This window comes from Enoplosus armatus, chromosome 19 (assembly GCF_043641665.1).
Source record: "Enoplosus armatus isolate fEnoArm2 chromosome 19, fEnoArm2.hap1, whole genome shotgun sequence".
Classification (NCBI taxonomy): Eukaryota; Metazoa; Chordata; class Actinopteri; order Centrarchiformes; family Enoplosidae; genus Enoplosus; species Enoplosus armatus.
Window position 1 is genome coordinate 66,747 of NC_092198.1, and position 109,980 is coordinate 176,726.

Genomic DNA, 109,980 nt, shown 5'->3' on the forward strand with positions numbered 1-109,980 from the left:
CAGAGAGAAGCACCGTCTCCTTCCGTCTCAGTTTTCTTCTTCTCTGAAGAGACGCTATAAAAACAGCTGAGGTGGTGCGTTCAGGACTAGCTCTGTATTTTCAGCTGTCTACATGCTAAAGTGCTAACACTGCTTTTTGGTCTGCTATCAAATTACATTAAACAGCTAGTTTATTTTCCTTCAGTCAGCTGATCTGAGACCAACTGCTTCATCTCAGTATGACTTTTACTTTAATTCACAGACTCAATTCAGACTCAATTCAATCTAATTCACTGAGGAGATTATTTTGATAAATGTATTTACTCACTTAACAGGTGTAAAGAAATACAATGAACATTCAGGACAACATTTTACATTTACATTTTTACCACTCCCCTTCATCAAGACCAAAACATGTGTGTCATGTTTGCTGGTGACATGTGATGTCTCTTGCAGGTGTCTGTAATACTGGGGTATATTTTGGAGAGTTTGGAGTTGGTAAGATAGATGCGGTGGACAACCTTAAATTGTATCAGGTTGAGCCTGGAACAAGACTTATTGTCATTCACACAAGTTAATGCACCGCCCCAGTCATTGTCAACTATAACTTTACCAAGTTCATTTTCCCAATCTTTTTTTGATTTTATCAAGTGAGGCCACTGTGAGATGGGAGATCAAGGAGTATATTTTTGAGATGAGGCCTTTCTGATTCGCGGGAATGTCCAAAATTGAGTCAATTACTGAATTAGGAGGAATATTGGGGAAGGAGGCGTTATTTAGTTTAACAAAATTACGGACCAGGTGTTGAAGTTAAAAAGTGCTCTGTATTATAAAATTATAAAATGTACTCAGCATATCAACTATATCCATATCTGATATTAAGGTTTGCACAAGTGAGGAAAACTGTGTTTGTTGAAACATGTAACCTGATAGTTATTAAATTCTTAAGAAACATGGCCTGGAAAGACAGAAAACATGAGGCTGCAAATAGAGAAGTAGAGAGAAGAGACACGGGCATCAGATTTGTCCTTTCCTGGTTTTAATAGTAAAGTTATTGAAGCCTCAGTGAGAGTTTGAGGTAGGGCTCCTGGGTCCAGAGAGTTGTTGAACATTTTTAGAAGGAGGGGAGTTAATTTGTCAATACATTTTTTATAAAACTGTATTGGATAGCCATCTGGACCAGGGTCTCTGCCGCTCTGCATTAGTTTAATCGAGTCTGCAATTTCATTAGGTTTTAGAGGTTCACTCACCTGGATATGAGTTATGGGTGGGAATTCCACATTGTCAAGAAACCTTATCATGTCTATATCATCAGCAGGGGATTGTGAGGTATATAGTTTAGAGTAGAACGTTTTAAAGGTTTCATCAATGACAGATGGGATTGCTGTGAGTTCACCTGAGGGGGTCCTAATTGTGTAATTTGTTGAGATGTCGTTTGGCTCTTAATTTGGTGTGGCAAAAGATGTCCTGCCTCCTTCCTGCCATGTTCATAAAGAAATCCGTGCGAATGTAAAAGTAAAATAATGTAAAATAAATCTCTTGCGTTGAGAGTAATTTAAAATTCATCTGAAGAATCTGCCTTTCTTTATCTAATTTAGGGGATGGAGACACTGACAGCTTGCCGTCCAGTTCTATTATACTTTGCATAAGCTGTTCTGTTTTTGGGGACTCCCTGAGAGGAACTGGCCACTGGGGAGCTCCCCAAGAACTACATACCTTCAAGGGCTTCTTTTCTATTTGCATTCACACTGCCAAGATGAAGTGACGTAAGCCAGCCAGGGGGTAGGTATAGCAACGTCACACACAAGATTTTTATATGTCACTTCGAGTCAAAATTGCGTTAGCGTATTTCTCCCATCACATATACGCTCAATAAAGCCTTGCTCAGTAAAGACTGACTTCACTGTCAGTCCATTTATCCGTATTTTGGTAAATTTTTTAAGGCTCCATTACAAGGTTTTTAAAGATGGCAGTCGCCGGCGCTGCACATGCACGTATTCGACCAATCATGTACACTTACACCTGGACCAATCACCGCACACTTACGCCTGGACCAATCACCGTACACTTACATCACTCAAGGTTCCTCTTGGGAGAGCACCTACTCTTAAGTAGGAGCTAAAAAAAGTCCCTCAAAACAGCATTCTAAGAAGTACGATGGTTCCCAGTTCTTGTAGTACGAATACAATGAAAAGGGGTGTGGTCTCCAGCAGTTCTTAGAACTATGAAAAAGTTCCCCGGTCTTACACCTATTGTGCTATTAATATTTATACAGTGTTATCTTTTGACTTTGCGCTGCTGGTTCATGTGTTTAATATGATATCATCATTTTAACAGCTTTTAAACTTTTTATTAACATCTTATTAAGATCAGCATTGTTGGTTGTTTACGTTTGACTTTATCTCTCCTGTTGCTCTGCATGGTTAGCCCGGCATCGCCAAACCGATTTGCAAATGCAGATCAGTCTGGAATCTCTCCGTTCATTTTCGATTTCCAAGGGGCGTTCAGCGGGCTCAGACTACAATGCCTCTGGACGCTACAACCAATCAGAGCAACGGAACGTGTGACGTAGCGATAGGCCACATCAGCGCCAGCCATCTTGATTGTTTACAAAAATGCCTCAAAGGTGCTTAAACCAGCCGCATATTAGATAAATGGTTGTGATTGGCCGACCTGAATCAGGCCAGACGGAAATCTGTCTGAACGGGAGGGGGGGCAGACGCTTGTAGGTTCATCTGGTTCCAGGCTACTGCATGGCTGATGTGTGTAAAATGTGGTTAATAATATTTTATTTGTGCTCATTAATGTTCTCAAACTCTGCTTTACAAACATGTAACAGTTCATTGTTCTGTCACTGCCTGTTGCTCTGCATGATGCATTCACTGTCTTGATGCTGCTTTATTGGTTCTAGGCTGCAGTTGAAAAATTGACACATTTACAGAAATGCTACTTAATTAAACATTTTTACTTAAAAAAAACTATATATCAAATATCAAATCAGTGGAAGCAGAAAACAAGTTATTAAAATAAACAAAAGGCAAACATTTTGTTCGTAAACTAAAGTTAAATGATTGAAATCTCTACTGAACCCATTTTACTGAAAGTTAAATCTGCTTAATGAGAGATTTTCTTTCATAGTTTGAATGTGTTCAATATCAGATATTATGGCAGACTGGAGTTTTAAAGCTATGAAGTCATTATTATCTCATTGTTGGAAGTTATTAATAGTCTTTGATTAATGATCAATAAGAGGAGCTGTGATCACAGGAGACAGTGTGTCTGTGGCTGAAAGTAAAACTGTCAGACTGGTTTAATTCAAAAGAGACAAATACATGAAATCATCTCTGTAATCTGTTTCTGTGGACTGTGGAAACATTTAAAGCTCTGACATCACTGTGTGAATATTGATCCAACTGATCATTAAGCTAATCAACAGTGTGGTGCTGTTTGAGATAAATATCACTACAAAACACTTCAAAGGTTTCTTGTACTTCACTAGAAGGCAGTTTTTACACTAAAGCTGAGCTGAAGCCCCAGGTGGTCCCTGGCAGTTGTTCAGTAACAGGCTGCTATGATGTTTCCAAGAGGTTAGGGTTAGGCGGTTTCTGGGGTGTTCCAGGTGGTTTTTAGGCGGTTTCTGGGGTATTCCAGGTGGTTTCTATTTATTAAATAAAAAAAATGTATATTAATATTACTTAACTTTGTTATATTAATGCATATACATATTAATACACAACAACAGTTAGGAGGTGTTTAGGAGGAGCTGGTACACCTGGTACCCTCAGTAATCTAAAAGCGATTTCAGCAATCACCTTTCAGTTTTTATTTGACTTACAGCAGAGAAACATGAGAACCAAAACTGGAACCTGGAAACACCTGGAAACAGGATTCACTCATGACAAGAAGAAGAACACAGAGCTGCTGACAGAGAGAAGAAACAAGATGTGGATTCATTCAGTCTGTTCATGTGTGCAATGTCTGTCTAATCAGTACTAATCAATACCTTCAGTGAACTGGATGAACTGTATAAACTATTAAAAAAAATATATAATTATAGGTTTTGGTTCAGCAGTCATCCACAGCCCCCTCCTGGTGTTTCAGAAAGCGGATCAGACCTCCAGGCAGCGGTAACTTCTTCAGACTTCGATGTCCAACCAGCTGCAGAATCTGCAGCCTGCAGAGCTGCAGCAGCGGCCGTGGAGGTGCTGAAAGAACACAAGACAAACCAATAACATCACCAGATATCTACAAGACATACCAGCCAGATAGATAGAGGTTGGATTTTGGATGTCGCTGTAGTTTTTTTTATGTGTTTTACTGTCTGTGCTGCCGTGTCTGGCTGTAATAGAGGATGTGATGATGGACTTGGCGATGGCTGAGTAGAACAGTAAGAGAAGTTGATGCTTGATCTGGTATTTTTTAAGTTGTCTAAGGAAGCAAAGTCATTGTTGAGCTTTTGCAATGATTGACTCAGTGTTATTTCTAATGTGTATTCCGAGGAATTTAAAAGAGTCAGTGATGGTGATGGTGTCACCATTTATTTGTATGGGTATTTTGGGATTCGGCATGCATCGGAAGTCAATGAGTTTCTGGATTTTGGCTGTATTAAGCAGGTCATTATTTGGGGCCACCTCAATGCAGTACTTAGTTTCATCATTGTTGGAGATGAGGCCTACAATGGTTGTGTTGTCTTCGTATTTGATTGTTTTCACAGAATTGTCCTTGGATGTAAAGTGGGCGGTGTACAGTGAGAAGAGCCAGGGGGAGACAACACAGCCCTGAGGAGCTCCTGTGCTGAGTGACGTTAGGTTATTAACCTTCACCCTCTGTGGACTGGTCCACATGAAGTCTGAATCCAGTGGCCTATGGCTGGGTCAGTGCTCATGTCCAAGAGTAGGGTAAAGAGTTTAAGTGGGTTGATGGAATTAAAGGCAGAACTGAAGTCTATGAATAGGATGCATGTGCAAGTGTTTGGTGATTCCAGGTGTTGATGGAGTGTTATGCTGACTGCATCCTCAACAGACTGGTTGGCTTAGTAAGCAGATTGATATGAGTCCATCAGTGGGGAGGTACAGGATTTCAGGTATGACTATGTGCTCAAATACTTTCATGGCCACAGATATTAGGGCAACTGGTCTGTAGTCACTGAAGCAGATGGTCTTAAAGAACTTTGACACCGGAATGATGATGATGAGAGTTTGTAGCACTGAGGGACTGTACATCGGTGTAAGAGCCATATTAAGAATTGATAAGATGTATTTAGTGGCTTAGTAGCAAAAATGTTGAAATGCTCCTTTAGTTATGCTACTAATTACATCATAGCTAATAGCTCTCAGTTAGAGTTCATCAGTCTGTGGAGAAAGACAGTTTTTTGACCGCTGGACAAGTTGAGCCAAAAACAAGTGAATCTTGCAACTTTATTTGTTATGAGTAAATGTTTTAAATTGAGCTAATGGAGTTGGTTGTTTTAAAGGTGTCTCATTGTGGTTGATTGGGTTGGTGACAGAGTTTTTGTAAGTAAATTTAATTTAGTTAGTTCCTTCAGACTTTTCCATATTGATCTGGTGTTACTGGATGAGAATTGTTTTTCCATGTCCATGACTGTTTGTTGCATAGCTTTTCTAATTGCAGCTCACAATTTATATTTGGCTGCCATGTATTGATCCCTGTCTCCATTTTGTACACACAGTTCTTTGCGTAGAGGATGTAATTCCTTGGTGAACCAGGGATTTTTATTGCCATAGAATGTCACTGTTATTGGTAGTGATGCACATTTCCTCACAGTACTTGATATATGGCATCACTGTGTCAGTGAGTTAATTGAGGCTGCACTAAATATATTCCAGTCAGTGCATTTGAAGCACCATCATAGCATTTCAATGGCATCCATGGACCAGGACATGACTGATTTGGATGTTTTCTTGATAGACTTATGTTTTTGTCTGTGTTTACCTCACTTGGAAACTGTGAGACAAACTGAAGATATCACTACAAAGCAAACTGATAACATCACTGGAAAATTATGAAACAAACCGGTATCATTATGATTTCTTTACTGACATGTTTACTGCAGGACCACCTGATTAATTCATCATTCAATCATTTATTGACTCACCTGCTTTGTCCTTGATGGTGCTCCAGTCAGAGTAACTGTCCAGGTGTTCCATCAGTCTGGAGCAGAGAGTCACGTGACCAACGTAGTCCAACAGGACGTCAATGATCGGCCCCGCCCACCGACAGATACTGGGGGCCGAGATCATCTCACAGAACTGTCAATCAATAACAGAATTGTCAGTCAATCACAGGGATGGCAGCTTTTTTTACACATGAAACTTTTGGACTCTCATCAGAGTTTCTCTGAAATTTATTTACAGTTTTGTTAACAGTTGAAGTCCCTTCCCACAACTCTGTTTTGTAGCTCTATATTTAAACATTTTAAACAAACTCAGGTCACCTGAACACCTCTCCTTTGCTGTGTATCTGGCAGAACTCCGTCGGTGTGCCTCTCTGATCGGGTGGTTTTGATTGGTGGATGTGGTCGGCTGCTGTAGACACAGTCGAAGCAGGAGAGGGCATGGCCTCCATGGTCCAGCAGGTACTTAAACATGGACAGGTACTTCATGGAGAACATGTAGACGGCAGGGAAGGTGGTGGGGTGTGTAGGGATGGAGGCGTTGATGTCAGCTCCGTGCTCCACCAGCAGGGAGACGGTCTGGATGCAGCCCTGCCTTGCAGCCACCATCAGCGGCCTGAACACATCCAGGTTTGGGTTGGCACCAGCTGCCAGCAGAATGCGCACCGCGTCTATGTTGTTGTTGATGACGGAGAAGTAGAGCGCCGTGCTGCGACGGTCTTCATACAGCTTTGAGCGTTCTTCCGACAGCTGAGCATTTACGTCGAAGCCCACCTCGATCAGAGTCTCCAGGACAACGTCGCGGTTACGCTCAGCAGCAAGGTGGAGCGGGCTGATGCCGGTCCGCCGGACTCTGGCCTTACTGGTGGCTGGGATCAACATGGAGACTGTGCTGGAAACAGGAAACATCACAAGTGTGAAGCCTTTGTTTCATCCAGACTTGATTATTGTATTGTTAGGATCTCTGCATCATTCAAGGACAGAAAATACCTAATTTTAGCTGTGTTGCGTAGGTGGAAAAAAGCAGTCTTGGGGATTTCTTTGATCAAAAGAGAGGGCCAAGAGAGGGTGAAGAGTTACTGTTACTTGATCAAACTAGTGTCTATGTCCAGCAGGGCCAATGACCAGCAGGAGAATTAAGGAGCATAAAATTAAGTGACATCCAGTTTTTTTACAGCAGACAAGCAGGCCTCTAATTTAAAAATTTGGGAATAACCATTTCCTTTACAGGAACATACAGCTGAGTATCATCAGCGTAACAGTGGAAAGTCCATGACTGCATATAATTTTGCCAAGACGTGAAATATAAAAAGAGAAGAGCAGAGCGCAAAAAATAGATTTCTTTGAGCTGTATCCCTTCCATCGAAGCATGTGTTCAGATGACACTCTGGATTTGATCTACTCATCAGAGGCTCATTCAATTAACTCAGCTTACAGCCAGTGTTCACCTGTTATAAATATGGCTGCACCTCAAGTTTCCAGCAGATAATTGCTTACTAAGTAGCATTGTGATAGTCGGAAACATGGCATCCAAACTAAGTGTCAGAAGTCAAATTGTTATACTGAGCAAAGAGGGGCTTTCTCAGTGTGAAATCATGGCTAGACTAAAGATTTCTAAAGGGGCAGTTCATGGAACTTTTAAAAACTGCAGAAATGGGATCAGTTGTATCCAAAGCACGATCAGGCAGACCAAAAGTGACCACACCATCAGAAGATCAATACATCAAGCTTAGTTCCCTGACAGATAGAAAAGCAACTTCATCACGAATACACAATCTGCTAAATAAAGAATGCAAGACTCCAATCAGCAAAAGTACAGTCAAAAGAAGGCTGTCTTGTAGTGGTCTCAGAGGACCAGTAGCAGTTTCTAAACCACTTCTCAGAGGGGGAAACAAGGCCAAACACTTGAGCTAAGAAATACCAGCATTTTACTGTAGATGACGAAAAGTCCTATTTGAGTTTGAGTTTGAGATTTATGGCAGTAACAGAAGGGTGTATGTAAGGAGACGAACAGGAGAAACATGGTGGTGAGAATATTCAGGTCTGGGGGTGTTTTGCCTACTCTGGAGTTGGACACCTGCACCGAATCGACTACACCCTGACCAAGGAGAAGCACCACTCCAGTCTTCAAAGACATTCTGTACCCTCTGGTTTGCATTTTTGTGGAAAGGGATTCATACTGCAGCAGGATAAGGACCCCAAACACACCTCAGAGCTTTGCAAGAACTACTTGAAGACCAAAGAAGACAAAGGAGTCCTGACTGTCATGGACTTTCCTCCACAGTCACCTGACCTCAATCCCACTGAGCTATTTATGGGGGCACTTGAAGACTCAGAAAGCCAAGCATTCTGTGACATCACAAGAAGCTCTTTGGAACATTGTCAAATCATGCTGGGATAACATGGGTCGTCAGGTTTTGCACAAACTTGTGGAGTCCATGCCAGCTCGAGTGCATGCTGTCATTAAAGCAAAAGGGGGACATACCAAATACCAAGATTCTCTGAAATTCTCTCAATTTTCATTCAAATTGTTCATCTTGACTAGTGGTCTCAGACTTTTGGACCCCACTGCATATGTATGGATCCAATAATAGAAGTACTGAGGTGGAATCAAAATCCATGGTGAGCAGAAGATCATTTACCACTTTAGTAAATGTAGTTTCAGAGGAGTGACAGGCCCTGAAAGCAGATGAAAAGGCTCGAAAATATCACAGTTAAGTATGTGGGACAGAAGTTTTTACAGTATTTTTTAAAATAATGGAAGGTCAGAGGCTGATCAATAAATATTTTGAGAACTTTGATCAAGATGTGGTTTCTTAAGAAGAGGTGTAACCACAGCAGCTAGTAGATACAGAGCCAGTCGTAAGAGACAAATTGACAATATTCAGCATTGTAGGTGTCATAAATGGCCAGAGATCTATAAAAGGCTTAGCTGGTAGGGGGTTGAGATTATCTGTGATTCAACATATGAATATTGCACTGCCGATATAACACAAATAACTAGAGATAAGGAACTAATTTTGTGTCTGATGTCATCGATTTTTTTTGCAGAGGAAAATCTAAGAAATAACTAACAACATCTGAGATCTAAAAAAATCTGTTGACCTGGGCAAAGCAAAAAGCATAGTTGATGGAGATCATTTTGATACAACCGATCAGTGACATAAGCCCACTGTACATCTCATCATTACCCCTCACAGGTACGTGACCAGAGACAATTGATTGATGCCGAGTATTCTTTCTGGAAAACTCAAACGTCCTGGCAAAGCTTTCTTTTGTGAACTGTGACTGCATCATCCTTACATTAATAGTGCCGACATGGATTACAATGTTACTAAAGCTAGTGGTGTTGTGTCCCTGGGTTCCCTGATTCTCCCTACATGATGCCAGCAGCCTCGTCTATGTCGGAAGCTCTGGCCCTGGGTAGACAGTAAACGATGACTGCCTAATCTAATGTTGCAAGTAATGGAGCCCCCTATTACAAGGTGCATTATTAAACCCTGTTGGTGGGGGTAGAGGAGGCACGCAGGTCAACACTACAATCGACAGGCCTAGTGAGGATTGAATACCGCTTTGCAGTCTGGAGAGGTGACTGCTGACCAAGCCACACAACCAGTTTGTTGTTCTTGCGAACCTTCCCAGGTTGCTGTACAGGGACAAACTGCATATCATCTGTAGACAAGGCTATGCTAGTGCTATCACTAACAGGCTTGGTATCCAGCCTGTGGCTGAAGCTATTTGGAGTGCCCATGATATCTAAGGTAACGTTAACAGAGATGAGCTATTCTAACTGACGGACATGTCTCCATAAAACAGACCCACAATCCGCAACATCGGAACACTAGACACAAACCATTGTAGCACAGTTACCAAGGTTGCGATAGCTGTGGGTGACTAGAGGCTAAGCTAGTAGACTCAGAGATAAGTTAACAGGGCAGCAACAGAGGCTACCCCCAACACTAAGAATTAAAAGCAGCATGTCTAATATGATTTGGACTTAGCATAGAGAGGAACAGAGCAGATAAGTAGAAGAGTGAAGATTAAGGAAAGAGTAGACAGTGGTTGTTGAATTCATGGAAATCATGATTTGCGTCATGGGAAGCAGCGTCCCAGCAGGTTTATTGTTTCTGGCTGCAATATTAAAACTAGTGGTCATCATCCTTAATCACAGTATTGATATTCACTGCTATGCAGATGACACCTAGCTCTATATAGCTGTTGATCCTAAAGACCTGAGCCTCCCTCAGATCCACAGACTCTCTGCTGCCTTCTGTACTTCTGGACCAAAATGCATATCTATTGACTCCTGTAGTTGTTATAACATGTTGTAATGCCACAATATCATGATAGCGTGTACATTCACATTTTCAGTATTTAGAAATAAACCAAGTTGTAGGAAACCATTACAACTACTGATTAGAGGTACTTTTGCATGGTGCACTCATCCTCACTTTTTTTCCCACACACCACACTTCATCAGCTCTGGTTAGCTAACATGACATATTGAATTCAAGTGAGAAACAGCAGGTAGTAGTAGTGTATAATGCTACACAGACTACACAAAGTTAGCGCTTACAGTTTGTGAGAAATGACAAATGTGTCCCAAACCATCAACCAGCAAAACGAATTAAAAGCACAAAAGCCCCCTCACATGAGTCACCCATAAGATTATGGTGTGTGTTTGTTTACTTATTACTTTACTTTACTTATTTTCAAAGGACACTTATTCCACTTACAGTCACCTCAAAACTTAAAAGAACACGTTAAAGCTCAGAAAGCACAAGTAACACTGGCTCTGGTCTGGTGAACTTGAGTTCCTCTAATCCTACAAAGTCTTTCCTCGGGGGTTCCTGTGTTATCAAAATGTGCCTACGTGTAACTTCCTCTCTGCGCAGCAATGTGAAGTGGTAATAGCCCAGTCTTTCCAGGTTTGTTGGCATCAGCGTTCTGAGAGAGGAGAAGCTCCACAATTTCTTCATGTCCATTTTTAGTGGCTTCATACAGAGCGGTGGCTCCGTCAGCAGCCTGACTGTTAATGTCTGCACCTGCAGGGAGACAGGGAAGGGTTAGGGTTCAGGGTTCATACTTCAGGTCGATGAAATCCTTAAATCAGAGCTCAGTCTTTCTGTGTAAGGACATTACACATAACACATTAACAAAGAGAGGAGATGACATCACTACGAGTATTAGAGCCACTGTTAAAATATATGAGATTTTGAGAATTAAGTCATAATATTTAAAGAATATATAATATTTTGACAAAAAAGTTGTAATATTTCGAGAATAAAGTCAGAGAATAGAGTCATATGATATACATATAGGTTGATTCGATAACATGTGCATGTTTTAGTATTTCCTGACACCCTGCAGTTATTTTGACTTGTGAAAACAGAGTGATGTCTCCTCTGCTTCCCCCTCTTACAGCCTCCTTTGCTCTGTTTGGGACTGTCTGACTCCAGGATACTTCCCTTTGAGAAGCTCAGGGAAGCAGCTGAGAGCTGCACTTTATCAGAGATGATGAAGTTAACATTTGTGTGGACAATAAGCAGCACTGCCGCTTCCCTAATCTTTACAACCATATCAGCACAGGACAGGTAGACTCTGGGTAGAGATGTACTGTATATCACTGAGATTTAATCACTTTCAGGTGCCATAACTGAACTCTGGTCCCAGCTGTGTGGAGAAAACCAGGTCCCAGATGAACTCCGGCTGATGTTGACTCATCATGTAACTGCTTTCATTTTCTCTGACAATAAGATCAGGTCCTTATTACTGAAACCTGTGACCAGGTTTTCAACATCACTCATCTGACACATAAAAGCAGAAACCTCCCATCTGTAACGCTAATGCTATTAGTTTGATTTATTCTCTCGACTTTAATCTTGAAATGTCAACTTTATTCTCAACATTTCGACTTTGTTCTTGAAATGCAAAACAAAAATCTTCCTCCTCTCATTTTTCCCCTTATGCCTGGCCCTAATACTCTAATTCCCTAATACCCTAAAACTCAAATTCCTTGTAATGTATGTTACTTGGCAATGAACAGTTTCTGATCCTGATTCTGATTTGTACTTGTGTATTTGTGTTCTGATTGTTGTACATACAGATTTGCAGTTATCAGCAGTAACAGTTTAAACCAAAGAACACATGGGTAAAGGTTGGAAGGTGGGTGGAGCACCACTGAAAGCAGCTGGCATGTAGCAACAGTACTAGTTAGCACAGTGGTTCCCAAACTGGAGAGTTTATGACATGGGAGGCAAATCTTGTTTTTGCTGAAAAGTGTTTGAATTTCTCCCTTTGCTGCAGTGATGTAGAATTGTACTGAACTCAGGAACTTTACCTTAAACCAGAGCAATAAGGGACTACATTTAGTTTCTGTAAGATAGTACAGGTGCTCCCTTCTTTCAATTGTATAGAACATCTGTCCTCTCTCAGGCAGCTGCAAGAGCCATAGTGCAGAGCACTACACTGATTTCCTGCCAGGCTTTGCAGCCAAAGTTCAGTTTAGTTGAACTAAACTAAACTGTGACCCCAAATATACTGATCTCCACAAAACACATTCAATGGGATTCAGGGATTGACGGGAGGAGGGTGTTGTTTTCGATACCAAGTATCTCTATAATACCAGATGAGAAAACTAGTATTGTGGTTGTTTACTTTCCAATGTAGTCTGTAGCATCCTGGTTAGATGTGTTTTATGATTATGTGTTGCTTGTTATTCTACACATTACCTCACTCAAAAAATTCATACTTTCAAAAACATTTAACCCTTTCTCCAGTTAGCAGTAGCAGTTAGCAGTTGGCAGTAGCAGTTAGCAGGCAGAGGCAGTAGTCGTAGAACAATAAGATAAACCATCCCCATCATGTACCGTGTTTGAGGAGGATTCGTAGCGCGGCGAGCTGCCCGCTCTGAGCTGCAGTAAACACTGCTGAGATGCCGTATATGTTGGTGAGGTTGTGTTTGGCTCCTGCCTTCAGCAGCATCTCACAGATCTCCACGTTGTTTCGACACACAGCTTCTTGCAGGGCGGTCCAACCCTGAATACAGTGAGTGTTCACCACCACACCATGGTTCAACAACATCGCCACCATTGCAGGACTATTCTTCTCACAGGCTGCATAAGAAGAAAACAAGAGTTTAGTGACATAACATCCAAACCACAGAAACTATGTTTATCAAAAGGACAGGTCACCCAAACCACAAAAGCATCCTCACTATCTCCTCCAGCTACTGTCGACACCAGCTGATTCCTCAAATCCAGATCACAAATTATCAGAACAAATTATTTTCTTCTGGGGTTTTTACTCTAAGAACATTGGAGGTATACCCTGACAATGGAGACTCCTGCTCTCTGATTAGCTTTATTGTGAAATAAAATGTAGATAGAGATACACTATTACTAATATACTATTGCGCGCGGGTGTGTGTGGTCCTAGGAGGGGGACACAGACACATCAACATCAGGCTACTTAGGCTACCATCTCTGTAACTAACCTCTAACAACTCTCTACTTAACTCTTTAGACTAACCCTAACCCTAAAAATGTTTACTGTCTAACTTTAAACTAGACTGACAGCTGTTCTCTATGAACCAGCGGAGCTGTAACACAAAAAAGGGGTGTTGCCTTTTGCACAGGTACTGTTCCATCTGTCCCTCGTATCCAATAAAGTCCTTTAAAAAAAATATATGATCAATCTGACCAACAAAACAACATCATTTTGTATCCTTAAAAAAGACATTTGATTTATTATTTTGTGAAAACAGGCCCTGAAAATGATCACCACCCATGGCTCCTGTTAGCATCCATAGCCTTTTCCTTTTCAGTAAACTCAGCGTATGACATCAGGTGAACCGTGGCTCTGAAGCTGTGATGTGTTCAGGCAAATCTGTTTGTTGGGACGCTGACATCACTTCCTGACAGTTTTACCCAAGAACTAACCTCTGGGTCTGAAAAGTGAAGCCAATGGTGAAGTGCCTTAAACCTGGATTCTTTCTAATGGCCAGCAGGAGGCGACTCCACAGGTTCCAAAAAGAAGTCCAATTGCATAGAAGTCTATGAGGAAATTACCCTACTTCTTAGTTGATTTATTGCCTCTGTAAATGAGATGGGTTAATGTCTCAGTCACTAGTCTTATTCAATATAGCATGATGTTCATTGACAAGTCGCAACCATGGTGACCTGTTCAGTTGTACTAAAAGACACTTGAGGAGTCGGCTGTTCATTTTTCCAGTAACTGCATTTACAAGCTAATTTTGTTAATAGCTACTTTGCACGGCGTAGCCAGGAGCCAGGTGCAGTCAGGTTACAGGTATAGATAGGCGTTCATAGTGTCCTCAGGTTCTAAGATCCACAGCTCCACCCTCTCATCCAAATATGGTCACTTCTGGTTCCAAAAAAACAAGATGGCGATGGCCAAAATGCAAAACTCAAGGCTTCAAAACAGTAGTCTACAAACCAACATGTGACGCCACGGTGGCTACGTCCACTTCTTTTATACAGTCTATGGTTTTACCTTTGTAGAGGGTAGTCTCTCTGTCGTAATTCGGGATGTCAGGGTCCGCTCCACTTTCCAGCAGCACCTGAATGCATTGCAGCTGCTCTTTGCTGACAGCAACCAGCAGTGCAGACTCACCGCGCGCCGTGCGCTTGTTGATCATCCCCGGCTGAGCTAAGCACAAAAACACAGACACAGGACTTCTCTTTTCTGGACTTTGTTGTGTTGTCTTTCTTTGAATGTGTGTGTGTGTGTGTGTGTGTGTGTGTGTACATTTATAACTACCTGACAGCAGTACTCTCAGACAGGTGTCCTGGCCATACCATGCCGCCTGGTGAATCGCAAGCCAGCCTGGTTTACTTGGCAGCATCAGGTTTGTTCCCGGACACATCACCAATGATTTCACTCTGCTCACATCACCATCATGGATTGCTTTGAAAAGAGGCTCCTCCTCTCTGCAGGAAAAATACCCATCAGCCACCTGTCTCACCTGTCTGCTATAAGGCTCAGACGCGTGGTGTTTTTAATGATTCCTCCCAGCTGACGGCTGCTTGTTTTCAGCTGTTACAGTCTACATTATTATGAATTATACAGAGTAATAAAGTTAATTTTAATGTCAGGTTGATAAAGTTTACATTGAAATGGGCAGTTTGCTCAAAATACAAACAAAAACCACTGAAACAGGTGAAACAGGTACAGTGATGGTTTATCAACAGAATTTGACTCACACTTCAGGTTCGGGAGCAATGTGGACCAGACTGCCGTTAGCTTTGCGATACGCCACCATCTTCTTCCCAGAACCCGTCATGAAGTGACTGACTGTTCCATCAAACGTCCTCCTGACACAACAACACCAAAGTTGTCAATGAGAGGACTGGCAGTTCATCTGTCTGGAATAGTGATGAGAAGACTGGTTCTTTTAAGTGACCCGGTACGTGTCAATCACCCACCACCATCTCTGACCTCCATCTCATGGTGACTCCTAACAGGTCAGAACTCCTCTGCAAGTTAATAAAATGATATTAATTCTAGTCCTGAACGAAGGATCAAACATTAGTTACTCTCAGATTTTTTGGCCGGTTAGGATTGATTTCGTATTCTGAGACAATTGATAAATGTAGGCTATGTTTTATATACAGTATAGATCTCTGGTCCAGCACCTTCTAGTCTTCTAACATCTTCTGGAAATCTGAAGCTAATGAATGCATCTGATCTCATGACAGCCAACTGTTCAGACTGCATCTACAGACTGTGTCTGAGGACTCTGTCTGTAGAAGGACTCTGTCTGTAAGAGGACTCTGTAGGAGGACTCTGTCTGTCTGAGGGCTCTGTCTGAAGACTGTAGGAGGACTGAGGACTCTATAGGAGGACTCTGTCTGAAGACTCTGTAGTGGTGACCAAGTGTCCGAGTGGTGTAATGTAGTTTTTATTTCTTCACTTTTTATTATTTTACTTGTGTTTCTGTTATTAGTTTTGTTCCTTCGTAGGTTTATGGCTTCTTGGAAAATTGTCATTCTGCTGATTATTTCTATTCCTTATAGTTTAACTGGATAATCTCAGCATTTATTATTCCCATGTATGGATGTTCTTAGTTACATTTGCAACCTACAGTACATCTGTATTTGTTGTATTTGTTTAACTTTTGTTAAACAATAATCATCAATAAAGAGCCTTTTGTATGAAGCCGTCTGTATTAATTGCTTCAAGCAAGTATCATTGAGACACTGTTTTTTAGTAGTAGAAGGAGGGAAATAAAAACTATGAGGTGACATACGGATCAGGAGCCTTTTCACTCGGAGGATTTGGAGAACTGTAGTGTGCAGTGGTCTGGGCTGGAGGTGGATTATGGGAGCTGTAGGCTGCAGATGAATTGTGGGAGCTGTGGCTGGGCTGGTTGGCATTTCTAGCTGCAGGGTTCAGGCTGTTACTGTCAGGTTGGTGAGGAGGCGTGGTGGTAGGAGCGGCAGTGTTGGTGTTGGTGGTGTTGCAGTGTGTTTCGGTCAGACTGCGCTCTATGGCGAGATGCAGCAGCTCGTCATCACTCAGGTTACTGTAGAGAGAATAATCCTCGAAGGCCAGACTGGAAGCTGCTGATCCAGAGCGAGAGATGCTGGCTGCCGCCATGACGGAGCTGTGAGGTCAGACAATGATAGAATTTACTGTCTGAAACAAGCAAGTGTTCAAAACTGGATCAAAAGTTACAGCTACAGATTTCCATCGCTGCTGCCTGAACTAAAGAAACTCTTTTGACCAAGCTGACATGATGTTTTAATTTTTGTTTTGAGTTGGATCCTCAAGAGGAATCATGTGTTGATGGATTTGTTACAAGCTGAGAAAGAATTGAACTGAGCAAAAGACAAAGAAAGAAAAAACTGTACAAATTGTAAATAATTTGTATGTTTTAGTAGATTATATGGTATACGCATTCATCAGATCAGGTAATTGTCCAATCTCAAAATAGCTGAATGTGAAAAGGTAAACTTTATTATACCAAATAGGGAAATTTGGGTGGTCAAGGTGCAGAAGTTACGAAACAGTAAATGCAAATATACAACATGCAGTCCCCCTTCTACCCCCCTAAAACACACACATACACACAGAGCACGTCGCAGCACCCCCACTCTCATTATAATTAACTAATAAAAAGGATTACCATCTCACTTAGCCCGTCCAAAATACCATCCAATCCTATGTGTTGCTGAAGGAACAAAAAACTTGCTCAACCTGGCTGTTCTTATTTTCCTTCTCTTGCCTCTTGGCTTAGTTGGAACCTTTTGTGTTGAGGGTCAATAGGGTCACTGAGGATCAGCCTTACTCAGAATGAGGTCTGTACACAACTGAGCAGCTGAAATCTGGTCCCACCCAGTGACCCCACTTGCCATCTTGATCATGCGCTGCAACCTATCTTGGTCTTGGTTGCCAAACACACAAATCACGCCAAAGGACAGGATGCTCTGTAGGACAGTCAAGTCAACTTTATTTGTACAGCCCAATATCACAAATCACAATCTGCCTCAGGGGGCTTTACAATCGGTATAGCTTACAACACCCTCTGTCCTTAGACCTTCGATTCAGATAAGGAAAAACTCCCCAAAAAACCCTTTAACAGGGAAAAGATGGAAGAAAGAGCAGCAGAGGAGGGATCCCCCTCAGGACGGACAGACAGGAAGTAGATGGTGTGTGTACAGAATACATTCACAACAGAAACATAGTTTATACAATTATGATGCCAAAATGTAGATAATAAAACATAAGTGAGGAGGATGGATCCAGGAGGACAGCTGAGTAGCTTCAGGTGTCGCCCACTAAGAAGGATCTGAGCCAGACCACCTCCTCTCCACCACAGAGACCTGGAAAGAAATAAACACAGAGGAGGACAACAGAGGAGAAACAAACAGACACAGAGGGAGAGAAAGACATGATAACATGCAAACTAGGAGAGAGAGACGGGAAGAGGCTGAATCTCCTGGAGGACGAAGATCCAGATCAACGACTGGAGGACCGACAGCCAGGAAAGGCAGAAACAGCAGACGCTCAGAGGATATCAGTATCAGTGGATATTAAAAAGTCTGCAGTCTGTTAGTTGAATTCTCGTCGGCAGGATGAAGCTGGACTATAAGTACTGATATTAATAAATTCACTGAGATCAACCCTGGAGATAAAGTGGTAACAGGTACAAGGCCTGAAATATGAAGTAATAAGTAAAAACAAGACATAACGATCAACAATAAAACTGTACATGTACATACAAGACCATTTACTGTTGCTGTTTTGACCTTCGCAGTAGCACATTCATTGAACTTCAGCTGGTCATCAGTCTCTATGCTATTAACTCTTTCAGTTGGTCCATTGTTGACCTCTGTGAGTGGGACTTCTCTTCTGTGAAGTCTAGAATCTATGACCAAGTTCTGAGTGACCTGTAATGAACTGTGCAGCCTTTTGGGGGTGCTAACAGAGTTTTATACTGTTGGTCTGGTTTCATTTCTACAAACTAACTAAACTGGTAAAACATCCAACAAAACTTTATAGACAGCAGCACTGACAGAAACAAACATCCAACAAAACTTTATAGACAGCAGCACTGACAGAAACATCCAACAAAACTTTATAGACAGCAGTACTGAAACAAACATCCAACAAAACTTTATAGACAGCAGCACTGAAACAAACATCCAACAAAACTTTTACAGACAGCAGCACTGACAGTAACAAGCAACACAAAAAGTACTCACCTCTTTCTGGTGTCCAAATCCAGCGTTGTCTGTCTTTCTGTCTGTCTGTCCGTGGTTCTGCTGTCTGTCTGTAATGGAGGCTGCATAAGACACTGTGGCTAAGGATTGGAGGAGGGTTTTGGGTGTGGTTTGGAGGGGTTTTAGAGGAGGGTTTGAGGGGGGCTTGGAGGAGGGTTCAGAGGGGGCTTTGGAGGGGGGTTTGGAGGAGGGTTCGGAGGGGGCTTTGGAGGAGGGTTTGGAGCGGCGGATACTTGGGATTTATTTTAAGGACCTGCAGTCAGAGCTTGTTGACCAGCTGAACTCTGATACTGACTCTAATGTTACAAGCAGATTTATCTGAACCTGCAACTCGACAGTGTATATGTGTATGTGGAATTTCCCCCCGGGAATCAATAAAGTTTGGATTTGATTCTGATTTCTGATTCTGATTGGCAGACTTTGTTCAGTGTTTTCAAACACATAAAACACAAAAAAACATGTTTTATGTGAAATAATGACTAGGTGTTTAATAAACTGCATTAATATCACATCAGTCTCAAATGAATTCCTACTTTGTTTAATCAGAATCTGAATCAGAATTAGAAATTCTTTATTGATCCCTGGGGGGAAATTGTACAAGGGTTAAGGTTTAAAGTTAATCCTTCATCTATCCAAGGTTCACATGTAATGTTCTATTCCAGAATGAATCCCAGATCTACCCTGAGTCAGCATCAGATCTGTCTCAAGTTAATCCCAGAGGTGTCCCAGTTATACCTGTCTAGAGTTTATCCACGTCAGGATTCATTTTAAATCTGTCCCAGATAAATCCCAGATCCTTCCAGGATTAATCTCAGATCTTTCTCAGGTTAATCTGGCCAGGATGAATATCTGGTCTGTCCAAGATTTCTATGTGATCTGACCCTGGTTAATCCCTGGTCTGCCTCAGGTTAATCACAGGCCTTTCTAGAGTTAATATTTCAAGGGTGAATCCGAGATCAGTCTCAACCTCTGAACATATAAAGTTTCATTGTAATGTTGTAATAAACCAGTTTAGTTACCAACCCATGTTGGTCATTATTCCAGTCACTCTGACAAAGAGAGAACTGGTTTATTCCACAATGTTTCGTCTGTTTTACTATAATTGTTGTTTATATCAGATATTATTGTTGTTACTGTTTTAATCCTGGTTCAATCATGAAAAGCACTTTGTACCTTTGTTTTGAAAAGTTTGTTGCTATATTTTATTTTTATTTACTACACACTGAACTTAAACAGTCACTAACTGTCTGATTTGTGAGTAAACTGATAAACTACCCAACCAATCAGATGACTACTTCTAACCTGGTTACATTTAGAGTTAACTGTGTGTGTGTGTGTGTGTGTTATTCTTAGATTCAGCTGCTGAGTGAAAGTGAGCAAAGAAGGTCAGAGCTGAGCACCAGGAAGTTTCAAAAAATGGAAATAGGAAATAGACACATTATATAATTATATAACTAAATTATGTTTCAATGATTTAAAGAGGCTTTGATGTTATATTAGTTATATTTCAGAGACACAGGTCAGAGGTCACAGTTAGTCACTATAAAGACACCATCCAGGTTCACCGACATTTTACTACGTGGTGAGTCAAAGAGGTTTTCCTTCAACTTCAACAATTGATCAAAATGGTGTTCAATGTAGAACACAATGTCAGGGTTACTGGTTAGCTACAGCAGTCCACCAACTAGCCCTGCAAGTACTCCCTACACCAAGCTGCGGTGTTGTGACCACCAGATAACAGGAGCTTTCAGGTGAATGAGCACTGGACTGGTGGGGGGCCTGAGTGGAGATGAACCCCAAAAATGAACCCACACACACGACTCAAAGTAAAAATAAAGAGTCTTTAATGATAAAGAAATAAGCTTGACCAGGCAAGACATCTCTACAAAGTAATAAATCAAAATCACTCCTAGAAAACGGAGGAAAAACACTAATACAAAAATGCGACAAAACAAAGGAGCTAAAACTAACAAAGTAGACAACAGAAAATCACTCCTACAAGTGGAGGAACAAAACTGGGAAAATCTAGACAGCAAAAGTGAACAAAATAACAAGAACACTGAACCAACTCACACAGAAACTAACAGGGAAACAAGACCCGGACTTACAGCTGGTAATCATGGCGTAAAGGACAACACGAATTGGCACAAGACAAAGGGAGACGCAGACTATTTAAACAAGAGGTGAGTGAACACAGGTGGAAACAATCAGGGCGGGGCTGACAATCACAAAGGCGGGAAACACGAGGGCAGGAAGTCAAGTGGTCTGAAACGAGAGGGAACACAGTTACTACAAAATAAAACAGGAAATGACAAGACAACATGACTAAACGAGACAAAAACGGTAACTTAACATAAATGACGAAACATGACAGTACCTCTGCCTGATTTCCTCGAAGGTTTGAATTTGACCCTGGAATTGTCTGTACCTTGCAAACAAGTTAGTAAAGACATTTTGATTGGGCTACCCTCGTCTCTGTCTGCTATTCTGCGTGTGGGTTCCTTCTGATTTGTGACAGATCTGTACCAGCTCTTCATCAGACAGGTGACTGTAAACGCTGTAGTCATCCAGACTCACCTCACAGACAGGCCATGTTGGATCTAATGGTGGAGAAAGAAACTCTGAAGTGTCTGTGGGACTGATATCAAGCACCTGAGTTTCACATTAGATCTACTGGGTTAAATAACTCAGCATGTAAACAGCAGCAGGTCATTTAAGGTCGACCTCTTTATATTTGGCTGAACCTGCTGGTTAATGTGAGATCAGTGACTGTGACTGGAAGCCTTGGAGGTCAGCTGTGTTTCTTTTCTCTGTCCTGAAGCCAAAATATTCACACTGAGAGCTGATGATCTGTCCTGCAGAAACTGGAATCTGGAGGGTTTTTTACATTTCCAATGTGTCTTAAACACAAACTGAACTGAATTTGGCCAAGATATTGATGAAGATTAATGACATTTATATGATCATCTACTTTCAAATCATAAACTATAAATAGATGTAGTTGGCCTCGACCCTCTCTAGTTCTGTTTAACCTGTGATGTTACTGTCCCTCCACTATTCTTCATCTGACAAATTGGGTGAGTTTCAGAAAGTTTGTCATCTGCTGACTGAGGTCAACTGCCCCAGTGATCATTTATTAATGTAAGTTTTAAAATGTATACAGTATTTTAGTGGAGCTGTGAGCAAACAAGATGCTGCTGAACTTAAGTCTGGAGTTTATTTCTGCATCACTGAATGACGTAAAACCTGCATCAGGACAATTCATGAAACCCATATTTAGTCCTACCTGTGAAAGGTCCAGCCAGGATGCAGACCTCTATCAGTTTTCAGCGGAGACGTCTGTGTCTGCAATAGATCTGTGTTCAAGTCATGCTGTCAGCCAACTCTGTCGCCCAATGGCTGAGACCAAAGAGACCAAACTGACCAACTTCCTGTCTCATTCTAACAGGCTAAAGGCAGTGGAATATAACTTAGTACAAGTACTGTACTCTCTGTAATCTCCTCCCACCCAAAACACCACTTTCATACAAAGCCAATAACTGACATGTATTTATCTCTAACTGAGCTTTAAATAAGTCAATAATAAAATTTAAAAAAATCAACTCTTAAAATAATTAAGCCCCTCTTACAACTACAACAGTAATCGTGCTGCCTCTAAATACATGAACCAAAATATAAATAACATCTTTAGCTGTTCAGTACTTTTCAGATGGAAAGGTTGTAAGTTGTTGAAATAATTAATGAAATAGAACCATTTAGAAAAAAAATCAAATGAACTCTGAGAAAATATGATTGTGTTAAATACGAACCAGACCCTTGATTTTAAGTTTGTCCTGAGGGTGGCGCTAGAGGAAAGATCATGGAGTCATTCAAATATAAAGGGTTCATCCTCTGAGGAGATTTACTAATTGTATTTTGATGCAGTTATTTAAAACGTCTGTGTGAAACCTAAAGGCTCTGTATCAGGTCCTTACACTGTGTGTTATAATGAATGAAGTCCAATTGTGTATATCTACAGTTAGAGATGATCTGCTTATAAACACACTGAAATACAAACATATATATTATTTGTTTTTTTATATGAACATAAATATAAAAGCACTAAAATGTGGTTAATCACTGACACGCAGTCATGTACTGTATATAAACTGGACTTTGTGAATGAGTTTGGTCACTTACATCCATTCGTTTCCATGGAAACCGGTTTAACTGCTGCAATGCAGGGCCTTAGCCTCCAACTAGCCCGCCCTGCGCTGCCGATCACCCGGTTCCGGTCCAGTTTCAGCCCGGTTCCGGTCCTTCAGCAGGTCAGTCAAATATATAAAAACACACAAACATCAGCTTCGGACTTACTGCTCTTTCATAAACCTTCATTCAAATTTCTGACCATTCTACTGATTCCCAATCCATCCAGGTTTATTATCAACTGCAGGAGGTCAGATGACGTGTAAAACGTCCTTTAAGATCTTGTGGTAAAATCTGTTTTGAGAAAATTCACCAAAAAGCTTTACATACGAATGAACTCTCAACTTCTATAATGTTTGATACTGTTCGGTACCGCCCTCCGTGTGGGAGCGACTAGACGGACCTAGGTTCAGAAAGATGGACATTTTATTAAAATAACTGTTTGTTGGTGTACTCGGTGGAGGCCGAAATGAGTGGGTCGTACGGGTTTCTAAAACATAATTTTTAAGGTCTTACGGATTGCAAAGTTTACAAATGAGCACAGACGCATTATAGCGCTAACATTTTAACGCAGCTCGGCGTGACGGTCCTACCATACCGGACAGAGCAGTTGAAAAGGGTGTAGTAGGTCGGGATTTTATTTAAATTAGTGTTTGTTGCTGTGCTTGGGGTGCGTCGATATACAGAGGATATCGTGCTGATTTGTTAAATGTCTGATGTTAAAGGATTTTCAGATTGTTATTCTATTAAATAGTAAAGAAATTCTGCAATGCGAGTCTGGCTTGACGTTCCTTACGCACAGGACCGAATGGGAGGATTTTTTTTTTTTTTTTTTTTAATATGTGCTGTTTGATGTACTGAAGATCAGCCGAAATGAAAATCCATCTGATAACCTTCAGTTATAAGCTTTAACAGATTCCTGGGTTGATTAGTGAGGAAATAAGCGTTAAAACGTTACATTTTGTAACGGAATCTGGCTTAACGTTTCCTCCGCGTAGGAGAGAGCGGATTTGGCTTTGGTTCAGCTGATGGTCACTGACAGCGGCTGGCTGTGGGGTCTGTTCCCTGCTATCATAGTAACTCGACTGGGATATTCTATTCAACAGATGTCCCTCAGAAAAGAGGAGATTTTACTGAAATAATCGCAGCTCGTAGGACTCAGTGGGCGCCGAATAGAAACACATTGATTTGAGAAGTATTTTACTGTGAATCTCTGGCAAATTGCTTCATTCGGAGGTGAGTGAAGATTAAATTATTATTAAATTATCATTTCATCATTTAAATTTTGAACGGAGTCTGGCGTGACGTTCCGCCCCGCACAGATCGAGCAGGGATCTCCTTGGAAACGGTTAGTGACAGCCCCCCCCCCATCCCTCTCTCCTCCTCTCATCAGGGATGGTTGGTACTGAGATCCGCCGCCTGTTCTCCCACTAACAACCAGTACCAAACTGGGACATTTCCAGTGAGCAGATGTTCTCCAGCAGAATGACTCTGAACCAGTCCAGCATGCTGTACGGACAGCTGGAGGATCTGCAGGAACTCGCCTTCATCGAGAGGCCGATCCGCAGGAGTCTCAAGGTATTTCCAACATTTCATCCTCTCATCTGATTAATATGAATATGAAGCTGTTTCTAGAGTCAGACAGATGAAGGTGGTCATGTGTTGAACACATGTTCTGATGTGTGTGACTTGTGAAGAGATGATGATGATGATGACGGTGATAATGTGACCTGTTGTATGAGTCAGTGTGAGGAATATCAGCAGCCTCCATGCAGGAAGCAGAGGGGAGACCCGCTATCTGCGCAGCATGACGCAGTTTCTGTCTGTCTGTCTGTCTGTCTGCAGTGAGACAGACAGACAGACAGAGTGTTTGTAGTACAGCAGCGTTCAGCTGAGGATCTCCTCTTCATCTACATCCAGTCATAATGGGATTCATCTAGTAAATCTGTTCATTATTAATCAATATATCAGTTTTGGTATCACTTTCTGACCAGTTTATAAGTTGTAACAAATGACTTAATGAATAGATGCTGTTAGACCTGAATCAAATAATCTATTCTGATAATCAATAAATGTCTAAAAGTCACTCAGTGTTATCAGTTTCAGATCAAGTATATATAAGGATGTGTTTAAGTGTTTATTATTGTGCAGTATTTGACATATTTTATATTATTACAGCTTTGTTTTATTGTCATTCATATAAACAGGAGCAGCATTTATTAGATAACATATAAAGTTGTTAATAAACACTTAGATCTGCTATAGTGTGTATAATGTGAATTATTACTAAATACTAAAGTTAAATTTATTTTGAGTTCATCAATGAAAATATGTTGTCACACATGAACTCAATTTTCTTCAAAAGTGAAAACAGACTTGTGTCTGAAGTGGGCGGGGCGTCCAGGTGCTGCCAATTACATCACAACTCTCCAGCAGGCACTTTTATTTCAAGTCAATCAGATGTGATGAAACTACACTCACAGTCCTGATGGAGCTGATCACTTTTTCACTATGAATTCAAAATACTTCAGGATGTTTCTATAAACTTTGACTGTTGCATATTTAGTTATATAACATTTGAAGTCAAAACTGTGACTTACTCATAATAAAGTTCAGAGTTTAATGAGACACACACTATTCTTCTCCCTTTACTTCTATCTTCTGTTCATACTTGTAACTGTGGGGGCGATGGGGGGCGGGGCTTCACGATGATGTTGATGACGATGTGAGGGGCGGAGCCTGGGGGTCCTCTTATGGGAGAAACCCCGACGTCATGACGACGCAGTCACACACCTCCATCTCCTCCCACACACAGAAACACACACACAGTCTGAATCCATCCAATCAACTGTGACTCTGTGTGTATGTGTGTGTGGATTACAAACGTTGTGGGGACATAATGTGATCACTCAGTGACATTGTGGGGACTCTCCTCCCTTCTGGGGACAAACAGAAGGTTAGTACCCACAGAGAACTGTTTATTGTTGGATCCCCATTTGTTGTTACCTTGGCAACAGCGACTCCTCCTGAGGTCCAAATACAAATAAAATATATATATTCAACAATGTTTACACTTCACTTCATAAATAAACAATAAAGTTACATCAGAAGCACAAAACGTTAAAACAGCAAAAGAATTTAAATCGAATGACAGATAAAACAATATAATCGTCCAAAAACAATCAAAGGAATCCTTTTGTATTTATTTAGTTTTCAAAAGGAACTGCCTGGAACAAACCTTTACTTGTAGATTCTTTAGATATAAAACTTGACTAAATTTAAAATCTAATTTAGTTAATTCTTCAATGTATTATTGAAATTACCAACATTAGTTAATGGTGTACACAGTGGTATCGTCAGCAAACATTGAATTTCAAGGTTAAAGTTTGTTCTGAGGTTAAGGCTTGGTCTAAGGTCAAAGCTTGGTCTTAGGTTAGCTTGGTCTAAGGTTAGCTTGGTCTAAGGTTAAAGCTTGGTTTAAGGCTAAAGCTTGGTCTAAGGTTAGCTTGGTCTTAGGTCATAAGACATCCTCAGCATAGTCCGGCAGATGTTGAAGGACCTCAGACGCTTCAGAAGTCCTTCAACATCTGCCAGACTATGCTGAGGATGTTCTATGAGTCTAAGGTGGCAAGTGCTATCCTCTATGCTGTTGCATGCTGGGGCAGCAGGCTGAGGGTGGCAGACTCCAACAGACTCAATAAACTGATCTCCAAGGCCAGTGATGTTGTGGGGGTGGAGCTGGACTCTCTGACAGTGGTGGCAGAGAGGAGGATGCTGTCCAGCGACGGGTCATCTTGGACAATGTCTCACATCCTCCCCATGACGTACTGGTCAAACACAAGAGCACCTTCAGTGGGAGACTCATTCCTCCCAAATGTACAACTGAGCGCCATAGGAAATCATTCCTGCCTGTGGCCATCAAACATCAACTTCACCCTCTGTGTGTCAGACACTCAGAATAAACTGACTGATTCTGGGCCTATTTCATATGTCGTGTACTACCTCATTATTTGTTCTTTATTCTCTATTTATATTTCACCAGTGCAATGCATATATATATACACACACACACATACATACATATACATTGTTATTGTATATATTGTTTACTTTTATTTTTCACGTAGATATTGTAAATGTATATATTTTATTTTTTATATCTTATATTTATACATACTTCTCATTTCTAAATGTGTGCTACTTTTCTATTCTTGAATGAGAGCACCTGTAACTTGTGTAATTTCCCCACGGGGATAAATAAAGTATTTCTGATTATGATTAAAGCTTGGTCTAAGGTTAGCTTGGTCTTAGGTTAGCTTGGTCTAAGGTTAGGGTCAGCCTTAGGTAATTAACGTCTGTGTAATTTCCATTTAAGTGATGGAAACAACTTTGTGTGCTCTTGTATGTTTGTCTTTGTGAGGACATTTTGTCCAGTCCTCACTTTATGCTGGACCTTTAAAGGGCTGTTTGAGGGTTTTAAAGTATTTGGGGACGGGGGATTTGCCTTTATTACAGACAGTAGAAAGATGACAGAAAATTAAGCTCCCCGGGCCAGACTGGGGATCAATAAAGTATTTCTGATTCTGATTAAAGCTTGGTTTAAGGTCAGCTTTGTGTTAGGTTAGCCTGGTGTAAGGTTAAAGCTTGGTCTTAGGTCAGCTTGGTCTAAGGTTAGGGTCAGCCTTAGGTAATTAACGTCTGTGCAATTTCCCTTTAAGTGATGGAAACAACTTTGTGTGCTCTTGTGTGTCTGTCTTTGTGAGGACATTTTGTCCAGTCCTCACTTTGTACTGGACCTTTAAAGGGCTGTTTGAGGGTTTTAAAGTATTTGGGGGGGGGGGGGGTTGCCTTTATTACAGACAATAGAGAGATGACAGAAAATGGAGCTCCCTGGGCCAGACTGGAATTGGGGACATTGTGGATTATTTTAACCCTTTAACTATGAGGGGTCTCGATGGTTTGACTGTTCAGATTAGAATCAGATTCAGGTTCAGTTTAGAGTTAGATGTTTGTGTAGATGTGATGGTTAAAGTTAGCAGTTAGGGAATGCATTATGTCAGTAAGGGTCCTCACAGGTATAGAAGTACAAACATATGAGTGTTTGTTTGAATAAAGAGTCTCTCTTCACATTAAAACACACCTGAACTTTGCTGTGGTGTCACAGGTGACTGTTACTTTAAGTAGAGGGCTGATGAATAATGTTGATATAATTAGGATTTTAGAAACTGTGTAATTATCATAATGAAATTATTAATGAGATGAATTATTAGTTAGTTAGTTAAAGTGCATTTACATAAGAAAATACACTTAAACAAAAAGATGTTTCTGAGTGTGTTTGTTGCTTCCTGTCAGACAGCGGAGGAGATCGATCAGCTGACTGTGGATGAAGACCTGAATGACATAGAGAGAGCTGTCTACCTGCTCAGGTAAGAGCTGGGTGCTTGTTTCTGTTTAACCCACAGTTTTAGAAATGTGCTAACAGTAATAAGGTCTACTGATGGTCACCATGTAGCATGATGTAGAAGGTGACACCTTTGTAGATAATGTGATTGTTGTAAAACAGAGGAAAAGTGCACCTGGGTTAGGGTTAGTTTCTAGTTTCAGGTTGTTATTTTGGTTGTGGAAACAGTCAGTTTAGAGTCAAGAACAAAAAAGAAGAATCCAGAATGAATAAAAAAAGCTATTGGTAGAAAGATTTCTACTGAACAGGGTTTGATGTGGAGGAAGACGTTTCTGGTGGAGAAGCAGCTCAGTCCTCCACTCTGCCCTCCTTCCCTCTGACCCAGTAAACTTTGAAGCTAATTAAACACTGCAGGTAATCATCAAGCAGCCTGATCCCAGAGGCTCTAAACTAGTTCACTGAACTAATTTAATGTCTGGACTAAAATACTGAAACCTGCCAGAGAATTAGGATTGAAGCTGCAGGATCCAGAGAAACTGGACTGTGGCGATAACTCAGGATATGAACTGATGTCACTTGAGGAATCTGTCTGAAAACAGAGCTATGAGGTGCAAACAACAGCAGGGTACACAGGAGATTCAAGAGGTATCTGGACCTGAGTGCAGCATTTTACACCATTGATTCAGATCCCAATTCAGGTGAATTTATCTCCAGGTGTCAGCTGTGGGATCCCTCAGGGTTTCATTTTAGATCCTTCTTTTTTAATCAGCTCACTATATATATATATATATATATATATATATATATATATATATATAAAATACATATTTCCCCCTGTATTTGCTCTATATGTTGTCAGTGTGGGTCAGGAGGTGCAGAGAGCGAGTGTTATCAGTAACCTGCCAAGCCTTGTTCGCCAGAATCCAGCGGAGACTTTTCGTCGGGTCGTACCAAAGGTCCGGGTATGTACACAGTAACATCAGTCAGACTGTATGTCAGTGCTGTCAGTACTGTCAGTGTGGGCAAAATGTGGACAGTCACTCTGGTAAATGACAGGTGAGTTCAGATGTGTTATTCGAAACTTGTCCTGTCTTTCTGATTCAGGAGGTCCTGAACGGAGCCGGAGCAGAAATCCAGCTAGCAGCAGCAGCGTCATTTTTAACCATCCTACAGGACGACATCATCCTGATCCACACCCACACCTACTCCATCCTGAAGACTGTCCTGCTGCACCTGAACCACCGAGACACAGGTAACTATACCTGAACCACACATGTAACAATACCAGAGGCCTGTACAACAAAGCAAGTTCAACATATCCAGGATATCTTCTCCTTATATGGCTTCACTAAGCCTAACAACTACATCACGCTGAGTGCTCACACGACGGTGGTTATCAACTCGGTAAGTCAACCCAGGGTTTCACAATCTAGCCACAAGTGCGTTCACATGAAAGGGGTTTGCAGCATCTGACCAATCACAAACATGGACACGTCTATGGGCAGCAGAGCAGCATATTTTACAACTGAATATCTAACTATAATATTAGCCAAAGAAGAAGAAGATAGAAGCAACACAGCTGCAGCTTCCAATTGCAGGAAGAACAGCTGGCACAGTCTCTCCTGGAGGGTGATATCGGTACACAAAAGCACAATGAAATGGCTGTGACAGATAAGTCATTCCTTCCGACCAGAATCTATATTTCTTATATAAAACACTGTCAGGAAAAGCCAAAGGGCTTTGCTGGTTTCTGAACACTCTGCCCCACTAAGTAACCCTCTCACGATCCGCCCCGAGCTTCACAGGATCTTCTATGCTTGGAGATGACATTTTCCAAGAGAGTTGATTGGTCAGTAGGCGGTGCTTTTACACGAGTTGATCTGTTATCTGGAACATAACCTGCTCCATAGCAGGTTAGGTGTGCAGCATAAGTTACCATGGCAATGTACCCTGGTAAGAAGTGAACCACCGTCGTAACCCTGAAAACACAGGGTTAACCCTGAAGGTACCTCGCTAACCTCAAATCCTGCTTCGAAGTACAGGCCTCTGAACTGAACTGAACCACCTGAATGTTGACATTGACGTTGATGTCGACGTAGACGTAGACGCTGACGTTAACATTGATGTTGATTTTGACGTTGACACTGACGTCATGACTGACTTTGATGTTGATGTCGACATTGACGTCTTGATGTTGACGTTGATGTTGACGTTGACATTTTGACGTTGATGTTGATGTTGATCTTGATGTTGAAGTTGATCTTGATGTTGACGATGTTGATGTTGATGTTGATGTTGACGTTGATGTTGATGTTGATGCCATGTTTGTTTTACAGTGGTGAGCAATGCCTGGTTGGAGACTCTGCTGTCGGCCATCAACGCTCTACCCAAGGAGACCATCAAACAGGAGGTACAGTCATCACGGTTACTGATCGATACCTTCCACCTGTGGCCTGTACTACAAAGCAGGAGTTGAAGAAAGTTCTGAGGGAGGTTATGTTTGAGATAACAGATCAACGTGTAAAAAAGCACCGCCCACTGACCACCCAATTTTTTGGGAAAACGGCATCACCAATCATAAAGGATCGTGAGAGGTTCTCTTAGGAGGGCAGAGGGCTTTTTATATGAGAGACATAGATTCTGGTTGGAGGCAATGGCTTATGTGTGCATTTCATTGTGCTTTTGTATACTGATATCACTGAAGCACTAAAGCCTGTACTTTTTGTTCTTATAAGACATGAAAGTAAGCCTACTCACCACTTTGAATCATGTTTTTATATTTATGTTTTATTTTCTCCATTTGTCACTCCGGGGCTGCAGCTGACAGAATAAAACTAAAACTGTCAAACACGCCATAAGAGTACATCTCAGCAACACATGAATTGAATCGAACACACAAATGCAATCACAGTCAGATCTCCTCGTGCCCTAATGATGGGGCAGTGATATTAGAAGCCTTCATTCACACAGTGGTGATTGTTTGCCAGCTGTCCTTCCTGCATCTGGCAGCTGCAGCTGTGTTGCTTTTAGCCTGGATGATGTGTTTAAATTCTTCTTCCTTTTCTAATATTATAGTTTGCTCTTCGGTTGTAAAATATGCTGCTCTGCTGCCAGTAGTCCATGTTTGTGATTGGTCAGATGCTGCAAACCCGCCCCTTTTATGGCTAGATTGAGAAACCCTGGGTTGACTTACCGAGTTGATAACCACCATCGTGAGACTGCTTAGCATGATGTGGTTCAGTGAAGCCAGCTAACGAAACGATGTTCTGGGTATGTTGAACCTGCTTCGTAGTTCAGGACTCAGGACTCTGTTCTGTTCTAACCCTAACCCTCTCTGTCAACCTTTTCCCCTGGTCAAGGCTTCTTAAATCTGGTGTTTGAATCCCAACAGACTCACTCTACCAGTGTGTCTATCTACCTGTCTCTGTTCCCATCTGTCTGTCTGTCTGCCTGTCTTTGTCTCTGCAGGTGCTGAATCCTCTGCTCTATCAGTCTCAGCTGTCTCACTCTCTTCAGGCTCGTCTGGCCAGCTGTCGCATTTTGGGGAAAGTCGCCTGCAAGTTTGATTCTCACATGTGAGCTGCAACACAGCATGTACATACTGTAGTACACTGTGTACTGTAGTACTACACAAACTGTATACTGTACACACTGTACACTGTAGTATTACACACACTGTGCACTGTAGTACTACATACACTGTATACTATACACACTGTAGTACTACACACACTATACTGTATACACTATACACTGTAGTACTACACACACTGTATACTATACACACTGTACACTGTAGTACTACACACACTGTATACTGTACACACTGTACACTGTAGTACTACACACACGATATGTCTAATGTCTAATAACATTCTTAGCCACTTATTATTTATTTGAATTAATAACATTAATAACCAGGCAGGTGATAGTTTATATTTCTGTATATTGAGCTCAGGTGTGTTGGTAGACCTGGTCTGATTCTAACAGCAGTGTATTCTGTGTCAGAGTGAAGAATGAGCTGCTGCCGTTGGTTCGTTCTTTATGTCAGGACGTGGAGTTTGAAGTCCGAGCCTGTATGTGCCGTCAGCTGGAGAGCATTGCCAGAGCGACCGGGTAAACATCATCAAATGCTGAATGAAACTAAATACAAATCAAACATCCTGCTGTGGTGAGACAGTGTGTCTCCTGTTGCTCCTTCAGGATGGACGACACCAGGACGGACTTGCTCCCTGAACTGGTGGAGCTCGCTGAAGACGAGGAGAGCAGCGTCCGCCTCGCCGCCTTCGACACCCTAATCAACCTGATGGAGATGATGGAAAGCGGTGAGTCATCACGCAGAGCTGTGGTGAATAATAGTCAGCATGGTTTAAGGTTTCCTCAGACTGTGAGAAACAAAAATATATATCATGGACATATTTCCTTCTTAACTTGTAGACCTGAATCAATTTAAAGTGCAGTTGCCCTCTGTCAGCAGCAGTCCAGATCTCTATAAACACTACTTTTAAAGTCCGCTCCTCCTCTCTCAGATGACAGACTCCATGTCGTGGTTCCCCTGGTGATGTCAGTGTGCGAGGTGTCATCACAGGCAGACGAAGCTGTCGTGGCGTCTTTGTCGTTCCAGTTTGGGAAGCTCTGCAGCGGACTGGCAGGTAAGACTCAACACTGATGTCAAGTGAAAGGTGGCAGATACATATGAGACTGAGGTGGTGAATTCAAATATTGTTTATAGATGAATTTCATATTCAAAGTTCTAACCAGTGGTTAAATCAGGCCAGGGTTGTCCGGGCTGTCCATAGACCTACAATGTATAAACAACAATGTATATATTTTTACACTTTCTCTGTCTTAAAAAGTAACATGTCATAAATACAATAACATGTTTTCTTCGTAGCTGTAGATAACATAAATGAGGTGTTGTAAGAACTTGAACATCTGAGCTTCTGTACTGAATGTTTTGTCAGTGATTGATATCAGCTGTTCAGGGGTTTATGTGCTCTCCCTCCTGCCTGTCAGCATATGGAGAACTGCCTTTTTTCTGCCTCCTCTGCTCCCAGCTGGACTGTTACAGTGCATAACCTTCATCTCTTCTTTGTCACAGCACAGTCCACCAAACACAGTCTCACTAAATCCTGTGGGAAAACTGCACAGATACCAAATTCTGATTTAAACCCTGGTTGTAAGTAATAATCGACTATTCCTAAACAGCTGGAAAACTGGCCAAGATCGATTGACTAACACCTCTCAGAGAGTCACCACCTTATCTTGGTGGAGGGGTTTGTACAAAACCATGATCCTGAGAGCTGTGGTGACAGGGGAAACAGCTCCTGGCGTGGTCTCTGGTCCCAGGTGAGGGGTCAGATGAATCAGAAATTTATTGATCCCCGGGGGGAAATTACACAGTTACATGTGCTCCCATTCAAGAGTAGAAAAGTAGCATAAATTTAGAGATGAGAAGTATATACAAATAAAGATATAAAAAATTAAAATAAAAGATATACATTTACAACATTTACATGAAAAATAAAAAAAAAATAAAAATATATACAATAACACTGTATATGTATATATGTGTGTGTGTGTGTGTGTATATATATATATATATATATATATATATATACACACGTATTGCACTGGTAGGTGAAATATGTCCAGAATCAGTCTGTCTGTCCAAGATGACCCGTAGCTTGGACAGCATCCTCCTCTCTGACACCACTGTCAGAGAGTCCAGCTCCACCCCAACAATGTCACTGGCCTTGTGGATCAGTTTTTTGAGAGCGAGAGAAGAGTGAACCAACTTCAGGAAAAAGCTACCTCGCCCAGTTAAGGGAGACCAGGGCCCTCTTCTGGAGCCAGGACTGGTAGGGGGGGCTTGTCAAGGAGTGCCTGGTTGCTGGGTCTATAACCATGAGGCCCAGTCTGCCAGACACAAGGATCGGGTGCAGTTGGGTGGCAGGTGAAGGCGTGGGCCTTGGCGTTCTGAGCCCAGCATACAAAAACTCACAGCAAGACACAGCCCTGGGTCTGGAACCAAACTTCTGAAAAGGGGCTGGATTGTCTCCTTTTCCAGAGTTGCCCATGGTGAGAGGAACCAGGCAGGTATGAGGATACTTATAGACTCCTGGATGTGTGCTGCTGTGTCAGAGTTTTGCCTGGAGAATGAGAGGGTGTACCTCTATGCAACTGAGGGCCTCTGAGAGGAAGTCTTTGACTGTTGTCTGAGTTTATGCACTGAACAGCAGTTCAGAGTATAATATAGTAGTCTCTGGGTGGAGTCCTGGAGAGAAACCACCTAGGGACTCCATAGTTCTGCTGAAGAACTTCAACGCTCACATGGCCAATGATGGAGAAACTTGGAGGGGGTGATTGGGAGGAACAGCCTGTCTGACCTGAATCTGAATGGTATTTTGTTATGGCCCCCTGTGCTTGTCATGGATTTTCCATGAAGAAAACCATGTTGGAGCATAATGTGGTTCATTAGTGTACCTGGTACCGTAACACATAAGGCCGAAGGTCAATGATCAACTTTGTCGTTGTTTCAGCAAATCACAGACACTTGGGGGTCAGGATCGGGGGTGGGAACGCTGCTGAAAAGACCTTACAAACCCAAACATTTAGTGAGGGTGAACTGGGAACGTGAAAACTGGTGGTGAAGGAGCATCAAGAATCCTGTTAGGTTTGGTTACCCAGGGGACTCCTGAAACAGTAGACCAGCTATCAGGAGGCCAGAAGTGCTGTTACTACGAGTCATTCAGTCCCTGTATAACCACAGTGAGAGCTGTGTCTGTGTTCTCAGCAGGAAGTCAAACATATTCTCAGTGTGTGTTGGACTCCACCAGGGTTGTTTCTGTCTTAGATTCAGTTTGGGGTTTTCATGAACATAGTCTGACGGTGCAGTCAAGTTGTAGAGAGTGTCGGTATGGTGACCTCAGGTTTGATGAGTCATTGTGTTTCTGATAAGTTGTCGTTGTGTTTCAGGCTCTCTCTCAGATGAGCAGAAGGGCCGGTTGCTGCAGAGGTTTAAGGTGCTGTGTGTCGCTGGTCTGCAGACTGAAGGAAACCAGACTGATGGCAACAACGAGTCAACGCTGATCCGCTGCAACTGCTGCTACAACCTGCCGGTACACATAGAAATAGACACACTCAGCAGAGCTTCAGTTCAATCTTCAGTCCTCCAGATGGTTGATGTTATTTCCCACTTTCTCTCTGTCTACAGGCCATGGTGGTGTTTGCTGACTTGGCTCATTTCCTGTCAGAGCTCTACCCATCTTTCTCCAGTCTTTGTTGTGACCCAGAGGTCAGCGTTCGACGAAGTGCTGCAGCCAGTTTCCACCAGGTCAGATAACAGCTACAGCCACATGGACAAACAACATCCTTATGATTTATCTATTCTTAGAGACTTACCAGTAGTGGAGCTAAAAATGTAATGTTTGTCCTGAGGGTGGCACTAGAGGAACGATCATGGGGTCATTAACATCTAGGTTTCATCTTCTGTGGAGCAGGAATGAGATCAGGACATTGAAGGGAAGTAGCTGTTGAGGTATCTGTCTGCGCACAGACATTACCCTCCTTAGGTTCTGCATCTCGTTGGGGAAATAAAGCTACAACATTTAAAAAGAATGATAAAAGATAAAAATTGAAAAAGCTCAGAAATTGTTCAGCTGTTGAATTTTAAAGTTCTCTGACAGTAGATTTGCAGACTACACACACTTGAAAATCTGTCTTCTCTGATGTTGCATGATTGGCCCCGCCTCTTCCTGTCAGGTGGTGAAGCTGCTTGGTTCAAACGTCCAGCTAGTCCACAAAGAGCTCCTGGCTCTGCTGCAGGATGACACTCTGGAGGTGAGAGTCGACGTCCACCAAAAACACTGCTTAACCAATCAGGATGCATGGCTGCATGTTGCATTATGGTGTGGACGTTGTTTACATGCGGTTTTCTGGATTTAGTTTTTGGTTTTGAAATGATTTGTAGTTGGAAAGCAAACAGACCCTTGTCTTTTTATCCTTTGTTGATTATTTTATCCAGTTAGTTTTGTACTTTTTTTTTATTGGTGTGCTTGCTTTGCGTACTGATATTATCTTGCACACTTGAAGGAATACATAGATCAATGCCACACAATGTACCAAACATTCAGTAAATTCCTCAGAACATGTAGCTTTTTTATTTCAGATAGAGTTATTCAGATTTTAGTTTTGTATGTGTTAGTTGTACATGCTGAAGCTTTAATTGTTTTTGTTGAGGTGTTGGATGCTCTAATGAATCACCTGGAAGAAACTTTGGAAGCAGTTCTTTCCAGAGGAGAGAACCTAGCACTGGACAACAAGGTGGGGAAACAAACCTCGAACACTAAAACTAGTTCTGAGTTTAACCTGGGTTAATTATGCTCCTGTAGTTCTTCTGGTGTTTTTTCTCTTTCTTTGTGGTACCTCTCTGATATTTTGTCTTTCTTTCCCCTGTTGCCTCTCTGATGTTGGTTCTATTGTCTCCTCGGGTTCCTGTGGTTCTCCTATCAGTTCCCAGAGCTGCTGTCGGCTCTGCTGTTAGCAGAGCAGAAGGTTGGATGTTCCCTGCGTTGGCGGCTGCATGAGAAGCTGCTGCAGCGTTACAGCTGCCTGGCCAGACTGCTCCCTGGAGAACTGCTGCACCAGAGCTTTTCCCCTCGCATCTTTATCATCCTCACCACCAACGTCAGCACTACAAGACACGATACAACACAACAAGACATGACACAATACAACAGGTAAACCAGGTGAACAGACAGGTAACTTCCCCTCTGGTTGTTGTCGTTGCAGAAGGTTTTGCCAGTTCAGAAGGAGGCAGCTCGGACGTTCTGCACATTCCTGCGTTACAACCGCAAACAGGAGCAGCGTCAGGAGATGATGGATCGACTGATCCAAGGTCAGAATACTGTGGTCCTTCAGTCTCAGGTGCCTTGAATGTGAACTGACATATGAACAGGTGACACCAGTTACCTCAGTGTGATGTATTTTAAAAAGGCTTTTTAAATCCATCACAAAAACCTGAACTTCCTGTCTAAGCTATGAGGCAGAAGACTGTTGTCAGTTTGAGAAATTATGAAAAAACAGTGTGACCACAGCAGAATCAAACAAAGCGCTGATGGTTCCTCACATTGTGTTTCTTATCTTTAGACCTGGCTCAGGGGCGGAGCTACTGGAACCGTCTGCGATTCCTCGATGTTTGTGAAATGGCCACTGAGATTTTCTCCAGAAAATACTTCAACAAACACTTCCTGATCCCTGCGTTGGAGCTGGTCCATGACCCTGTCGCCAACGTCAGGTAGCTCTGACAGTGTTGTGTCCAGTGAGGCAGGTAAAATCTGTCTCTTTGACATCAGATGTAACACACCTGTGTGCCTGTTCACCTGTCTGACAGGTACAAGCTGTGCCAGTTGTTGCCCAGACTGCGTTCGTCGCTCCGCCTGCCAGCTGACAAACAACTGCTGCAGCAGCTCGACTTCTGCGTCCAGAAACTTCTCTGCAGAGAAAAAGACAAAGATGTGGTGGCCACCATCCGCAAGGTAACATCTTCACTACCTGAGACCAGTCCAGACCCACTGTCAGGAAACAATGTAGGTCTAAGATCAATCTAGTCTACAGAGACCAGTCCAGACCCACTGTCAGGAGACAATGTAGGTTTAAGATCAGTCTAGTCTTCAGAGACCAGTCCAGACCCACTGTCAGGAAACAATGTAGCTCTAAGATAAATCTAGTCTACAGAGACCAGTCCAGACCCACTGTCAGGAAACAATTTGGTCTAAGATCAATCTAGTCTACAGAGACCAGTCCAGACCGACTGTCAGGAAACAATGTAGGTCTAAGATTAATAGAGACTTACAGAGACCAGTCTAGACCCTCTGTCAAAAGACTTTGTAGGTCTAACATTAATCTAATCAACATCAACCGGTCTACACTCACTGTCAGGAGACTCTGTATGTCTAAGATTAATCTAATCAACAGAAACCAGTCTAAACCCTCTGTACAGAGACTCTGTAGGTCTAAGATCAATCTAGTCTACAGAGACAAGTATAATAATCAATGATGGATTAACTGTGTTCATAATGTTTTTCAGACAGTGTTGGAACTGGACAAACTGGACCTCACAGAGCCTGTAAGTAGCTTGTTTTCATAACTGTGGAATAAATCACAGCTGAGTATTTCGTTTTACTCCTGTAACCTCCATGTGCCTACATCTGGTATGTTGTGTCTTTGCAGTTTCACAAGAGGCAGGAGAGGGATTTACTGGACCAGAAGAAGGAAAAGGAGGAGAATCTGCTGCTGGAGATGGTGAGTCTGAACCTGACAGATCATCTTCAGTCTCAATCACTTTGTGTTTTGTTTTAATGACGTCTCCTCTCTTGTCAGGAACAGCTGGAGCGCCAGCAGATTGAAGGGAAACCAACCTCTGAAAAACATACAGAGAGAAAACGTGAGTGAAAAACTGTCATGTTTTATTTTTGCATAAAATGATTCACAGAAACTTTGCTGATATCCTTTCAATATGGAGTATGAGGGTTTGTTGTAGTTGTGAAGGAGGAGTAAAAGTTTTGTATAATTTAACTCGTATTACTGGTCAGTTTATTAATCAGTGTGTTTCTGCACTGCGGTCCAGCCTGTAAACTGTCTTTCTTTGACAGGAAGAGACAGTAAGACCAGTCTATCTGCTACCAAATCCATGTCTGTGTCCTCGTCTGGAGCCGCCTTGTCCTCCTCTGGTAAGACAAAAACTATGAATGAAGATGAGCTGCGACTGTGTTTGTAGATGTAGCCACTGAGAAATTGTTCTACCTGTGAACTTTGGACACAAACTTCTTATCTTTAGTCTTGTTGGAGGCTTTTTCAATGCATTTTTCATTAAAGCTACAATCGATACACAAGCTATAAGAATGTATCAAATGACAGTGTGTTGGTGTCTCTGAATCATCAGCTGAGTCTTTATAGTGACTTTCAGCTCCTTGTTTATCTGTTCCGGTTCACTCTCAGCTCTCATAGCATCGTGTTCGGAGACAAAGCTGTAGGAAGCCAATGACCACGAGCTGCTCAGCAGCAGACAGCAGATAGACAGAGTTAGAGGCAAGCTGCTGAACATAGTGCAGCATTTAGCAGCTAATGAGACAGATATTTCCCTCAGGAGGTGGTAGAGACCAAAAACAAAGCTAACAGAGAGAGAAGACTGGACTTCCTTCATCAGGAGACACAAACACGACTCCACATGAAGGATCATGTTGTTCTATAATTGCTGGATGTGGAAAAAAGCAGCTGTTTGAAGGTGGCGACATGTTAATGTTGTATTTTCTTGTTTCTGCTGAAACAATAAAAACATCAGTTAGTGCAGCTTTAAATATTGTAGAAATTAACACAGCATTATGTCCTGCAGGTGACACAAAATGAAATTCACTTTGTGTAGCTCAAACACGCGTGTGTTGGGAGATTTATATAGTTTGAAACAGTTTGGGAATGAGACACAACATTATCTGTATATTCTTGGTGGACATACATGACCAGAGTGGATGTTTTCAGGCTCAAATCTCACCGTGAAAATTGAGAATCTCATGTAAGCAAAGTGTTAAGAACATCGAGGTGAATCATATCATTTGTGGAACACAAACCATGATGATGATGTTTCTTTTTCTTACAGGTAAAGAAATGAGGAAGGCCAAACTGTCACGGAGTCGGTCCCTCAGCAGTCAGCCAACAACGTCCAAAGCTGTCAACTCAGACAGACCTCTGTAAGAACCACTGGCCTTCCTTCGCTTTAAACAGCCACTTAGCACCAGCTTCAAGTTTAAGTATTTTCAATTCAATTTGATTTATATAGCACCAAATCACAACAAATGTCCTCTCATCACACTTTACATATAGAGCAGGTCTAGACCGTACTCTTTATAATATTATTACAGAGACCCAACAGTTATCTCAGGGTCTTCTTCAGAAGTGAGGTTAAAATGGATATTGAGATTCACAGACAGAATGGTACCACAGATGTTGTGCTGGACCATTGTGGTTCAGAGGGAGCTGATCCTGAAGGTGAAGCTCCAGATTCACCAGTGGATCTCTATTCCAGTCCTCAGCTGTGGCACTGGTCTCTGGATGGTGACTGAAAGAATGAGATGGTGGGCCCTGGGTCAGACCAGAACATACCCATAAGATATGCCATCAGGTCTGGGAACACCTCTGGATCCTCCAGGAACCTTTCTTCAACAATTGAACAGAAATTTTATTTCGTGAAAACTTTGCTGCCTCCTTCTAAAGCCTCTTCACCTCATTCTTGATGGTCATGTTCCTTGTCCTCTTGGCCTTCATCAAAAATTAGACAAAAACCAGGTTCAGGTGTTCTTAATGTTCTGTTTTTTGGGTCTGTGTTTCAGGAAAGTGAAAGAGCTGAGCAGCACATCTGGGCCTGGGAAGTCCTCCATGTTATCAAGCAAAGGTACCACCTCCTTACATACACTTGCATATTTAACACTGGTTTTGTCTACATTCAGGTAGTAGTTTTCGGAACTGCAAGACCATCACAGCTAGGGAGGACACTCCATGTGATGTCTTTATTCATACATCACTTGTGTGTTATAGACGACTCCTTGAGGACTGCCCACTTCACTATGGCAACCCAGTCCACCCCCTCCATGCCGGTCCTGATCCGCAGCAACACCACCAGCCTCCTGGACAGGGCCAGTACACTGGACCACAGAAGCAGTACTATGGACCACAGGATCAGCACCCTCGACCAGAGAGATCATAGAACCAGTACACTGGACCACAGAAGCAGTAATATGGACCACAGGAACAATATGATGGAGCAGAGAACCGGTACAATGGACCACAGAACCAGTACCTTGGACCATAGAACCAGTACCATTGACCAGAGAGACCACAGAACCAGCACTACAGACCAGAGAGACCACAGAACCAGTACTATGGACCAGAGAGACCATAGGACCAGTGCCCTAGACCAGAGAGACCATAGGACCAGTACCTTGGACCAGCGCTGTAAAACAATGGACCGGGGCTGCGGGGTGAAGGACAGCCAGTCCAGAAAGCTGTCAATGTGAGTTCTTCCTAAATTGTTCGGGTAGTACAACCCTACGAGTTAATGATCCCACATGTTTTTTATGTTATTTTAAAGTTTATAACTCAACGAGCCCTCAGACCAGGTCTAGGAGTGTAATCATATAAGGTGCAATAGGGTTTTTTATAAATGTATAAATTTAAGAGCCAACATCGACCTCATGTTTTGATCTTTGGTTGTTCCACATAACAGTTTATTAATCTTGTCCAGATGTAACCCTGTTTAAGCCTGGTTTATGCCTGTCCCCATTTAGCCCTGTCATTGTTTAGCCCAGACCTTTTTTCTGGTTTAGGCCTGAATTAACCCTGGTTGTGCCTTAGTTTAGCCATACTTTTACCCAGTTTTAGTCAGAGATTAGCCTTCCGATTTAGGCCTGTTTTAACTCTGGTTTGCCTTAGTTAAGTCCTAGATTCCCCTTGTTTAATTCAGTTTTGAACCTGATTTAACCTGAGTTTTAACATGGTCTAATTGCTGCTTCAGGGCTAGCTTGGTCCTGGTTTAGCACTATGTAAACCCTGGATTATCCAAATTTAGCCCACTTGTTGTTTAGTTCAGACATGTTTAAATCTGCTTTTGCCTTAGTTTAGCTTTTTACTTTTTACCTGTTTTAGCCCTATATTAGATTTGAGCCTGTTTTAACCTTTTCTTTAACCTGGTTTGTGTTATTGCTACTTCAAGGCTTGTTTGATCCAGGTTTCATCCCATCTGAATTGTCCCACTTTTTCCCTGTTATTTCTTAGCCCAGATTTTATTCTGGTTTAAACCTGGTTTGGGCCTTTTGTAGCCCCAGCCTTGCCTTAGTTTAGCCCTACTTTTACCCAATCTCAGCCCTAGATTTATCCCAGGCCATAACCTAGTTTCCTTTATGTCTGCTTCAGGGCTAGCTTAGGCCTGGTCTAACCCTGTATTAACCCCATTTTGCCCTGTTGCTGCTTTTGTTGTGCCCTATTTTTACCCAGTTTTAGCCATAGACCGTCCTTGTTTAATCCTGCTTTAGCCCTGTTATTGTTGAGTTCTGACTTTATTCTGGTTTAAACCTGGTTTAGGCCTATTTTAGCCTCAGCTTTGCCTTGGTTTAAGTCCTATCTTTAACCAGTTTTAGTGCCAGATTCGCCTTGTTTAATCCAGTTTTGACCCTGTTCTAACCCTGTTATTGTTGAAGCCAGACTTCATCCTGCTTTATTTATTCTGGTTTAAGCCTGGGTTTTGCATCTCTTCAGGACAGAAAAGTCAGATTTATCAGCAGATTGTAAAGTTAACTGTGTTTTCAGTTCTAAGAAATTATTTATGTGCTGATTGTTCTTTATCTACAGAAACAGGAAGTCGAACTCTTTCAGCGTCCAGTCAGGGCGAGACTGAAGATGATGTCGTCATCATACCTTTTACCAGGCCATCAGCCAATCAGCAGTCAGGGAGCGGTTTCCATTCAAACAGCAGCTTCACGAGTTAAAGGACGAGTAAACCCTTCAGAATATTACCCAGAATGCAACAGGACACCATCTCTTCCTTCCAGTCACTAACAAACAGAGACAATAGAGTCTTGACTTCTATTTGTATCTACTGAGCTGCTTTTATTTTCTGAGCACTGTGTATTCTAATGATCTCATCCTGTCACCTGATTGGATCAGTAAACTCCACACATTCAAACTGTTGGTGTGTTCTTATTGGTTAGTGGTTTCACCTGCTGACATGTATTGGTTGGATAAAGACTGACATCATTGGACAGTTTTTTTTTACATTGTCCTTTACTTTACCTCTGATAAACTAATAACTAATTAATTAATAACTCAGAAGTTTTGCGGATTTCTCTGATATAATTGTTTTGTGTTGATTGGTTTGGCATATGTGATGTCACTGTAATGTTTGATGACATCATGTGTCTATTGGTGAGCTGCAGAGAGAAAACAGTTTCTACCGTTTCTGAACACATCAGAGTCAAATTCAGTGGAAAAAAGTGACATTTTAATGTTTAATGTTTTCAGGAGAGGTTTACTGCAGGTGGTGCATACATTTTTTTAACATTACATTACATATTGTATTTAAATAGAGCTAATACAATCAGTAAGTGTTTCAGTCATGAATTATATATACAGTACATATGGTATGATAGTGGTTGTCATGCTAATGGTTATTAATATAAACATTAAGTCCACCTGAGGCTGATGGGATATAATTAGTTTATAATTAGTTATTAGTCTTATATCAGAGCATCATCCACAATTCAGAGAACCATAGTTACATAAGTAACTGTGGCTTCTCCACCAGCAGCCTGAAGGCTCACGTTTCAGTTTCAGGGAGGAAAGAAATGTACTACTTCTGCTAGTACTAGTTGTAGTAGTACTTCCAATTCTACTACAACTACTATAATTTCACAGATTTTGGAGCCATTGGAGTCGGAGAGACGTCATGGAGAAAAAGAAAACAAACTGCTTTGGATTTAATATCATATATATTTTACCTCCTCCTGTAGTGTTTATCAACTGGATGACTTTGTGTGATGCTTTAGTAATAAAAACAATCTTTACTTGTTCACTCTTGTGGCTGTATCATGCCAACTGAAAAGGTAACAGAAGCCAATGTTTTCCTGCACTCTGGAATCATAACCTCACATCACAGTTAGTGAAACAGTCCTTTATCCAGTTAAAGTTTCATTTATCTCAAAGACAACACAACCTGTATTTAAGAGTTCCACAGAGAGAGACTGAAGGTGAGAAGTGATAAATCCAGAGCATGAATTAGTTATTTTTCTCCATGACACTTCCCAGGCTCCATGTTTCCCAGCCTTTATGCTTTGTGACCATTTAAAACAAAGTGGTGTCGACATCTGACCCTTCGCCACAAGTCGCATATGTATGTAAGTTTTGACAGAGACTGATTCATTTTCTTTGACTTATTTTTAGAGGCCATGACGAAAAGAAGACTAAGAGTTAGCATGGCTCGAGGCAAGCTAACTGATGCTAACATCAACATGCTGATGTTCAGCAGGTATAATGTTTACCATGTTCACCATCTTAGCGTGTTAGCATGCTAACAGTAGCTAGTTAGCAGTAAACACAGAGTCCAGCTGAGGCCGACGGATGTCATCAGTTCTGCAGGTATTTGGTCATAAACCAAAGTATTGGACACATGAACATGTTGACCTGATGATGGCGCTAGATGAAGAGTTAGAGGATCACCAGAGTTATTACAGTTCATCCTGAGGGGACCATGAAGGTCTGAACCACATTTCATCACAATCCATCCAACAGTTGTTGTTATGGACAGACAGACAGCTAGACAGGCAGAGAGAAAACGTAAATGCAATTTTGTGACCAGAAATATTTTTCCTGGTTTTCTCTCTGGACCCCTCAAATGTATCTCACAGCTCCTCAAGGGGCCCCAAGCTTCAGGTTGGGAAACACTGAACTAGAGGACAGAGTTACTGGTTTCTACAGACGGACAGTAGAATCATATTAGAACACAATGACCAGATAATTTTAAAGTGACAGAACGTAATTTTTGACAGGTATAGCAACAGAAACTCAGGTGGGTGGGGCTTAGCGACCTGCCAGGTAAGCTTCTATTTTTTGGTGGGGTCAATGACTCGGCCCATGAACAGCACGCTTACAGTCGACTGCTGGTAGATGATGAAGATGAAGGGTCTGTTGATTGTCAGTCGAGGAGGAAGAGTGGAGAACACGCTGACTCCGCCTCCTGTGGTGATGTCATTGCTGCTCTCATCAACGGACACGACAGATTTCTGATTAACCTAAAGTCGATAATAATAAGTAATAAATAAGCAAGTTAGGGTTAGGGTATTTCAGACAGGAAACATGTTTCACAATACAAGACAAAACAAAGACAAACAATCAAACTCAGCACAGGACAGTCTCAAAAAGTCTCCTTTAGTGGCTCCTAAACTAAAAGGAGACTTAATTAAAAGTTAAAAGGATGAGAAAAAACACTGTTATGGAGGATTTTAGCTGCTCTTCCACATAAAAAGTTACTTATTTTCTTTTTCTAAAACATGTGACCTGTGTGAGTTTGGGTCCTTTAGCTCCACCCATGTTGCTGATGTCAGCATCGTCCTGAAACACCTGAGTGATGTCGAGAGCCTGCAGGACGTTGCGCAGAGAGTAGGCACGCTCCAACAGGAAGCGAGGCAGCTGCACCTCCAACTTCCTGTTCACAAAATAACACAACAGAAAAGTTCATACCTTAATATCTGAGAAAGAATGAGGTAAGGAAGGATTGGAGTAAGGATAAACTATAGAACCAGGGAAAGAGTAAAGGAGAGAAGGAAGGACAGAAGGAAGGGCAGAAGGATGGAAGTAGGAGATAAGGAGGTAGGAAACAGGGAAGGAAGGAAAAGGTGTCTCACGTCTTCTTGAGCTGTCTGATCCAGGCCTGGATCTTCTCAGCGGTCACTTCCTCTTCAATGGTGGTGATGTCCACGTCTTCATCAGGCAGCAGAACCAACATGGCCGCTCCGTCCGCCATCGGCAGCTTCAACACGCCAACTTTTACCAAGCGGTCGTATGCCAGGAAGTACTTATCAGCCCTGAACATCATGGGAACCATGACGACGTGATACCTGTCCACATAGAAACGCTCGTCCTGAGTGAAGGACGAGTTAAAGGACGGACTGAAACGGGCTGAAACAGAGAAAAAACTTTATTTATAACACAGAACAGAGACAGACAGAAATGCTCGTCGAGTTAAAGGATGAACTGAAACAGAGACAGAAACAAAGCCTAACCCTAATGTTCTTAGAAAACAGATGTGATTTTCTTTTTTCTCCACACGTTACATCTCCATTCTTTTAATATCACAAAATCTCAAAATACTAAGATAACATTTTTCAAAAATTATGAAGACTTGAACTCCAATGTTGATGACAGATGACAGGTGATACATACTCTGGTAGTAGGCGGTAGTGGCGAGCAGCAGCTGGGTCTGGGGGTCCAGGTTAGTCACCAGCTCCTGGACCTGGTCTCCGGTTTGATCCTGGGCCCAGCGGTTGATGGTGTCCATGGCTTCCTGCGGTACCGTGTAGGCCAGAGTCTGAGCGTTACCCCCAAACTTTGTCTGAACCAGTTCCAGGTAGGATGAGGACACCTGGAAGCCCCGGGAGGGGAGGACGGCCACACCCTGCTTCAGGTTCATGGCTAGGCTCCCTTGCAAGACGACAGTCCTCAGATTCTGAAACAGATCTGAGAACAGCAGAGACAGACTGTAACCTCACAATTTAAAACAGAAATACTGACAGTCTGAAGTCTTCCTCTAACTCCTGAGCCCTAACCTACCTGGGAGGGTCTGAGGGTCCAGTCCAGTCAGGCTGAGTCCCTGCAGCAGCTGGTCCTGGGTCTGCCCGCTGGTAACATTCAGCAGAGCCGACAGTCCGGCAGACAGCGTGAACACAGACAGGAAGACGTTTTCGTCGGTCCGGCTGGAGACGGCTCTGTATAGCCGGGCGGCGAAGTCTGCATTCCTATTGGTCAGGTCCTCCACCGAGGGGTCTACGGTCTCAGAAGAGGCCAGACTCAGGAGGAAGAGGCCGACCGAGAGGGGGACGAAGGGGGTCATGGTCACAGTGCCCTCTGCTGGAAATGACGGGAACCGAAAGTGATGTTTACTGACAGTTGATTAAAGGTCAAATGTTGTAAAAGAACAGAGGAACTGAAGGAGAAAAATAATAACAATAAATACAACAAACAACAAGCATTTGTCTGTAAACAGCCTCTGACAGTCAGAACTTTATTTGGAAAATTAAGGTTTTAACAGAAACACAAAGTACAGTCTGCAGAAGTTCTTGTCTGAAATGTTTCTCAGGTGAGACAGGTGATGCTGCTGGTGGCTGATTCAATAATTAGCAGGGAATCCATTAGCCTGCTTATGGAAAGCCAATGAGGTCATTATTCCCTGCCACCGTGGGACACGGGGTGGAGAAAGCATCACACTGGCCGTTGCTAAGGAGGGAGGAGCAGTGGACAAGCCACCTCGGGGCAGGCCTGGGGCCGGTTTCACAAAGATAGAAGTCTATGGCTTAGATATAACAAATAGTCGTACTTCAGATGAACATTTAAATTCATCTGTTGCACAAAGCAGTTTAGTTCTTGACTATGTTAAGCAGGACTACAGTACAATGAATTCTGTGTAAATTCAGACCAACCGCTTGGCACCATTTACCCCGGCAGAAAATGTTTGATTTTCAGAAGAATTTGATAGTTACCAGGACATTTTACTGGGGATATTCAGCGAAGAGTGAGCAGTGTTAAACCCACCATTGACAGGAGCATCAAAGACATTCAAAAAAGATAAGATGTTACAAGATGCCAAGAAAGAAATGTTCAAAAGAATAAATCCTAAAACAGGAGGAGGATCACAGAAAAAGCTTAAAGACGAGAAAGCAGAGCATGTGGGGTCAACAGCGGTGCAACTACCAGGGCTCCCCCACCCACTCCGCCCAGAGCTGACGCTGACAGCAGCCCACCAAGTCAAGAGGGAGAGGCAGGCCAATGACAGCCAAGACGAGACTACAGGTAACGTTAACCAATGATGACATCAGTCAAAAGAAAGAAAAAAGTTTGACTTTGTGACGGTGGTTTTGATATGCTGATGTTGACGACACAGCCTACAAGGAAGCTACATGTCAACAGAATAAAGGTGCAGTGCTTTCGGTGTCCATTGTTCTTAGCGACGTTGTCTTTGAACGGTCAGAATGAGACAGCGGAGGAGGACAGGCAGGAAGCAAGAGAAAAAGAGCCAGGTGGAGAGAGGACGGGAGATGGGGAGACAGTGAGCTGGTCTGGCCCTCAGGGTCGGAGGGAATTACTCTGCTGTGTGCAACAGTGTTTATGAACGCCAGCTGGTGATTTACAACTATAACAGACGTCTCACAGTGCTGGACTCTGATTGGCTGTCAGTTGTTTCTTCACACAGAGAAATTCTCAAATGTAAAGTTCAGTAAAAGTACACATATCTTCAGTTGATGTGTTGATTTCGTCATCATTAACCATGCATTACATCATCAGCCATTCATTACATCATCATTACGGCCAACTGTCAGTGTAACTATTACTGTGTTTCATTCGTTTTTCATAAAACAACTAATAAAACGTGCAGACAGCGACATTCCAACTGATCAATAACATTATCGATCAGACTTCCGGTCTGCAGGTCCATGTCCTCAGACACCTCATGACGCCACACCCCAGCCCTGAGCAGCTTTACAATTTTTATTTTACATCTTTTTGTAGACGTTTTTTGAACTAGGCTTTTAATTTGAAAGGATTATATGTTCCTGTTTTGATGCCGAGAAAATTCCTGATCAGTCCGGATGGATCGGAGATGTTATCTATTGATCAGCTCTCTGCTGCTGTCTGTCCTCCATCATTTTCTGATCGTTCTGTATCGATTACGTAACCTATTGATGACGTATGGATGATAAACAGCTGATGATCTCCAGCCTCTCAGTCTGCTGCTGTAAACAACAAACAACCGGAAACAAACAAACAAACAAACAAACAAACATTCAGTCTGACCTTCTGTTGATCTCTTTCAGCTCTTTCAGCTTCACGAGCTGCGCATCACCATCAAGCTCGCGCCCCGATCACCGCCGGAAACAACATCACTTCCGGTCACTTCTTTTCGTAATAAAAGTCCCTTCTCTACGTAGCACAGGGTTCAGAACTTTAATCTACGGAGTGCCTGAATCCTGAAAGGTGATTTATTTATTTTTCAAATTTGACACAAGAAATAAAACATGTTTGTTTGTTCTGCCTCATATCCGGGGCAGGGTCGCGGTGGCAGCAGACCAAACAAGGTGGTGCAGATCCTTCTCACCCGCAATGTTTTCCAGTTCCTCCTGGGGGATCCCGAGGCGTCCCCAAGTCTGATGAGAAATATGTTTTTTTTTCAAAACCTCTCATCACCCTTCCTCGGTGTTCTGAAGCTTTTATCCACATCTCATGGCCTTCATCAGCAGTTTCTGGAGAATCTGAACATCTTTGGGTTTTCGTCTGTTGCTCTCTTTGGAGTCTGGATGGACATTTTTCACTATGTACTGATGTTTTGTAGACAAATTTAATCAATACAATATTGGTAATAATCAGTCGTTACAGGCTTGTATCAGAACATAATTAGTTAATCAACAGGCTGACAAACACAATTGACTCATGTTCTTGTACACCAACAGCTGCACCTCCAGTCACCAGTCCGTCAAGCTCCTGAAGTTCACGGACGACACCACCCTCATCTCTGGAGAGGATGAGTCTGCCTACAGGTGGGAGATTGACCATCTGGTGACCTGGTGCAACAGCAACAACCTGGAGCTTAACGCTTCAAAGACAGTGGAGATGGTTGTTGACTTTTTAGGAAGAGCGCTGCCCCACCCGCCCCCATCACCCTGTGTGACTCTCCAGTGGACACTGTGGAGTCCTTCCGTTTCCTGGGCTCCATCATCAGCCAGGACCTCCAGTGGGAGCTGAACATCAGCTCCCTCATCAAGAAAGCCCAACAGAGGATGTACTTCCTGAGGCAGCTGAGGAAGTTTAACCTGCCACAAAAAATGCTGGTTCACTTCTCCATCACTGTCTGGTATGCCTCCACCAAGGACAGACGCAGACTGCAGCGTATCATCCGCTCTGCAGAGAGGGTGATCGGCTGCAACCTCCCATCTCTTCAGGACCTGTACTCCTCCAGGACCCTGAGGAGAGCAGGGAAGATCGCTGCCGACCCCCCCCCTCCCCTCTGGCAGGAGGCTGCGGTCCATCAGGACCAAAACCTCCCGCCACAAAAACAGTTTCTTCCCCTCTGCAGTCAACCTGACAAACTCACATTGACCCCCCCCACCAGAACACAAACACAAGTTATACGTTATATTAACGTACATCACCCCTGTCCCCCCTGCGTTACATTAACGCACCCACCCCCTACTGGACACTTTATCTGGACGCTTTACTTTATTCTGGTCACTGCACTGTTTGTTATTTATCTTATTTTTATTTTTATTCTTATTTTACCTTTTATATTCTACTTATTTGTTCTCGAAACAATAGCACCTTCAGACCACAGCAAATTCCTTGTAATGTTACTTGGCAATAAACTGTTTCTGATTCTGATTCTTAATGAAGTTTAATAATACAAGATGTAAATTTAAACTGAAATATGTTTATTCAGGATGAAAAAATTTAAAGTTAAACAGAAACAGTGAAATGTAACAAGGCAGGATTGATTTTTCACTGCCACTCAGCATTCAATACTCTACTGTCTCCAACACCAACTTTACTTTCACGCTTTTATTTTGAAGACGGCTTCTCCAGACCTCCGGTACTTTCTCGACCGTTGTTAAACCGCGCAGGCGCACTGACAGTAGCCTGATGTCATGGTGCTATTTGTAAAGGTCAGCAGGAGGCGCTGCTGCTGCAGGAGAGTTGAAGAAGCGTCAACAGAGGAGAAGAGAGTATACTAGTGTAGTACAGTAGAATAATGTATAGTAGTGTAGTGTAGTAGAGTATAGTAGTGTAGTACAATAGAGTCCAGTACAGTAGTACAGTATAGTTGTGTAGTACAGTATAGTAGTACAGTATAGTAGTGTAGAGTACAGTAGTGTAGTACAGTACAGTGGTGTAATACAGTAGTACAGTAGTGTAATACAGTACAGTAGTGTAGTACAGCAGTACAGTAGTTTAGTAAAGTAGTACAGTAGTATAATAGAGTACAGCAGTGTAGTACAGTAAAGTAGTGTAGTAAAGTAGTACAGCAGTACAGTAGTGTAGTAGAGTAGTGTAGTACAGCAGTACAGTAGTGTAGTACAGTAGAATATAAAAAATAAACATAATGAAAAATAATTTCATTTTAAATGTACTGTGTTTGGATCATTAGACTATGTTCTCTGATCCATTTACTCTGGTTTTAAACAACGCCAATACAGAACTTCCATTGGAAAACGGCAATTTTAACCCTGAGAGGTGCTCAGGAAATTTTTTATTTTTTTTTTTTTAAATCAGCATGATGATAAAATGTCCACATGCTTTTGGCCATACAGTGAAAGTGTTGATTTGCGGAGAAAAGAGCTTGGATAATGAGGCAGCAATTTTAATTGTTCTTTAACTTTTGGCCATGTAGTGCATTATGTTCTGATGTCCACTTTGTGTATTGAAAGTGTGTTAATTTGTGGAGAAAAAAAAAAAACAATACAAAACTTCCATGGGAAAGTTGACATTTTAACCCTGAGGAGCTCAGTTGAATGAGGCAACTCTCCATAAACTTTGGGCAGTATAGTGTATATGAAAAATCAAAAACATCATCTGTCTTATTTAGAAACTTTAATGTCTTTCTATCCGCTCTAATACAGTTTATTATTTACATCTATATGTTTCATATATATTTACATATATTTAAATGGGAGTGTTGTGTATATTTATAAAGTATCGTCTATCTGTCAGAGTTTGTGACTCCTTGGACCCCCTCCCTCCAGACGGCGGCGTCTCGTCTGTCTCGGGCCAAATGAGGAGCAAACACCACCTCCAGCCTGCGAAGGGCACTGCGCTGGTCGCCACGGGCAACTGTCACCGGAAAGCGGCTCATCATCAGCCGAACCATCACCTGATTGGCCCAGGCTAACCCCAGAGCTGGTGACACGTTGGATGACATAGGGCTGAGAGAAATATAGAAATTAAATAAAATATTTCTGAAAGATTGTTTTCAAATTCATAAATCTGTAAATGATCTCTCAAGATGTCTCAGTTCCTCCTTTTCTAATATTAATAATATTAATGCTTCTCTTAAATAAAGTAAAATGTTTACAGATTCTGGTTTGGAAGCTGACTTAACTTTGATCCACAAACACAAAGAACTGAATGTTTGGTGTGAAGAAACTGCAGTTTGTCTTTACTTTGATTAAAATCGAGTCGAGATCAGTTTTCTCTGAGATCCCCAGTTCTTCTTGAGGTCAGTTTGATCAAACTTTCTACACATTTGTCTTTTTAATCATTTAATCGTAAACTGTTTTTTGAAGAAAGGAAACATTAAATTGCTTTTACCCCAAACTGTCGTCTGAGCTGCTGAAAACATCAGTCACCTGAAACACAGAATAAACAGAACAGAATTCAAATATTTGCAGAGATTAAAACAAAAAAAAACACTGAGGGCTGCTTGATGGTCAAATAGTTTGGAGCTACTCTGCAGACTGCATTCTAATAAATGAGTTGATTTGACTATAACAGTAAAAGCTTTGTAATGTCAAGTAGCTTCAGTGTGTTCAGCTACTTTATCTGGTTTGTTTTTAGAGCAGCTACTACTTTTTTTTTTGTTTTTATAAATCAAAACGTTGTAGTTTAACTTCTTCCAATTCAGTTTCACACAGTTTTACACTGGTCATCAGTGTCAGGTCTTCAAAATCACTATCATCCCCAAGGAAGGCCTGAAGTGCAGCGACTGACAACAGAATGATGATTTCTTGTAAATTGTTAATAAAGTTATGTTGAAAGAATGAAAGTGGTGGAACAGTCAGCCATCATTGAGTCGAGTCTTGTTCTACTGTGTTCCTGCTGTTCCTGCAGATCCTCTGTGGTTCCTGATATATCTAGACTGAGTGTGGTGGTGTGCAGGTTTGGTGACCCCCTTCAGGTGAGTCTGGACAATGACAACAGCAGCGTGGGTCTGGCTGAGTGCTGTCATCACCTACTGCAGCCAAACAGACTGCTAGTGTGCTGAGGACCGGGAGACAGCAGTGGTGGTAGTCCTGCAGACGACAACGACAACAACAGACCAAACAGCAGTAACCCGGACTTGGAGACCATCAAATCTCAGCAGCTTTCCCAGGACCAGAGGCAAGACCCTGTCCTCTCTCAAGTCCAGGCCAAAGACCAGTATGGGCAGTTGTAGCAGCACTGGACCTGGAGACAAAGACCCTCTACTCTCAGTGGCCCAGCTTCACAAGCCTGGAAGGCCTCTTCTGTTGTTGCTGGTGGCTCCTCTGGGGTAAGCATGAGGTCTTCCAGCTCCTGGTTCCAGCTATACCACCAGATCCTCCAGCTGGCCCATGGCCCGGTGGAGTCAGAACACTGTGGAATTACCAAGACCTCTCAGCAGCTGTGGTCAGGATTCTAATGGGGTGTCGACAGGACATGCGACTACTGCACTGCTTGGTGCTCCAACACTCCACTGCAACAGTACCAGGTGGGGGCCCCTATGGAGGTCCGGGCCTTTTTCTGCATCACTGACCGAGAGAACTGATGCATCCTGGTGTTCTGTGACGTCTGCCAGCAATCAGGCATCGAGTAAACTGGGACCAGACCACTGCAGCCCCACAGTGACTGACTGGTTCAGCGCTTCAACCATACACACCAACCACTCAGCTTGTAATTCTGACCAGCAGGACTGGTACACCTGCTCCCAGTGCGGTGGGCATACTGGACCAGGAGTCCGGCCTCTGAATTCCAACAAAACCACTAAAACCAGCAGCTCCGCCATGATGTCAGCAGACAGGTGTGTGTGTTACCTGGTTGATACAGAGAACAGGTGTGGTGAACTCCTGGCTCAGGTGGTGCAGTGTGGAGGAGAAGGTGAGCAGCTGTTTGGTCCTCTCCAGCCAATCAGCAGTCTGGAACTCAGACCTGAACAGAGCCGCCACTGAGTCGACTACCAGGAAACGGACCAGACCTTGAGCCAGCAGGAGGGGTACACGGCGGGAGAGACACACCTGCAGGGAGTCCTGCAGGTAAAAAAACAACAACCTGTCAGTCTATAAACAGTCAGTCAGCCTCAGTCACTGATCAGAGGTCAGTGGGACAGACTCACCAGATCAGCAGCGTGCTCAATGTAAATGTGGTCACTGAACCGGAGGCTGCTGATGAGTGATGGAGGGACGTCAGAGCGCAGACAGGACTGATATCTAATCAGCTGCTGCAGACGTCTGATGGGAAACGAGTCCTCAGTGCAGATATATACAGCTCCTACAAAACACAGAGAGACACCATGTTCCAGGACATGAACAGACAACACGTCTACACAGGCCAGCAGAGTCCATCTGTCCTTCAGGCCAGCACTCCAGACTGAGACATCTCATCACTGACCTGAATTCAGTCCTCTGTGCTGTGTTGGGTACTGTACAGACAGACAGAGCTGCAGAGCCAGCTGAGTCTTCCCTGCTCCGCTCTCCCCTGACAGCTCCGTGATGCCCCCCACAGGAAGACCCCCCCTCAGCAGCTCATCCAGTACAGGACATCCAACGCTGAGTCTGAGGCCAGACTCGAACTTGCGATACTCTCCGCGATGGAGCAGGAGGGCTGCAGACACAGAAACCTATAGGTTAATAAACATCACTCTGACGTCCAATCAGACTGCATCATTACTGATCTGACCTGGGATTGGAGGGTGTCGTCTGCAGGCAGTGGCAGAGGCGGTGAGCAGCAGCTGGATGTCTGAGGAGGACAGACCAGTGAGTCTCTGCAGGTCCGGAGCAGAAACACACAGCACCTCCCTAACAGACCTCAGTTTCGCTGGAGGGGAGAAAACAAGGTACCCATGGTAATGATAATATTAATAAGAATAAAAACAAACAATGATTTAAGTTTTCCTGCCAAACACCAAAGAGGAGCAGACAGCTTATATTTCATATTTTACAACAGGATACGCACACTTTTTCAATTGAAGAAGCTCCAACCAAACTCCATACAAACTCTTGCAGTTTTAAGTCGGCCTTAAATAGAACGTTTTAGGACTTAAGACCATATGGAGGAAAATTTGACCTACAGACACCCAGTTATGTACAATATATGCCGATGGTACTGTAACAGACTGTCCTGTGTTTAGTGTGTTTCTGTATCTGAGGTGATGTGTCCCCTCAGAGTTGCTGAAAAGCATTTTTGACATGTGAGAGAAAAAAATATATACTGTTGCTGCTGCTGGTCATTGCAGTACTTCTCCATGCCCCGTTAATTATTTTCTTAAACCTGCCCAGTTAGGCGAGCCCAAGACGCTCGGTTACAGTACTACTAAAACACATAGTCAAAGAATGTGTGTGTTAAGCAGTGTTCTACAAGGCCACTACATTTGAGGGTACGCGATGTAATATAAAAGTGTCATATTTCTGAATGTAGTCTGGAGCAGCGGCTCTTTTACCTCTCCTCACGGCTGCGATGATCCTCGGGTGGAGCTCCAGCTGATCCCAGTCCATCTCCCCGCTGAGGACATACTGTCACCGCTGCTGCTTCAGTCACAACCAATGTCTCAAAGTCAGAAAAACGGTTTTTATTTACAGATAAATCTGTTTGTCTCTTTCTGTCCGAACAGTTTCACACTTTAAAAGATACCCGCCCGAACACGAGACGTCATCACGCGCCGCCGGTTGGAACCATCTAGCCGGATCTGAGGGGGCGAACGGTCCCGGTTTAAATGTAAAATCAAGTCTGTTTTAGTATATTGTTCAGTAACAAATGCAACTCTACTCGGCATTAGATTGACATATTGTTTTAATCATAAAACACTTCAATATCTCCGTCAGCGATCAACAAACTCCACCGCGCGAGCTCGGAGCAGGCTCCAGACCAGTGATGTCACTGCACTGCGACACAGGAAGAAAACAAACCACCCAAAACACTGAACAGAAGCTTTTCTATGATCAATAATTAGTATTTAAATGGTTAACCGTTTGAAAAGAGGCTATTGTGTCTGTAGTTCGGTCTGAAAGAACAAGAAAATGGATTCTAACGGAAGGATAAAGCTGTAGACACAAACGGTTGCACCGTGTTTCTAACCGCCAAACGGAATTCTATTGTTTTCTGTTAACTGGTTTTCTACTCTCGGTGAGTTCATCTGTTCAGTTTCATGAAGTTGAGTTAGATCAGTGTGTTTAATAATCGATATATGCAACTGCACCTTAATGTTAGAAATGTAGCCGAGGGTTATGATTGGCGCCTAAACTTGAGTATTATTGAATAACAACGCGGAGGATCTGTAGTGCGGACCAAGATGGCAAAACGTTACTGTTCCATACCTTTCACAATGAAAGCCCCAGAAGACAACTCAATAAAATAAATTAGACACCTTCCCTCCTAAAAAAAAAACGTCCTCGTTTCCAAACAGTAACAGTAAATGCAATAAACAAAACACCAGCTGCAACATGCCAACAAACATTTCCACAGCAATCATGAATGTCCCCATCACATAACTGTACAGCCTCAACAAATACACACCAGATATAGCTGCTACACCGTAGTATATAGACATACCATACACACATAAAACTATGTTATCTCCATTGTCACATTTTTCCCATCACCCCTAACATGCAATCACAACCTTCAAACAAATCAGCTAACAGTAAGCAGGGGATCATGAAGAGAAGCTGGGAGGCTACTCGAAGAACCAGCAGGCATCAGCTGTGTGCAGGGTTTCAGTCTATCGTAATGGACTATCTGCTCTTGTCTGTTAATTCAATTCAGTTTTATTTATATAGCGCCAAATCACAACAAAAGTCATCTCATGGTACTTTACAAATAGAGCAGGTCTAGACCGACTCTTTATAATGTTATTACAGAGACCCAACAGTTCCCACCATGAGCAAGCACTTTGGCGACAGTGGCAAGCAAAAACTTCCTTTTAAGAGGCAGAAACCTCGAGCAGAACCAGACTCTAGGTGGGTCATCTGCTTTGACTGGTTGGGTTTGAGAGAGAGACAGAGAGAGATTAGAGTTCAAAGGATTGCCAATACGATTGGTGAGTCCAGGTTCTCCCTGGGAGTCCAACGCCGCCAGTGGGGAGCAAGTTTCATACGATCCTTAGTAAGAATATGCAGCCAAACTAGATCCCCTTCGGCATATGGCTGGTGACGGACTACTTAATCATAGTACAGCTTTTGTTTCTCTGCCTGGCACCACTAAAAGGGTCTCCAGCCTGATAACGGAAGCAATTAAACTTGAAAAAGTTAACAGTATTAATGTTGAGCTGGACATTAAGCTTAAAGGAAAATTTCTGTTTGTAGATACTTAGTGTTAATTTAAGCAGATAGATGACACACACGGTAGCAAGAGTAAGGATGTTTAGAAATACATTAATAATTCCTAACCGAGTGAAATGACCCCGAAGTATCTCAGTGGCAGCCATGATAAGAGCTGGTCAAATTCTAAAATTCTAAAATTCTAAATGCTAAGGAAAGGTACTTCACTGCTTTCTTTATTATCTCATTTAGCAAAGGCTACACTGAACCATCCTTCAAAAGGAAAGGAGGGAATGCTGTCCCACAATTCCTTGCAGCAGCAACATTTAAAGCGACCACGGCAGACCCACGACAATAACATCCGCCGTCGCATAATTACATATCCTAGTATGAGTGCAGTCAGATTCTCTTAGGAAAAGACAAACACAGTGCTAAGTCCTCACGAATTCTCCTGCACCTCATGACATTTTCCAGCGAGGGCAAGTGTTTCGCAAAAGACATAGGATGTGATTTTTGAGTATTCGACCGCAGCTTAACCCTACTAACGGCTGACTACCTCCTCTCTGATCTGCAGGCTGTGTTGACCTGACCTCCTCCACCATGAGCTCCAGGGTGTGCAGGACCTGTGGGGGGTCAGATATAGATGTGGATCAGGCCCGAGGCAGTGCGGTGTGTACCAGCTGTGGTTCAGTTCTGGAGGACAACATCATCGTCTCTGAAGTTCAGTTTGTGGAAGGAAGTGGAGGAGTTTCATCTGCAGTGGGACAGTTTGTCTCTGCTGATGGTGAGACACAAACTATAGTTTCTACTGGTGTTCCTGACAGTCAGAGGTGTCAAGTCAGGTTCTGTTGGGTAACTACATAAGACAGTAAACAATTAAACTAAATTGTCCTTTCTGAATAAATCTGGCACAGCCCTCTCTTTGTAGAAGACCACCAATAGTTATGGGAATATGTCAGGTTTTATTAGTTTATACAAAATCTCAAACCAAACCTGGCCATTTTAACTTTGTGTCCTTGTTCACAAGAAAAGCAAAACCAGAGAAAAGTCTGAAAAACATAACTTTACGTAGTGGAAATGGTTCTCAGTTAGACCACAGTCCAGTACAGGGCTGAACCATTTGAAAATAAATTAAAAACATCCAATTGCAGTTTCCTCACCAATATTGTGATTAAAATTGTGATTATTTTCTGTAAATTGAATTCTGGTCCTGTATTTGTGCTCTACATCAGTGGTGCCCAAAATGGGTGCAATAATCTAATATTTATATAATCTTTACTATATTTTATATAATACAGAGGGTCACAGCACAGTAGGCTCTGAACTTGTGTACAATGACACAGAAGGGAAATAGAAGTCACTTTAAATCATGATTCATTGATATTTAAGAGGCCACGCTGATTGTTGTAACATGGTTGTAGTTCAAACAGTTGAATGTCAACAAACTGAAGCTTTATTGAATCATATTCTGCAGACAGTGTTCATTTCTGGAACTTTCTGCTCTTCATTAGTTGATCTGTTTACCTGAGAACAAAAACATGTTTACACCTTCAGAAACACCACTACCTGGGTTAGGGTTCATCTTATACAAACCAGTTCAGAGGCCTGTACTACAAAGCAGGATTTGCAGTTAGCGAGGCAACTTCAGGGTTAACCATGGGTTGATGTCTCAGATCTCCTCGTGCCCTAATGATGGGGCAGTGATATTAGAAGCCTTCAGTCACAGTGGTGATTGTTTGACAGCTGTTCTTCCTGCATTTGGCAGCTGTGTTGCTTTTAGCCTGGATGTGTTTAACTTCTTCATATTTGTCTAATATTATAGTTTGCTCTTCGGTTGTAAAATATGCCGCTCTGCTGCCAGTAGGCAGGTCCATGTTTGCGATTGGTCAGTCGCTGCAAACCGCACCCCTTTTATGGCTAGATTGAGAAACCCTGGGTTGACTTACCAAGTTGATAACCACCGTCGTGTGAGCTCTCAGCGTGATGTGGTTGTTGGCTCAGTGAAGCCAGATAAGGAGAAGATATTCTGGGTATGTTGAACCTGCTTCGCAGTACAGGCCTCAGGTCTCAAACTAATACAAGAACAGACAGTTCATTATGAAATGATTTCACTGAATGTTAACCATCAATAATGATCATCTGTGTGGAATCTGTGCCACCAGAGTAATTAATTGCATTTTTATTATACTTAAACATGGTAAAAGTCTATAACTGAATTAATGAAGTTTGTAATTCATCTGAATGATGCATTATAAAGCTCAAACACAAGCTGAGTAACAGGTGACCCTTTAACTACACATACATTTATATAATGTACAAAGGTCTGTTCCAAGTACCTCTCATGATGCCTTGGTGAACACTGGATCCATACTGACCACCACAGTCAGATTTGGTGTGGGTCTTCAGGTCTGAACCCCCAAAACCATTAGTACCTGTGTGAGAACCAGTAAACCCAGCTCCCTCTGAAGTGGGATTCAGGTCCTCGTTACTGTTGGGATTGTTTGATGGATATTCTCTGATGTTGACAGGAGTGTTTAGGATGTTCTGTGGTGTGAAGCTGAGGTAGGACGTCCTGCTTATTCCTCCTCTGGTGTCAAACTGAGTGGTGGGGCTCTGGAGGTTGAGCAGTTTGGGTTTGTCATGGGTTTGGAATCTTCCTGGGAAACCGGAAAGAGGTCCGACTCTGATGTGAGATGTTCCTAATAGTGGCACCGAGTAGAGAAACAGAAAGAAACAAAGTGATAGGCTGCTTCACCCGCGGTGTGTGAAGGAGAGATACCGCAGGTCTTTTCTCCCTGCTGCTGTCAGGCTCTACAATCAGCACTGCTCCCAGTAGGCCATGCACACCGAAACGGACTATCCACTCTCATGCAATATTTCTGAATGTATAACAAATGGTACAATATCTACATCTCTCTGTGCAATACAGTATATTAGTTTCTAGTTTTACTAGCTTTTTTTATAATGTCTATCATTTTTATTTTTTTATATCTTGATTTTCCTAGGTCTTAATAAAGGATTATCTTCTTAGATTTAGTTATGACAGTACTTCACTATAGTGATGGGATGTTTATTTTATTAAGTCAGCATATTTTGGCATACATTAGACTGCCTTGGAGTTGTGGCAAGGTACATTTTTGATGGAGCAAGGCTAGGAGTTTGTCCCTGCTTCCAGTCTTTGTGCTAAGTTAGGCTAAAGACACTGATCCACCTCTGAATCTGTAATTGTACTAGAAGGAAAACAAAAAATGTCAGACTGCTCCTCTAACAGTCAGTGTGATATCAGATGGTAAATGGTTGCTGATTCTCATCCCTACCTGTTGGGTGAGCATTTCTCTGAATAGAAGCAGATTCCTGTCCTCCACGGGTTCCTGTTGCAGCCATTGATTGGACCAGTTTCTGCTGGTGTCCTTGCTGGTTTGTGGACAGATTGGTGAGGTGGATCACTGCAGATTGATCTGGTTTGACTGTGATACTATGAAAACCTTGTGTTGAGAAACCAGTTCTCTCAGGCACATGTTCCTCTCTTATGTTTGAACCTATGTGTTCAGGAAGTTGTTGGGACGTCCAGCGGTTCCCATCACTGCTGACAGCGGTCTGACCAGTGGCGTACTGGGATGGATTAGACATTTGGGAGTTTGCTTGTTGGATAAAAGGTGTCTGATTGAGATGTCCAGAAGAAACAAATTTGCCCAGAGGTTTGACTCTGATGTTCTGCACCCTGGACTGAGCGGTCTCTATGTTCCGCCTTTCAAGGGACCCTGGTCTTTCTAGGTTTTGGTTGACTTTGCTGGTTGCAGTAGATGTCTGCTCAGTGCTCACAGACCCCTGGGTGTCTCCTGACAAGTTTGAGACAGTATTTTTGGCTTTGATGCGTTTGGTATAAGCAGGGACATATTTCTTGTCATTGCCAGGCAGGAGTAGTTCACTGCTGCTAATTTGATATCCAGGTATCTCAAAGGTATTGGCCATTTCCATCCCAACACCTGAGGACCCGTGAAGACTCAAATCCAGACTGACCTTTTGCTGCTGGGTCAGTTCTTGCATGCCAGGAGAAAGATTGACTTTAAGACTCTGCAGGTCTTCATTTGGCTCAATTATACCATTTTGGCCAAGAGGAGACTGGTCCCATATCAGGCCAGAGTGCCAAACATTTGCACCTAAACCGTTTGGACCCTCAAGTGTCCGAGTCTGACTGGAGCTTCCCCAGTCAATTTCCCACTGAGAATCAGGTATCCTGCTTGAAGAGGCCGGGTTGCCATCAGTTAGTCCCGAATTATCACCTCTCACTTCTACAAAGTTTGAGCTTGGTGTGTTCAGGATTGACATCTGTACGCTGTTGTCTGGTAACTGGTTATATCTGGGAGCAAAGTTGGGGAGATGGTCACCAGTTGGAGATCCGAATACATGTTGGTCCTGTGTCTGGGACATGAGATGGCCAGGATGGGATGAAACCTGCAGAGGGACTTTGTGGATATCAATGATTGGACCCTCAGGAGGAGAGAGATTGAGGTTTGGGAAAGATTGGAGGTTTTCGGAGGAGTAGAGTAGCTTGTTGTGTCCTCCTGGTATTGTGATGAAGTGGCTGGATCCAGGTTTGGGCCGAGGCCTGATGCCTGAGTGAAGCAGGACTCCCCCTGCCACTGAAGTTTCGTGGACCTGGTTAATCGGAGTGTTGACGGCATATCCAGAAACCTGATGCGAACAGTCTTGGGCAGAGAGTTTATTTGCTGAATCTGGAAAATAAAAATATTTTTAAAATTATGTCATTCAAACTAAACTGGATGTGGATTGTTAATAACTCAGATTGTGACCTTTAAGGCTCTGAAAGACTTTGACTGAACCAAATCCAGGAGTCTCTGATCTGAAGATCCTGTCCACAGACAGTCTGTTGATTCCACTTAGTGGATAGAAGCACCTCACGGTCAACCTGTTCAATCAGCAGACACATTTCTTCATCAATATTCTTTTACATGGTTTTGAATATGGTTTTGTTTTAGGTACTGATTGCAGTCTGAGAATCGTTAACTCCTAGAATGTGAAGTGTTCATTCCAAAGTGTTTTCCTTACTTAAACTGAGATTCTCTGGCGATGAAGTTTGGTCCGTCTGTGATCACCCGTCTGTCATGGAGAATCTCGTTCTCATAAACCATGTATGACTCCCCAACCTGTTAAACATCCTCAGTTACAAAAGTTTACTACACCTTTCCATTCCGTCTGAACATACTCCATCTACACTGTCTGGAGCGCAGTCATCTTAATAACTTACCCTCTGCTTGCTTTGCACAAATAACGCATTTGTTTTCAATATTTGAGTCATACCATGGCTCTGGTCCCGCAGGAGTCTAGCTTGAACTCAAACAGGACTCTGGATCCATCTGTCTGTTTGGGTCCACATGTGGGGTCCAACAGAGTGGTTCTTTCAGGCTGCACTGTAGGCCAGGTGGACGTCGGAGTTGTCACTACCGTCATAGTTCCATCTGCAGAACAGACTGATACCGCAAAGGGAAAATGTTAGGGCTTTACCCTACTCAGGGAGACGACCAATCAGGGTCAACTTAAGTGCTCTAGAAGGGAGTGCAGGTTACCCATCATGTCTTGTGTTTTGAAGAGGCAGCGCTTGGAGGTAGACGTCTGGACCTCCAGAGTTTTGGAGTCTCTCAGAAGAAGCATAAATGTTCCATAAAAGTTTGACAGGTTGATGTCCTGGGAAAAAAATAAAATAAAATAAAATAGATGACTGAAATGGAGTATTGACTAGTAATGAATAGTGCCTTAAAATCCTCAAATGTCTTCCTCATGGGCACTGTAACAAATTCAGGTACAGTTTTCCATATACTTTCAGCACTACCCAACAGTAGATGACTCCCATGCATTGTGCAACTCTTACCTCATAGTTGTATCCAATGGAGAACACAGGGACTTCCAGGGTGGTTCTGTGGGTGTCATTGTGGAGGCGGTACCCTCTTTGGGCCGCCAGCTGAGATGTCAGAGGCTCATGGTCGACACCCACCTCCCAGAGACTCTCAGCTCGAGGCGGCCTGACCACGGTGAAGGCGATTCCTCCGCCTGAACACCGAGCAGTGATCTCCGGCGGGACTTTAAAAAAACAAAAGAAATTAAAAAAAAAAGGAGAAGGTCTGCATTTTAAAACAAATCTGTACTGATGGGTTTAGATCACACATGGTTACTGTAGACTAGTGAAAGCACTAGAGTGCAACAAAGGAGTAAATGTACTTACATGCATTGAATACTTGTGCTGTGATTAATGTGTGGTGGTAGTAGGAGTCTCTCTGAGGCATGATGGTTAAAGTAAAGTTTACATCTATGGAGTACTGCACCACACCTTGACCAAGGTACTGTTGGAAAAAACAAATTTCATCAGTTAGTTCCCGTACAGTCTGGCCCTCTCCTCTGCTCAAGGGGAATGTAAGGGCGAGAAAGCACTAACGAAAAATTGAGCGGACTTTGATTTAAGATTTGAATTAGCTTGTATTCTTTTCAAATTGAAAGGTGCTTATGGAGTAGTTATGGCTCACTACAAGTACAAATAGCACTGATGGTTTGAATGTTTATGATAACATGGATCTATAATTAACATTTGATATCAAGTGATCATTAATTCATATTTGCTATCAAGTAAAGTGTAAGTGTTAGAGGCATCAATTCACCACCTCACCATCTGCGTCACCAATTTCCTCCAAAATGTTTGTATGCATGGGTCCGAGTTTACTTACAGGTGCGCACATTCTCCTGTCAAGTTTGTTTTTATAGATAACGACTTGTGTGGGAAGTGGCGTACCCCTTTTTCAGGCCCCGTTTTGTGCGTACTCAATGTTATAAAGACCCCAGGATAGGTCAACTCAGCCCACAACCAGGCTAAAGCCACAGAGGGAAAAACCAGGCTAAATCAGCCTAAACTGGGACATAGTCAAGTAAAAACTTGCATGAAACATGTATCCATTGTTGTGGATTCTGTTTTTGTTTCCAGTTTTCACCGCTCGCTTTGGTGGCGAGCTCCTGGAACTAAAGATGATACTAAATCCAAGTTCAGATACTTTGAGGGATTGTGGCTGGGCTGTCGATCCTGATTGGTCAACCAGATGTGACACTCATATGACAACAGTAACTACCACTGCCAAAACACATCAAAATGAGGTGATATGGGTTCTGTGTGGAGTACTCACCATCCAGTGGACGACCGCATCCTCAAAGGGCAGCCGGAGCTCGTAGGCTACGCTGTCGTTGATGTGAACAACAGGGCTGATGCTGTTGCCCCGTTCAGCGCTCTCTGACGTCATTAGCTGCTTCCCGTTGATCCAGACTTCCTCTAAGATGACATCAGCAGGAATGTTTCCCAGGTAGACACTGAACACCTGGTCGTCACTCACGGTCTCTAAACGAAGACACAGAAGTAAAATTAAAATAAAATTCTCAGAAAAACTGAAATATTGACAGTGGACATGAAAATCATATATTCACTATTTTTTTAGGGCTGTAACAGTTTTTATTATGAATTGATTTACATGTAACTTAAAATACCATTGATTTATTGATCATTCATCTGGGGCCTGTACTACAAAGCAAGTTCAAACATGGGATACATTTTTGTAAATCTGGCAAATGCTGTGTGAATGCATAAGCGCTTATAGTATCACTGCCCCATCATTAGGGTACGAGTAGATCCTAAGTGTGTAGTACAAGTTACCTTGGCAATGTACCCCAGTAAGGAGTGATCCACTGTTTTCTGTCGATCGACTATGGTCTTTTGATGTAGTGATCACCCTATTATTAACGTGTGGGTTAACATTAACCTTGAAGGTCTGTCTGCTTCAAAAAAGTGCTTGTCATATCGTCTAACAGCATCCAAAACCTCCTTTCAGATGTTAGATTGTCCTTTTCAGAAAGTTACCTTGTTTCTGACATCATCATCCACATCACGTAGTGATTGGTCAGGTGTGTGGTGCGAGAGTAAGACTAGTTGGTTTGAACTTCTCAGCTTTTTTCATTATTATACAACTACATCTTTCACTTTTCATGTAAACTAAGGGCAACATTATGAATGTCTTCCAGGAGAGACATGAAAATGCACCGTTGTCCATGTTCGTTTGATTCATGTATTGTACATTGTATGTACATTGATGTAGTATCAACCCCATGAAAAGTTGTTGGAGAGAGATCAGGAAGGCAGTGGGATGCAGCTAAGAGGAAGATTTGAGAGTGGGGATGTCATAAAACCTACTTGTTAAGATGCCTTTACTGGTTTGTGAACTGGTCTGTAAACTGGGAGACTTACGGTCGAGGGTGAAAGGTGGACGGCAGAGCAACGGTGTGTCGAGCACTCTAAGCATGCGGTGTCTTGTGTCGATGCTGCTGCCACCTTCATACAGCATAGAGAAGACGTGTTCGTACAGCAGGTAGATCACATACGTTTCCTTGTACATGTTGTTCACCACCAAACTCTGCAGAGAAGAAGAAACTGACAATCAGATGTAGAATCTGCTGTTAGTTGAAGCGCGACATCAGTCCTTGTTTTGCATGCATTTGTTGCTCAATTTGTGTTAGTCATAACCTTGTTCTTGTCTGAAGTTTGGATGGGACTGACTGTACCTTCCTGTAGCCGCCCTCCTCCCCAAAAGGAACCCCAATCTGGATCAGATATCCTTGTTGAACCAGACTGAATCCTCTGGCGGCTGCAGTGTGTTTGTCCAGCAGCACCCCCTCCACCCCCAGACTGATGCTCAGACTTTCAAATACTGCTCCCTCCCCGACCAGAGGGGTCATGACCTGTGGGACGTCCCAGAGCAGCCAGGCACCGTCAAAAGAACCTGAGTCTGAAAGAGGATCAACAGCATCACCTTCAGCACTGTTTACCCATCAGACAGAAACCAGATTCAGGCATGTCTGTATGGGAGAACTTACTGACTGTGCAGGCCATGGACATATCAATCATCACCACCACCAGCTTCTGCTTAAAGAACAGAGAAACCCGGACGACCTCCACAGGGACGTCATCCACCTGACAGCCAGAAACATCATGTTGTGACAAAACTCAATAGAGAATGAATCCATACATAGAGTCTTACCCCTGCTTGCAGAACCATGAACTTAAGGTGACATTTCTGGAAGTGCCGAGAACTGTCCAAAACTGCAATTGGAGCAAGTCTACAAGGGGCCTCAAGTGGACTTCCTGTGGAATTGCATAGTGTCCACCTGGGGTGCAGACTCTTTCAATTTTTAAATGTTAAGAATTATTGATGTAGTGAGGTTTTGTAATGCACACAGACAGAATATGCATAGGCCTAATACGTTTGGATTTCTTGGTTATAATCTGTAAAGTTAAACAGGCAAACCTTGGTGTTATCCATCTGCAATATGATGATCCTCAGAGTTGAAGTACTTTTGAGAACCGACCAAAAACACTTTGAAATTAGTTAAATGGTCAAAAAATGTAATCAATCCCAATGGAAACAATTCAGGTATCAAGTTCTGTCTTGTCATTTCCTCATGGCTTAGCATTTTCGTAGACTTGACACATTAACACAAACACATCATGGTACATATGTTGGAAGTCTACGAGGGCTCAGTCAGCAAGTCCAGATGGACATTTGTATTCCGTCACAGAAAGAAAACGACGCCAACAAGGCAGTAAAAACAAATTTCATCAACATGTTGGAGTTTCATTGGACACACCTCCCAGGGGAGAGTCCTGAAAATGTTTCCTGCTTGGGAAACTCAAATTGTGAACGTTAACTTCTCATTAAAAACATTTTGTTTTAGGCTATACCCTAGCCATGAAATCGTACTCTCGTCTACCTGCATGGTTACCCACCATTGTCAGCTCAGCATGGGGCTGTTTGTACCGAGATCGAAGCACCACCCTCTGGGCGGTGGTGGTCAGGCTATAGCCCTGCCTCTGGGCTTCATTGATGGACATGGAGGAAACCTGTCCATCACTCTGCAGGATCATCAGCTGCCAGACAACACTTGCCGTCCTCTGAGCCTGAACACCACAAACGAAAACACAATAGGTGTTTTTGGACTGGAGGAATTATTTTGTATTTCTAAGAACAGTTGGAGTACCCTGCCCCTTTTTATTGTGTTCACACTGCAAGAACTGGGATCTTGGTTCTTAGATCACCGTTTTGAGGGACTGTTTTTTGCTCCTACTTCAGAGTAGGTACTCTTCCAGCACATAACATAATTGTATGATTATTGGTGCAGAAGTTAGCATACATTGATTGGTTGAACACAAGCCAATGCAGTACTGGCAACTTTAAAAACCTGTGTAACAGAACGCAACAGTAGCCTTAAAAGAAAAAAAAAAAATACTAGAACAAGGACAAATGGACAAACAGTGAAGTCCAGGCTTCGTTGAGTGAATATGCGACGGGAGAAAACCCAAAGTGCTCATGTCCTCACATCAGTAGTGTTGGGTTATGTTTGTTTGATTTTACCTGAGAGAAGGCAGCCTGCCACATCTGTCCACTGTCCCCCTGCTGGCCTCCACATGAAGACTCTCTGTTCACATTCACCTGGTTGACATCATGAAACCAGCCTTAAAACCAAATCAGTCTCAAGACAGTTAAATTACATTTTAGGCAATTTAGACACAAAGCTATTTCAAGACTATGCAATGAGCAACTCCCAGTGAGAGTAGGTGTTCTGACCTCCATGTAGTTCTCCTCACAGATGATCTCTCTGTGAGTCCAGATCAGTCCAGAACAGACTACAGAAACAGGCCGGCTTATCCACCCACCACCAGCTTCACTCATTATCACGTTAAATCTGAAGGTGAACATCTCATCATTCTGGAAAACACAAAACCACACAGCCTCATCACAGCTGCAGTCAGTTTGGACTCCTGTCATATGCAGAAATGATAGAGTGGAGCTACCTGGTTGTGGGTAAAGCAGGAGTAGTATGAAGCTCTGAAAGTGGTGAAGCCATCTATCTTGAAGGTGCTGATGGTGTAACCACAGCGTGAGGCGAGCTGCTCGCTGATGGAGTGGACACCATTTTCATCTTCGCCAGGATGGACAGAGTGAGCACCACCACCAGTTCAGGATGAACAAATACCACAGGCACAGTTGAACAGGTGAACTTCAAGCTTTGGTAATCAGGACTACAGAAATGTCCGCGTTTAGTGAACATGAACAACTCACCTACAGCCTCAAAGCGAGGCATCTGTCCTGAGGCCACGTGGATCCACAGGTAACGATCCCGACACTCCGACTGAACGTCAGTCGCCGCAAAACCTGACAAAACAAAAAATCTGAAATACGTCTGCTACCAGTAATTAGTCTTAATAAACAAAACAGAGGGTCCTTCAGCAGGTCTAAGGTCACCAAGAAACACAATTCAGATTCCAGTGAGGTGGGACACTCCTTTGTTTGAACAACTCATGATTTGAGGCTCCATTGGGTGTATGTTTTTATGTTGTTTATGAGCCCCTAAGACAATTTTAAAAATTAAAAATTAAAATCTACTAGTAAAACCAGTTTACCCTCCAGTTGACCTTCAGCTGTTTTTTCTGTGAACTCGCAGAAGATAAAGACGAGTCTGGAAAAAAAAAAGCAGTGAGGTTCAGTTTTTACCTAAGGTGAGGTTTGTTTTACCTGTTCAGGTGAGACAAGTTGAACTCACCCGATAATGAAAGCAGTAGTTTTCATGTTGAAGCGACAGAAACTGTTTCTCTGTCTCTGTGGAGGAAAGGCTTTCCCCTCTGTGGCCAGGTGAGCTAATTACTTGGTTGTCATGGTAACAGGAGACAGTCAAAGCTGAGGCTGATTGAGTGATTATAACTGGAGGTTCTCACCAGGTCCACACTGCTTAGTGAAGTAGAAATATAACTAAATATAAGTTCATTAATAATAATAAAGTTAGTTGATCCTGATCGGTCTGTTCACTTCTACGTGATGTGACAGATTCAGTTGGTTTGTTCAGACCCAGGCCTTCACTTGTCCTTCACACACCTGCTCAGGGTGGAACATACTGTATGAACGGCAGGTGGATGGAGAGTCCGGAGGCTGTCAGCTTCATGTGGACATCAGAGGAATGATGGAGATCTGATATTTTTCCTGATTAGTCCTATTTATCCTCCTGATAGGACAGATTTGATTTAGTGATCTCAGAAGATGGAAGGAATCTGGTGTCATATTCTTTGTTCGTGTTTCCTTGTTAAAATGAAACCTGTTTCTCTCTGTCTGTCTGTCTGTCTGTAGGTCCAGTTAAAGCGCCTCTTCTTGGTTCTGGTTTTCACACCAGTGTTGGGAAAGAGTCCAGAGCCCAGACCCTACAGGGTGGTGAGTACTTTCTTCATCATCGTCATCATCAGATTCAGATTAAATACAGTTTCTTAATCTGTGTCATTATAAAGACATTCATTCAGTCTCGGCGAGCTGCTGACCTCATGTTACCTTCATAAACCTGTTCCCAGATCAGTTACACACTGACAGGTTTTTGTCAGTATGACGTCATCTCAACCACCTGCTGCTAATTGATTATCAGCTGATTCAATATTAGACATCTGAACTACATTTAACAACACCTTCATGAAATTAGGTCACTCCTGAATGTCATCAGGGGTCAGAGGTCTTAGTTAGGCGGGAACTTAACAGCTCTTCCCAGAACATGAACTTTTAGAACCTCTCCAGTCTTTGGTACCAGGTTCATCATCGTTTCTGCTGTACCTGTTGCAGGGTTTCAGATGTACATAGTTAAAAAGGCAACAGCAGGATGATGTAGATGATGTGTTCAAGTAACAGACAATAATTGAAGAAGCTGATTTTCTTCAGAATATCGTCAGTATATTGAAACACACTCTTCTTTAAGTGCTCAGTTAAACAAAAAAGTCCTGCTTTTAGTGCTGTGTTGCATCTGAAAACCAGATGTTGCATTGTACAATGCAACATCTGGAAACCAGGAACTCGTCCCCAAAGTGGAGTAAGAGCAAAGACAATGAATACAAGTTACAGGTTGGTAAGTTCCTCTTTGAGACTCAGACCTCAGCCTGAAAACTCAGTCTGACTTACAGAAGCCCACAGAGGACATGTGATGTCTCTGATATTCTTTCACACATTTACCTCTTTAATGTTTTAATTTTAATAAAGTGAACAATGATAAATTCACTCAAACAGAACGAATGAGCTCCGTTTGTCTCCAGGTAATAATCAGGTGTTTGTGTCTCCAGGTAAGCGTCAGATCCAGCAGCTGGGCAGTCAGCTGCAGTTGAACCAGCACTGTTTGGACACAGCCTTCAACTTCTTCAAGATGGTCGTGAGTAAACACCTGACGAGAGGACGCAAGACAGAGCACGTCATCGCAGCATGCCTATACCTGGTGTGTCGCACTGAGGGGACGCCACGTATCCTAACAACCAGTGACACACTCTGACATACTGTGTGTAATTTTATCTCATGTTGTCAGTCTGGACCTCATTGTGACTTTTGACCTCCAGAAGTTCTGCTGGTTTTCCTGAACTGTGTTTCAGACATGTTGCTGGACCTGAGTGACCTGCTGCAGGTACGACTGACCTTCAGAGACCTGCGCTCTCAGTAGACTCAGTGCAGTTGTAACTTTTAGTTTCATGTGTTCAGGTGAACGTTTACATCCTGGGAAAAACCTTCCTGCTGTTGGCTCGAGAGCTCTGCATCAACGCTCCCGCCATCGGTGAGAACTTTTATTCGCTTTATTTACTGTAAAACTAAACTTCATTTAAACTGTCAGACACAAGTATTTCCAGAACAAGTCTGAATTGTGCGAGGTATTCACATGAAATCAAGCAGGTAGTTAAGGTTAGGCAGGTGCATTTACAGAACTACATTTTCCCACTCTGTCACCTACACACAGGCTCAAGCTGTAAAAATCCTGCTCTGTAGTAACATTTGGTGACAGGTGTAGGATACTACAGCCAACATTTCCTTCACAAACTCCTGCCACTAATAAACTTGTTCGTAGAAGAAGAAACTTCGAAGAAGCAACAACACAATTTTAGTTTCAGTCACTTAAACTTTAATGTTCAGTCATTATTTACTTTAAGAAGCACAGACACACCAATTAGCCTCCAGTTCTACTGCGACAGCCAATCAGCTTCCAGTTTACTGCAGTGGTCTGTCTGTCAGAATCAGAGCTCCTGTCTCTGCAGCTCGTTACTCACTCTGACATGTTTTTTGACTGATTAAAGGCATGGAGTACTTGAGTCAGTCAGGTTCTGGTTCAGCAGTAGAAGACCAATTCAGGGATCTGCCCCCCTTGCACACCAGTTCCGTTGGTACTGTCTGATGAACACTGGAACTGGAAGGTCACTTTCCCACACTGCACCTCGGTCATCCCCTCTTGACCAAAGTAACTCAGCTCATTTCCGTCCAGGACGGCACTGACCGTGTAGAAGGTGTCCTGTTCCACCTGAACCGGGTGTTCAAACCACACAGAGAAGGTGCTGCTCGAGCCATCTGACAGAAACTTGGTGAGGTTCTGGGCCAGAATGGTTCCCTGCCTCTTCAGTTCGATCTTCACGCTGTACTCTGCCTTCCCGCCACTCGACCCATACAGACAGAGTCCAGCAATGAAGATCCTCCGGTCCACTGCAAACTGGATGCTGTCACAGCGCCCTCTGTAGCGCCACTGGTTGCTGCGGTAGGCAGAGGACTGGAAGCGGTGGCACCTCTGCGGCGCCAGGCCGGCCCGCTTCACCAGAGGAAATTCCAGTCTGGGTTTGCTGGAGGCAGTGAACCACAGGAAGACATCATGAGTCTCTTTTAGTGTTAGGACGTCCGACTGTGCAGCCCCATCTGCAAAATCCTGCAGCGTCATGGAGGGGATCCGGACCAGGTACAGAGCCTTACCCAAAACCACCCGCTGATTCATGGGGATCACCTCCAAGCCTTGACGTCGACACTCAGCCGCTGCCCAGCTCAGCACAGCCTGGAAGATTACAACCTCACGGACGTTGAGTGATTCTCTCTGCAGGATGATCTCCAGCGTGGGCAGGTCGATCTCACAGAAGCCCTCAGCTCGCAGAGCGAGTTCAGCTTGTGCGTCAATCACCTCCCAGCAGCGCTGCGTCAGCTCTGGCTCCTCGAACAGCCGGCTCTGAGACAACAGGACACAGGCGTTCTTTGCCTCCAGACTTGTCTCCAGGAAGGTGACGCAGGCCTTCGCCAGAGCAGGAACAATGTACTTCTTAGCAGCATAGAGTGTGGCTAGCACAGTGTCAGCCTCCAAGTCGATCTCATCACTGTACATGTACCTGAGACAGAGCACACCGCAGGATCAGGACATTTGTCAACAACATACATCATATATGAGTATTTGTACTTGACTAATTTGCACAGACTAAAGACATTCAAATTACTCTGAGGAGAATTGGGCACTTCCTTGCAGATTTTAATTCTGTTGTCTGGTAGTTCAGCCTTTTGACACTTATTGATCCCATCAGCCCCTGGGATCCTATCAAGGACCACTGGAACCATCTGTGGGACACTTGAGTCCTTAATGTACCCTGGACCTCCCTAATGGACCACTGAGACTCCCATTTAGAACGCTGGCACTTTTGGATACCCCAGAGGACTACTGGAGGGGCAGCTGTAGCTCAGGTGGTAGAGTGGGTTGTCCGTTATTCATAAGGTCGGAGGTTTTATCCCTGGTTACCCCTGTTCGTGTTTTGAATGGTCCTGGAGTAAAGCATCTGCCCAAAGACTATAATGTTTAGAACCTCCTTGACAAGCAGATTGTGTTCGAGCAGAAGATAAACCTCTGGCCATAAACCCGTCTCCAAACTGGACTCACTTTAACAGAAGGAGGAAAGCAGCCGGCTCCACATCAGGGATCTGGATCTCAGATTGTCCCTCAGCCAGATCTCCATAAAACATGGCTCCAAACACAGAGCTGCCCACTGCCAGGACGTACTGAAACACAGAAACAGGGAACCAATCAGAAGTGTGAACCCAGAGGTCTACTGAAGATAAAATTAGAGGCCCAAAACACATTCACATAACTCGTGTCACATGCTGCACTTCTTTTTTTTATCTGAAACCTGCAAGAACACAACAAACAACATTTTATTTAGAGAATACTGAGACACAGGTCAGATCAGGTCAGTACAGGTGAGTCCAGGTCAGTACAGATGATTGTAAGTGAGTCAGATCAGGTCAGTCCGGGTGAGTCCAGGTCAGAGCAGATGAGTGCAGGTTCGGTGTGGACCCGGCTCTTTATACCTTATGAGCAGGAACTCTCTGAGTTTCTCCTGGAGGGCCGACGATGAAGTGAACATCAGCCATCTGCTCGTTGTTGAACATCAGAGCATTTCTGCAGGGAAACAACAACAGATAAACACAATGTACTTTATAAAAAATAAATAAATAAAAAAACTTTATAAAATAATTGATACTTCTCAAAACCACAAATTTGCATCAAAAGGGTTTTCAATCTGTCCAACATACGACACCGTCCATCCTCAGCAGCAACAACATTAATCATTTAGATTGGACCATCTGATGGACCTCCCACAAACTCTTTATTTTACAGGATTATTATTTCCTAATAATTTCCTGGAAAGAACTGCAGAGCAAACAGAGACAATGCTGTGAGACAGTTATTAGGGTTTACTAAGTTGTGTCGGATTGAAAGTGTTTTATTTCCAGAAGAATGTCTTTAAAAGAAATATTCACTCATTCTTCAATTATTATGGGAAACTATATTCTTAAATATGTAGAATTTTCATTTTCACATGTTCAGTTGATATGCTGGGACTGATAATATTTCCTGGGTTTCACTCGTAATTAATTGGAATTTATTTATTAAAAGTATCAGCTGAACACTATTTTAAAGAGTTCTTTCGGGAAACTTACTCAAAAGTTATTAATAATTATAAGCCTGTAAAATAAAGTGTTTCTGACCTCCCTCAAACAAATGCAATTTTCCCTGATAAGATAATTTAGTTCTATTTTACTTAATAAAGATATTTCTCCTGTAGTGTTTATAAAATGATATATTTACCTCCCTCTTTAAAACTGATATTTGATAAATAAATACTGAATAATTAGTGTGTTCCTGTTGCCCAATCAGAGCTGAGTATTAGTGTCCTGCTGTCCAATCAGAGCAGAGTATTGTGCTGACCTCTCTCTGAGTGTGGGCTGTGTCTCCTGCCAGCCGTCTCTCTCCTCTCTGTCATTGTTGTTGATGTTCGGCTGAACGTCGTTCCCGTCGCCGTGGTTACCAGCCGGCGGCTCCGGTTCAGTCGGCTGGATGAAACTCTTCTTCACCTCCACCTCGTTACTATGAGGGAGGCTGGTGGAGAAAAGTTCAGCCGCCATCTTCTCCTCCTCCTGGTCACAGAGCCAGCGAGGTCACCGCCTCACAGCATGATGACTGCTTCCTGTCATAGAGTCAGAAATTAATCTGATTCTAATCCAGATTATTGCAGATTAAAATCCAGCACATTAGACAGATATGTAGTTATGTCATGCTGTTTGTCTGTATTCTGCTCTTATTTCCATTATCCAATAATATACTGTTTCTTTTCTCCATTAATCTCCATCTAAATGTCAGAAAGTAGAGAAAATGGCTGCCACAAGTTTCCAGAGTCTAAAATGTTTTCAAATGTCCAAAATTCAAAAATACTTACTTTATTAACACAGAACAGTTTGAGAGAAACAAAAATATATCACATTTAAGAGGCTGCAACCTGAATTTGACTATTTTTGTTTGGAAAAATGACTTATGATCGATTATCAAATGATTATCAAGTATATTGTTTAAATTTACAGGTTTGTTTCCTTAAATGATTCTGTAGGATGCAGACTTCATTTGAAACCTGTTAATCATCTGAAATGGAGAAAAGAACTATTCACACTGGTGTCACAGCAGCTGTTTGTATTAAAGGATCACTTAGTCTGAAACAATATTCACATTTATAGACTGAAAGAGTTTTTTGGCTGTAATTAGTTTCTCTGTCCTCTGGACCTTAAAGTGATTCTAATGGACGTGATGGAGTCCAAATATATTCTAAAGTTTATCTGAAGTTAATATGAAGCTTCAACAGTATACATCAAGTTAAAGCACTAAAGCACTATACATTTAGGATTTACTCATGTGATACCATTGAAGCCTCCATATAAAGTTTGGCTAAACTGAACAAGGACTGAAACTGGTTTATGACAGGATTTTTTTTATGTCCTGTATGAACAGGTTGGTCAGTTGACAGCAAGTGAACACAGAAAGGACATACAAAGACTCACATCTGCTTACTAACTCACTAATTATTAATTAATCTGATGATTATTTAGTCAATGAAATGTTATAAATTAGTGAAGAAATGTCCAGCAGTTTGTTACAGTGCAGCAGTGACCAGACCAACAAACCCAAAGAGATCCAGTTTAGTTTCATGTGTGAAAAGGAAAAGCAGCAAAACATCACAGAAGCTGGAAACAGAAAATATTTAACTTGAAAAATGACAGAAACAATTAATCAATAATCAAATAGTTTGTTGAAGAATGTTCTGTCACTCTCTATACAGAAAGTACTACACTGTCACAGTAAACCTAGTTTCTTACTAACAGGAAATAAAACATCAAAGAAAAAGCAAACAAGGGTTTCACTTATTTTTTAGTTGTCTTTGTGAAATGTTTCCATTGCAATGGAAACTCAAACATCTGCAGACTGACTGAATATCAGTGTGAACACCCATGATAATTAAAAGCTGTTCAGAGTGACTGTGGTTGACTGTGGTTGATCAGACCCTGTACTGATCTTTGTGCACAGTCTTGTTATAAAGATGCTGTTTGAGTCCGGGATCAAATGGTGTGGGTTCACACTGTAACCTGCAGGTCTGAATTAGTTTACTGTAATCTGAACTGGTTATGATGGATCAGAACACTAACAATAATAACATAGAAATAACATTTAGAGGGCCTGGGGGTCTTAACTCAGATCAGTGGTTGAGGAGAAACACACTGAGAAACAACACCAGTGTTACACTGTTCTGTCAGACACCAGATTCTGTGACCGGATTAGTTTCCATTTAATGTCAGAAGCTACGGGTTACCTGACACAGTGTAACACCGGTTTTACCAGCAGAGGCAGGTGCTGTTCTGACGCCACGCACCGACAACTCTGTGTGTTTGCGGTAACGTCCGTTAACGTTAACCACATTGCTGTCTTTGTTGTTGTTAGCTTGTTACCGTTAAACCTCACCGACACCGATCATGCAGCCCGGCCACGTCAATAAACCGAATGAACCGGAGCAGTCAGAGTGTGTAGGTGTGTGTTTTTACCTGTCAGACACCTTGCGGCGATTTGTTCTGCCGTTAACGTTAAATACACTCCGACACCAGCCTCTGTTCGTTAGTCTGGACGCCATTTTAGATCCTACTGCTGCTACATCTGCCTTCACTGAGGTGCTCCGCAAGATGGCGACAGAGCGCGGGAAAACAAAAGTTCATATAAAGATAACATTAAAATATATTCAACAAAATATATGTATGTCCTCTCCCCTCCCCCCTCTCTCCTCCTCTTTCCTCTCCCCTCCTCCTCCTCCTCAGATCCTTGTCTGTATATCCCTCGGTTTGCTCACATGTTGGAGTTCGGGCTGAAGACTCATGAGGTTTCCATGACGGCTCTTCGACTCCTTCAGAGGATGAAGAGGGACTGGATGCACACTGGACGCCGACCCTCCGGACTCTGTGGAGCAGGTACAACATGGGCGCTGATAGCATGGCAACAACAAACATCAGCAACCACATAATTACCATTCTGTCTTCTACCTCCACCCCTTTCTCCTCCTCTTCAGCCCTCCTAGTAGCAGCTCGGATGCATAAGTTTCGTCGTACGGTGAAGGACGTGATCAGTGTGGTTAAAGTCTGCCAGACCACTCTGAGGAAGAGGTGGGAGCTGTGGTAGATCATAGTAGATCATAATAGATCACAATCAGTAGATTACAGTAGACTGAAGTAGATTGCATTTAATAACAGTAAATCTCAGTAAATTTCTGTAGATTACATGAGATCCCAGTAGAATACAGTGAGTAGATTACAGTAAATTGCAGCACCACAGTAGAATACAGTAGATGAGTAGATTACAGATCAGATTAAATTTAATGTCAGTAGATTACAGTACACTGCAGTAGATCACATTAGATCAGAGCAGACTGAAGTAGGTCACAGTACACTTTAATAGACATCAGTAGATCACTTTAGATGACAGTTGATCACAGTGATCATCTCCCCCCCTCCCGCAGGTTAACAGAGTTTGAGGACACACCCACCAGTCAGCTGACCATTGACGAGTTCATGAGAGTAGATCTGGAACAGGAATGTGATCCACCCTCCTTCATTGCCGCACAGCACAAAGCCAAGATGCAACAGGTAGATCCCTCTGTCTCTAATTGGCTGCTGACAGATGACAACTGGTAACCAATGATGAATAACCAAGCCAGTCATCTTACTGTCCTCTTCTTCTGCAGCTGGAACAGGAGCTGGCCAGGAAGCTGGATGATGTCGAAGGTCAGTTCCCACTCTGCCCAAGGATTCAGTTAGGACACTTCAGAGGGCACTAAAGGAATCATTTAGGACACTACAGAGGGCACTAAAGAGATCATTTAGGACACTTCAGAGGACACTGAAAGAATCATTTAGGACACTTCAGAGTGCACTAAAGAGATCATTTAGTGCACTTCAGAGAGCACTAAAGAAATCATTTAGGACACTTCAGGGGACACTAAAGGTCACTTGACGAATTGTTTAGGACATTATAAAGGGCACTAGGGGAATTGTTTAGGACACTATAAAGGATACTAGGGGAATTATTTACATCATTATAAAGCCAATCCCTTCATCTTGTGTTGTTAGGAGAGATCAGCTGTTATAAAGATGAGATTGAGATCGAGCTGGAAAAGAGCCGACCCAAATTGAGAGGAATCTACGCCGCCTACGCCAAAGAAATCGGTCTGTACAGCTAAGTCCATCTGAACATATCTGAACCACAGAAACAAAAACATTTAACAACTCTTACATTCTTGGTTTTCAGATCCCGAGGACTCAGAGGTTTTGTCCTCGACCTCTGAACCCGAGGAACCAGAGGTCGAAGAAGATGAGCTCCAAGCCGCCGCTCAACACCTGACTCAGGACTTCCTGTGTCAGGTGATCCAGGAGGAGGAGGGGTGGGGCAAGAAGACAGATGGAAGCAAGCAGGAGGCGGGACCAGATAAGGAGGGGGCGGGGCCTCAGCGCCAGGCGGCACCTCTGGCCGTCATCCTGGGAAAGCTGCCGAGCGCCACCAGCCTGAGCCTCCAACAGACCTTTGACGAGTCAGAGACAGGCGAGAAACCAGACGGTAAGAACAGAAACACTTCTATTACATCATCATTATATTATCATGGTGGTAAACAGCTGTTGTAGTGTTCTGATGGTCTGCTGTTGTTTTGGTGTTTTTACAGATGAGCAGTCAGAGAGTGGGGAGCTGGACCTGGACGGTATTGATGATCAGGAGATTGAAAAGGTCAGTTCACTCATCAATCACTGCTGTATTGATCAATTTTGCTCCACAAAGGCAAAACACAGTAACTTCATATTTTGTCAAACTTGAAAGACCTTGAATCTGATTTTTTGACCTATGTTTCACTGCATAGACAATGATCATGAAATAGAAATATTAAATACTATATATAATATTAAATGAGGCAGCATCTAATCATCAGAATCAGAAATACTTTATTGATCCCCGGGGGAAAATGTACAGTACCGGTGCTCCCATTCAAGATTAGAAAGTATGTATTGCACTGTTGTGTATGACATATATGTATTGCACTGGCACATTTAAAGAATAAATAATGAGGTAGTATATGAACAGGTGAAGTATGTCCAGGTTTCCAGTCTCTTTCTTCTGAGTGTCAGTGACACTCAGAGGGAGGAGTTGAACAGTTTGATGGCCACAGGCAGGAATGATTTACTGTGGCGCTCCGTTGTGCATTTGGGAGGAATCATCATCAAATAATCATGATGGAGAAACAGCTAAACTTCTACTAAAGCTAACTAGCTTAGCGGATCTCAATAGCTGCCATCTCAACATTTGACTCTAAACACATTTAAATATATTAAATTGTAAATTAATTCAACATATTGATCTCAATATGAATATTAACAGTAGTCAGACAGATAAAAACAAAAATGACTAGTTGAAATGGAGCGGAAAGATATTTTTGATGTAAATACTTTCTTTTTGGGGGGTAAAATAATCAAATTTCTATGTCTAAAAAGACATAACATTAAGTCATTAAAATAAAGCCCTTTTAGTTACTGGTACTTCCAGATGCAGAGAGGTCTGTTGCAGCAGCTCTCTTGCTACTATTCCTTGTTTCTGTACTTTTGAATCTTGAGCACTTTATGTAAGCTTGTTTGCACTACTGCAACATTTTATTTCTGGTGTAACCGGTGGAGGGTATTTGAGTTTTCTTACCTGGAGACAATGGTCACTAACACCTGCGACAAGCTAGTGGATTACCGGCATGAAGCCTTTGGCACATATACCAGAGGACATATTGAGATACATTATGGGGATGAACTAACTGCCTTGGTTAACAGCCAGCAAGCTTACAGGAAATGGAGTTTGCTCTGCTTCATGAAGACTTGGACCGGACAAATGCTTGAACTAGCCGGCTTCATGCTAATACAGGCGGACAGAGAAAACCAGAGCAGTGAGAAGAGAGGAGGAGGTCTTGCTAAGTGGGGTAATCCTGGACATGTAACTGACTGCCGATACTGATGGCAGTAGGATTGACACTGTACTATCTCTCCACGGGAGCCACTGCTGTAGTTGTTAACATCTCACCATCTAGAAGACCTCCTGCATTGTTCTAGAGCCAAAGAAAGGACGTCCCAGCGCTCTCAACAAAGACCTGTGGCACCTGCGTCACATCATGAAGACCTGTGAGAGGCTAGTCCTGCGCCACCTGAGAACCCTGCTAACTGCTCTCCTGGACCCACTGCAATTTGCATACCAGCCACACATCAGAGTGGAGGATGCATCATCTTCCTGACACACAATGCCCTCTCGCACCTGGAGAAGCAGGGAAGCCCTGTGACAGTCAAGTTCTTTGACTTCTCCAGTGCTTTCACGCCATCCAGCCCTACCTCCTAGGGAAAAGCTTCTGGCAATGCATCTGCACCCCAACACTGCATCCTAGATAATGGACCACCTCACTGGCCGGCCACAGTATGTCAGAGTGAATGGCTGTGCCTCTGAGGTTGTGATATGCAACACTGGCGCACCTCATGGAACTGCACTGGCGCCATTCCTCTTCACTCTCTACACCTCAGACTCCTCCATTATTGGATACATCAACAAAGATGTCGAGGAGGAGTACAGAGGACTGATAGAGAGCTTCGTCACATGGTGCAACAACAATCACCTAAAGCTCAATATCAGCATGACCAAAGAGCTGGTGGTGGACTACCAGAGTAACAGGAGCCCCCCTGTCCCAGTTATCATCCAGGGAGAGGAAGTGGAGAGTGTGGATTGATTGGCTGGTTGATTGACTCACACATTGGGATCCAAGTCAATAAAAAACTGGACTGGTCTCACAACGCTGACGCCATCATCAGGAATCCATTCAGCCATCCTTCAGTGTGTTCAACAGGCTCCTGCAGACCTTCTACCAGTCTTTAGTAGCCTGTGTGTGTGCTGGGGTGGTGGCATCAAGGCTGGTGAGGCCAGCACACTCAATAAGCTGGTAAGGAAGGCCAGCTCTGTGGTCAGGCTGGAACTGGACAGTCTGGAGACAGTGGTGGAGAAGAGGATGAAGGACAAGATCACAGCCATCCTGGATAACCCCTCTCACCCTCTTTACAGCGAGCTGTGGCAGATGTGCAGCTCATTCAGCCACTGTATCTTATCTTAGCGTAGCTTGTCTTAGCTTAGCTTAGGATCATCCCACCCAGATGCACCCACTGCCATTAGACTCTGACATCACTCGGACCAGCCAGCTTTGCTTAATTTCTCTTTGTGATTCATTGTTGTATCTGGACAAATTAACAAATAAGGTTGCTTTTACTGTGAAAGGTTGTGTGCACAGGATGTGGTGTCTTCTTCTTGACTCTGATTGTGTCCTCTGTGTGCTGTAGTACATCCTGAATGACAAGGAGGTTCAAGTGAAGACGGAGCTATGGATGAAACAGAACGCAGAATACCTGAAAGAGCAGAAAGGTCAGGAAGACTCTTCTTCATCATCAACATCAAAAGTCCACCACATCTTCATCATCAATCAGTCTTCAGTTTTTATGAACCAAACTTTACACAGAACTAGAGGATTAAAGAGAGTCAGGCATGCATATTGCTGCTGTTATTACTTAAATCCATTTATCAATATGAAACATTTGTCCTGATTTACAGTCCATGTGATTGATTTATTATTGACTGTTTGTGTTTACAGAGAAAGAAGAGAGGATCAAAAAAGAGAAAGAACAGGGGACGTATAAAGAGAAGGTGAGTGTGTTTGTGAAGAAGAGGGTCTTGGGCTCTTTGAGGATCTCAAAGAGGCCTCAAAGCCCCCAGGTCGACTGTGGAAATTTGATTAATTAGAAAATAGTTTGATAAGATGCTCTACTAAAGCACCTGCAGTTTTACTGTATCCTGAGTCCCTGTTTCATTTATTAAAGATATACCTTCTGCTCCCTCTACCTGATCACCTGATCACAGCAGTGTTCATCCATCACTTCAGACAGACACGATCCAATAACGACATAATCTCAGATATTCTATACGTACGCACTAATCTAAAATGGAATAAACTGCCCTCAAACTAGATTTGTTCATTTTAAAGTTTTATAATCTGATTTTTTTATGACTCTTGTTTTTATTCATTTGTTGATTTTCGTTTTCTGGACTCATTTGTGTTGTTTTTGGTTGCTGGTTGTCTGATTATGAATGTTTCTTGTTCGCAGGTCTCAATGAGACTACCGATTAAATAAAGTTTAGATAAAATAAAGTTTAAATTCGATAAAGTTTTTATTAAATATAGTTTAGAATAAGTAAAGTTTACATTAAATAAAGTTTAAATTAAGTAAAGTTTAGTTTAAATGATGTTTAAATTAGATAACGTTTAATTTTAATAAAGTTTAAATTGATGATTAAATTGAATTCTGTCTGTTTCCAGCCGAAGAAGTCCAAGAAGAGGAAAGAGCAGATCCTGGCGTCGACGGCAGGCGAGGCGATCGAGAGGATGTTGGAGAAGAAGAAGATCTCCAGTAAGATCAACTACGACGTCCTCAGAGACCTGAACAGCAGAGGGACAGGAAGTGGGGGAGGCAGCAGTCCCAGCAGAGTCTCCTCCGACACCCCCGACACTAACGCCACCGCTGCCCCACGGAAACAACTCAACCGCCGCCGCAGGAAGACCAGCAACGCTAACCGAGACCTTGCTGCTGACGCTAGCATCATGGGGAAGAGGTACCACCAAGTTTTAAAATTTTTGCCTGAAGTTTTTTCGACTGTATTCTTATTAGTTAAACTGCAGGCAAGAACAGGCTGAGATGAACACTAATAATCTAATAATTAAGTGTTCATTTATGTGGTCTATTGTTAGCTAACATCCTTAAAATTCAATTTTGTCCCATTTTCTTCTCCTTTCTCCTAGAAGTCATCAGGAATGAGTATTTATTAGCTTATTAAAGTAACAAACCCCGGAACCCCCAGCAGGTCTGAGTTAGTCTCTGTTCACCTCTGATCCTGATGAAGACGTCAATTTGACTCTGACGTGTTGTCATTGATAGTTTTCTGATGTTTTACAGACCAAATGATTAATCAATTCATGTAGAAGATAATCAACAGATATCGCTAATTATTAGTTGTTGTTGTTGTTGTCTCCTTTTGTCCCAGGGTCCGCCTCCTGATGTCTTCCACATCAAAGAAGAAGAAAACAACAGTACAGGTGAGCGTCCACACCTGAGTCCACCTGTCTCACCTGCACCCCCCCCCCCCCGCTGTACAAACATATATATGTAGTGTGTATGTGTGTATATATATATATATATATATATATATACTGTATGTGTATATATTTATGATTATTTTAAACTTGTTTTTCCTAATTTTTCCTCGTTTTACCTCTCAGGCAAGAAACTACGTTACCATGACAACAGATATAACAACAGAGGCTACAGCTGAAGCGACTCCTGATCCTGAACCACACAGCAGCTCCACCCCGGCTGCTCCTGCCACTGTGGTTGAAGAGGAGGAGGAGGAGGAGGAGGAAGAGGAGGTGGAGGAGGAGTGTGTCAGCGCTCTGCAGCTTGTAGGAGGTCAGTAAATATGACATCAGATTTCAACCTGAAGAGACGGAATGAAATATATACAAAGAGCAGCAGGTGTTCTACATGGTACAATTAACGTTAATGGATGAGAATGAGTCCAGATGGAGAGGGACAGGAGGAGAGAGGAGCTCAATGCATCATGGGAAATCTCCCTCAGTCTAGGCCTATAGCAGCATAACTAGGGGCTGGTCCGGGCAGGCCTGAGCCAGCCCTAACTATAAGTGTTATCAAAAAGCAAAGTTTTAAGCCTACTCTTATAAGTAGAGAGTGTGTCTGCCTCCCGGACCCAAACTGGGAGCCAGTTCCACAGGAGAGGAGCTTGATAGCTGAAGGCTCTGGCTCCTGTTCTGCTTTTGGAGACTCTAGGAACCACAAGCAACCCTGCATTCTGGGAGCACAGTGCTCTAGTGGGGTAATAGGGTACTATGAGCTCTTTAAGATATGATGGTGCCTGACCAGTAAGAGCTTTGTAGGTCAGGAGACGGATTTTAAACTCTATTCTGGATTTTACAGGGAGCCAGCTAACACTAACTTCTTGTTTATTGTTACAAAATAAAATGTATTGTTTTGAAGATAATTATTACTGGTGTATTTTTTATTTAGGTTTTCTCTATTCAATTTTTATTAGTTGAGTTTTTTCAACTGATTCAACTTTATTGATACAGTCCAGATCATTAAAGCCTCGATTCAGTTTCAGGTTCAACCATGAAGCCAAAACGTGTTTCACAACAATATGTTTCCTGTCGGGTCTTATAAGACTGAAGTATTAATTGATTTGCTCATTGATTGACTGATTGATTGGCTGATTGATTGACTGATTGTGTGTTCCAGATTACGGCTGTGAGGCGGAGGAGGAGGAAGTCTTCTAGCTCCGTCCTGCTGACCTTTGACATCCAGTGAATAAACTCTCCGTCCAGTCAGACTGAGGCTGACCAATGTTACCGAAATCAATAACCAATATCGGCGATTAATTAAAGTTAAATAATCATTGATAAAAAAGCATCACTGCACTTTTGATTTTGATGCTTTTTTATTCAAATTTATATGAAACTGATTTTGTTCATTTTTTTACTTTTTCGTTGAATTTGTTTGTAATTTCGTCTTTAATTGATTGTTGATCGTTTTAATAGATTTTATAACATCGAGCCTCTCGTGTTCATATTGTAAAGAAGAAAAGTTGTAGCTTTTAGATGTTTCTGCATTTTTATAGCAATCTGCCTTGTAAATATGAAGTTTCACATTTCTGTAAAATATCAGTGAAATCATTTAAACTTTAAACAAACTGTCACAATCAGCTGTTCGACTCTTTTAGTGTTTTTCTTTGTGTAGTTTGGTTGTAAATGTATGTGTACTTTGTGTACTTTTTAAGTGTACTTTTTGTGTTTGTTGTTCCTGATGAAATGTAAAAAGAAAACGACAACATTCCCTGAGAGAGTAAAGAAACTCTGAAAGAAGAAATAAAACTTTTCTTCAGCTGAACAGAACAGGAAGTTCTTGTGTTGGTGAAAGTCAGTCAAGTGAAAGATGAATTAAACACTTTTACACTTACTAGCTTTTTCTGGGGCTTTCAGCTACATCTAACAGTTTTCATCAGAGAATGTCATGACTCCACAAAACTCCCAACGACGGAGCAAACTTCACCTGAAAAAAGCCAGTCAGTGGACCTTTAGTTAACCCTCTAAAAGTCATATTTAAAAAACTGACCTGACCAGCAGTGAAGAAGAACTCCAATCTTTCACCAAAGTAAAACATCAAAATGTATTCAAAAGGTCAGGTACCACATATAAAAGTACTCATTATGCAGTGTATTGTGTAATTTCCCCCCAGGGATCAATATTTCAAGTATTTCTGATTCTGATTCTGAATAATATGAACTGGCTCCTGGCTACACTGTGCGAAGTAGCTGCTAACAGTTAGCTTGTAAATGTACATACTGGAAATGAACAGCTGACTCCTCAAGTGCCTTTTAGTACAATCGAAGCCTGACAGGTCACCGTGGTAGCGACCTGTCGATCACAAGGTAGACCCACCCTAAAGCAGACCCTGCTTTATCGTCTGTTTAACTCTAAATGGGACCATAATTTACTAAATGAACATCGTGCTGTATTGAAGAAGACTTGAAATTAGAGATTGAGACCATAAACTCATCAGGACTGATGAGAACTGTTTACTGAGGTCAGGGTTAGGACTAAATCAAGTGAGAAGTAGGGTCATTTTCTCATAGACGTCTATACAATCACACCAGTGGAGTTGCCCCCTGCTGGCCATTAGAAAGAATGCAGGTTTATGGCACTTCAGCATTGGCTCCACTCTTCAGACCCAGAGGTTGGTGGTTGGGACACCCTCAGTCAGCCTGTCAGACAAGCTCCAGAGTTTGGTATCTCAGAGACTTTCAGTATCCGAAGGTCTGTTTGATGCCCTGGAAGTAGAACCGGGTCCATCCCTCCCTGGTGGAGTCTTCCTCCCCTGCAGGGACTCCTCGACACACCATCCTCAGCTCTGTCTCGTTTCCTCTGTCCTCCAGCTCTAGACTGACGGTGGCAAAGTGCTCTGAATGAGAAACAACAAACAATAAACAAAGCTCAGAAGTCAGAGTGTCCCTGAACACAGCAGCACAGAAGGTTCTGAAAACAGACCATGCACTTGAACATATCATGATATCTTCACAGGAAGATGTACCGCTGGGCCACGTCCTGAACCGCCACCTCATCTCGATCCTCTGGTCTGGTACCTGCGGGGAGAAGCAGTTGTCTGGTTACCATGGTGATGTGACAACTCACCACTGATTGGCTGAGCAGCTGTGACCTCACCAGCAGTGTGAACTGTCCGCTGACGCTCCCGTCCAACATCTGGAACCTCCCTCCATGACACCCGTCCACCGCCGCCGCCGAGCGTGTAAACGCCTGCACAAACTACAGAGACAGTTACCTGTAGTACTACTGCAATACTACAGTACTACACCACAGAGAGTGTAAATGCCTGCACGAACTACAGAGACAGTTACCTGCAGTACTACTACAATACTACAGTACTACACCACAGAGGGTGTAAACGCCTGCACAAACTACAGAGACCGTTACCTGCAGTACTACTACAATACTACAGTACTGCACCACAGGGCGTGTAAACACCTGCACAAACTACAGAGACAGAGACCGTTACCTGCAGTACTACAGTACTACTACAATACTACAGTACTACACCACAGAGCGTGTAAACGCCTGCACAAACTACAGAGACCGTTACCTGCAGTACTACTACAATACTACAGTACTGCACCACAGAGCGTGTAAACGCCTGCACACACTACAGAGACAGAGACTGTTTCCTGCAGTACTACTACAATACTATAGTACTACACCACAGAGTGTGTAAACGCCTGCACACACTACAGAGACAGAGACCGTTACCTGCAGTACTACAGTACTACTACAATACTACAGTACAGTACTGCACCACAGAGCGTGTAAACGCCTGCACACACTACAGAAACAGAGACCGTTACCTACAGTACTACTACAATACTATAGTACTACACCACAGAGCGTGTAAACGCCTGCACAAACTACAGAGATCGTTACCTGCAGTACTACTACAATACTACAGTACTGCACCACAGGGCGTGTAAACACCTGCACAAACTACAGAGACAGAGACCGTTACCTGCAGTACTACAGTACTACTACAATACTACAGTACTACACCACAGAGCGTGTAAACGCCTGCACAAACTACAGAGACCGTTACCTGCAGTACTACTACAATACTGCAGTACTGCACCACAGAGCGTGTAAACGCCTGCACACACTACAGAGACAGAGACTGTTTCCTGCAGTACTACTACAATACTATAGTACTACACCACAGAGCGTGTAAACGCCTGCACACACTACAGAGACAGAGACCGTTACCTGCAGTACTACAGTACTACTACAATACTACAGTACAGTACTGCACCACAGAGCATGTAAACGCCTGCACACACTACAGAGACCATTACCTGCAGTACTACTACAATACTACAGTACTATACCACAGAGCGTGTAAACGCCTGCACACACTACAGAAACAGAGACCGTTACCTACAGTACTACTACAATACTATAGTACTACACCACAGAGCGTGTAAACACCTGCACAAACTACAGAGACAGAGACTGTTACCTGCAGTACTGCAGCACTACTACAGTAACCTAAAGATCCAAACAGTTCTTGTCGGGTCTGATGTGGCATTAGCTCAGGTATGACTTTGCTTTAGACTGGATTTATTCCGGTTTCACAAGGTTGTGCCTAGTTTAGGTGTGGCATTAACCAGGATTTGGCCTGTTTGTTTGGTCGTGGATTTTTTGGACAGTTTCTGGCCTGCAAATGCCTCAGATTAGTTTAAGCCTGATTTGTGTTTTTAGCCTGAGTTTAGCCTGATTGTGGGCTGGTTTATCCTGGATTTGGACTGGCTTTGGGCCTTGAATTGGCCTGGATTGGGACGGGTTTAAGCCTGGTTCAGTGTGACCTTGCCTGATTTGGGCTGATTTCGACTTGGTCAGTCCTGGGTAGTCCTGGTTTTGGCCTAGTCTGGTTTGTCCTTTTTTCAACATGGCTTTGTCCTAGATTTAGCCTAATTTTATCCTGGTTAGTCCTTGTTTGTCCTGGTCTGTTCTGGTCTGTCCTGGTCCGTCCTGGTTTGGTACCTCCTGGTTGATGAAGGTCCTGTAGAGCTCATCAGGTGATGTTTGGAAGGTTTCTTTCAGATTAAAGTTGCAGGTTGAGATACGAACACCTGCTTGACAGGGGGCAGGGCTAGAGGAACACCTTGGGGTGGAGCTTATCTGTATGAGAATACAAAGAGGTCAGAAGTCACTGACGTGGGATCAGAGGCTGAACATTTAGATGTGTCAGTTAACTAAACTCTACCTGAGTACTGATCTGGGCCTGGTTCTTCTTGGTCTGAGGTTGAGGTAGCTTCGGTCCATCGGCGGCAGGAAGGATCATCCCCTGACTGAACTCTGTGAGGTCAGAGGTCATTCAGGTTATAGTCTCGCAAAGCCAGATCTATCTCCACACTGGAGACAGGTCTGCCTCAACCCATCATCATTCTGGGATAGAAGATAAAAAAAACTTGTTTGGTTTTCTTTAAACAATCGTCTTGGGCGGCGCTGAGCCCAGGATGCAGGGACGGTGACACGCATAACCCTAACAGGAAGGGGAGGAGAATGGGACTGAAATAGTCCCAACAGCCTACATCCTGTAAGCCAGACTACTCAGGTTACTATAGGGGTCATCACTGATTGGTTAGTCCTGATGCCTTCTGGGTAACAAACCTGATTTCAGCTGGTGGACGTAGTCGGCCAGAACCCTACGGACCTCCTGAACCCCGCTCTTCTTCATGAGGTCGAGGAGCATTGTGTTGGGCTGGTCTTTACACAGAGACACTGAGATCTGGACAGAATATGATAATCATAATGATCAACAATACACCAATCAATACAGTCATTGATACACTGATCAATGTAGTTATCAGTGTGATCAGGAACAGGAAGTTGTTGACTAACATCAAGATCATCCATGTTGTTCTCGTCTGACAGGTTGAACACCTCAACGGTTCCTCTGTATTTCACTCCGCTGCTGGACGTCCCTGCAGACAGGAAACAGGAAACAGTCGGTACAAAGCACCACAGAAGAGTTACACCTGTGTGACATCAGCTAAAAGCTACTTAAATTTATATTAATTGAAACAGATATTACAATTGTTTGTTCATAATTTAATCTCAGAAGTTGCCTCATTGTAGACCAAATCTAAAATGTGCTGTAATAATCAATTAATACATAATCATCTATTATAGCTAGCGCTAGCTTAGCTGCTAACTCACTTTAGTTAAGTTGGTTTTGTGTTCTCAATAAAACTAAATTGCTGATTGAATAAAACATCTTTCAATAAATAATGTTAATCTAAATAACTGATGACAGTATCATCAAACACATGAAGTTACAGATCTACAGGTCTATGGAAGGCCATTTGCGCAAATAACGTATTTAGACGACATTGCTTGTTAAGGTAGAGTTTGTACCCACACTATATTTTTACACATGAACACAGCAAAAATTGACACGTTAGCATGTGTTTTCTGTTTGCTTGAACCAAGGCAGTCGTACATATTGATGAGGACAAATGGTGTTGAACAAAAACACAAGGGAGCACATTGTGCATAAATTACTGATGTGGGCATCTACGCAGTCGTTACAGGCCCCTACGTACACCTCAAAGGAAATGATGTGTGTGAAACGTAAGCCAGATTTGTGGCTTAGAAGAAGTCGATTTAAACTTTCAGTGAAGGTGAAGATTCAGAACCAGAGGATAAAGCGTAATTCCATGGTAAAGATCTGGAATGCACCATTAAACATGGCTGCTCATCCTTGTCAATCTTCATTCATTGATGAATTTTCAGGCCATTGACGATATATAAAGATGTACGACATGACAGCTCCCTGAAAGTGAAGCTAAAACATCTCGATTACCCCTGGTGGCTGGCTGCAGTGTAGGTCAGTTGGAGGACTGATAACATCACAAGCAGACACAGATTTTGAAATGATTGTTATTGATATTGATATTGAAATTGAATGGGATAAGTGCATCATCATGATGATGAAGTTAACTACAGACACTCAAGGTGAGCCAAAGCTTAGCCTAATATTTTGGTTTGTGTTCTCCAGGAACTATTCAGCTGAGAACAGACTTCCTTTCTAACACCCCATTAGAGAAGAATGGAATGTGACAGGTGTTTGTGTGTTAACACACCAAAATGAGACGTCAAAAGGCGTAAAAAAAAACATGAGTCAGGTTTTGTTGTGTCAATGCGTAAAAATATAGCGTGTTAACACGATCAAACGCTATGTGTTCACATGCTAAAACGTTATTTCCGCAAAAAGCTCTCCATACAGATCTACTTCTTGTAACCATCATTGCAGAGTGGGTTTCAGACTGACATCATCAGTGACATCATCACTGACCCAGCCAGCTGGCTCTTAGCTGCCACTCGTAAAAGAAGATGAGTTTTCCTTTCCGGTTGTTGATGGAAGCTTCTCCGTCCAGTTTGGAGACGTCGGTCAGCTGACAGACTCCCTCTGGTCCCTCCACCCGAACCCCCAGCAGCAGCTGACGGAGACGCTCTGATGACCAGCCGCTGACATCACGCTCCGTCCTGATGAGGTCACACAGACAAGAAGAGACAGGTTGATTTTTTATTAAGTGAGTTCTACCTTCAACATCTCCTGTTACTGAACACATCAACAGCTGGATACTTCAGGAACCCCATGAAGCCCCGCCTACACCAATGTAGCCCCACCCATACCACTGTACCCCCCTTCTGACATCACCAGCTGTCATCCATCAGGCTGTTTAAAAATATCTGAACATGTGCTGAACCAGCTGGAGGATCATATAACACACACACAGTAACACACACATGTAAACAGACCCTGTGATGAAGGAGGAGATCTGTGAGCCAACATTTGTTATATAGTAATAATCATGAGAATGATGACAATAAGAACAACAACAACAACAACAATAATAATAATAATAATGGAAACAGACCAGTGCCAGTTGTTGACGTTGGTGGCGTCGGCTCTCTCCTCAACGATCCATCGAGGATCTCCTTCGCCCCATTTAGCCATCAGAGTCCACGGAGTACTGAGTACTACTGACTGAAGTACAAGTTATTATACTGCTGGAACTACTTACTGTAAACGCTATAGTGTTACGACTGTAACTAAACAGTATAGTATTACTGCTGTACTTACTGTAGTATTACAGCTGTATCTACAGTAGTATTACTGCTGTACTTAGTGTACTTGTATCCTGATAAAATCTTGAGTCTCCTGTGAGTCTCTGACCATTCAGCTGAAACTTAAAACCAACTTCAAGTCAAACACAGAGCTCAACTACTTCCTCTGATGACTTTCAATGTAAAACAACACTATAATAATAATAATTACAAACTTTTATTTTATATTTATACAGTACTTTTCAAAACAAAGTTCTTTACATGGTTGATTAAAACATTTCAGGAGACAAACAAACATAAGGACAATTAAAGAGTTTTGATTCATTTTCTAATAAAGTTTGTGTTTGAAGTGGGCGGGCTCAGGTGGGAAAATGTGATATCACATACTTTTGTGCACCAATCAGGATTCAGCAGATGGTTGTTGTTTGGTGATGTTTCATCTGTTCAAGGTGAGGTCAGGTGAGTCAAACTCTTGAATAGAATGAAATATAATTTTTTTATTCTGAATTCTCATCAGTTTGTCTGTCTCCCCTCTTCTGTTTGTCTCTGACCTGTCTCACCTCTTCTGTCTGTCTCTGACCTGTCTCCCCTCTTCTGTTTGTCTCTGACCTGTCTCCCCTCTTCTGTCTGTCTCTGACCTCTCTCCCCTCTTCTGTCTGTCTCACTTCTTCTGTTTGTCTCTCTGGCCTGTCTCACCCCTTGAACGGGTGAGTAAGTGGACCTTGAGTTGAAATTGTTTTGTGAAGTATTTCCTCTTCGGTTTGAAGTTCTGGTGTCAATGAATAATGAAGAAGATGCTTTTATTCTGAAGGAACCCGGATGTATGTATTCTTATTTCAAAAACAGTTCATCAGGTTTCATTGATCTGACAAATGAAAGTTGCACAGAGTTTATTTCTTTACTGATGTGATTTTATATGTAGAAAATACAGAAGAATAAGCGCTTATTGTAAATATAAAACGTGTGGAAATTCAAGATAAACATTATTTGGACTCGATAAATAAACAAATCAACAGTGAGATCACACATCCTAAAACCAACAAGACATAAACACGTTTATATGTGCATAAATATACGTTTATAAGTATTTTTTTTTTATAGAACCAGAGCTTTCAGCTAATCAGTCCACAGCTCCTGTTCACTACAACTCCCAGCAGCCACCGCGCGACCGGAAAACGTACACCCTCCGCCAGAGAAGAAGGAAGAGTAGCTGCAGTAGGTGAAGGTGGAAACAGCTGATCGATTCTGATTATCAGTTTTGAATTTAATATCTGTTAGATCAGTTTGCAGGTTATATATCTGTGTGGTGACGTCACTGTTCCCGCCGTTCGTCAAAGTGAAATAATGAATTACATCCGGTTTAAACATCGACGTATCTATTAGCCTGCTAGCATGCTAACTAACTCCCTGCTCGGACACACAAAAAAAGTCAAGCTGTGACACAAAATACTCACTAAATACTCGATAAATACACGCTAAATACACACCTGTACCACACGAGCAGACAGACTTTATTAACACTTGAAGATTAGTTTGTTTATTATTAAATCAGTATATTAGCAGGAGAAGCTAACAGCTGCTCTGAATGTGTCTCTATTTAGTGTGTTTGTGTTGACAGTTTAAATGAAGTTAGTTCAGCTCGGTGATCAGACTGTGTGTGCAGATGATGAAGAGTAAAGCAGATGAGGAAGACTACTGGAACAGCTCCAAGTTCAAAGCTTTCACCTTCGATGATGAAGATGATGAATTCAGCAGGGTAAGACCTGAACCTGCAGAGACCTGAACCAGGTCCCAGGTATCACATCAGATCAGACTAAATGTGCGTATAAATATATGAAGCTCTTCCAGCTTTCAGCCACTGAACTGATCTTCATCTTCATTGAGTTTTTATAGAAACTGATCTCAGAGCAGATCACACAGTGGTGAGTTCAGGGAGACTGGGAAAGAGGAGTGTTCGGTGACATTAAGGATTATTCAAACTTTATTGACTTTAGTTTCTGGACATTTTGATGCTCCAGATCAGACAATGTTTTTATTATAACAATTTTAATAATTGTTTTGTTTGTAAATATTATTTAATTATTAACAATCTGTATTCTTATTTATATTTAACTTCAACATCATCTGTCAGTCAGCACCTCTACATGGACTGTTTTTAATCATGTTCAGGATATAATATTAAACATAATAAACATGGTTATTAATATCTCTGTGGTGTAAACATGGTCAGCTTATTGAACACCTGTACAGATGTGTCTCTGAGGTGCAGGTGTGTCAGTACACCTGTGTGACCGTCAGGTGATGATGTTGTTTGTCAGTTAAAAGAGTCGAAGCAGGCAGTGAACAGCATCCGCCGCCTGGTGGAGGAAGATGATGATGAAGACGATGTGGAGAAGGTCAGCTGGAGTGGAGAGCCTGTCGGCAGTAAGACAATCACTAAACGCCTGTGGAGAATCCTGAGCTGTAATTGGCGGCAGGGTGTTTAATATCCTCCTGTGTCTCCTCAGGTATCTCCTGGTCGGTCAGAGAGACAGCAGCGACCAATCAGAAGACAGACAGAGAGCCCGCCTTCCCCAAAATCAACACAGACACACCGACCATCAGCAAGAGTAACTCCGGATACTCTCTGAGCTCTCTGTTCAAAGGTGAGACAGGTGGACAGGTGGACAGGCCACATGACTCAGGAACATGAATGATCACATTCATCACTAAACTGTATTCATGTGTTGACAGACTGAAGTTTGAATCTGTTTCTCTGCAGGAAAAACGAAAGGAGGAAACTTCTCGTCCTTCTCTGACGGTGCGTCTGAACTGACAAAGGTCACATTGAGTCAGTGAGAGAGTGAGTCAGTGAGTGAGAGAGTGAGTCAGTGAAAGAGTGAGGTAGTGAGTCAGTGACAGAGTGAGTTAGTGACAGAGTGAATCAGTGAGAATGAATCAGTGAGAGAGTGAGTCAGTGAGTGAGAGAGTGAGTCAGTGAAAGAGTGAGTGAGTCAGTGAGAGTGAGTCAGTGAGAGAGTGAGGTAGTGAGTCAGTGACAGAGTGAGTTAGTGACAGAGTGAATCAGTGAGAATGAATCAGTGAGAGAGTGAGTTAGTGAGTCAGTGAGAGAGTGAATCAGTGAGAGTGAGTTAGTGAGAGAATCAGTGAGACAGTGAATCAGTGAGAGGCCGAGTCAGTGAGAGTGAGTTAGTGAGAGAATCAGTTAGAGAGTGAGTTAGTGAGTGAGTGAGTCAGTGAGAGTGAGTTAGTGAGATTGAATCAGTGAGAGAGTGAGTCAGTGAGAGAGCTAGTTAGTGAGTCAGTGAGTGAGTTAGTGAGAGAGTGAATCAGTGAGAGAGTGAGTCAGTGAGAGAGTGAATCAGTGAGAGAGTGAGTCAGTGACAGAGTGAGTCAGTGAGAGTGAGTTAGTGAGAGAGTGAATCAGTGAGAGAGTGAGTTAGTGAGTCAGTGACAGAGTGAGTTAGTGAGATTTAATCAGTGAGAGAGCTAGTTAGTGAGTCAGTGAGTGAGTGAGTCAGTGAGTGAGTTAGTGACAGAGTGAGTCAGTGAGAGAGTGAGTCAGTGAGTGAGTTAGTGAGAGGGTGAATCAGTGAGAGGGTGAGTCAGTGAGTGAATTAGTGAGAGAGTGAATCAGTGAGAGAGTGAGTCAGTGAGTGAGTTGGTGAGTGAGTTGGTGAGTGAGAGAGTGAATCAGTGAGAGAGTGAGTCAGTGAGAGAGTGAGTCAGTGAATGGATGACTGAGTTTAGGACTGATTCTGATGATTTTGTATTTTAGCGCTCAGCGACTCGTCTGTCAGGCTATACGCTCCAGAACTCCGAAAGCCCAAATCTGAATACAAGGTAACAGCAAGACTGATAATCTGATTAAAGATGATAATCTGATTAAAGGTCTGAGATTGTAAGGCTGCTAATCCGATTTTTTCTTCTGCTGTACTAATGATGATGTCATGTTGTGATGTCAGGATTATATCAGTGATTGGTCACCTGAGGAGACGGTCCAGAGAATGCAGCAGGGAAAGGTAACACACCTGTCTGTCTGTCGACCTGTCTGTGGCTCAGACAGGTTTCAGTTACTGTTATTTGTAAATACAGTTTTAGGTGGTTACTCTGGAGAGGTAGTATTACAGTGTAGTATTCGTGTGTATAAATCCAGTGTAGTGTTACAGTGTAGTATTCGTGTGTATTTATACTGTGTATGTTTCAGGCTGTGTCTCTGGAGAAGTTCCGGTCTCTTCAGGACAAACTGCTGCTGCTCGATTACGCCGTCAGCGCACACGACGGAAACGTCATCACTGCTGTAACTTTATTTACAATCTGATCCATAACAACGTTATTAAGAAATATATATATAAAACATTATTAACAACTTTATCAGAAACAACTGACCACCCACTATTTTTGTTGTCGTTTCAGGTTTTAATTTATTTAAAGAGGACTCTGAGTAAAGGTGAGCCTGCTGATTCAGATCCTGGATCAGACCGGATTCTGGATCAGTCAGACCTGATCCTGGATCAGTTATCTCAGTATTTATGATCCTGAATCATTCAGACCTGGTCCTGGATCAGTTCTCTCAGCAGTTTGTTGTGTTGTATTGACTCTTTATGGTTTCCTGCTCAGAGGTTTTGATTCGGGAGCTGGAGTCCAGACAGACGGCTCTGAGACATTTCATCCACTATCTAACTGAAACCAGAGACCAGAGGCTGCTGCTGGAGCTGCTCAGGTCTCTCTTTACACCTGAACACACCTGGTTTAATTTACATGTCAACACTTTTATTTTTATTAATCCTCTGTGTTTACGTTTGGTTTCTTCTTCTGTCGTTCAGAGCTCTGGGCAGAACGGAGGACGTGGCGGTACGTAGTACACATTACTAACACACCAGCAGTACACATCTGAAGTTTCAGTGGTACACATCAGACCGACAGAAGCTGATGTCAGGTCCTGTCTGTTTCCATGGCAACAGCTGCTGCAATATAAAGAACACCTGAGCATCGCAGATGAAAACAAGAGGCGGGACTTCCTGAAGAGCTGCCTCAGGTGAGTGAGTCCTGCAGGCCACCATACTTCAAACCACAACAGTACATACACGTGTACAAATACTCCGAATTGATGAAGTTTACTTTAGTTACACTATTAGTTTGTTTAGAAAAATCTAAAACTTTATCAAGTGATTCTTTAAATTCACATTAAATTATACTTTAACAAAGTACTAATATTAGCATTAAAATTAATTATTCTGTTTTCAAACAACAAATACTGTCAATAGATCTCAGTTTTAATCTGATTACAGACAGACTGATAATGTGATTACAGACAGACTGATCGTGTGATTACAGACAGATTTATAATCTGATTACAAACAGACTGGTAATGTGATTACAGACAGACTGATTTTGTGATTACAGACAGGCTGATAATCTGATTACAGACAGGCTGATAATGTGATTACAGACAGGCTGATAACCTGATTACAGACAGACTGATCATGTGATTACAGACAGGCTGATAACCTGATTACAGACAGACTGATCATGTGATTACAGACAGGCTGATAATCTGATTACAGACAGACTGATAATCTGATTACAGACAGGTTGATAATCTGATTACAGACAGGCTGATAATCCGATGACCTCAGAGGGTTTCAATGACTTGGCGATGTCATCAGTGACTGTCTGTTGTTAACCGGTTGGTTGTTTGTTCCCAGTCTTCCATTTTCTGCAGAAGATTCAGGTCACGTTCAGGATCACTACACTCTGCTGGAGAGACAGATCATCATCGAGGTCAGTCAGTTCACACTTCAAACAGTATCCATGATATTTTGTTTATCGGTTGATCTCAGTCGTCTATACTTTGCTTGTTTTTAGGGCTGCAACAAACTATTATTTTCATTTTTAATGTGCCGATTATTTTTTCCTTTCATTGTCTTAGAAAGTGGTTCAGAGATTGAGTTTACTGAGACAGAAAACTGAAAAACAGAACATCTGACACCAGAAAATACATTTCAATCAACTCATCGATTATTTTATTAGATAGATAGATACTTTAGTTATTATTAGTTTTAGTTCTTTGATCTGCAGCGAAGAACTTTGTGACCTCTAGTTTAAATCAGGGCTACGATTTAAGATTTTTCCAATTATCAATTAATATGCTGATGGTTTTCTTGATCATTCAATTACTTTGTTTGGCCAAAATGTCAGAAAATACAGAAAAATGTCCATCACCATTTCAAAGAGCCCAAAGTGACGTTTTATTTGTTTTTTTTATTCCGGAGCACAAAGATTCCAGTTTCATCTCATAGAAGACAAAGAAAACATTTACGTGATGTAACTAGAAAATAAATATTATCACTGATTGACTTTCTGTTGGTCTACTTATCAAATTTCAGCTCTAGTTTAAATGTTTTACGTAATTCTTGATGTAGCTTAAACTCTGTTGATTCTCACCACCTGACACAGTTTACTCCCATTTACACTGTAAGTGTAATCCCAGACTAAACTCAGGATCATCCCAAGTGCTACCCCAGTTTAATCACAGCTTTCCCTCTGTGTTGTTGCCAGGCAACTGACCGGCAGGCTGAGCGCGGAGGGAAGGTGGAAGTTTTCCAGAAGTTTCCCAGAAGGGCTTCGATCCTCAACATGCCGCTGGTCACAACACTGTACTACTGCTGCTTCTACCACTACACTGAGTCTGAGGTTAGTCTGGGTTTAACTAAACCAGCCATTACATTCAGTTTAACTTAAGTTAAACTACATTAGATAAACTGGAATATCAGAACCAGAATGCTGGAATCAGTTAAACTGGAATAATTCAACTTGATTAGTTGAACCAGATTAGTTAAACTAGATAACAAAGATTAGCTAGATCGGAGTAGCTAAAACAGATTAAAATCGGAATAGTAACACCAAAATAGTTAAACCAGTTTTGATATAAATGAAACCAGAATAGTTGAACCAGGCTAGTTAGACTAGTTTAGTTGAGCCTGTTTTCTTTGTGTGTGCAGGGAACCTACAGCAGTCCGTTGAACATCCGTCAGACCTTCAAGGTGAGATCTGACATTTTTTATTGTTTGAACATATTAAACGTAACGTTTGTGTCTCAGTGTCCATGTTCACTGACCGACAGGTGTGTTGACCTCTGACCTCAGATTTCAGAGAAGCAATACTTTGTGACGGCGTTGGCGGCACGGGCGAAGCTGAAGGCGTGGTCAGATGTGGACGCTCTGTTCACCAGCAGGAACTGGCTCGGCTTCACCAGGAAGAAATCCCCGCTCAGCTTCCAACGAGTCGTCGACATCCTGCAGAAAAACTCCGCCCCCACACAGGTGAGGGGGTGGAGTCAAGCTTGAACATTATAACCGATGGAAAATAAAAACAGGTTTTGTCAAGATCTTTGATTGACAAGTGTGTTCATGTGATTGACAAGTGTGTTCATGTGATTGACAGGTGTGTTGAGGTGATAGACAGGTGTGTTAAGGTGATTGACAGGTGTGTTCATGTGATTGACAGGTGCTGCAGGATTACGTGGCGCTGGTTGATGATGCGGAGCTGAGGATCAGTTTGGCTCAGAAACATAAATGTCACGACATCGTCATCAACGTGAGACTCATTCATGTTTACATTAATAACGCTCTCTGATTTGTTGATTTTCTAAATGTATTAAACCAATCAGGCTTAAACAATAGCTAGACCGACCTTTCTCTGTCTGAAACCTGACACCTGCTTATATTAATAATGTGATGTCATGATGACTGGTATGTCTCTGGGCCAATCAGACGTACCGGGATCTGAAGGACCGGCAGCTGTTGCTAGGATACCGGGGGAAGGTGGAGAGAGGATCTACAGAGGAGCGGAAGATCGACGAGCTGCTCAACAACCCGGTGAGGAGGAGTCGTCGTCATCTTCATCATCATCATCATCATCATCATTATCTTCATCTTCATCATGTAACCTGGCTGATCATCTTTTCTTCCTCTCTTTCAGCAAATCCGGTGGAAGAACTGATGACGCAGCTTTAAACGCGTCAATGGAAGACTTTTACTTTGAAACAGAGCAGACAGTTTCCTGCGTGGAGAGATGAGCCTCCATCACCGTGACAACAGAAACGCTCAGTCAGCTCGCATCTACTTCAGTGTCATTGGTCGTGGAAAGGAGTGCTTGGTTTGACCCTGCGGGTGGAGCTTATTTTTGCTGAGTCATCGTTTCAACTTTCCTCAAACAACTTGAGTTTTTATAAATATGGATGTAAAAAGAATAAAATTATTATTTAAAAATGTGGATTTCATCTGAATCATTTCTACAATGAGAAGGGAGGAGGAGGGAGAGAGAAGGGGGAGGAGGGGGAGAGAGAGAGAGAGAGAGAGAGAGAGGAGGAGGGGGGGAGAGGAGGAGAAGAAGGAGTCGCTGCAGTAACAACCCTTCGCCACAAGATGGCGGCGGTTCCTCTCGTTTTGAGATGAAGCTTCTTTATTTGACGTCACACATGTTTCAGACAGTGACTGTGATGCGTTCAGGTTCCTGCTGCTCGATCAGGTGTGATTATTGATGATCGATGGTCAGTGTTCTTTCATGGATCTTGTTGTTTTTGTGTCAGAATGATTTTTCATATTTCATCAGGAAACTGGTGAATAAATGATGAAGTGATGAATTAAAGATGGAGGATGAATAAATAATGCTCCTCCTGCATTCTGTGTAGTCACGTGACCCGCAGTCACTTCACTTCATTCAGTCAGACCGCACGAGGAGACACACGGACTATGCGCGAGACATCGGTGAGTTTTTACCTTTTAATGTTAATAGATCACGTGATACTTAAACATCGCTGTTATAAATCCATGTACTTTTATACCATCATAGTATCTTAATAATATTACTGCAATTATACTGTGATAAACTTTTATTTCCATGGTACGAAAATACACATGTAGTAATTCTATAATATCACTGTTAATTAATATAACTTATTGATCCATAGTCACATATTCTAATGTTCTAATGATCATATAATATTTACACTAATGATCATTTAATAAACTACCAGTATCTAATAACTTCAGACATCCTAATTACTTAATTCAGAATCAGAATCAGAATCAGAAACTGTTTATTGCCAAGTAACATACATTACAAGGAATTTGCTGTGGTCTGAAGGTGTTATTGTTTTGATAACAAATAAGTAGAATATAAAAGCTAAAATAAGAATAAGAATAAAAATAAAAATAAAAAAATAAGATAAGATAAATAACAACAGTGCAGTGACCAGAATAAAGTAAAGTGTCCAGATAAAGTGTCCAGTAGGGGGTGGGTGCGTTAATGTAACGCAGTGGGGACAGGGGTGATGTACGTTAATATAACGTATAGCTTGTGTTTGTGTTCTGAGGGGGGGGGGGTCAGTGAGAGTTTGTCAGGTTGACTGCAGAGGGGAAGAAACTGTTTTTGTGGCGGGAGGTTTTGGTCCTGATGGACCGCAGCCTCCTGCCAGAGGGGAGGGGGTCGAACAGATGGTGTCCAGGGTGGGAGGGGTCGGCAGCGATCTTCCCTGCTCTCCTCAGGGTCCTGGAGGAGTACAGGTCCTGAAGAGATGGAAGGTTGCAGCCGATCACCCTCTCTGCAGAGCGGATGATACGCTGCAGTCTGCGTCTGTCCTTGGTGGAGGCAGCAGCGTACCAGACGGTGATGGAGGAGGTGAGGATGGACTCTATGATGGCAGTGTAGAAGTGAACCAGCATTTTTTTGTGGCAGGTTAAACTTCCTCAGCTGCCTCAGGAAGTACATCCTGTGTTGGGCTTTCTTGATGAGGGAGCTGATGTTCAGCTCCCACCGGAGGTCCTGGCTGATGATGGAGCCCAGGAAACGGAAGGACTCCACAGTGTCCACTGGAGAGTCACACAGGGTGATGGGGGCGGGTGGGGCTGCGCTCTTCCTAAAGTCAACAACCATCTCCACTGTCTTTGAAGCCAGGTGGTCAATCTCCCACCTGTAGGCAGACTCATCCTCACCAGAGATGAGTCCGATGAGGGTGGTGTCGTCCGCAAACTTCAGGAGCTTGACAGACTGGTGACTGGAGGTGCAGCTGTTGGTGTAGAGGGAGAAGAGTAGGGGAGAAAGAACGCAGCCTTGAGGGGAGCCGGTGCTGATCGTCCGCGAATCTGAGACGTGTTTCCCCAGCTTCACGTGCTGCTTCCTGTCAGACAGGAAATCTGTGATCCACCTGCAGGTGGGGTCAGGCACGTTGAGCTGGGAGAGCTTGTCCTGAAGAAGAGCCGGGACGATGGTGTTGAAGGCAGAGCTGAAGTCCACAAACAGGATCCTGGCATAGGATCCTGCGGAGTCCAGGTGCTGGAGGATGAAGTGTAGAGCCAGGTTGACAGCGTCGTCTACAGACCTGTTGGCTCTGTAGGCGAACTGCAGGGTGTCCAGCAGAGAGTCTGTGATGGATTTGAGGTGGGACAGGACCAGGCGTTCAAATGATTTCATGACCACAGAGGTCAGGGCGACGGGTCTGTAGTCATTTAATCCTGTGGGCCCTGGTTTTTTGGGGACGGGGATGATGGTGGAGGCCTTGAAGCAGGCTGGCACGTGGCATGTCTCCAGTGAGGTGTTGAAGATGTCCATGAACACCGGAGACAGCTGATCGGCACAGCGCTTCAGGCAGGATGGGGAGATCTGGTCCAGCAGCTTTACGCGGGTTTTGTCTCTTGAAGAGTCTGTTCACATCTCTTTCAAGGACAGACAGAGGTGTCGATGCTGGAGGAGTGGGGGGCGCTGTGGTGGTAGGAGGTGAGAGAGTTCAGCCCCAGGTGTGATGAGGGGGTTGGGGCTGTTGGGCTGGAGCTGGTGGGTGATGGTGTGGGGGATGGTGTCAGTAATTACTTACTTAATGGTTAATAAATAATTTACTAACCCTTTATGGGGTGCAATACTTCTATAATATTCTATAATACTGCAACACTTCTATAATACTGTAATACTTGTACAATACTGTAATGCTAACACTTTTACACAGTAACACTTTTCTATAATAATAATAATAATTAAGGACTTGTCATCATATGATCCATATTTCTACACTGATCCTATAAACTGTTCTTTTATTTCTACATCATATTTCTATGATAATAGTAATAATAATCAGTCTGAACGTCTGCTTTGGGTTTTTTTTAAATCTGCCTTTAAATTCATCTGTTATCTTTATTCATCATAATTAATGTTTCAGTTAGAGGTGTCAATGATCAATAATTAACTCCCCTCCCACCTCCAACATTCAGAGCATGTGATTGGATGCTGCTGTCATTCCCAGTTTGATTGACAGGTGTTTAAACACAGGAACAGACAATTCAACTGATGACATCACAACATGGATGTATTTTATTATTATTATTTATTATTAAGTCAGACATGATGAGATCAGAGTGCAGCTGCTTTCATTTCCAGCAGAGACAAAGAGCATTGGAACAAAGGAAATCAGAGAGCATGATGGGAGTTTAGTCACTTGATGATGTCACACCGGCATCGCCAGACCAATTCGCAAATGCTCTTTCGATTTCCATGAGGCGTCATTAACTGGACGCTACGACCAATCAGAGCAACGGAACGTGACGTAGCGGTAGGCTGCTGGGCTCGGTAGCTAGTTCCAACATCCAATAATATGTCTTCTAGTTCAACATAATAAACAGACGTTTGGCACGACATGATTTAGAAGTCAACACTTAACATTTGTACATATATATATTTTATACACACACACACACACACACACGTGTGTAAAGAGAAAAGAGAGAAAGAGAAATTGTTTTAAATTTGTACATCTGAACTTGTGGATTTGATATTTTGACAATATCATTATTTATTGAATTAAACACAATTGTACAATTATTCTCAAAAGTTACAATCAGCAGTTATGAATATGTCATATATATAACAACAACAATAATAATAACTGATATAAAGACAGAAATGTAAATGATCTGACAATATCTAAATGACTCAGATACGAGATAAGATGTTTCCAGTAAACACCTGACCGTTTCATGAGTCAAACTGTCACAGTTCCACACAGACAAAAAAAAACCCAAAAACCTTCTAAAAGACTTTTAAAAACCAGTATTGTGGCGGGGTTTTCCTGTCAGACTGAAAACATGTTTCACTCTAATCTTCAATAAAAGTGACAGGAGAAGTTTGTTTGAGGATCAAAAAATGTTTGGTCATGATGCTCTTTTTTTCTCAGCTGTTACAGGAAGTCATCTCAGGTTTCACAACCTTATCCCCTGATTGAACTTCTGATGATTAATACCGATGAACTTTTATCTGACGTAAAACAGAAAACGTGAAGATGATTTGAAAACTAAAACTGTTGTTCCTATTAGAATGTAGAAAATGTGAAGACGCTGACGTAGGGACGATGACATGGGGACCATGACGTGGGGGCGCTGACGTAGTGAGGACCATGACTTGGAGACCATGATGTAGGGACCATGACTTAGGGGTGCTGACATAGTGAGGACCATGACGTAGGGACGCTGATGTAGTGGGGACCATGACGTGGAGACCATGACATAGGGGCGCTGACGTAGTGGGGACCATGACATGGGGACTATAATATAATCTATTGTTTTGTTGATTCTTTTATTTCTTTGTGTTCTGCAGACATACGGATCTTGAATCTGATTGGTCGTCTCCCTGTAGATATCATGCATGAGCTGCCAGTTACCGAGACAGTTTCTCTGACGAACAACGCAAGTTCGATGCCGTGTGAACCTCCGTACAATGAGGGCCGCCTGCCGCTGGTTCTACTGTACAGCGCTGTGCTGGCTGTCGGACTACCCACCAACCTGCTGACCGTCTACCTCACCTGGCTGCAGGTACGCAAGAAGAACGTGCTGGGCGTTTACCTGTGGAGCCTGTCACTGTGTGACCTCACTTACCTGGGAACTCTGCCGCTGTGGGCATACTACGTCAGCGCAGGTCACTGGTGGCCGTGGAGCTCGGTCGCCTGTAAGTTAACAGGCTACATCTTCTTCAACAACATGTACATCAGCATCTTCCTGCTGTGTTGCATCTCCTGCGACCGCTACGTTGCCATTGTCTACAGTCTTGAGTCCCGCGGCCTCCGCCGGCAGCGCTTCGCGGTCCTCATCGCCCTCTCCATCATGCTGCTGGTCGCCATCGGTCACGTCCCCGTGTTTACCATGAGGGAGGGTGACGCGGCAGAGGGCGACCGCCGCTGCTTTGAGCCAAGTCAGCGAAGTGTCACAGTCACAGGCTTCAATTACGCCCGTTTCGTGGTTGGCTTCCTGATTCCGCTGCTGGTGCTGGTGGTGACGAACCATGGGATCCTGGCCAACGTACAGCGCAGCACGGGGCTACGGCGGGAACAGAAGGAGCGTGTTCGCTGGCTGGCAGTGGCGGTGGTGGTGCTGTTCCTGGTCTGCTTTGCCCCGTACCACCTCATCCTGCTGGTCAGAGCCATCATCTTCCACTTCCCCCAGCTGGAGGACGGCACCTGTCTGTTTGAGAGGACCCTGTACACTCCCTACACCATCTCGCTCGGTCTATCTACCATCAACAGCGCTGTCAACCCCATCCTCTATGTGCTGTCCAGCGACAACATCCGCAAAGAGCTGAGCCGGGGCCTTGCACAGGTCTGTGACCGAGCACACCTGAGACCACGATCTGACAGCAGTCAGAACAAGATCCAACCTACCAAGAACTCCTCAGAGCTGAATGCAGTGACAGAGACCAAGAGATGCCAGGGAGGAAAACCACCAGGGACCTGACAGGCAGACCACTGCTGGTCCCTGCTGGACCCTTCTGGACTCTACTGGTCTCTGTTGGACTCTTCAAACAAATGCTTCCTGATGATTTATCTGTTGTAAGAGTCTTACCAGCAGTTTGCCTTGAAGGTGGCATGAGAGGATCATGGAGTCATTCAAGGTCCATCTTCTGAGGAGCAGGATGGAGATCAGGACTTCTGGACATCTGAAGCTTCAGCTTCAGAGGAGAAAAACATTCATTTGTTGAAGAAACTGAAGCTTTATCTTGTTTTTAGAATGTAAATCACTTTGTTTTGTTGTTTTTGTGGAAGATTTGTAAAATAAACATCATTAAAACCAGACTTCAAGTAATATATTGTTTTTAGATAAAGCACTGAATGTGTATCAACAGTCTGCTGCTGAGCTGAAACAGGAAGTTAGATGTATAAACATACATAATCTGGTATTTGTAGAAGAAGAATGTGCCACCTCACAGACTTCAGACCAGCGTTTAACAGAGATGAGCAGGAGATTATATATACAAAGGAGTCGAAACATTGTTCAAAGGATCATTTATTAACTTAATTATAAAACATTTATGATGACTTTGCTCTTTTTATTCCCATTAATGATCTTTTGTCTTACAGGTGATGAATTAATGATACAGGTTCTATAAATAAACACAGCTGTTCTGTTGGAGAACCTCACTGAGTCTCCTCCTCATTAACAGATCTGATGAAGGTGGAGCAGACTGTCTCACTGTGGAGGTGAAATGAGGCTCAATGTTGAAAGATGAGGTTTATAAAACAGAATGAGTTTGTTCATCTGGTCCCTGTTGTCTCCTGGATCTGTTCAGACCCTGACCAGCTTCTCACTGTCAACATGTTTATGACACTGATGTTTGTACAAGAAATCTGCAGCAGATCTGATGGACCTTTAATGTTGAAAATAAAGTCATGAAATTAAAATAAAGGCTTTAATAAACTCTTCAATTAAACTGAGTCCAGTTTAAACAGACGCTTAGAAGTCTGTGATCAGCTGATCCATTCAGTCTGTTTTATGTTCATTCATCTCCATTAACTCTTCATATTTACAGTCTGAGTGGCCGACAGAGGGCTAAACCCCGAGCGGTCTGCCTACAGGGGGCCGACGGTGTCCGGTGGATGTTTCCATGGTTACAGCGTATCTGCAGACGTCATGATGTCAGACACTGATTTTATGTAAGAGGCGAAAACAAAGCGTGTCGTATTTCATAAGATCATCACGTTTTTAATGTCAATTCTGAATAATATCAAGTGACTAACAGATAAATGTAGTTAAAGTCAAATGTTCAGTGTTTCCAGATGAAAGAAGTATACAGAAATATAGTACAAGTACCTTTACATTTGTCTGTCTTTGTATCAAACATTGTTTCCTGAGACGTGTTGGAGATACAAGTCTTCCAGCTGACAGCAGCCACTTCCTGTCTGAACCGAGTTCATAATAGTCTGTGATGCTGCTAAGCTACTTCCTTGTCACATCAGATCAACGCTGCTTGTTCCCGTGGTTACAGCAGGTGATAATTGCTTAAGTTAATGGCTGTTTGGCACAAAATGTGTGCTATTAACAGAATGAACAAAACAATTAATCAGGTAACTAAAAAACAATCAACCGACATAATCAACAGACAGGGCGTGAAAACACAAACAATTGTTTACAACTTGTTATTAAGATTCAATCAGCTGATCAGAGGGATGAAAACAGGAAGTAAACGGCGGAAGGACTCTGCTTCAGCTAAAGCACAAAGACCATTGAGATGCTCCAGACTTTTACTTTGTCGGGAACATCAGAAAGCACTTCCTGTCTCGGTTTTTACACAAGTTTTATGTAAAGTTTCAGTTGTTATCACCAAGAGAGAAAGTGGAACATTAAAGTGAAACCCTGTTCTTCACTTCCTGCCAGAGTTCAGACACATGATTGGATGCTAAATATGAAGCTGGCAAAACGCTAACACACTTCTTTTTTCAGACAGGACATAAACAATCACAGTACACTACACACAAAGACCAGCCCTGCTCCGGGATCAGGCCTGCCAGCTCACAAAATTGTAGCATGTTAAGTTGTACTTTTTTCCAATCTAAAGAAATCATTTTGTTCCAGATCGAATATTCGCTCCTTTAGTAATTTTCCCCCGGGGATCAATAAAGTATTTCTGATTCTGATTAGACACTAACCTCCTCTTAGGTTACTCCTTCTTCAGATCTCAACCAAATGTCCTGAGAAACTTCCCCAACTCATATTTTAACAACACCTCCCACTGAGTTTCAGCTTTCCAGTCCAATCCAGGTGAGACGGAGGCAGCTGTGGACCTGGACCCAGTGTGAGTCCGGGTGAGACGGAGGCAGCTGTTACTACAATCTTTATGGTAAGCTAGCTGCTGAAGAAGAGGACTTCACTATTCGTATTCAACACCTGAAGAATCAGAGACGACCGACAACAGGAAGAGATGTATGTAATAAATGACTTAATGATTATTGATTACCAGAAGAGTTGCTGATTAATACCCAATTCAATTCAATTCAATTGTATTTATATAGCACCAAATCACAACAAAAGTCATCTCATGACACTTTACAAACAGAGCAGATTGAGACCGACTCTTTATAATGTTATTACAGAGATCATCAGGTTCCACCATGAGAAGCACTATGGAGACAGTGGAGAGGAAGAACTTCCTTTAAGAGGCAGAAACCTCGAGCAGAACCAGACTCTAGGTGGGGGAGACACAGAGAGAGAGAGACAGCGAGACAGAGAGAGACAGAGAGAGAGGGAGGGAGAGACACAGACAGACAGACAAGCAGACAGACAGAGATGTATAGCCGCACTAGCAGTAGCCATAACAGCTATAATTATAATAATAATGGAAATATAACTGATAATAGTAGTTACAGCCATAATAATAATAGAGACATGTTTAATAATAGCAATAACAGCTTTAATAGCAACAGAACTACGACTAAAAATAATAACTGTAGTGATCACACTCAAGCAGGCTTAATAGTCTGTCCTTCCACCAGTCACATCACAGGTGAATCATGTTTGTACTGAATTTAAAAGGTTTAAATTCAAACAGAGCAGAACTGAAGCCACAAACAGGAAGTCACATTAGTTCTTTAGTCTAGAGAACTGAACTTCCTGTGTGTGAGTGTGTGTGTGTGTGTGTGTGTGTGTGTGTGTGGTTTTAATGCCCTGCTGTAGGTGTATGTTAACAGGAAGTTTGAAGGAGCAGGAAACAGGAAGTGAGACCTGAAAGATGAAATCAGAGTTCAGACAGAAGACCAATGTTTTAACATTAATAACGTTGATGTTCTCCTGTCAGCCAGAGCTGAGGGAGGTTCTGTTCGCCTCTTAATGGATCACAGTGATGTGACGGCTCACCTGCAGCAGGTGTATCTGTAGACATGTTTCCAGGTAAAAGCTCAATGAAGCAAACACACAGAGGTGACATGCAGATGGTCAAAGGAAGGCTTTAGATACTTAGAGGTTACTTTGACTAATAATAAAAAATAAAAATAATAACCAATTATGATGAACTTGATTTGGAACGATGGGAGACGCTTTCCGGTCTTTGTTAGCAGGATGGAAACTATCAGGAGGAACTTCTCTCTCTGCTCTCAAAGAGAACCTCGTTAAGTTACTGCTGGACATCAATCATATCTATTATCTATAATATTGATCGCATGGATTTGATGGATGCACAAAGAACAACTCTGTAACTAATGCATCAGTTTCTGTTCTTAGTAATGAAGAAGAATGTGTATTTGATGCAACTTGATGCCCCCTACAGGCTTCAGAGTGCAGTTCACCCTCATGGACAGCTGTACACCTGCATTTGTTGACAAGCTGGAAGATCTGGATCTGGATTTGGAGGGCTGACTTGGCTTATGGCAACATTACAAGACGTAGAAGCCAGAGACCAGATATTACTGACTAATCCAGCAGAGGTCCAACTCGCCGCCTGTCTGCAGACTTTTATTTCACAAAGCTCAACGACTAAAAGCCGGCCCCAGATCTACTCTTGTCCAGCCCCTTCCTCGGTCACTCTCTCTTCTCTCTTCTCTTCCTCCATCAACGTCCTCTTCGGTCTCGTCTCTGCCACGATGTCTGTACTGAGGATACCGAGCTGGACCCACATGTGACGTAGTGCTGTGGAGCTGTTACTGTTCAACCACATTACAGGAAGAGGTGCCCTCAGTGCACCATATAATGATCCTGGATCTGTTATTTCAATAGTCACATAATGATGCTTTAAGCAGAATTTGGTTGGAAGTTCAGAATTAGATTTTTTTAAAACACCAACAGAAACAGCTATGACAATAAATCTGATGACTGGTGACTTATTGGAGACTTTCCCCACATGTTTTGGCGTTGTCCTAAATTACAAGTCTATTGGGAAGTGGTTCCCACGGTCCAAGTTCAGAAGGGGGTTGGGGTCCATGAAATGATAATAAACTGGCTTAAACCTCACACAACCACATACTGTATATAACCTTGAGGAGTTAGAAAGATGGTCTTCTGCTGTATTGCACCGAGCAAAGGGAACATACTGTAAACATATCATTGAAAGTGTGTATAACCTGTCTTTGTATTATTTGTGGAAGTAATGTTAGGTGAGACTAAATGTTCAAAAACAAGAGAAAGTTGTTTTGATTC

The 109,980-nt window shown here is 42.6% G+C and overlaps 9 protein-coding genes across 12 annotated transcripts; 4 read left to right on the top strand and 5 right to left on the bottom strand.

Annotated features, from left to right (window-relative positions):
- Positions 1-3,794: 3,794 nt before the first annotated feature.
- LOC139302259 (ankyrin repeat and SOCS box protein 2-like) lies at positions 3,795-16,732 on the bottom strand. The gene is made up of 9 exons (XM_070925907.1): positions 16,383-16,732; positions 15,337-15,447; positions 14,894-15,063; positions 14,627-14,782; positions 12,982-13,227; positions 10,986-11,157; positions 6,434-7,004; positions 6,095-6,248; positions 3,795-4,184 (listed from the first exon to the last, which is right to left on the bottom strand). The coding sequence occupies exons 1-9, from the start codon at positions 16,730-16,732 to the stop codon at positions 4,045-4,047; spliced, it is 2,070 nt and encodes a 689-aa protein (XP_070782008.1). The 3' UTR covers positions 3,795-4,044.
- A 7,781-nt stretch (positions 16,733-24,513) lies between these two features.
- Positions 24,514-42,890, top strand: ppp4r4 (protein phosphatase 4, regulatory subunit 4). Its single transcript, XM_070925951.1, has 25 exons — positions 24,514-24,621; positions 28,396-28,469; positions 29,304-29,406; positions 29,549-29,696; positions 30,781-30,854; positions 31,913-32,019; positions 32,453-32,560; positions 32,648-32,769; positions 32,974-33,096; positions 35,423-35,565; positions 35,661-35,780; positions 36,209-36,286; positions 36,686-36,769; positions 36,959-37,132; positions 37,238-37,343; positions 37,595-37,742; positions 37,839-37,983; positions 38,535-38,573; positions 38,678-38,749; positions 38,828-38,891; positions 39,100-39,177; positions 40,101-40,191; positions 40,831-40,892; positions 41,036-41,510; positions 42,845-42,890. The coding sequence occupies exons 1-25, from the start codon at positions 24,514-24,516 to the stop codon at positions 42,888-42,890; spliced, it is 2,892 nt and encodes a 963-aa protein (XP_070782052.1).
- A 311-nt stretch (positions 42,891-43,201) lies between these two features.
- On the bottom strand, positions 43,202-49,125 carry serpina10a (serpin peptidase inhibitor, clade A (alpha-1 antiproteinase, antitrypsin), member 10a). 2 transcript variants are annotated; one of them, XM_070925746.1, is made up of 6 exons: positions 49,055-49,125; positions 46,817-47,113; positions 46,430-46,723; positions 45,892-46,165; positions 45,545-45,692; positions 43,202-45,279 (listed from the first exon to the last, which is right to left on the bottom strand). In XM_070925746.1, the coding sequence occupies exons 2-6, from the start codon at positions 47,094-47,096 to the stop codon at positions 45,091-45,093; spliced, it is 1,185 nt and encodes a 394-aa protein (XP_070781847.1). In that variant the 5' UTR covers positions 47,097-47,113; positions 49,055-49,125; the 3' UTR covers positions 43,202-45,090. The 2 variants fall into 2 exon arrangements, with proteins under 2 accessions (XP_070781847.1, XP_070781848.1); XM_070925747.1 differs by having other exon boundaries at positions 46,817-47,110; positions 49,055-49,122.
- Positions 49,126-51,881: 2,756 nt separating this feature from the next.
- xrcc3 (X-ray repair complementing defective repair in Chinese hamster cells 3) lies at positions 51,882-55,698 on the bottom strand. Its single transcript, XM_070926252.1, has 7 exons — positions 55,638-55,698; positions 54,878-55,015; positions 54,590-54,802; positions 54,315-54,469; positions 54,016-54,228; positions 52,556-52,593; positions 51,882-52,170 (listed from the first exon to the last, which is right to left on the bottom strand). The coding sequence occupies exons 1-7, from the start codon at positions 55,690-55,692 to the stop codon at positions 51,948-51,950; spliced, it is 1,035 nt and encodes a 344-aa protein (XP_070782353.1). The 5' UTR covers positions 55,693-55,698; the 3' UTR covers positions 51,882-51,947.
- Positions 55,699-56,148: 450 nt separating this feature from the next.
- On the top strand, positions 56,149-84,841 carry brf1b (BRF1 general transcription factor IIIB subunit b). 2 transcript variants are annotated; one of them, XM_070926451.1, is made up of 19 exons: positions 56,149-56,320; positions 58,028-58,237; positions 69,678-69,758; positions 70,646-70,819; positions 70,946-70,977; positions 71,052-71,124; positions 76,995-77,144; positions 77,243-77,336; positions 77,690-77,816; positions 77,915-77,954; positions 78,300-78,395; positions 78,478-78,783; positions 78,887-78,948; positions 81,570-81,651; positions 81,878-81,930; positions 82,601-82,893; positions 83,323-83,374; positions 83,558-83,744; positions 84,588-84,841. In XM_070926451.1, exons 2-19 carry the CDS (start codon positions 58,054-58,056, stop codon positions 84,623-84,625), a joined length of 2,124 nt encoding a protein of 707 aa, XP_070782552.1. In that variant the 5' UTR covers positions 56,149-56,320; positions 58,028-58,053; the 3' UTR covers positions 84,626-84,841. The 2 variants fall into 2 exon arrangements, with proteins under 2 accessions (XP_070782552.1, XP_070782551.1); XM_070926450.1 differs by lacking the exons at positions 56,149-56,320; positions 58,028-58,237 and adding an exon at positions 59,459-59,483.
- Positions 71,444-76,799, bottom strand: LOC139302012 (BTB/POZ domain-containing protein 6-B-like). The gene is made up of 5 exons (XM_070925559.1): positions 76,728-76,799; positions 74,572-74,830; positions 73,671-73,761; positions 73,243-73,361; positions 71,444-72,703 (listed from the first exon to the last, which is right to left on the bottom strand). Exons 2-5 carry the CDS (start codon positions 74,766-74,768, stop codon positions 71,671-71,673), a joined length of 1,440 nt encoding a protein of 479 aa, XP_070781660.1. The 5' UTR covers positions 74,769-74,830; positions 76,728-76,799; the 3' UTR covers positions 71,444-71,670.
- Positions 84,842-85,903: 1,062 nt separating the features above from the next.
- On the bottom strand, positions 85,904-91,432 carry LOC139302572 (activator of 90 kDa heat shock protein ATPase homolog 1-like). The gene is made up of 9 exons (XM_070926276.1): positions 91,348-91,432; positions 90,762-90,952; positions 89,306-89,388; positions 89,075-89,192; positions 88,658-88,759; positions 88,445-88,536; positions 86,567-86,668; positions 86,436-86,487; positions 85,904-86,306 (listed from the first exon to the last, which is right to left on the bottom strand). Exons 1-9 carry the CDS (start codon positions 91,425-91,427, stop codon positions 86,149-86,151), a joined length of 978 nt encoding a protein of 325 aa, XP_070782377.1. The 5' UTR covers positions 91,428-91,432; the 3' UTR covers positions 85,904-86,148.
- A 1,295-nt stretch (positions 91,433-92,727) lies between these two features.
- vipas39 (VPS33B interacting protein, apical-basolateral polarity regulator, spe-39 homolog) lies at positions 92,728-99,803 on the top strand. 2 transcript variants are annotated; one of them, XM_070925480.1, is made up of 19 exons: positions 92,728-92,762; positions 93,139-93,293; positions 93,856-93,961; positions 94,045-94,182; positions 94,299-94,337; positions 95,316-95,380; positions 95,503-95,559; positions 95,745-95,837; positions 95,954-95,987; positions 96,158-96,260; positions 96,364-96,391; positions 96,502-96,575; positions 97,246-97,321; positions 98,099-98,233; positions 98,542-98,583; positions 98,686-98,862; positions 99,047-99,136; positions 99,313-99,417; positions 99,521-99,803. In XM_070925480.1, the coding sequence occupies exons 2-19, from the start codon at positions 93,201-93,203 to the stop codon at positions 99,539-99,541; spliced, it is 1,476 nt and encodes a 491-aa protein (XP_070781581.1). In that variant the 5' UTR covers positions 92,728-92,762; positions 93,139-93,200; the 3' UTR covers positions 99,542-99,803. The 2 variants fall into 2 exon arrangements, with proteins under 2 accessions (XP_070781581.1, XP_070781582.1); XM_070925481.1 differs by having other exon boundaries at positions 92,733-92,762; positions 93,201-93,293.
- Positions 99,804-104,226: 4,423 nt separating this feature from the next.
- Positions 104,227-105,608, top strand: gpr132b (G protein-coupled receptor 132b). The gene has a single exon (XM_070926241.1). The coding sequence runs from the start codon at positions 104,227-104,229 to the stop codon at positions 105,310-105,312; it is 1,086 nt and encodes a 361-aa protein (XP_070782342.1). The 3' UTR covers positions 105,313-105,608.
- Positions 105,609-109,980: the final 4,372 nt, after the last annotated feature.

Bases quoted from the DNA above. Each gene is read 5' to 3' on its own strand.
- LOC139302259 (XM_070925907.1), bottom strand. From the start codon at position 16,732: ATGGCGGCAGCCAGCATCTCTCGCTCTGGATCAGCAGCTTCCAGTCTG. The intron at 7,005-10,985 runs GTAGGCACATTT...TCCTGTTTCCAG, and splicing joins GCGCAGAGAGGAAGTTACAC to CACAGTCTCCATGTTGATCC. The intron at 6,249-6,433 runs GTGACCTGAGTT...ATTGATTGACAG, and splicing joins AGCAAAGGAGAGGTGTTCAG to TTCTGTGAGATGATCTCGGC.
- ppp4r4 (XM_070925951.1), top strand. From the start codon at position 24,514: ATGTTCTCCAGCAGAATGACTCTGAACCAGTCCAGCATGCTGTACGGA. The intron at 29,407-29,548 runs GTATGTACACAG...TTTCTGATTCAG, and splicing joins GGGTCGTACCAAAGGTCCGG to GAGGTCCTGAACGGAGCCGG. The intron at 37,984-38,534 runs GTAACATCTTCA...AATGTTTTTCAG, and splicing joins TGGTGGCCACCATCCGCAAG to ACAGTGTTGGAACTGGACAA.
- serpina10a (XM_070925746.1), bottom strand. From the start codon at position 47,096: ATGACCCCCTTCGTCCCCCTCTCGGTCGGCCTCTTCCTCCTGAGTCTG. The intron at 46,724-46,816 runs GTAGGTTAGGGC...TGCTGTTCTCAG, and splicing joins GGACCCTCAGACCCTCCCAG to ATCTGTTTCAGAATCTGAGG. The intron at 46,166-46,429 runs GTATGTATCACC...TCTCTGTTTCAG, and splicing joins CACTACCGCCTACTACCAGA to CCCGTTTCAGTCCGTCCTTT.
- xrcc3 (XM_070926252.1), bottom strand. From the start codon at position 55,692: ATGGACTGGGATCAGCTGGAGCTCCACCCGAGGATCATCGCAGCCGTG. The intron at 54,803-54,877 runs GTCAGATCAGTA...CTGTGTCTGCAG, and splicing joins ACGACACCCTCCAATCCCAG to CCCTCCTGCTCCATCGCGGA. The intron at 52,594-54,015 runs GTAACACACACA...TCTGTGTTTCAG, and splicing joins CTGTTCTCTGTATCAACCAG to GTGACTGATGTTTTCAGCAG.
- brf1b (XM_070926451.1), top strand. From the start codon at position 58,054: ATGAGCTCCAGGGTGTGCAGGACCTGTGGGGGGTCAGATATAGATGTG. The intron at 70,820-70,945 runs GTATCCTAACAA...ACTGTGTTTCAG, and splicing joins TCGCACTGAGGGGACGCCAC to ACATGTTGCTGGACCTGAGT. The intron at 78,396-78,477 runs GTCTGTACAGCT...CTTGGTTTTCAG, and splicing joins CGCCTACGCCAAAGAAATCG to ATCCCGAGGACTCAGAGGTT.
- LOC139302012 (XM_070925559.1), bottom strand. From the start codon at position 74,768: ATGGCGGCTGAACTTTTCTCCACCAGCCTCCCTCATAGTAACGAGGTG. The intron at 73,762-74,571 runs GTCAGCACAATA...GTTTCCCTGCAG, and splicing joins CAGCCCACACTCAGAGAGAG to AAATGCTCTGATGTTCAACA. The intron at 72,704-73,242 runs GTGAGTCCAGTT...GCTCTGTCTCAG, and splicing joins GCTTTCCTCCTTCTGTTAAA to GTACATGTACAGTGATGAGA.
- LOC139302572 (XM_070926276.1), bottom strand. From the start codon at position 91,427: ATGGCTAAATGGGGCGAAGGAGATCCTCGATGGATCGTTGAGGAGAGA. The intron at 90,953-91,347 runs GTCTGTTTCCAT...TGACCTCATCAG, and splicing joins AACGTCAACAACTGGCACTG to GACGGAGCGTGATGTCAGCG. The intron at 88,537-88,657 runs GTTAACTGACAC...CCCCCTGTCAAG, and splicing joins CAGTACTCAGGTAGAGTTTA to CAGGTGTTCGTATCTCAACC.
- vipas39 (XM_070925480.1), top strand. From the start codon at position 93,201: ATGATGAAGAGTAAAGCAGATGAGGAAGACTACTGGAACAGCTCCAAG. The intron at 96,261-96,363 runs GTCTCTCTTTAC...TCTGTCGTTCAG, and splicing joins CTGCTGCTGGAGCTGCTCAG to AGCTCTGGGCAGAACGGAGG. The intron at 96,576-97,245 runs GTGAGTGAGTCC...GTTTGTTCCCAG, and splicing joins TTCCTGAAGAGCTGCCTCAG to TCTTCCATTTTCTGCAGAAG.
- gpr132b (XM_070926241.1), top strand. From the start codon at position 104,227: ATGCATGAGCTGCCAGTTACCGAGACAGTTTCTCTGACGAACAACGCA.